The 124,483-nt window shown below is 35.0% G+C and overlaps 2 protein-coding genes, 1 long non-coding RNA gene and 2 pseudogenes across 3 annotated transcripts; 3 read left to right on the top strand and 2 right to left on the bottom strand.

Annotated features, from left to right (window-relative positions):
• Positions 1 to 3,807: 3,807 nt before the first annotated feature.
• On the bottom strand, positions 3,808 to 13,324 carry LOC121173055 (uncharacterized). The gene is made up of 4 exons (XR_005887208.1): positions 12,716 to 13,324; positions 11,722 to 11,800; positions 11,454 to 11,546; positions 3,808 to 4,012 (listed from the first exon to the last, which is right to left on the bottom strand). It is a non-coding gene; the product is annotated as an uncharacterized lncRNA (long non-coding RNA).
• Positions 13,325 to 26,699: 13,375 nt separating this feature from the next.
• LOC121173071 (cold-responsive protein kinase 1-like) lies at positions 26,700 to 33,311 on the top strand (annotated as a pseudogene).
• Positions 33,312 to 33,358: 47 nt separating this feature from the next.
• CRK39 (cysteine-rich receptor-like protein kinase) lies at positions 33,359 to 37,145 on the bottom strand. Its single transcript, NM_001248662.2, has 8 exons — positions 36,714 to 37,145; positions 36,199 to 36,593; positions 35,951 to 36,061; positions 35,513 to 35,640; positions 34,805 to 35,018; positions 34,473 to 34,704; positions 34,150 to 34,303; positions 33,359 to 34,027 (listed from the first exon to the last, which is right to left on the bottom strand). Exons 1-8 carry the CDS (start codon positions 37,100 to 37,102, stop codon positions 33,722 to 33,724), a joined length of 1,929 nt encoding a protein of 642 aa, NP_001235591.2. The 5' UTR covers positions 37,103 to 37,145; the 3' UTR covers positions 33,359 to 33,721.
• A 19,264-nt stretch (positions 37,146 to 56,409) lies between these two features.
• LOC100791077 (cysteine-rich receptor-like protein kinase 2) lies at positions 56,410 to 62,167 on the top strand (annotated as a pseudogene).
• A 31,866-nt stretch (positions 62,168 to 94,033) lies between these two features.
• LOC100790029 (G-type lectin S-receptor-like serine/threonine-protein kinase SD2-5) lies at positions 94,034 to 94,363 on the top strand. Its single transcript, XM_006591710.1, has one exon. The coding sequence runs from the start codon at positions 94,034 to 94,036 to the stop codon at positions 94,361 to 94,363; it is 330 nt and encodes a 109-aa protein (XP_006591773.1).
• The last annotated feature ends 30,120 nt before the right edge of the window (positions 94,364 to 124,483 follow it).

Genomic DNA, 124,483 nt, shown 5'->3' with positions numbered 1-124,483 from the left:
CAAACACTCGGAGTAGTGAAGTGACAGTTTATACAGAATTACAGACATGTTGGGACTCAGCCCACCAGAACTATTTTTGATACAACATTAATGATTTTTCTCTATTTAATATTATTTTAAATATTATCTACATTCACTTACATACTCTAGTCATGATTCCTCACATGAAAGAGTCTAATCTATATAATTTCTCCCCTAATCCCTTAAGAGATAAATTAGACAAATTGCATTATGAATAGAGATTCATAAATTAGGCTAAATAATATCATTATGTCCCTAGAGATGGATTACTTAGATATTATTTTCCAGTTCTTAAGAGATAAATATTTTCCAATGCCTAAACCCTATAACATTATATGAGCATGGGTGATCAAGCAACAAACATGATATTAAGCACAAAAAAGAGACAATAATACTAAAATAACATTAAATAAATAGTTATAATCATTATATCAAGAGTGTTTGGTTACTAAACTCTCAACAATAGGGGGTTTAGCCTCTCGTGACAATGAGAGACTCACAAATACAAAAAAGGGTAAAGGAAGTGGAAGATAATGAAGAAAAATGGAGAATGGAAATGAAGTGTTCCAAATGAATGGGTCCCTCCCCAATGGATGTGCCTTAGCCTTTGTTATTTTGTAGAATGAATGATGCCTCTGTTTCCTCTCTTTTTTTTTTTTCTTAAAACGTAACACAATCATGTTTTTCGACATTGAATGTTCCCTGAACGAGGTTGCGTGCTGAGCACAGCACAAAAAGTCTAGCTGGACAAGGGACCACTCGCTGAGCATGCACATTGATAACTGCTAATTATAAGTATATTTTGGGGTTAAATTATATAGGAATTTGTAATTTTTCTCTCATAATTCTTCCTTTTTGAGTAAATAATTGTTAAATTAACATCATTTAAGTTTTTGTGCCAAGAATACTAAAAATGATGAATTTATGATCCTTATTGAGTATAATAAAGCCAAAAAAATAGGATAATTCAGAGAAACAGGGCTAATTAAGGAAAGTAAAGACAAACTTAGCGTGAGAAACCCGCATGGCACTAAGCTAATTTGCACCTATAAAAGAAAAAGATAAAAGAAGGAAAAAACACACATAAATTCCAAGAGAATATAATTCCTTATAGAAAGCAAAGGCTAGAAGAAGGACAAGCAAGCATTGAGAGTCATTCCTTTCCTTCACGTCCTTCCTTATCTTCTTCCCCTTTACTAAATATTTCCCTTTTATAATTGTAAAGCCTCCATAACAATGAGAGGCTAAACCTCCTTTGTTGGGAAATTGACAACCAATTACTCTTGATGTAATTTTTCTTCTTATCTATTTATAAATATTACATTTGCATTATCTTTTCTTGTATTAATATTACTGTTTGTGACTTGATCACCCATTTGCATGGTAAGTTTTCGAGGTAGCATTGGGCACTACTACAAAATATACATTTAACATCATTACCTTAACATCAATTTTTTATAAAACCGATGTTAACAAAAATGCGGTGACAAAACTATAAATAATGTGACTTCGTTAACATCGATTTTTCAAAAAACTGATGTTAACATGACTGAGTTAACATCGGTTTTTATTAAAAATCGATGTTAACTATGTGATGCTAACGTTAACATCAGTTTCTTTTACTAAAAATCAATGTTAATAAATGATATGTTAACATCAGTTTTTTATATAAAAAAAAGCCGATGTTAACATTAACATCACTTAGTTAAAATCGATTTTTAGTAAAAACCGATGTTAAAACCTACATTTAAAAACATTTTAATGGCCTCTCACTACTACAAAGTAGGCTTTCTACATCGGTTAAAAGCGCCTTTCTATATCGGTTTTGACGCGTCATTGTAGTTGGCGTCGTTGAAACACCGTCGTTCTACTACGACGGTTGGACGATTGATGTAGAATATTAACCATTCTATATCAGTTATTACAAAAACCGATGTAGAATAATCCACTTTCTACATCGGTTATTAAAAAAACCGATGTAGAATGATCCACTTTCTACATCGGTCTTGCCAATAACCGATGTAGAATTGTCATCATTCTACATCGGGTGTGGCAGTCAAACGTCGTTGAATGCTAGTCATAGTAAAGCACTTTACATCAATTATCTGTATAACCGATGTAGAATTGTTAAAGCATTCTACATCGGTTTGTTGTATAACCGATGTAGAATTATTAATTTTTTGTACTTTTTTTGCTTTTTGTTCATGAATGACAATAACAATATTCAAATATAATTGAACCTAATGTCTCGTATGAGACTAATTACATTATAAATCCCAATCAAAATTCAGCAATGAAAATAGTAAATAAATAATGACATCATTAAAACAAGATACATATAAAACAAGCTATATATAAATGAGGGAAACACATAGGTTTAAGTTTTCTTATTTTTGCAGATGACAAAAGGATGATTCAATACAGCCTTTTACAACAAACTGAATATTAGGCAATGATGCAACATAGCATTAAATATGCTTATTAAGTAATTTATGTCTAGATACAACTTAAGTGAACTATGTTGAGGAAGATTCAACATCAACATTTCTTTTGCAATCTTTGCAGAACCATTGATCATTCTTAGTCAAATTGAGATACTAGTAAATTTGCATCTCATTCAAATAAGGACCAGAAATAATTTCTTTTCACTGAATAACAGGAAAACTAAGAAATATGTATCCAGGAAAAAATATGAAATTAAATGAAAATACATACCAATCAACAAAACTAACTTCAGAGATTCTGTCACGCCGTTTCCCAATTTCTTGTTTTTTCCTGGATATTGTCCTTCAGCCGTAATTCAAGTAAGACCAAGTTCTATGAAAATACATATTACAAATGAAGCTCACTCGAGTGTGGGAAAACTGAATTAAGAAAATAAAATAAATGAAAGATATAAACCCTTAATTCACATTATTTGAATTATAATATTTTTTAAAATACATAGTATTCTAAACTATCAAAGAATTGAGAGACTCAATTCAATTTTTTACTAGATCTTTCAAGAAAACTATAAACAGGTTTTTAAATATAATTCCCGCACATATTTGTTCTCCAGCCAATAGCATTGTTTATCCAAAGCATCATTAAACAATTAGCACTCACTTATGAATCAGTAGCTTTAAACCTAACACAAAATTCATTTTCCTTTTGAAGCATGTTGCAAAAAGTAGCCCACAACCATACAAGCATAATCAAAGGGGCATCAAAAGAACTAACAAATCCTTCATCATCAAGCATGGAAGAAGCCTAATCACTCATAAACCTGTCAAATACAGTGAATGCCCTCCCCACAATCTGATTTTGCCTATTTATGTTGCCATTCTCTTCTAACTAACTAGCTAGCCTAATGGACTAACAGACAAACAACTCTTCTCATTCAGTCAGTTTTCATTGTACATCTAACATTTAAGAAGAAGTGAGGGGCACAATTTCTTTAACATACACTTTTCTGCAAGCATGCTCGTTGAAAGCCCTCCCGGCTAAGAAATAAAATACATGTGACTAATAGATGAAACTGCACTGCATACAGCTGCACCAAAGAAAATAAATTATTATAAAAAAAATAAAGCTTATGATGCAACTCAGAATGACAACCGAATAAAGAAATCCATAAGTAAAGGGGGAAGATGGAGATGAAGTGAGTATGGAAAAACAGTTACCGCATAGTCCTCTTGTGTAAGATGTGACACCCTCTACCCCTCACATATATACTAACAAAGGAATAAAAATTCAAATATTAATTAAAAGTATTTTTTTTAAAACATTTTTAAATACAAGCCTTTCAAAGGGATAAAAGGTTCACAATCCCTTTCTTCTACATCATATTCAAACTTGTCCGAATAAATAATAAAGTCATCGGCTCGAACAAGGCCGTCTGAGACTTCATACAATTAATATAAAACCTTATACCCCAATGTCACATCCTATCAGAGCGTTGTGTCTCGACGTCCTTCAGCACAATATTCCTTAAAGCAGTTCACCTAGTCATCTGCTCCCCCGAACACAGAGTTCAAGATCATCACAGGATCCAAACACAAACAATAAACCGGGAGTGAGTTATCACATTCCTAACTAATAGAGAAACAAGACAACTAGATATACATATCATATAAACCAAATAAAACTTACTTACACGTAATTCCACCACTTTGTCATTCAAAATTCACTTTTCATCAATCAATCACACTTTTCAATCATCAATCACATTACACAGGAATCACACGCTCTGATCAAGACATAATAACACCTCAATTTCATAATAAACAATTAGCAAGCGCATGAGACAGTTATGCTAAGACTCAAGCCTATATGCAATGTGGTACCATGTCAGTGAAAAACCACCCTGGGGCGCTTAGGAGTACATAACAAGACACACCACACAATGGGTTTGTCAGGTCACTCTCACTAAGTAAGATCATAGGGAGACCAGTCAGGGTCACGATGTTTTGCGAGAATGCTCCAACCATATGGGATCAACATAGGCTTAAAGGAGCACTCAAACCCGGTGACCCCCAAGGCCTACACTCCGAAGAGTCCGTCAGGGCCTCTCCCTCCTGATTCAGGTCCAACCCCTAAAATCATTTTAGCACACAGACACTGCTAGTGAATTATACAATACCCACGACCTCACACTCGTGTCTTAAACACGTACAACATATTGCGCTACAATTTAACACTGGTTCCTAAACAAGAACCTACACTTTCTCTTTAACACTGGTTCCTAAATAGGAAACCTACACTTTCTCTTTAACACTGCGCATTTACACTTTTCTCAAGATAACACTGGTCGGGTTATTGTACAATTCACAGCTTACAACACAAATAATGTCACATCAAGAATTAATCACACATTTATTCACAACCAAAACTCATTCACAATTTCACATCTCATAATGTCACAATCCACCATCACATGTTTTCACGTATCTCACAATTCAACACCTGTTCTACTTTACACTTTTACTCAATCTCAATAACAATATTATAATCTCAAGGCAACATATTATTCCACAATTCATCACATATTTCATTTATAAGCACTGCTCATGAACTATACAATACCACGACCTCACACTCATGTTTCAAACATGTTTAACACAATTGCGCTACAATTTAACACTGGTTCCTAACTAGGAACCTACACTTTCTCTTTAACACTGCGCATAAACACTGGTCGGGTTATTGTATAATTCATAGCTCACGATATAATTAATGTAACATCAAGTGTTAAACACATTCACTTATTTACAATCGAATATCATGTCCAAACTTTAACATCTCATAACATCACATCAACCATCTCATAACATTCCTAATGATATTCATAAGGTACAACATACACATGTTCATCAAATTTAACCATAATATTCTCAGACTCCAACACTTAATAATTTTTGGAATCATACTATAACACTCTACAATATTATCTACATAAATTATTAATATAAATAACAACCTCTATATATATATAAGCTAGCATACATCATATTGAATCACAAATTACAAAGTAAGCTTTCAATGCACAAATTCTAAATAATTATATGAACACTTTGGTCAATTTCAATTATGATATTAACTTTTTAAATTATATATAAAAACCTAAACAACAAGAAAAAGAGAAAATACAAAATCAATATCTCTCTCTAAATTTCTCCTTTATTTCATCAATTCATATTAATTAGAAAAAGTACTCGATTTATAGGGTTCACGCTCAACACAATAGCATATCAATTCCACAAGAATTGGTCTATCAAACATATATAATTCACTGTAATAATTATAAGGATAAAATGAAAATTGCAAAAACACCCCAAAACTCATTCCAATTGATATCTCTAAGGATCCCTACACATGTTCTCACTAATTCCCAATTGTGAATAACGCATCCCTTACCTCTAAGCGGGCTCACGTGTCTTCAGCCAGCGATAGCATCATCTCTAACGGTTCCCTAAGATTCCTCAAGTTTTTCCTCCGAATGTCCCGATAGAATTCTCGAACGTCAGAGAGACGAAGAAGAGATTGAAGCCTCCACTTGTACTGTCTTCATGAGATTCCTTTTTCTTCCACCGCGAATATTATCTCGCAAATCCCAACGGTGAGAGTGTACGAAATTGAATTTCGAGCAACATATCCAAATTTCATGAAAATCCAACGGTTAACGAAACCGGGATCACAGTTTTACCGAAACAGTTTTGGGTTTCTGCGGGAAAATAAAAAGCTACAATGCGAAGGGTTTTCCTCTAAGCTCAGACATGATTTTGCAATTCCCAACAGTGAGAATGCTCGAAATTGGGTTGCGAACGTGGTGCTCAAAGTTCACGACGGTCCAACGGTGAATGAGTCCGAGATCATCATTTTTCTGAGACAGGTTTTGTGGGCTGCGGAAAAAAGAAAGGGTTTTGAGAGGAAAAGGGGAAAAACGAAAATGAGAGGCAGAGGAGGCTGAGGAGTCCGTCTGAAAAACCTACCATGTTGCTATTTATAACTAGGGGCATTTAAGACCTATTATTTACTCTATTTATTTATTTTTATTATTTTTACTAAAAAATTCTTAAATTTATTTATGAAAAAAAATGGGATGTTACATAAGATGCCTTACAATCCATGTATTGAATATGAATGGAATTCATCTTGACAAGAACTGAGTAGTTGGATTCATGATATGGGGAAATATCATAAATAAAAAGCATATCACATCACATGTCTAACGTATTTGAAATGTAAATTGGTGAGATGGCGTTGACCTAATAGGTACTTGAAGGTGCGTGAAAGATTGGTAGCGTCTTTATCATTAGACATGGCAAGTGCAGAAATGAAAATGATTCTTGGATCAGATAGAACTACTATTACTTCCCCGACAAGATATCATTTTTAGGCCCTGATTGTGCATCATCCTATAGAATGATCAAGACTAAGCATAATATCATATTTTTTAAAAGTACAAACTAACCATAACATGATCATAACTACTAATAAGAGTCAATTCTTTCTTCCACTAGAAAGAGACTAACATGAATGTTGGGAGAAACCCACCACAAAATCTTGCCATTGTAAAGAGAGATTCCAAGGTCATATCAACCCCACCAAATCTTGAAGTTAGCCTAAGAGAAATAAAACAATTTTAATCCGGCTATTCTGCAACTCCTTCCCCTTTCTGAAACAAATTCTAATTGTCAACTCAAAAATAATTACCTCATATTTCCAACCCAAAAACAAAATAGTTGGATGTACGCAAATGCAATCAAAATAAAAGATTGAAAATGGAAACACCTTGAACTATTTCACTAAAAAAAAGAGCTTATTTCTCACGGTCAAAATTTGTCAAAAACTTAAAAATTCTATTGGTAATCAAAATTTCTGATGGATTAAAATTTGGTGGAAAAATATTCATAAGAAATTTTAATCAACAAATTTTTGTAGTCCATTGGAAATTCTATTTTATAAATAATTTATTTCATTTTTTTTTCATATTTTTATTATTTGTCATCGATAATTTAACAATTATTTTTATTTATATTATTTAGCGTCAAAAAATATAAAAAAAATATATTGGTTATGATGATTAAAAAATATACTGCTATATTTTTTTAACAGACAAGATAAGGTTTGTAATAATCACAAGAAATGATGATAAAAGCGGGACAGTAGAGAGTACAACATAGAGTGGGGTATTTGGTACAATCACCAATGTGGATTTTCATCTTTCTATATTTGTATACTCTTACTCTCGGAAAAATGTTATTCACTTGTAATATATAAAAGTGACATGTTAAAAAAAAACAAATAATGCAATAGATACCTTAGAATTTAAGGTGCAGTAAAAAAATTGGATATATATGACGTAAGTAAATATAGGAATGGATGAGTAATTAATTTGATTAGATGTTACTCAAGTTAACTGAACTATGCTGGTTTCTATAGAGATAATAAGTGAAGTAAAGAAAGCAAGAAGTAGAATGCTACCTTCACAGAAGACACAACACGGGTTATACTAGAATAAAAACACGATAGTGACTCAAACAAGAAGAGAACCATGCACCTTATAACAGGAGAAAAAATGCTATTACAGAAATGCCATGGAAAGGTATATATCATGTGCATGCAAAAAAACATGAAATAGTGCAAGTCTTTTGCAGTGACTAACTATGAAACAAAAAGAAAGAAGCTCGTGTTGACAAATGGCGAAGGACACAAATAACATACCGGCCAGGAGGGAAACATGATGATCAGAGAAATGATAAGGAAATGTGTGTCATGCACAAAAAAGTGAAACATGTAGTGTGTACTCCTCCGGTTACAACTTGAATAGAGAAGAAGCTAAACTTGACCAATTTGCCCACATAAAATTATAATTATAGCACACGATCATAAGTCATAACCATTGAGAACTGAGAAGAGTTATATTATCATTTTAATATGTTTAATTATCTCTTTTCCTTTTATCTTTTTAATGACGTAATTAATCTTGATACATATTTTTCTTTTACTATCCAGCTGTGTTTTCGTATTACACAAAAATTTCATAATTATATAATTAGTTATCCCAAAGCATGTATATGTATAATGTATTCATTAAATTTTCTGAAGATGCTGATTGAACAAACAATGCAGACGCATACAGTTATAATATAGGTGAGTGATTGTAAATTCAGTATCTTTAATTTCTACTCATAAAACAAACCTCTTAATTTTTATTTTTTTACAAACAAAAAAATAATAGTAAATTATCTATCTAACCTCTTATCCTTCCAAGTTCCAACTAACTCGGCAATTACCACCATTCAAGAAATTCTAAAACACTTACAAAGTTAAAAAGGCGGATGGCGGTTCATGGTGGAAAGTCAAAAATCTGCCATAAAATATGGCGGATGGCATAGCGGAAAATGATGGACGTTATGACGGACAAAAAAATAATAAAAATATACGTATAAATATAAATAAAAAATTATAAAAAAAAACAATGGATTGCATTGAAATAACAGAAAAAACAAAAAACAAAAAATGGGTGTCAAAAATAAAAAAGGGTGTCAAACAGAAAAAGGAAAAAAAAAAGCTACCCTCATCAAAAATGGGTATCAAACAGAAAAAAGAAAAAGCCCTCAGTCCAGGAAAAAAGAAATTAGACAATTCTCAAATGTCTAGCTTTCTTCCTTCTTTGTTTAAGAGGTCAGTTTGCCGTTGCCATCGACGTGCGTCATGCATCATGCGGCGGTCGTGTGCGTCGTGCTTTGGTCGTCGGTTGTCGGTCTCTCGCGACATAGGTATGGATGTTAGAACTGACTGTATGAGAGTCACTCCCCCCCCAAAAGACAGGTGTCTTTGTTTTCATCTTGCTAATTTTCTCTCACACTTATTGATTAGAGGATCCCACATTTGACACCTTCTTGGATTTGCTCCAATAGGTATGCCTGGGTAAATGAAAGGAATGGTCAATAAGCTACAGTTGAGATAATTTGCCGCTTCAATTTTCCATTGTTCAGACATGCCGAATGCACCAAAACTGCTTTTTACAAAATTAATTTTAAGTCCCGATACAAGTTCAAAGGTCCTCAAAATTGCTTTGATTGTTTTTACATTCCTCATGGATGCCTCCCTAAAGAATATTGTATCATCTGCATACTGGAGGATACTGATGACTACATTATTTGACCCCACTGAGAATCCCCTGTAAAGGTTTTTCCCGATAGCTTCTCTTACTAACCCATTCAATGCTTCTGCCACAATGTTAAATAGAAGCGGTGCTAAAGGATCCCCTTGCCTGAGTACTGGTTCGAGCTATCAATTTCAGTAGAATGCAAAGAACTTGCTTGAGTAAGATTCACAAAAGGCACAAAAGAGTTACTCGAAGAATTGAACATGTTGTATTTTCTGAGTCTCAGTTCTTGTGCAAGAATAAAACCTTCAGTTTCTTCAATGATGATGTGCGGAAGATGACTTTCAATGAGAGCAATTACAAAATCAAAATCCAAAATCCCTAGGAAGACCTTCACGAATAAAATCCATGTGTTCACGATAGGTAGCTGCATCGCCAACTAAAGCAAGTGCCTCAATAAGCGCTTTGATGCGAGAAAGGAAATCCAAAACCGGATGATTGTTAAGTGTAGTGTGACAGAGCTCCGATCGGAGTTGTCACAATTTCTTTCGAGTCTGGTGAAGAAAATACGCATGAATCTTGTCCCATACCAGATACGAGTGAGTCAATCCAAGAACTTGAGCAAGCATCTAGCTTGAAAGCGTAGATTGAAGCCAAACAAGCACAAACTGATCTTGTTTCTGAATTAAAAGTCTCTAATTCTAATGGCCTATGGTGTGTACTTGGAGATTTCAACTCAATTAGGAACCAGACTGAGAGAATCAGCTCATCTCAAAGGATAGCTGCCACCTCAGATACCTTAGCCTTCAATGATTGGATATCTGAGATGGAGCTTCATGACATTAGAAGCCTCGGAAGCAGTTTTACCTGGTTTAAGCCCAATGGTAGGGCCAAGAGCCGCCTTGATAGATTCCTGGTATCTGATCAATGGCTATCTATGTGGCCTAATACCTATCAGCATGTTCTTCAAAGAGATTTCTCTGATCACTGCCCTCTCATATTGAAGACTAATATGGTGGATTGGGGCCCTAAGCCTTTTCGGGTTGTGGATTGGTGGCTGAACCAAAAGGGCTATCACTCTATGGTTAAAGAGGCTTGGACTACAGATCAACAGGGAGGGTGGGGTGGAATTGCTCTTAAAAATAAGCTGAGGAGTTTGAGACAGTCAATAAAACAGTGGAGCAAAGACAGGGGGGACATTAAAGCAAACAATATATAGCACTTGAAACAGAAGTTATCTGATTTGGAGAATCTTGTTTCCCATAGAATTTTATCTGCAGCTGAAGTTCAGACCAAGAGAGCATTGCAGCAAGAGTTGTGGGACACTGCAAGTGCCTATGAATCCCTTATGCGACAGAAGTCCAGGGCCAAGTGGATCAAGGAGGGGGATAGGAATTCAGCTTATTTTCACAAGGTGATTAATTTCAGAAAATGCTCAAATGCTGTTCATGGAGTTTTCATTGATGGTGCATCGGTCCAGCAGCCTCATCTAGAAGTGAGGACCACAGCACAGCTGAAAAGTCGATGTTCTTGTTTGAAAGAATGAAACATAACAGAGAATCAGAGGATCTCCTAGAAAAAAGGGTAGAGGGATGAGGGATCCATTGGTAAGTTAATTTGCCATTCATGAAATTAATGTGTGAAGGTTAGTTAGGTTTATTCTCTATTTGGAGAAGGCAGTGATAGAGGCAGTGCTGATACCATTGCAAGATTATCAATAAACTAATCTACTAAATTAATTAAGAGTTAATTTAACTAACTACAAAAGAAAATCTAACCATGTACAACCAACCAACAAAATAAAAATGAAAATAGAGAGAAGTTTAAGAAAGCTTACCTTGGTTAAAAAGTTGCCTCCACCAATTTTGAGCTTATCGACTTCATAAATAGTGGCATGAAGAGTCCCATGGAGCAGAATTTGCGCCATCAGCTGCAAGCAGAATTCACATAGAGAGTTATAATTAAATTAGATGGCATCAAAATACAAAGTCTGAGGAGTAGTGAATTTTACAATCGAATATCCTTTCATTCACCAACAATTAACCATAAGAGCTATATTATTAAAAGTAATTTGGGCAAATGTAACTTTAAGTATCAACTCTAACCTTCCCCAGCAGCAATAAAGGAAAGGGCATGTCCAGGAGACAAAACAACTTCTTCCTTCATACCCTCCACATAAGTTCCCTGAAACATAAATCATTGGTCATCTCTCGAACTAGTCTTAAGAAAACTGTTTGAAGAGTTCAAAATGAAGAAGAATAGTCTAGATTTTCTTCCAATAACAGATGCCAAATAATATCATTTGTTGCTAGTCCGCTTAAAGGCATTAGTAAAACTGCAAAATGATAAAGGAAGGCATACCTTCCCATCTATATCCCATCTATACGTAGAAATTATCTAGCAAAAGGATGGCAGATTCTTTATTAGCATAACAAATTAAATGTGGTAAGTTTTGTCTCATGCACATAACGTCAGGATTGGATGCTGCCATAACCTTTTGGTGACATTTTAGTATATAATTAGTGGAATAATTTAAAACACTTTTTCTATTCCAGGCATCTAAATCATATAGGCTGTAACAAAATCCATAAGTCATATATATACTGAGAAACCATGTGAGCTAGACTGCTAGAGAACTTACATAGTACATGTATTGTACCAAGACATCAACATTGTCCTTAAAGGTCTAAATCACAAATTAGCAACAAATTTGTTTTAGTGGTTTAATTGAACTCAAGAGTAGCATTAACTCTGCCTCGGTTTGTTGGAGAAAATATTGTATCATATCCCATAGTCTAAGCAACTACCCTTCTGCCATGTAAAATCATTGATCAACAACTCATCACAAAATAGCAAAGCAATAGAAGCAATATATTTGCTCTTAGTTCATAAATCACTTGGTTTTGTAAATTAATCATTCATATGTAAAACCTTTTACATATCAGTGTGCACTTTATAATGTATTGGGAAGAAAAAATTATAATTAGAAAATAGAAAAGTAAAAAATTAGAATAAAAAATCAAAATGCCCGATAACAAATCAGTAATAATACCCCAAAGATGTATAAGTGCAAGTGTCGATGTAAAAGAGAGAGGTAACTCAGCATAGTGGCGCATGGTGCCCAGTAGCACTTATTGGAGTCCCTTGTCCAAGAAAATGCAAACAAAAGCTCTAGTGCTGATACACTTCAGCCTAATAGAACACATGTTGACCATGAGTGTCTGATAGCAATAACCATTTCCCTCTTTTTGTTCTATGCAGGCACCATCAACTTAATTGCAAGCAATCAATTGGTACTAAAAAAAAGAAGATGAAGTATACATAAATATATACATGTAACCACTCACCAAAAATGAAAGGAAGATGCTTAGAAAAAGGGAAAAGAAGGGGATTAACAATTCATAATGCAATGATGTAAATGAAATCATTGAGAGAAAAAATATAAATTAAAAACTTCAATAATGTAATGTACCTTTTAGAAGATAGTAGCATCAACCTTCAAGAATAACTATTCAGTCTCATGAGAAGCAACCAATTTCCAATTTTGTACCCTTTTATTTCATATCAAGACTGATTAGGCACCAACACAAAATGATTACATACCCTTGATTTTCTTTTGGTTAAGCATTTTCTTCTTTGATTAAGAGTTTTTAGACCCAGATACCTCTTTATCAAAGCACCTTGTAAATCAATATGCTACAAAGTTAAAACAAATAATCCACATCATGTCAAATATAACAATATCTCTTCAACCATAAAAATCGTAGGTTTGGGAGCTACTTCATACACCTCATCGGAATTCGTATACGGTCTAAACACTTTATCTTCCACAAATCAATTCAAAATTCTAACATCTGATCCATTTCCATAATCTCAACACCAAAAGCAAAAACCTAATTGCTCTCCATTAGTTCCCTAAAAAAATCATGTGAAGAAAACAAAGTTTGAAATGAAAATACCAAATGCATAAGCAGTAGCTGGATTATACTCTTTGCACACAATCTTATCACCGTCCGCATACCAAGCGATCTTGTCTCCTCTGTGGTACTCTATTTCACTGCAACCAAACAACACCGTAACCTCTCATTTGATCTCAGATAAGTCAACGCAACAACAATAGAAACAACCCGAACGATTCAGTTTCTCTAAAATCCACAGCTAATGGATTTGATTCCATAGCCACAGATCTAAGCATTACCTCAACGGTCTAAACCGAATCGTGACCGAAATGCTATCCCGAGCTCTGGATGAATCAATGGGCTCCGTGATCACCTCCTCGTCCATCCCGAACTCCACTGGTGAAGGATTACCGTAGCCGTAGTAGACAGACTCGCTATGACCGTGACTCGGAGTCATGGATCATCCACCGCCACCAAAGTTGTAAAACGACGACGTCAAAGGGGAACAGGAGCGAGGCATTATGCGTCCATTCGTGAAGGAAGAAGTGGAAGAGGAAGCTGAGGAGTGAGGAGTTAAGGGTTTGCGGTGCGAGAATGGCGAGCTACTCCTTGCACGTAAGGATGAGGCCATCAAGTTGATTCACCGAGTTGGTCAGTCAAGGGAGAGTGGGAGAGAGAGAGAGTGGGTGAAGAAGATGGTGAGTTGCAGTGAGAGAATGTAGGGCATGGTTAGAGTTTAAATGGTGAGAGAGTGGCACCAAGCATACAAAGACGGTCGTGAGGATAAGACCGTCTTTGTATCAAAATAAAAAATTGACACGTTCCCCACCAAATTCCTTATCAACGATGATCATGCGGAAAAGTTGTCATTACATTTGAGTTAATTACGAAAACACCACCATTGCACTTTCTAAGACAGTCCTTGACAACCGTCTTAGAATCAGCGACGTAAAAAGCTCAATTTTTAGTAGTGCCTATGAGCCATATTTTCTCTCGAGCACACTCTTCCTCGCATTCTTGTCTGTTCGCCTCCTTGCCTGTTCTCCTATTCACACCTCTTCGCTTTTTTGCCATGTTTTCTCCTTTAGTAGGTAAGTTCATTAGCACATCCTCTTCCTCGTGCCTCCTCTCCCTCACATTCCAACGTTTAGCCGTCACCACCTTAGTCGTGTTTTGTCTTCTCCATACCTCGCGACGAATAAGCTCTATTTGGTTTCGAGAAGACAAATCGCGGGTGAGGTGGTGATGGCATCACAACGCATTTGCTTTATGTCTGAAAATATGCTCTCTGAAATTGATAATGGTGTAAATGTTAGTGTTGTTGTTATTGTGATTCTCTAATGAAGCTTGTGTTCGTAAGCGATGGTAGTGTTGTTGTTTGTTTTTTATTTTTGCTTGGTTTGCGGTTATTACCATGGAAGTTAAATTATACATGTGTTTTTAAGCTATGGTAGTGCATCCTATTGTATATAGTTGTGGCCTTCTAGGTCATGTATATGGTAGTAGCTCCATGTACACACTGCTAGAAAATAGGCTTTGGTTGCACAGTTTTGTTTCTGGTTTGCACGGTTTTGTGTGTAAATGCGTTAATGAGACTTTGTGCTAGTCTGAGAATTCTGCCACAGTCTTAGGCACCCAAAATTGGGATATCATATTGGTATTATATTGGTATGTCAAATGTATCATGCATATTAATGTTATGTTTATATTGTAAATGGAGTTTCGAAATCATGGATGAACATCAACAAAACTGAAAGGAAATGGCTAACATAATGATGAAGATTAACAAAGAATCAGATGAAATGTTCAACACTGTTCATGTTATTGATCAGGTTAGAAATTATTTCAAGACTATTGTAAAATAATTAAACATGACTTGATATATAATAGTACTTTTGCTTATATTAATTTGTTTGTTAAATGTAGCCTTACGGTGAAGTGAGTAAGTCATTTTCTATAAGATGGAAAGATAAACTAGAGCCTACGTGGCATTTGCTATACTCTAGTGACAACATGCACTCTGTCACATACAACCAAGATTTGGTGAGCCCAACTTTACTTGTTGGATGGACGAAACTTAGAGAGTTCTATGGGCTCACTAGAAATCATTAGGTCACCTTGACCCACTATGAACAGAGTGTTTTCCTCCTCACCATCTTCAAAAGCAGTTCTTAACCAAAAGCTTTCCCTAAATGACACTCCTTGTTCCTAACTCAGTCACTTTTAAAGTCCTACTCACTGAGTACAAAGTGACTTGTACCAGTTTGGAGTGTAATTAAGCACTTCTCTCTGTATGTCAAATTTTGATATCATATAATTATCTAATATGAATTATTTTTACATTTCAGGAAGTGTCGAGTACCATGTACTTATTTATGAAAGCTGCAAGATTCACTCATCTAAACTTAGAAGAGATAGAGTATAGAATAGTTTATAATCATCATAGGAAGACCGCAAAAATTAGAAATAGATAGAGGACTTTTGCACAAACACAAAATTTGTTTCTTGGAACTCAAATATAATTTGAGTTCCCATATGCAACTTCTAACTTTGTTTTATTCTGGCTTTATTTATAATTAAAGTACATTACTACTCTAATATATTATCAATTTGTAAATTTTTGTTTATAATATGTTATTTTGTTTAGAAATGTTTATAACTACCCTTGGTGCATGATATATTGATATACTTTATTTATAACTTTTGGTGCATGACTGATTTATGTCTTTTTATATAACTTTGAACGATAAGTTGTGATCTGAATTAATTACTACATGTTGCTAATTGAAAAATCAAATACAATATTTAAAATTAAATCATAAAACAACATCAATTTTTAGGAAAATCGATGTTGTTTTCTTCTTACCAACATCAAATTTTAGGAAAATTGATGTTGTTGAAACAACATCAATTATTCAAAAAATCAATTTTTTTTTTGCTACAATAACATCAGTTTTTAAACAATTGATGTTAATATTGATAAATTAGCGTCGGTAGTTTCAACATCGGTTAATACCCGATATTAAAAGTCCTTAATAATCGATGTTAAAAGTGTATTTTTTAGTAATGGGGAAACGTTATTTTCTAATAGAACAGGGAAATGGTATCTAAATAAAATCATCGCTAAGGATAGGTTGATATTTGTTTAACCTTTTATACATCTCTATTCTTAATGCAATTTACTATTTTAGCTCTGCAAATGGATTTGAGAGAGAAAATAGATAAATTAGGCTCTTTCATGCGGGGGACCAAAGTTAGAACATATTAGTATATGCATGTGTAAATTGGAATAATTATAAATAGAGAAAAATCATTAATATTACATCGAGGAATAACTCTGGTAGGTTAAATTCCTAACATTTTCATCTTCTGAATTTAACTTCTATAATAATTGACTTTTCTTTTCCTTTCTGTTTTTGATTAATTAATTAAAATTCTTTTTTAATTTCTCCTTTTGTTTTATTTAACTTTCTGCCAATTTAAATTATTATTTTCTCATAACCTTTTCAAATCAATTTTTCTTTAACCTCTTTTATTAATAAAATATTCATTTACCTAAGTACAAACAAAGTCTCTGTGAATTCGACACTCAAACTTCTGTTTTAACTTTACTACTTGGGATGAATTAATGCATTTATCAATCCATCAACACACCATGCACTAAGCATGCATGCACGTGACAACTGGCCTCCCATGTGACTTCTGGCGCTAAACGAGACTATTACGTTGAGCGAGACTGACGCGCTGAGCCTGACTCTCTAGTTCTTCAACACTCTTTCATAGTTGTGTCTCTACAAAAAGTATACCACCAAAAACACTATAAATTTACTAGTTTTAGCGTCTAGTGGATAAAACTTAGAAGATGTTAAATTCCTAATGTTTAACACAAAAAGAAACAATAGAAGAAAAAAAAAGATAATTATCGTGTGATGTATACATAATAATCAATAATTATGAGAGGATTGTTTGTGTTAGCTATAAATAAGATGGAAATGTTGACATGATCTATATATATATATATATATATACACACACACACAGACTAGTGATTCATATATGAAACTAAAGTATTAGCCATGTCAACACTTCATAATCATATCAATATCTCTATATTTTAGTTGTTTTATTCTAATTTTATTGTTTCAAAATAATTATATTTTAAAATTTCAATGTTTAATTAATATTTTTTTAAAATATATCTTCATTTTAATATGAGATGTTCTTTAATTAACATTTCACTACTAGAAATACAAGTATCAATAATTCATGTATTAAATAAAGATATTTTAATCCAAATATAATGATATCTTAGTTTTATAAAATATTTCTTAATCAATGAGTATTAAAAAATATGGAAAGATTGAGGCAAAAGGTGGAAAGATGATCATAGATGATAATTATATTGATAAATTAACAAACAAACTAAAATTCCTCAATTTTAAAAATAAAAGACTAAACTATGAAATTAACCAAAATCATGAATTGGCTAATATTAGAAGACCAAAATACAATTAATTCAATATTTTACTAAATACCAAACAAATATCCCAAACTTTAGACCTGGATATTATCTAAGTCCACCCATGCACATGGACATCAACAACTATATTCTTTTTCTTTGAGGCGTGTATCAAACGTATCTTTTGTACTCCAATAGAGTTTGAGAATCACAAGAATATGGTGCAACTCAAGCTCGTAGCCTTTAAAAAAAAAACCTTGTTTGTTGTGTCTCTCTTATCATATACTATATATCTTGGATAAAGCTAAAATATACGATGCTGAAACTTAATCTAGCTATTGGCCTTAACCTTGATATGGTGGTGCACTAATATTGATCAAAATCATATTTTATGCGCAAGTATAATTTCTTTTAGTAGATATATGCTTGATCATGGAGATGGAAGTACATTCCAAAACTGTTTAAATTGCGTTTGACAGTGTGCATGCCACTATAAGAGGTGGGTAGCTACGGAAATCATTCACATATTAAAGTAAATGCCAAACTTTCTAAGGACCTAATCCGTCGCGTGTTGATGACTACGCTTTCCAAGTCCACCATATGCACTAGGGCGTCATCATTAACCATCCTCATCAATCTCTTAGACTTATTCCTCTCAACAACATGCGAAGTACCCTTAAGTTTTAGAGTTTTTTTTATCAAAAGATTCAGAAGTTTTAATGAGTTTAATTATAATTAAAATAAATCTCTTGACGATCATATAGCTGAGGCCATGAGGGCCAATACTTCATAAGGAATTATTATAAAAAAATTATGATTTAAGAATAAAGATAAATTACCAAGTGTTCAGATAATTTTTATTTAAGAAAAATACAATTATATTATTAATATACACAGACATTGGGGTCTATATTAACAATAAAATAATATACTAACATGTATTGATAATATATTTTAATATTTTATACTAATAAAATTATGTTTGTTGTGTAATATATGATACTATTGGTATAATGTTATTAATGTCTATATATTAATATTTAGGCTTAATTATATAAAAATTTATTTTAAAAAAATTAAAGTTCAATTAGTTCTCTCAATTGTTAAAAAGTTTAATCAAAATTTCTACATTTCATTATACAAAAGGATATGATTGTAGTGTTTTAAATAAGTAAAGAATCAAAATGAACTTTTAAATAATTGAATGACCTATTTGAACTTTTATAAATAATCAAAAGATCTTATTGAAATTTTTAATAATTAAAGGATCTAATTGAAGTTTTAATCATAATTAAGAAACCAATTGTATAATTAAGACTAAAATTTAAGTTTTGCCCACTACTACACTTGTGTAGTAAATGGTGTAATGACATTTTTGTAATTAAATGTAACTTTAAAGCATCTTGTTGATAAATCGATTTAGAAAAACATCTACATCAGTTCTTGGTTTGAAACGATATTGATCTAGAATACCAATGTTGAAATTGCATTCTAACTTTGGCTCATATTAAAACCGATTGAATGTTTTTCTTACTGATACTTATATTCAATGACTTTGTTACCATGTACCGATGGTGTTGTGTTACTCATCCTTGCCATGCTCATCTATATCAGTAAGTGATTTTTTAAAACTTACTTCTTCGACTCTAATTTCATCCATTTTGTGTGATTGAGATTTCTATTGTTGAAATTCAATGTGATTGGATCTATTTTGATGTTCTATATGTCTAATTTTTGTCTATTTTAAGACTTAATTGGTGTTGTTAATATGTGAGTTGCTTGAGATATTAATTTTTGAATTAAAAAACTTGATGTTTAATGCTTGAGGCAGTTTAGGTTGGTTTCGATTTACGAATGATGTATTGCTTCCAAACTTAAGTATGTGATTGCTCTGTAAATTTTATGTCACGTTGGTCAAGTATAATGTGATTTAGGTATGTTTAATATTTCATGTACAGCTTGTTGTTTAGAAATTACTACTTTTGTTTAATCGCTAAATACATTGTGTTTTTATAATCATGTGTGATATTGAAAAATGTGGTGTCAGATTTTTTTTGTTCCTAAGTACTGTGAGAATGGTAACTAAAAAAGAGAATAAACTTCTCATGTAATATTTAAGGCACAAATAAATAAGGCACTAAACTATATGCAACAATAAAACTTACTAAGAGTCCAAAAATAAATTTTGGGTCAGTCATTTTTAAATCAACTTAATACAAAGTAAATTTCATATAAAAAAATAACATTTGAAATTAGGAAGTAAATTCCATTAAATGATAAAAATTATGTTTAATTTTTAAATTGTAATAATAACTTTTATCTAATATTTTCATTTTAAATTACAAGAATGTTATTGTTTTAATATTTTATAAGACAATCACTACTACAAAAAAACACAAACAAAGACGGTGGAAACTAACATACAAAGACGGTGGAGCACTGTCTTTGAATTTAACGTCGTCGAAAGTTTACGATGGACCTATAAAACCCATCTTAGAAAAACATTGTCTTCTAAGACGGTCGTTAGCTAACAACCGTCTTAGAAAGGTAACTTTCTAAAACGGTGGTTAGCTAAGAAACGTCTTAGTACCTTTCTAAGACGTTGCTTAACTAACCACCATCTTAGAAATATAACTTTCTAAGACGGTCATTAATTAACCACCGTCTTAGAATGTTATTTTGACAAAAAAAATATTAAATTTTAAAAATAATAAAAGCATTATTTGCTATCAGTAGTTTCCATGTTTTGAGACTTAGTAACATAAGAATTTATTTTTTACAACTATATTTATTAATTAAAATTAGAGTTTTATCTTAATAATTAACGTTAAGTTTGAATATCAGTTTTTATTATATGAATTATCAAAATAAAATTACAATTGCAATAAAGAATATCACTAAAAAAACTAAAATTGAATTATTGAACAAATAAACAAAGGCCATTAATTTCATATCAGACAATGTGGTGCCTCTCTTTTCCTTGATTCTGAACATAGGCATTTATTGTGCACATATATATTTAAATCAGCTTTAATGCACTTTAAGTCTTTAAGCAATTAGTCAGGCATTGTAGTTTCATTTAATTTAGAATAGAGTATTTGTTACTAATCAATTGGCCAAATATTGTGGGTTTAATGCACTTTAATTTCAGCTTTAATGTACTTTAATTTCAGGTTTCAGTTTTAAAACAGGAAATTTAGAATGACATGCAAAATTGTAATTGCAACTTCAATGCACTTTAAGGATAAGAGAAGAATTATCATTACCTTCCCATTGAGATTTTTTTCACTACAAGCCCACTTCCACAGCTTTTGAATACCATTTGAACCAAGTGCCAAAACACCAACATCCACAATTTCAGACAGCTGCCATGGTTTAGCTCTATCTACTCCATCTTCCACGGTTCTAGTTTTCTCCGCATTTTGACTTGTGGTATCGACTTCATTCTTCATTGAAAATGGCAAAACCAATCAATGAGTTGTGAACAAGTATTAAGACGCAGTACATAATTCATGACTAATAAAGTGACTTCAAATAAATTAATTAAACCGAATAATTTCACAAAGAAATACAAACATCAAATAATAAAGATATCCAAAAGATGTTAAGTCCTCCACGGTATGCAAGGGTATGGCATAGTGGAATTAAGATACCAGTAGAAGAAATTAGATTATGACTAGTTAAATATAAATTTCTAATTGTTAAACTATGACTAGTATATCATAGTCATCATGCTAGCATCAAAATCAGGCATTCAGAGTTTACAAGGTCAGATTCATACAAGAATTGGAGAAGGCCTGACAGGTGAGCCCTTTTCTACTTTACAGTTGACAGGGCTAACATTAACAGCAGAAGAGCCAGATGCCTAGATACCATAAACCAAATGGACAATATAAATATTTATTTTGATCTAAATATCAAAAAACAAGAAAAAGTGAAGAAAATATCACAACCTTGACTACAGAAGATTCAATTGGTGACCTCAATGCTTCAAATCTTGGAGTTTCAACTGTTCTCAACGATCTAAGACCATTAGCATTAGCAAGAATTTTGAATCCCTTGTCTACAGTAGTAACAACAAGAAGATTTCATTCTTTGTTGAATCTCAAGTACGAAAGGGTCTGAATAGATTCATACAATTATATAACGAATGTCTTATAAAGTGTAAGCTATATTCCAAAAGACTTAAAAAAGTTAACTCCACCTGTAGTCCACCCTCTGCATCAGTGCTTGTTAAAAGATTAATGTTGTCCATATCCCAAAATTTGACTTGGCCATCTTCACCAGCAGCCAAAAATTGATTTTGGGTTATGTCAAACTGCACAACACCAGTGGATTTATTTCTGAACCCATTGCATGTTCTCTTAATGGTCCTTCACTTTCATTCCATTCAACAAGAAATGACTCTCCATCTTTACTAATTCCACAAGAAAACGGTCTATAGAAATAACGGAAGATAAATAGGAAGACATGTTAATACGGTTTTATTTAATACATCTCAAATTCAATTATCCATTGAACACGAAACTTAAATACTTATCCGTACTCAAATCCTTCTTACCTACTTCCATCAGCACTATAAAGCATTGTAGTACACCAATGACCTGGGGCATCATAATCAACCCTAGAACCCATATTATCGTATAACCAGGCTTTAATTTTGCCATCAATGGCAGTTGAAAATATAAACTGCAAAACTACAATGACAACATTTAGTTAGATTAAAGGCAATGTTTATTAATTACTAGAATAATACAATTATCAATAATATGTACTCGTAACTCATGTAAATACAAGGAACACTCTTGGGCTTTCCTAGAACCAAATAAATAATGAAAAAATTAAAAGCATGGAATGGAAGTAGGCACTAGAAAGATGGAAAACAAGATTACAATATGTGGAGAGGGAAGGAAGTAGTTATACCCGTAATATTCTAATGATCACAATAAAAGAGACATGTTTGGTTTTATAGTTCAATAAATTAAAAGAAGAGATCACTCTGCCCATAGGTAAAATTATAGAGGAACAATCCATCAGATTATAACTTACAAAATCCAAAGAATAAACTCGGAGAAAACATATCATATCATATTTGTACCTGAATGCTCTCCTTGTGATGAGGACAGACAGAATATACAGTTGCCTCATGCCCCTCAAAGATATCGTTCTTCTCTTTTTTTTTTTTTTAAAAAAAAAAAAAGAGAATTCTATGGAGACCTTATCTAAGCAGGCAGCAGCAATAAGAAAGTTGATACATACCGTTTTTCTCCAATTCTATGGTGGTTTTTGGAAATGATTCGGAGTGAGCGGAGACGGAGATGGGATAAGGGATGGTAGGTTTTCGATAATGGAGGGGGTGGGGTTTCATGCTTGGAAGAAATTGAGGTGAAGGAACAGCGCGTTGATGAGAATTTGGCGGAATCAAATCGATGGAGAAGAGAAGAAAAAGGTTTGATGAGATTAAGGGAAGAAGAAGAAGAAGATAGAAGCTTATTCATCATGGCTTCTATCGAAAATGAAGAGAAGAGAAAGAGGCAGATAGAGGGAAGAGGCAGAGAGAGGGAAGCGGAAATGTGCGTTGCCCGAGGTGAGAGAGAGAAAGTCACAATAAAAGCTAACGTACAACTGTCTCATGAGAGAGAAAGTCACAATAAAAGCTAACGTACAACTGTCTCATGAGAGAGAAAGTCACAATAAAAGCTAACGTACAACTGTCTCATGAGAGAGAAAAAGAAAAAAAATGTAACATTCAATAACGACGTTTTTCCAAATAACCCGTCTTTAAACTCATAATTTTAAGACGGGTATTTTAAAACCGTTTTTGTTATTAATAAATTTATTACAATTCTACCCCTGATATTTTTCTAAAATGGTTTTTGGTCAACCGTCGTCGTTAACGCGTTGTAATAAATGCTTTTTTTAGTAGTGAATTGTGTTTTAAATTCTAGTAATTTAGCGAGCAAATTTTGTTGTCGCTATTTTTATTTTTTTGATGTCTGCCGATGACTGAGTTGGTGATCAATCAATATTTTTAAGGCTTTCAACGACCCAAAACTATTCAATTGCTATGAAGCACTTTTGATAATGTCTTAGCCACCAAGACCCCAACGCAAACTATACACCATTTTCACTTTGTGACAGATTTAACAATCGATCCTTCTTCTCACTATCCTAACTGATCGTTAATGTAGTATCTAATCCCCATTTATGAACATATTTGTCTTTGGTAGCTGAATCTGGTGGCTATTTGTGATTTTTCTTAAAGTGATTGCATGCTATGTAGACATCGTGAGTTGCTAATCCCCATTTATGAACATATTTTTCTTATTTGTGATTTTCCTTTTGACACTTACAACTAGGAAAACTTGTGTTGGCTAAATGACATACAGTGAACATGTTAAACATAGACCAAAAATTTGATTTTGGAAACTTTTAGAGTTAAAATTGATTTTCTTAGTGAGAGTCTTTTGCACATTGTAGCATTGTTTTCATCTATCTTCTTAGCTCTTTCTTGGTTTGTGAAGATTGATCTAGTTTTTTAAATGAGTTCATTGTAGAAAAGATGAAAATATGTAGTCCATAAATGATATGTAGCCCAAAAAAATTTATCGAGAAAAATCTTAGTCATTTTTTCTTAGTAAATTTTTTTGTTGCATATCATTTAATGCCTTGGCTTATTTTCACCTTGTACATGAAAAATTCATTATCTTTTAGGTAACTTGATCCACCTTCAAAAGCCTGCCTATGAAGAGCTATAAGAATAGATGAAACCCTTTGATGCCCACACTTTATTGTCATTTGATTTTAACCTTGCAATGGAAAAGTATGTTATTTCTCTTTCTGGTTCTTATGAATAGTTTAGATTGTGCTAATTTAATTTCTTGATCACTTAACATTATGTTCTACTCTGTTAGGTAGGATAGATGGCAAGGTCATGTGTGAAATCAATTACTTAAATCATTGTTACTTAGATGCTTCTCTCAGTAAAAATATCATTGTTCTCCTAAACATAGGTGAATTATTCACTCCTTCATTTATATTTTTGAAAAATAAACTTAAATTTTACTGAGGAGATTACATATTGGGAGAAACTGAGTTGACAGCAACAACCATGTACAACTATAGTGACTTGAAAGTTGCGACAAAAATTTTTAGTGAGAAAAATAAGATAGAAGGAGGGTTTGGCGTGGTATACAAGGTAAACTTTAATAGTTCCTCCACACATTTCAATGGTGACTCTAAGAGCATTGTTTTTAATGTAACGTTGTTAACTAAGATCACTCCGTAAGCTAAGAAGACAATATTACTTATAGTTTACACATCTAGTGACTGAGATAAATCAGTTTCAAGAAATTTTTTTAATTATGATGTTATTGCATAGGGGACAATGAAAATGGGAAAGTCTTTTGTTGATGAATTGACAAGTGTATCAATGTGTCCCAAGTAATAAAGTTAAAACGGAAGTCTGAGTGTCAAATTCACATGAACTTTGTTTGTACTTAGGTAAATGAATATTTTATTAATAAAAGAAGTTAAATAAAATTGACTTGAAAAGGTTATGAAAAAAACAATAATTTAAATTGGCAGAAAATTAAATTAAACAAGAGGAGAAATTAAACAAGAATTTAAATTAATGAATTAAGGACAGAAAAGACGAGAAAAATCAATATTAAGGAAATTCAGAAGAAGAGAATGTTGGGAACTTAACTTATGTGATCTACTCTTTGATGTAATGTTAATGATTTTTTTCTATTTTATAATTATTTTAATTTACACATGCATCTACTAGTATACTCTAACTTTGGTCTCCTGCATGAAAGAGTCTAATTTATCTATTATCTCTCCCAAATCCCTTTGCAAAGCCAAAATAGTAAATTTCATTAAGAATAGAGATGTATAACAGGCTAAAAAAATATCAACCTATCCCTAGTGATGATTTTATTTAGATATCATTTCTCAATTCTATTAAAAAAGAACGTTTCCCAACGCTATCTCTAAAATTTACCATACAAATGGGTGATCAAGCCACAAGCAATAATATGAAGCACAGGAAAAGATAATGCTAATATCATATTCATAAATAGATAGGAAGAAAAAATTACATCAACAGTAGTTGGATACCAAGTTCCCAACAAATGGGGTTTAGCCTCTCATTGTTATGGAGACTTTACAATTACAAGAGAGAAATGTTTAGTAAAGGGGGAAAAGATAAAAAATGGAATGGAGGGAATGAATGATTTCCCATGCTTACTTCTTCTTCTTCTAGTTTTTTTCTTCTATAAGAAATTGTATTCTCTTGGGATTTTTTTGTGTTTTTTCTTTATTCTCTTTTCTTCTTTTATAGATGTAGATTAGTGGGTTTCTTGCACTAAGTCCGCCTTTACTTTCCTTAATTAATCATGTTTTTCTTAATTAGTCTGTTTTTCTTAATTAATTTGTTTTCCTTAATTGGCCTTACTTCCCTTAATTAGCCTCGTTTACTTAAGTAGTCTTCTTTTCTTAATTAACCTCATTTTTTTAATTAGTCATGCTTTCTTTAATTATTCTTGTTTTCTTGAACTTTATTTTACTCAATAAGCATCATAAATTCATCAGTTCTCTACACAACAATTGATGTTAATTTAACAATTATTTGCTTAAAAAGAAAAAAATAGGAGAGAAAAATTATAAATTCAAAACCCCCAAAATATATTCATAATTAGCCGTTATTATCTTTGTGGTCAAAATGTTACTTTCCGGAAAATCCAGCAACATAGATGATGATTTTGAAAGTAAAGTAACGCTTATAAGTAATGTTCATCACAAAAATCTGGTTTGACTTCTTGGTTGTTGCAGTAAAGGCCAACACAGAATCCTTGTTTATGAATACACGACAAACAGCAGCCTTGACAAATTCTTATTTGGTATCTGACATGCTATTTTCTAAGAGAAGCATTTCCTGTAATTTTTCCTTTTTTTACCTGTTTTTTTCTCCTCTAAATTTTGAACATATAAACATGGAAGACAGGTAAAACAAAAGGTTCACTCAACTGGGGACAACCCCATGATATAATTTTGGGCACAGCAAGGGGATTGGCCTATCTACATGAGGAATTTCATGTTTCAATCATATATACATAGAGATATTAAAAGTAGCAATATCCTCTTGGATAAAGAACTTCAACCCAAATTTGCTGATTTTGGGTCGGTGAAGCTCCTTCCAGGAGACCAATCTCATCTTAGCACAAGATTAGCTGGGACATTGTAAGTCAAAATAAAATACCAATGACTGAACTTGAAAATTTAAAAGATTCAAATCTGTTGCCCCCACATGCAGAATAGTCTGATAATTTCTTAATTATATATGCGGCATAAATGTTATGCATTTGTGAGGGGATACACAGCACCTGAGTATGCACTCCATAGTCAATTATCAGAAAAGGGTGATACATACAGCTTCGGAATTGTAGTCCTAGAAATCATAAGTGGTAAAAAGAATTCTGATGTGAAGGTTGTTGACGATGATGGTGAGGATTGATGCAAGCTCCATTGGAGCTTGTAGGCCTAGGATCTTCTTCATCAATGGATTCCTTTGCTCCTTGGAAAATGAATGGCAGCGGAATGGAGAAGGAATAGAGAGAGGAGACGCCACTTCAAGGAGAAGATGAGTCTAGAAGAAGCTCACCACCATAGGAGGCCATGGATAAGAGCTTAGAGGAAGAAGGAGATGAATGAAGGGAGATGGAGAGAAGAGCACGAAATTTTGTGCTCCAAATGAGCTTTGAAATCTCAAGTTTAATATTCAAATGATCAAAGTTGAAAAAAAATGCACACACATGACCTCTATTTATAGCCTAAGTGTCACACAGAATTGGAGGGAAATTCAAATTTCACTTGAATTTGAAATTGAATTTGTGGAGCCAAACTTTGGAGCCAAAATTTCACTAATTATGATTAGTGAATTTTAGTTATGGTTCAGCCCACTAATCCAAGATCAATTCCAAGATTCTCCACTAAGTGTGCTTAGGTGTCATGAGGCATGAAAAGCATGAAGGACATGCACAAAGTGTGACTATATGATGTGGCAATAGGGTGTAGTAAGCAAATGTTCACCTCCCCCTCTAAAATTTAATTGGATTGGGCTTCTACCAATTCAATTAAATTTATTTCCAACCACACACATCAAATATCCACTTAGTGCATGTGAAATTACAAAACTACCCCTAATACAAAAACTAGTCTAGGTGCCCTAAAATACAAGGGCTGAAAAATCCTATATTTCTAGGGTACCCTACCTACATTATGGAGCCCTAAATACAAGGCCCAAAAATAATGAAACCTTAATCTAATATTTACAAAGATAAGTGGGCTCGTACTTAGCCCATGGGCCTGAAATCTACCCTAAGGCTCATAAGAACCCTAGGGCCTTCTCTTGCATCTTTGGCCCATTCTACTTGGGGTCTTCTATCCAATGCCCTTGCGGGGTAGGATTGCATCATTCCCTCCCCCTTGAAAAGGATTTGACCTCAAATCCGGAGGTTCTTGAAACTCTGGGCTTTTTTCCTCAACACCTGTACAAAGAACAAAAACATATGTATTAGTGGTGTTTAGTATGTTGAAATAAGGTAAGGTCTGAAAACTCATTTCCTGGGCATCTTCCCATGAAGGAACATAGTTCCTCACCAACTCAATGAGTGGTGCTACAAGTATAGAAAAATATGGGACAAACCTTTTGTAAAAGTTTGTTAAGTCATGGAAGCCCCAAATTTTTCTTACACTTGGTGGAGCGGGCCACTCAGGAATGACTTTTATTCTCTTAGGGTTCATGGGAACCCCTTGATCACAATTTAAAAAATTAAGAAAAGTAAAGCAATAAAACATACCTTTTTCTATATTTTCGTGTTGATTATTCCTACCAAAAAGTATGACAAACCTAAGGTGTCCCATATGAGTACCTAAGTTTGTATTGAAACTAAAAATAAGAACAAACATACCTAATGAGTCCCTATGTACACAAATCACGAAGATGTTGGGTGCACGAGTGATTTTACAAATGAGTGTTGCACCACCCAAAGTATTCATCATACCACCTATTTTAGGGATTTGGTGCCTAATAATACCTATTTTGGGCACCAACAAAGCACAAGGATTTAAGCTCTTGCGAACCAAACCCTCATCCAACAACTCCTTTACTTGAGGAATAAACTCAAGCCTAAGAGGTGTGGCAATGCGAACAAGTGTCTTTTTACAAAGGAGAAAATGTGGAGGTTGTTTAAGAGGGGAAATTTCTTTAATATTTGTCTTTATTTCAAAATGTCTTTCCTTCGTAGCTAACCTTTTGGAGGAGACACTTACCTCCTTACACTCCTCCTTAACCATTAAAGGTTTTCGTTCTTCTTGGGGGTAGATTTCTTCACTAGATTCTTCCCCTTTTGCTTCTTCACTTTCACTAGAGGAAGGTGAAGTAGTAGCCTCATCTTGGCTACTATAAATGTCTTGGCTCCTCATAATCATGGTTTTCTTGGTGGAGCATTGAGAAGTAATGTGTCCTCTTCCAAGACATTTAAAGCACTTTATGGAGCTAGTCTTTTCTTGCATACTAGCCTTAGAGGGTTGCTTTTCTATTGTCTTCCCCTTATCATCATTGGGCTTAGAAGGTTCTGCCCCTAAGATGCCTAGACCTTGGTCTTTCTTTGGATAAGAATGATAGCCATAAGATTTTAAAGTAGGCTTTCTTTTAAGTTTTTGCTCTACCCTTATTTCCCAATCTAAGTAAGCCTCTTCGTTGTCTTTCCCATGGAAGTATGGGAGTTTAATGTGAACCTCTTGAGGCTTTCTTTCATTTTCACTCCTATGGGAGTGAGGTCTAAGATGTGACCTATGCCTTCCTTCATAATAGTCATGAAGTTCTTCACTTAGGCTCTTGCAAGAGTTATGACTACTATAAGAGGCATGTTTTTCTCTTTTCATTTCTTTCATTATTTTTCTTCTTTCTTCCTCTCTTATTTTCTCTCTTTCATCTTGACTTATTTCTTCCACTCTTTTTTTACCTTTTTCTTTTCTCTCTTGTTTTTCTTTCCACAACTTAAGGGATCTCAACTCATCTAATATCTTATACAAGGGGTCCTTAGGAGTAGAACCCTCACCATTAACACTAGATGAAGAATGAAGACTCATGTTGGTTCCTAAGTTATGGTTCTTTCTAGTTGGGGGTTTGAAAACAAAAGGTAAAATAAACTATGGTTGAAACTAGCCAAAATAAACACTAAAAGATGTGTGAAAGATAAGGAAAAAACTAATTGGTAAAAGGCAAGCTATCTAGGCGGTTTGACAATGGAGGGTAAAGGAAATAAGCTATGAAAATAAGCAAGAAATTAAAGTGCAAGAAATGCAAACTAGGCGGATCCTAAGAGTGTTTGGATGACCTCATTTAAGGTTCCCAACAAAACACTCACTATCCTAAGGGAAAATTGCCTAAAATTATTACACACAAATGGAAGTAGGGTGACCTAGCGGAGGCTCCCAACTTTCTTCCAATGAAAGGCCTTTTTGTTACAAAATTTGAAAGCAAAGCAAATTGCCAATTACAAAATTACAAAGAAAAAAGTCCTCAATTGTGGTGGCTATTCTCTCTTTAGTGTTTCACTCAATTTGGAGTGCTTCTTAGTCCAATAGCTCTTAAGGTGGTTGGCCCCTTGCTTCTTGACTCAAATTCTTCAAGATATGACACCAATCCTCCTTTCCAATTCCCTATATGGCAACTCACAAGCAAGGAAACAAAAAGACAAGCAATAACCAAAGACCAAAAAAAATGAAATGAAAGCTAAACCAATAGAGTTTTAACAAGACAAATTTCCAAGGATTATTCAACAATTAAAACAATGAAAAGCACAAAAAAAAAGCAAGCTAGGACTCAAAGAGAAACCTAGAATGGCTCTAAAGTAGAGTAGAAAAACTCTAAAAAAAAGACTCAAGAAACCTCTAGTTTTGGCACTTGTTTTCACAATAATTTTCAATTGAAATTTCAGAACTAGGATTGGTATAAAATAGGCACCAATTATAGAACAAATTTTGAGCCAAAACAACAAGCACACTTTCCTTTCACTTTTTTTTTTCCTGGACACTAATTTTTCTGCCAACTTGTGAGATTTTTCTTATTTTTTCCTTTAATTCAAATCGCTTGGTTCTTTTTTTATAATTTTGTTCCAGATGTCTAGAAAATTCAGTAAAATTTTCAGCTCAAAAAACATAGTGACCAATTCGCAGTAATTTATACAAGTTTGAATGTTCAAGCTGCCAGCACCAGCGATTTCAGCCTAGAAATCAAGAGTAGTGTTTATGTTGCTTAAGGCTTGGATAGTTACAATTTGTGTTTGCTTATGCTCAATTATCTTGAATAACACAATTAAAGAGAGCTTAAGACTTATTTTGATTCACAAATCCAGCCACAACTCAGCACCACAACTCAACTTCATCATAGGCATCATGTAGGAAACTTAGAAAAAAAAAAAAAAAGAGTTCAACAACAAGACTACTTCTAGGAATTGATTTAGAACATGTTATGAACTAAATAACATGCATGAATTAGACTCAAAATTCAAAAGATAGGCTAAGAATGACAAGAATACATGAACAAATGTATCTAGAATTCAATCAACAAAATAAAAATTCAACACAAACTTAGAACATAATGTGACAATTACTATGACTAAACATAACTCTAAGACAACATGGATTAAGTGATTTACACTTAGATTTTTGTGTTTTTTTTTCTAATCAATATTTTGGAAGAAAATTTAGATCTAAGGTTCAGCACAAGAATATTATGAATGAAAAATGATAGAACCTAAAATCAACACAAAAACAAGATTCAAGAGTAGATCTACAAAATTTGAACCATAGAAATGCAAGAACAAGTGTAGATCTAAGATTTAATCGGTTTATTTTTTTTGAATCTACTCAAAACAGCACCAAATCACAAGACAATGGAGGATATACATGGAGAATAAGATGAAAAACAAGGAATTAAAGAGAATTCACCAAACAAAAAGATAGAGGAAGCAAAAGAACATCACCTAGATGAAGATGCTCTTGATACCACATGATGCAAGCTCCATTGGAGCTTGTAGGCCTAGGATCTTCTTCATCAATGGATTCCTTTGCTCCTTGGAAAATGAATGGCAGCGGAATGGAGAAGGAATAGAGAGAGGAGACGCCACTTCAAGGAGAAGATGAGTCTAGAAGAAGCTCACCACCATAGGAGGCCATGGATAAGAGCTTGGAGGAAGAAGGAGATGAATGAAGGGAGAGGGAGAGAAGAGCACGAAATTTTGTGCTCCAAATGAGCTTTGAAATCTCAAGTTTAATATTCAAATGATCAAAGTTGAAAAAAAATGCACACACATGACCTCTATTTATAGCCTAAGTGTCACACAGAATTGGAGGGAAATTCAAATTTCACTTGAATTTGAAATTGAATTTGTGGAGCCAAACTTTGGAGCCAAAATTTCACTAATTATGATTAGTGAATTTTAGTTATGGTTCAGCCCACTAATCCAAGATCAATTCCAAGATTCTCCACTAAGTGTGCTTAGGTGTCATGAGGCATGAAAAGCATGAAGGACATGCACAAAGTGTGACTATATGATGTGGCAATGGGGTGTAGTAAGCAAATGCTCACCTCCCCCTCTAAAATTTAATTGGATTGGGCTTCTACCAATTCAATTAAATTTATTTCCAACCACACACATCAAATATCCACTTAGTGCATGTGAAATTACAAAACTACCCCTAATACAAAAACTAGTCTAGGTGCCCTAAAATACAAGGGCTGAAAAATCCTATATTTCTAGGGTACCCTACCTACATTATGGAGCCCTAAATACAAGGCCCAAAAATAATGAAACCTTAATCTAATATTTACAAAGATAAGTGGGCTCGTACTTAGTCCATGGGCCCGAAATCTACCCTAAGGCTCATAAGAACCCTAGGGCCTTCTCTTGCATCTTTGGCCCATTCTACTTGGGGTCTTCTATCCAATGCCCTTGCGGGGTAGGATTGCATCAAGGATGATTGGCTTCATCGACATGTAAGGAATTTTCCATAAATATGTTCCAAATATTGTTTATTTTCTTGTAACAGTTTACTATATGAGGTTTTGACTACAACAGGCATGGAAGTTGTATGAGAGAGTCATGCACTTGTAGTGGACAAAATCTTAGACCCTAATAGCTATGATGCAGAAGAAGTGAAGAAAGTCATAGGCATTGCTTTGTTGTGTACTCAAGCATCTGCTGCAATGAGGTCAGAGTTACTTGAACATATGAGACCTTCCATGCAAGTAATTATAACACAATGATTTTTCTACCAAACACAAGGATTATTGTTGTGGAATTGAAGGATTTCTGATCTGGAATTCAAAGAACTATTTTATTAAAAGGCACAAGTCGTGCCAACAGATCACATACATATAGTAGCTTAACATATATACAACACGGAATTTGAAATTGCATGCACTTATACTTGCGTGATTTTGAACAGGAAACTATCAAAGTAGAAAATATGTAGCATCACACATTGACAAAACATCCTTAATTTTATACTCTACTAATAAATCAACAACACCACACAGTAGTCTCTACTTTGCAACATAGCTATTCTTAAACAGTTGACAATTAAACAACTGGAATCAAAAGCAATCTTTATCCATTTTATTCTGTTGCTTATTGATTCAGTTCATCAAGACCCTTTACCACATTGATCCAATAATCATCTGGCCGATAGAACGGAAATGGAGATAGTAGCATTAGATGTACCAGGAGAGCTGCCACCTTCCTGATTCATCATATTCGTTTCAACAAACACCGGCATAGTTGGTCGAAGGTGCTCCACTAAGCTCTTGCTTTTGAGTAGAACTATTAATTCAGACATTGTTGGCCTGGCTGCAGCTGATGCTTGAGTGCATAATAAAGCAATTTCAATGATTTTCTTCGCTTCTTCTGCATCATATTCATTGGGGTCTATGTCCTTGTCCACAAGCTCCAACTGCATGCCTCTCTCATACAGTTTCCATGCCTGTTAGTGAAAATTAAATGTCTCATACTCGATCATATAGTAAAATATCATGAGAAAACAATCAGTTCCTAGTAAAATATCACGAGAAAACAATCAGTTCCTAGTTGTAGCAACTTGCTTACTCGTTGAAGAAGGTACTCGCGACCCTCGTCATCAACCTTTACATTGGTACTCTTTTGACCACTTAAGATTTCTAGGACCACAATACCATAACTGTAGGTATCGGCTTTCTCTGATAATTGACCTTGCATTGCATATTCAGGTGCTGTGTATCCCCTGACAAGTGTGTAGTCCATAGTTAATAAAACAACACTTATTACCTTGTTACATTTTTTCACACATAAGTTTTTACTAATTAATTTGTCTCTTGTTCTAAAACTTGATGCTCAAATACATGCCAAGAATTCATGTAATTGCAAGCAATTGTTTTTTTATTTTTACTTACAGTGTTCCAGCAAATTTTGTGCTGAGATGTGAACGATCCCTTGGCAAAAGCCTTGCCAACCCAAAATCTGCAATTTTGGGCTGGAGATAATCATCTAGAAGGATATTACCGGTCTTTATATCTCTATGAATGATGGACACATGGAACTCCTCATGTAGATATGCTAGTCCCCTTGCTGTGCCCAAAATTATATCATAACGTTGTTTCCAATTGAGGGAACCTTTTTTGGAACCTGCTTCCCATGTTTTTATATATACGTAAGATTGTGGAGAAGAGAAGAAAAGGCAATAAAAATTCAACATATTATTCCATTGATGGTTGAAGTGAGTTACCAAATAAGAATTTGTCAAGGCTGCTATTTGCCATATATTCATAAACTAGGATTCTCTCGGGGCCTCTGCTGCAACAACCAAGAAGTCTAACGAGATTCCGATGATGAACATTACTTATAAGCTTCACTTCACTTTCAAAATCATCCTCCATCTTGCTTGATTTCCCCAACATTAGTTTCTTCACAGCAACAACTTTTCCATTTTTCAGAGTACCCTGTATAATAGTATATATGTTTGAGGAGTGAAAGTGTTTTTCATTGTTTCACTTTAAAGTATTTTTTTAGTTTTTTTAGGGTATGTTTATTTGATTTTTAAAAAAATTATTACAATTTTTTTTAATTTATTTCATTCTTTTTAAATTTGTACAAGAAGTTGAAAAAATATGATTTTATTGTAGCAACACTCTCTTCAATGTACTCCTTCTAATTCACTCTCTTCTATTAGTTAAAATTTATCAAAAACTATAAAATTAGGAGAGAGACTCATTAAATAATAAATCAGTCAACCAAAAAATTATGATATTCAATAATTTTTAACTAATAATAGACACAGAGAATGCATGCGTGTTTTAGTTATAGAGTGTTACTACTATTTGTCATTTGATTTTGTTGTTATCAATGTAAATAGAAAAAAGTAAAATAAGATAATCGTCATTGTCTTTTGAAGATGCTTCCCATCACAATATTGAAAAATACTACATAAATTTACCTTGTATACAGCACCAAAACCTCCTTCTCCAAGTTTATTATCAGCACTGAAATTTTTTGTTGCAGCTTTCAAATCTTTATACTTGAAGCTAACTGGACCTTTCAACTCAGTTGCTCCCAATATGTCAGCTGTAAAGGAACACACGAATTTGGAGTTTGTAATAAATAAAAAATGAAAAGTGACTTTTAGATGAGCTTATTTTGTAATAAAAATAAATTATAATAAAAAAATTATTAAGAGAGCTTTATAAAAAAGAAATAACTATTCGCCACAAGATAATACTAAATAATCATGAAGGAAATTAGGAAACAATACAAAGAATTTGTTTTGAAAAACAGATGTTTGAAGAACAAATTGATTTGAACAGATCTTTTTCAAACTATTATATATATAAAGCAAGCATATTAATTACACTGAAGACTTTCCACAATTACTTACCTTTGGGAGCTCTCTTTGGTTTTGTAAACAATCTCCAGGCAAACAACACAAGGAGGAGAACAACACCTCCTACGACGCCACCTATAATGGCCCACTTCTTGCTTGAACCTCCTGCAATCGTTCAATATATCTAATTATTTATAAAAACAGAAAATGTTTTTAAAAAACTAAATATATAGCCCTAACAGTTTTTTTATTTATTTTATCAAAATACAAATTTAACAAAAGGGAATTTATTTTAATTCTACCTTCTTTTAAATAGGGTCTGATATTAATGGTTTGATTATCAGCAAAGAACGGTGTGGTGGAGAATCTCATGAAACAGCCAGCATCATATGCTGAACCATCTGTGCTGGGAAGGCAACTTTGTAAGTTGTTGTATCCAACTTGCATGCAATCCAGGCATTTCTGTGGGGAAGCAGTTTCAACACACTGTGCAATGGCATAAATATTTGCACTACCACCAGCCACCTGTGTCTTAGTAGCTGCATAGAAACCTTTAATTTTAGGTGTTGCTTTTTGTAGGTCCAGTAGTGCTTGTTGTCCAACTTCTCTAAAACCTGTGGCATTTGTGCTCTTGTTCCCACATGTTACCCCACCACCGATTTCGTTGGTCTGTTGGTAGAACCTCTCACTCTCATACCTTATCACACATTTTGAGAATATCCAGCATTAATTAGTAAAATTTAATTTATGAAAATACTTACAAAAACATCAATGCAAATTAAACAATCTAAACATACTTCTTGGGCGTGTATATTACCTGAGGAAGCAGTCATTGTAGATGAGTCTTGCGCCGTTGGCTTTTTTGCATATATCCCGGATTTGGGTGGAGGCAGTGTTGATGCAAGCAAGACAGTCATTTCTGGAGAGATAGTTTCTGCATTGAAACATAGTATATGTATTGACATCTCCTTTGGATTTCAATGATGTGCCAAAGTGCAAGCTTTGGTTCCTAATTTCTCCTCTCAGCTCTGAGATTGTCTCATTGACATTCCCAAAGAAACTACCCGGGTTGGAAGCGTTGATTGTGCTGCATCCAGAGTTTATCACACGTGTGTCGCGTGTCCCCGCAACTGCACATTCAACATTAATACTGCTCCACCATATCAAAGTTAAGGTCAGGAGCTTAATAATCTGCTGCAGTATCATCCTTTTTTATTCTTTTTTTTTTTCTTATAGTGAAGAGTGTTTTGGTATTCTTTGGTTACAAAGTGTATTGCTATATATAGCAGGAACTCTTGGACTTAGGCTTATTGACTTACCATAGACTTGACTTGGTCTTCTTTTACGAATGTCAAGGGGTATCTTTTCTAATAGATATTTTTTTTGTACTTCCAGATTTGGTGATCAAATTCTAGACTACATACTGTTAGCAAATGAGCATGGTTTTAAATTGTCATCGCAATATCAAGATATTTTGACACTCCGCAATCACATCAAAATCACAATTTAACTTTTGTAGCCATTAAAATGGTGACAAGATTTCTTGACTTGGTCTTCTTTTATGTATGTGAAGGGGTATCTTTTATAATAGATTTTTTTTTTTTTACTTTCAGATTTGTTGTGTATATTACGTCGGATATTTTCAAACCATATGACAATGCTTGGAGTATAATTAACGACCAATGACTCTGGAAATTAATTATAAGGTAGTCAATTGGTTTACTTCAAGTTCAACAAGTTCATACATGTCCCAGTCCAGTACTTGTCTTGTAGCTAATCTTTGATTGTAATATTATAGATGAATGTTTTCATATAAATCATAACTATCTCTTGTAAGAAGTATACATGATATTATAATTTTTTTTAAGAAAAAAAAGACATATAACTTGCGAGTTGCACTAGTCGTCGTCGAGACAAATTCTTAAGACAGGATAGAAAAACGAAACAACTTGGAATAGTTAGTTGCGTGAGTGGACTTCTGTTTAGGGAGAAGACTCCATATATTAACAGCCCACAGTGGACCTTATAGTGGGGCAGCTACGGCTTGCCTCTTTCCATCCCCACAAAATGTCATTTCCACAGCATCACGATAGCAAGTTCAATTCATTTAAAAATTATTAACTCAACAATCATGTCATTTTCATAATATATCATTTTCAAAATTAAAAATTTATCATGTACTAAAAGCAAACAAAAATAACATTTTTTTAAAAAATAAAAATATACGGATACTAAAATAAACAAAATTAAAGATTAAGTATCAAAACTAAATCAACCCTATTTTATAAGTTAAAAAAATAATTTTATCCGTACGTATTCATGCCTGATTAAAGTGATTGTTTTCATTAAAGTTGTAAAAATTTCAGATCAATACTCAATGTAAAATATTAATTTTAATTACATATATCAATGTGCCACTATAAGAGGTGGGTATAGCTATAAAAACCATTCACATATTAAAGTAAACCTAAGCACCTTATCCGTGTTGTTGACTACACTTTCCTAGTCCACCATTACACCATTATGCACTTGTGTCATCATTAACCATCCTCCATCTCTTAGACTCATTCCTCTAAATGACTAAATAGTAAACTAAGGCAACCCCCAACCAAATTAATGTGCTAAATTAAAAAGAAAAAAAAAATCTTGTTTGTTGTGTCTCCCTTATCAGATACTATATATCTCGGACAAAGCTAAAAGATAGGATGCTGAAACTTAAGGTAGCTACTGGCCTTAACCTTGATATGGTGGTGCACTAATATTGATCAAAATGTATATTTGGCAGTTTAGTAGATACGCTTGATCGTGGAGATGGAAGTATATTCCAAAACTGTTTAAATTATGTTTGGCAGTGTGCCACTATAAGAGGTGGGTACCTACGGAAATCATTCACATATTAAAGTAAATGCCAAACTTTCTAAGGACCTAACCCGTCGCGTGTTGTTGACTACACTTTCCAAGTCCACCATATGCACTAGGGTGTCATCATTAACCATCCTCAATCTCTTAGACTCATTCCTCTCAACAACATGCAAAGTACTCTTAAGTTTTTTGATGAGTTTTTTTTTATTTTTTATCAGAAGATTCAGAAGTTTTAATGAGTATAATTATAATTAAAATAAATCTCTTGATGATCATATAGCTGAGGCCATGAGGGCCAAGACTTCATAAGGAATTATTATAAAAAAAATAAATTATGATTTAACAATAAAGATAAATTATCAAGTGTTCAGATAATTTTTATTTAAGAAAAATGCAATTATATTATTAATATATACAGACGTCGGGGATCTATATTAACAATAAAATAATATACTAACATGTATTAATAATATATTTTAATATTTTATACTATAAAATTATTTATATTGTGTAATATATGATACTATTGGTATAATGTTATAAAAGATCAATTAGGTCTATAATTGTTTTAAAAAAGTTCAATTAGGTCTCTCAGTAATTAAAAAGTTCAATCAAATTCTTTAATTGATTGAGTTTCTGAATTGTTAAAAAGTTCAATCAAATTCTTTAATTGATTGAGTTCTTGAATTGTTATAAAGTTCAATCAAAATTTCTATATCTCATTATAAAAAAAGACATGATTGTAGTGTTTTAATTTAAATAATTTAAAGATCAAATTAAAATTTTAAATGACTGAGGAACATAATTGAATTTTTTAAATAATTAAAAGACCTGATTGAACTTTCTAATAATTAAGAGACCTAATTGAAGTTTTAATTATAATTGAGGGATCAATTGTATAATTGAAATTAAAATTTAAGTTTTTGTTCCGTGTATAGTAAATGGTGCTATAATATTTTCGTAATTAATATAACTTTAAAACATCCATTGTTGATAAATCAATGTAGAAAAACATCTACATCAGTTCTTGGTTTGAACCAATGTTGATCTAGTATTCTAACATTGATTCAAATTTGAACCAATGGTTAAATTGCATTCTAATTTTGGTTCATATTAAAACCAATGTTGAACATTTTTTTTCTTATACTTATATTCAATGACTTTGTGACCATGTACCGAAGTTGGTGTTGTGTGTTGCTCATCCTTGCCATGCTGATCTATGACAGTAAGTGATTTTTTTAACTTACTTCTTCGGCTCTAATTTCATCCATTTTATGTGATTGAGATTTCTATTGTTGAAATTCAGTGTGATTGGATCTATTTTGATGTTCTTTATGTCTAAATTTTGTTTATTTTAAGACTTAATTGGTGTTGTTAAAATGTGAGTTGCTTGAGATATTGATTTTTGAATTAAAAACCTTGATGTTTAATGCTTCCAAGCAGTTTAGGTTGGTTTCTATTTACGAATGATATATTGCTTCCAAACTTGAGTATGTGATTGCTCTGTAAATTTTATGTTATGTTGGTCAAGTATAATGTGATTTAGGTATGAGAAGTTAAACATACCTAAATCACATTATAATTGACCAACGTAACATAAAATTTACAGAGCAATCACATACTCAAGTTTGGAAGCAATATATCATTCGTAAATAGAAACCAACCTAAACTGCTTGGAAGCATTAAACATTAAGGTTTTTAATATTCAAGGCACAAATAAGGCACCAAACCATATGCAACAAGAAAACTTACTAAGAGTCCAAAAACAAATTTTGGGTCTGCCATTTTTAAATCAACTTAATACAAAGTAAATTTCATATCAAAATAACAAAATTATAATCAGGAAGTAAATTCCATTAAATGATAAAAATTAAGTTTAATTTTTAAATTGTAATAATAATTATTATCTAATAATTTTATTTTAAACTACAAGAATGTTATAGTTTTAATATTTTATAAGACAATTGTGTTTTAAATTCTAGTAATTTAGCGAAACTGAATCAATTTTATTCAATTAAAAGCATATACTAACCATATATTAAATCAGTTTTTTAAACATTCTCATCTTATAAAAGCATATACTAAACCAACTAGCACAAAATGAGGTAAAAGCATATACTAAATCAATTTTATTCACACTACCCATATATTAAATCAGTTTTTTAAACGAAACTGAATTTTATATCCACACACAACATCCTATAACCCAATCATATTTTTCACTATTAACTCATTTATTGACTTTACTTAATTTCTTCAAAAACTTTTTAGTGAATTAAAATACCATTATTCAAAACCTGCAACCTTTGTACCAATTGTTCAACGAGGAAAAAAAAAAGAATAAATCAATACAAAGGAGCCAACAACCAACACACTTCTCATGTCCTCATCCTATAGTGAATCAACAAACTCTGTAGGAGTTCTCATGCACCCTCACATCATATCATCTCTTCATTATACTCACATCATCTATAAGTATTTCTATTAACCCATGTGGTAATATTTCAAATTTCAATAAACCTTTAAGGCCTTGGTCAGAAACAATCTTAACAGGAAACAATAAAAGGAGTAACATATCTTGACAAAATGATACTAGTAAAAGTCTTAAGGAGAATTCTAAATCAGTAAATTACAATGAAATTATACCTTAACAAGGGGGAAACAATAACTAGTTCAATTCTTTTGGAAAGACCATTGGCCTTAACATGTTCTCTCATATTATCAACGTGCCATAGAGACACAAATATCCCTATTACTGAGGAAGAATGAGGGAAGTTAAAATAAGTTGATTCAAACACTAAATTTCTATTTTTGGTAGCTGTAATATTCAGGACTTTTTTGTGTCCTTTAAAAATACTATTTTCTAGTTCTATAAACCAAAAAAATTGTGCCTAACAGAGTACTTTCTGAAAACTATTTTCAAAAAGAATAATCTCCTTTCTAGTTTTTAAAATAAAAACATTAGAACATTTCTATGCTATTTTGGTTTTCTAGTTTCAATTTTATATTGTTCATGTTTTTGTAGTAGTGTTCACAGACAAAAACAATTAAAATAGTACATGCTCGTTAAGAACAATTACAGGTACATGGCTTTTGAATATTTTTTTGGTCACTAAAATAATTACTAATAAGAGAGAGCACTAACCAGGGCACCCTATTATTTGGAGGGAGCTTCCCTAAACGTTGTGCCTCTAGGAAGATAAGGGACTTGGTCAAAGCCTCCTTGTAATTAAAGAAATATAGATACAAGAGAATTAGAAAAAGTAAATTCAGCTTTTTGCACTCCAAGAATGAATTAATTGCTGAAATGCCATATTTATCCATAGATTCATGAATTGATTCTAGCTATTCAGTGTTAGTCGTTATTTACGACTAACTTTTATATTTAATAGTCGCATGAAATTAGCATCTTTCCCTCAATTTATGATTCTTTTTGTAGGAATTGCACATATTTTCATGTTTAGTTTGATTTTTATAGTAGATACTCCCATTTTGTGAATTAATGTGAATAACTTCATTTCAGGCTAAAAGAAGAAGAAGGTTCAAGCAGCTGGTGTCTCGCTCAGTGATGTGCCATCATTTTCTTCTATTTTCTAAACCCTTTTTGCACCATTTTAATTATTGATTGGTCTTAATTGACAATTAATTAGGCAGTTTTATTATTTGGGCTCATTTAGCTAATTTGATGTTTTTAATCTAATTTCAGGAATTAATGAAACATTGGGCTTAATCCGGATTTTGGTTGTGGACTTGAAGAGGGCAAATAAAGCAGCGCTTACCTTAGTTAATTTCTAATTAGGAAATTTCGCAATTTTATTTTATGTTGTTCAGTGTTTATTTCGTTTTGGGCCAGAGTATTGTAATAGGGCCCAGTGACTTTGAGTGACTCTTTTTAAATAGCGCCTTGGGATTCGTGCAAGGCATTCTGTTATGCTATTCATTATTCAGAGCTTTGTTTTAGGTTTTACGTTTTTCTGTTAATGTTACTGTTTCGTTCTTAATGCAATTTTCGTTTTCTGCTTCTAATTACAATTTCGTTCTTGCTTCTTCTTCTACTTTCATTTACGTTTCTGTTTCATTTCGTTTCTGTTCATTTACTTTGTTCATTTACGTTTCTGCTTCATGTTTCATTTGCGTTTTCTGTTTGAATCCATGGAAGGCTAGATTTTCTGGTGTTGTTTCCTTTTGAGGACGAAGCCCAACTCTCTTTGAGGTTTCGCTTGTAATGTGGTTTCCTGGCAGTTTTCCCTTCACCAGTTATCCCAAATTCGTGAATATTAATCAGTGCACGCTTCGTGTTCGATTAATTGCCTCTGAGCCTAACTTGCGTTCATGCTTAATGGACGAAGGGCTAACTGGTGTATGTGGTGCCTAATCACGTATTGAAAACCCTAAGTTGATTTTCGCTTAGTAAATTGAAATAGGGTTGGATTAAGTGGTTGACTGTTAGGGACGAATTCTCCATAACCCAGGATAAGAGAATGGCTTCTGAATCAGAGGAAACAACCCGTTTTTAATATTAGTAGTTTCGTATTCCAGTTTACTTGTTCTGCTCTTTATTACCAAACAACCAACCCCCCCCCCCCATCGTTACTGTTATTGCAAGTATATTATGAACATTTGGCTTGTCACTGCTCGTTGGGAAACGACCTAGGATCACTTCCTAGTTACTGCATTTTCATGTTTATTTGATTCGGGTACGGCCTCGATCACTCAGCGAGCCATATGCGCTTAGCGAGTGACATCCGCTAAGTGAGACACTCAGCTCGCTTAGTGTGATGAGAAACCCTAGAAGAGGATCAGCCATAGATGTGCTCGCCTAGCATGCCGCAAGCTTGCCCAGCGAGTTGTTTGTCTCTTCTTGCGCTCAGCGCGCCCAGCTCGCTAAGCCAAAATTTACTAACTCGCGCTTAGCGAGTCAATCTCGCTAAGCGAGCCTTTAGAATCTGAAACGTCAAGGAACCTTTGAAACACTGAAGTTGATGTAGAATAAAGAGAGGAGTCAAAAAATAGAGCAAGAGAAGAAGTTAGAGCGACAAACCACCAGCCTCCAAGAGAGTTTAGGTTAGAGGGGTGAGATTAAGGTTTTAGAGGTTGAAGGAAACATCCTCAACCATTCTCAACCATTTTCTTCCCTAAAAATTTGTACTTTGTGCTGAAAAGTTCATTGCTTGTAATGGAAGGCTAAATCTCTTGTTGAGGAGTTCTGCTGAACCTTTGATGTAATACTCTTTCACTATCTATTTAATGATGTTCTTATGTGTTCATTGCTTCTATCTATGCTTATTTTTACATGCTTGTAGCTTGATCACCCATTTTTATGTATAGTTAGGATTTTTAGCATTGGGAAGTGTTTTAAAGCTTTAGAACTTGATAGAGCAAGCTAGAAAACTGTATGTCTAGGAATGAAGTGCAATGATTTAGTCTTTATTATGCTGTAATCTTAATGCAACTCATTTAAACTAAGTTTTTTTAGGGATCAAGGACAAGATTTAAATAGAGTTAGGCACATTCACTCGAGGGATCTTGGTTTGGGTAAATTTTCAGCATAAGAACACTAAAACAACGTTAAATAGAGAAAAACCTTTAGCAACATTAAAGTAAGTTCAGTAGAATGACCAACGCTTTTTACTTGACTGTTTTTACATCTCAACTTCTAGACATTTTAGTTTGTAGTTAATTAGATTTTATAAAAACCCCATTTAATATTTACTTGCTTTAAACAAATGTTTGCTCATTGAACATATATTCTCTGAATGAAACAAGTTCCCTGTGATTCGATTCTCGGTTCTTATCGTTTTATATTACTTGTGTGACTCAGTACACTTGCTGATTAGCATTGCAGAAGAGCGAACATTCAGCAAGACTACAACATGCTTTCTTCTCATCCTCTTGGGAAATTGCAGCAGCTGAGGTTGCAACTGGTCCTCCAAGCAATAGAACTGACAAATATAAACACTAGATTGTTAAAGGCTACATCAGATCAAAGTGACAATGTCTACTTAAAAACAATTCTAATACAAAGAGAAATGAAGATAAAGACTTAAAATTTCATTATGAATAATTCTAGAATTTATGGATTTTTCTAATTCAGTAAAGTTTTGAAATTTTCAAAAATAAAATAGTTATGATTGAGCAGTTATGAAACTCCATGTTTTGATTCTAAAATTTCTAAAAGTATCCAAAACTGCACGTTTTCAGAAACCTGCCATTCAAGATTCTTTGCAATTATGCCTCTTATATATGAAAAATAGTAACTTAAATTTTGAGGATCATTTCATCCATTTTCGGTTTGTTCTGAAGTAGAAGAACCTTAACTTATTTATAAATTATGTTGAAAATTGTATTTGTTTATAATACTTAATTTGTTAATTATGTTATGTTGAATTATTAAAGAAGTGTTTCCATTGCCAATATTTATACGCTTTGCAATCCTTATTTTTATGCTCCTAAAATGCTTTGTCCTTTTGCCACCTCCTTTCATTAGTAAAAAATATATGAAACTAAAAGCAAAGTCAAAGTCAAATTATAAAATTTCATTAATTAAAAACTATAGTATTAAAAGTGAAAATCAAAAAACAAGATTCTCCACCAATTGTATATATGTTGAAAATCATAAAGTACAAAAACTATTATATTGACAATGTCTAAGCCCTCCCTTGACTTTGGAAAGCCTTAATGAAGACATTGAAGGGCATTGATGATTTCGGCTAACAAGTCAATCAAGCATGTTCCCGTATTTCTTATTTTCTTGGAGAGCAATAAAACTTTCAATGAAGAGCATCTTAAAAACCAACTCAGTGAATACGAAAAAAATAGACTTTACAAAAACATATGACATGCCGAACAAGAAAGCTAGAAGTAAAAACTGTAGGATCAAGTGGCCTCGGAATAATTAAGAAGGGTGGTTGAATTAATTATTAGTGAATCTTTACTAATTAAAAATCTATCCTTCTTAATGTTACTAAATTCAATTAGGCTTTTACTATAATATTAAGAAAGTAAAGAACAGAAATAGAAACTTAACCAAAAGTAAAAGCGATAATTAAAGTGCACAGCGGAAAATAAAGAGTGTAGAGAAGAAGAAGACAAATACAAGAGTTTTATACTGGTTCGGCAACAAACCGTGCCTACATCCAGTCCCCAAGCGACCTGCGGTCTTTGAGATTTCTTTTCAACCTTGTAAAAGCCTTTACAAGGAAAGATCCACAAGCATCCCTTGTTCTCTTTGAACAACCTGGTGGATGTACCCTCTACTAGAACTGATCCACAAGAGATGTACCCTCTCTTGTTCTCAGTTACAACAACCCAAGTAGATGTACCCTCTACTTGTACCACAAAGGATGTACCCTCCAATGTGTTAAGACAAAGTTATCAGGCGGTTAGTCCTTTGAAATCTTTTATATAAGGGAAAGGAAAGAATCAAAAGAATTCTCAGACTGTGTCATTTTGAATTCTTTGACAAGGGAGAAGGGAGACACAAAAGAATTCAAGCGATTAGTCCTTCGTTCTTTTGGAAAAGGGAGAAGAGAGACACAAAAAGAATTCAGGCAGTTAGTCCTTGGCGAATTCTTTTTGGCAAAGGAAGAAGAGAATAAAAGATATCGCACACTTCTGTTTTCAAGGTTTGGAAAACCAGAAAATTTTAGAAAGCTTTTGCAAAGGAGGAAGAAGAAGAAGAAGAAGAAGATGTTCAAAGAGATTCAAAGGTTGTAAAGAGTATGTGGAAAAGTTGTTTGTAAAGGTTGTAAGTTAGTTGCAAATGCAAATCAAGGTCTTGCTTCTATAGACTCTTCAAGTCTGGTCAAGAAAACTATTGGAAGAGTTATGACCTTGAGAAAACCTGAAAACCATTGGAAGAGTTACATCTTTTAATTTTTGTTCAAAACTTGTCACTGGTAATCGATTACCAAATCTTTGTAATCGATTACACAAAGCTTTTTATGAAAGGATGTGACTCTTCACAATTGAATTTGAATTCCAACGTTCAGATGCACTGGTAATCGATTACCAATATCTTGTAATCGATTACACCATTTTGAAATCAATTGGAACGTTGCAAATTCAGTTAAAAACTTTTGAAATCAAACTTTGCCACTGGTAATCGATTACAGGATACTGGTATTCGATTACCAGAGAGTAAAAACTCTGGTAACTTAGAAAATTTTGTGAAAACACTTTTGAAAAACAAAACTGTGCTATGTTGTTTTTTGAAAAATCTTTTCAATACTTCCCTTGTTAAGTCTTCTTGATTTCTTCTCTTGGAACTTGAATTCATCTTTTCTTGAATCTTGAAATCAAACTTCTCTTGATTCTTGAATTTGTTCTTGATTTAATCTGGAAATCATTCTTTGGGCTTTTTGTCAACATCTTTGTCATTATCAAAACTTCTTGAATCAACTTGATTCATCATCATGAAGCTTACTTCTACAAAAACAAAGAGTAAAAAAAAAGTGGTGATGCAAACATTTTGGCAGAATAATGACCCACCTACCAGTTGGTACATTTGAAGCCACATTTGATAGGATGAGTATAACTAGAGCAAGTATTTCTACTCCACTGGCTTGATTTACTATATACCAAAGGAATTTAGCTTGTGAATGTACTAGTTACTACTATAATCAACATCAAGTTGGAGATGCATGAGAATAACTTACCCCACCAGGTCAGCTACATGTACAAATCTCAACTACTAAGCAATTAGCTATTCTTTTCTCCCTTCTGGCCCTTCTCGGATACACTTAGAAAATAACAGGCTTATTTGGGCCTGAAAAGTAGCAATTTATAGCACTTTAAAGCAATTTATAGCAATTCATATGAACAATATTTGATGGAATGAACATATATATATATATATATATATATATATATAAAGGCTGAAAGTATCAATTTAAAGCAGAAAAATAGAATTTTAATGAGCTGGGGGAATCCATTCTTAAATTGAAGCCATGAAAAGAGCAGAAAGCTACAACAAATAGATGCTATAATTGGCAATGGTATTGAAGCAAGAATTGCTCCAAATTTTCCTGACAGAGAAGAACAAACCTTAAGGCTTAAGTAAAAATAAAATAAAATCAGCAGAACAAAATAACAAAACTTAAGCTAGATAAGTTTGATTTTTCATCACTCAGGAAATTTTTAAATTGAAGGAGAGTGGAATGAAATGACATTAACTGGCACTCTGGCAGTGCTTAGACTGTTTAATAAGAGGTATATTTTTCTTTTCATCAAAATACCTCTATTTTTCTTTCCCCTATTTGGGAGGTATAGAAAGAAATTATCATTTGTTAATTTTCTTACCATTCAATTCACTTCTTAAATAATGAAATTTAAGCTCTTTTCCATTCCATCACAAAATATTCAAACAGTGTTATGATATCCATTTCATTATGTTGGATCAAGTGACATCGGAATAATTAAGAAGGGGAGGGGGGTTGAATTAATTATGAAAGTGTCTTGACTAATTAAAAATTTATCCTTCTTAATATTACTAGATTCAATTAGGCTTTACTAATGAGCTATGAGAAAGTAAAGAACAGAAACAATAACTTAGACAAAAGTAAAGTGGAAATAAAAAGTACACAGTGGAAAAGTAAAGAGTGTAGGGAAGAAGAAAACAAACACAAGATTTATACTGGTTCGGCCACAACTTGTGCCTACGTCCAGTCCCCAAGCAACCCACAGTTCTTGAGATTTCCAATAACCTTATAAAATCCTTTACAAGCAAAGATCCACAAGGGATGTACCCTCCCTTGTTCTCTTTGAACAACCAAGTGGATGTACGCTCCACTTGAGCTGATCCACAAGAGATGTACCCTCTCTTGTTCTCAGTATTACAACCCAAGTAGATGTACGCTTTACTTGTACCACAAAGGATGTACCCTCCAATGTGTTAAGACAAAGAATTCTTAGGCGGTTAGTTCCTTGAATCTTTGTAAGGGGAAACAAAAGATATCTCAGGCGGTTAGTCCTTTGAAATCTTTTGGCAAGAGGGACAAGGAATGAAGAAGAAGAATAGCACAAGTTTTTGGCCAATGAACTTTTCTTGAATAAAGAAAGTATTGAACAAAAACTCTTAGAAGAATGCTTTGAATGAATGAAAGAAATCTTTTAGAATGAAAGGAATCAGTCTCTTCTAAAATTCGTGCCATGGTCACATATTTATAGTCATTTGATAACTCAAGTTAAAATTTTATGACTCTTGGCAATTTCTTCAAAACTAGTCACTTTTAAAAGTTGCGACTCTTTTGAAAACTAGTCACTTTAAAAGTTGTGACTCTTTTGAAAACTAGTCACTTTAAAGGTTGTGACTTTTGAAAAAATCTTCAGAAACAAGTCACTTTAAGAATTGTGACTTTTGGTAATTTATTTTTCAAAATAAGTCACTGGTAATCGATTAGCATTATAGTGTAATCGATTACACATCAGCAGATGTGACTCTTCATGTTTAAATTTAAAAAACCAAACGTTTATAATCACTGGTAATCGATTACAAGCATTGTGTAATCGATTACACAAGTTTGAAATGATTTGAAAATATTTTATCACAAGTTGTGACTCTTGAAATTTGAAATTTAACATTTTAAAACATTGGTAATCGATTACATGATTATGGTAATCGATTACAGTTTTATAAATTAGTTTGAAAAGAATGTTGACTACTGGTAATCGATTACTGCCTTATGGTAATCGATTACCAAAGAGTAAAACTCTTTGGTAAAATATTTTTCTTTTTGAAATATTCTCTTGATCAAAATTGTGCTATTCAATATTTTGAAAAACTCTTTAATACTTATCTTAATTGAGTCTTCTCTTGATTCTTTTACTTGAATCTTGATTCTTGATTGAATGAGTCTTGATTAAATGACTCTTTAATTCTTGAAACTTGCTTTGATTGAACGACTCTTTGATTCTTAGAACTTGATTGACTCTTGATTCTAGACTTGAGTCTTTGGCATCATCAAAATAATCTTGGAAAGCATTTCTTCCACACATTATATTCCACATTTTGTTAGATATCCAAAATAAAGCCTTAAGAATGAACAAATTTTGCAATACACATATGAAGTATGACACATATTTCGCTTTCACCAATACGTGTGAGTGTAAATTTGAAGAAATCATTGCAAGACCTTATATAGAGAAGAAAAGCATGAATCCAGCTGATATTTGAATGACTCTTCGACTTCCTACTTGTGTTAAACCCAAGAGTCCTGCATTTTCACTTAATATCAAGGAAATACAAGAAAAGATAGAAAATTAGATAATGTCTTTAATATTAATTTTAGAAGTGAAGCTCTCCTTGGGTACCTCATATATGTTTTGACGAAAGAAGTTGCAACCTAGAATTAGTGTATGAACTTGCACATGCTTGAAAGCAATGTTGCTTCCTTTGTTCACATGAAAAATGGGCATAATAAAGATAGTATTAAATACCTGAACCAACCCCTTGGTTTCTGGGCTTAGGGGTTTTTGAGGATGTGTTTGTTTGAGGCATCTTGGACACAACCAACTTTTTAGTGGTAATCGGAACGCTAAGGGGACTTTCTCCAGTGTCGGAGTTGTTCAAGGCCAACTTGGTGGTCATCTCCATGACCTTTGTCACCTTCTCCAACGAATAGGCATCAAATACCAACATTTTTCCAGCATAGAATATTTTCAAAAAAAAACTTTAAATTAGGATAAGACACCCTTTATATGAAGAGAAATCATCAATTGCAACCAGGATTTATAATGAAATCCACATATAGTCTGCCAATAAAGATAAAAAATCAGAAATCGAACATTCCCTAAATTATTCCACAAAAAAAATCACCTTTTTCTACTTTTTTGCTTAGACTTTTAAAAAAATAACAATAAAAAATACAGTAACATACCTAGACATCTTAATGCAGGGGTTTTCCACAAGCTGGGGAAGAAGTTACATGGCAGAAGCGCTTAACTTTAAGGCCTCTTGCAAGCTTCCTAACAAATCCTTGGTACCTGATGGAATTTCCAAATCCAAACAAACAACACCCCCATCTTAAACTTGCTACTTGCAAATCAAATGATAATATTAATCCCTTTCCTAGTTATTCCAAGGGACTCAATAAGGTTAAAACAAATATGGCAATTAAGAGGCAATTATATACGCCAGATTCACTACATGATTTTTCCCCTAGCTTCAGTGATAACACCAACATCAACATAATAAACCCTTCTTTAGATGGTCACATACTTGAATTTCTTCAAGAAATCAAACATCAAACAATAAACAGTCAATTGATCCTGTATTAAAACTATGACTGGGATAATCAATAGCAAAAGTATCACCAGCAATCAAAGTGTGTGTTTCCCAATGGATAAGAGTCGTCATCATCGTCATTAAAGTCGATGATGGTGTCTTCTCATTGGCATAAGTGGCACGTTCACCGGTGTGGAATGACCGAACTCGAGGGAGGAAGAGGGAGTCTGCAACAACAGGGCTTCAGCAACGTCGGAATGAGGCGCGTGGCGAAGGAGGAGGAGGAGGAGGACGAGGAGAGTGAGATGGAGACAGAGATAGGAACCGAGGGTTTATGGTGGAAGAAGTGTGAGCCATTCGGGGAGGCATGGTCGTTCTCCGGCAGTGCAGTGGGGATGCTAAACGAATCATCAGAGAGACCAGTCACAAAGGTTTTATGGTGGTGGCAGGGAAAGTGAAATGAGGAAGGAGGAGAAAGGAGAAGAAAAGAGTGAGTGAACTAGGGTTTATGGAAAAGAGTATTTAAAAACACTCAATTCTAAGACAGTTTTTAGAAAACTATCTTAGAATGACAACCTTCTAAGACTTGTATGACGGTTTTCACAAAACTGTCGTGGTAAAAAACTTTGTATTTACAAAATTGCCACCGCCTGACTTTCTAAGATAGCTTTCAAGAACAGTCTTAGAAAGTGCGTCATAAAAAACTACTTTTGTAGTAGTGACTTTTGAAAATGGCTTAGCGATCAAGACACTAGTGCAAACTATACATCATTTTTGGTCTCCAAATCAGTCTAGATCTGGGCATGAATATAAAAGTAATTTTCACTTTGTGACAGATTTAGCAATCGATCCTTCTACAATTATCCTAACCGGTCGCTAATCCCCATTTATGAACATATTTGACTTTGGTCGCTAAATTTGGTGGCTATTTGTGATTTTTCTTGTAGTGATTGCATGCCATGTAGACATCACATGTTGGTCTTGTGGTAGAGGGGGTGGTTGAATGGATTCAACATTTATAATGCATTAAGTGATTAAATGATGTTGGTGACATGAAAAGTCATATGGATGTCTACACTTTAACCAAGCGTTGGCTTCTTTCCTATATTTAATTGTCACTAACACCATTTCATGTAACTTAATGTGTTATTATCTTTGATTCCATTATCATCGGTCGTCCTTTTGACACTTACACCAAGGCAAACTTGTGTTGGCTAAACGGCACACTGTGAACATGTTGAGCATGATAGGCCAAAAATTTGATTTTGGGAACTTTTAGAGTTAAGATTGATTTTCTTAGGTGTTGAATATAATTTAGGGCCTTTTGCACATTGCAATGTTGTTTTCATCTATCTTCATAGCTCTTTCTCGATTTTTGAAGCTTGATCTAGTTTTTTGAATGAGTTCATCATAGACAAGTTGAAAATATGTAGTCCATAAACGATATGCAACCAAAAAATATTATCGATCAAGGATAAACTTAGTCATTTTTTCTTAGTAAATTTTTTTGTTGCATATCATTTAGCGCCTTGCTTATTTCCACCTTTTACATGATAAATTCATTATTATCTTTTTAGTAACTTGATCCACCTTCAAAAGCCAGCCTATGAAGAGCTATAAGAATAGATTAAACCCTTTAACATCCACACTTTGTCACCATTTGATTTTAACCTTGCAATGGAAAAGTATGTTATTTCTCTTGCTGCTTCTTATGAATAGTTTTGATTGTGATAAATAGATGGCAAGGTCATGTATGAAATCAATTACTGGGATTGAACGTTTGGAGAGAGAGAACTACACTACATGTTTTTTTTTTTTGGGGGGGCTGTCATTTGTAAGTTTGTTATTTTATAAGTTTTGTGCTTGGATGAATTTTGATCATTTGTATGCACTATTTGCACACATGGAGACTCTCATATTATTTTTTTTCATAATAATGGAATTGTTTATTTGGCCTTGAAGAAGGTAAAACTTTTAACAAAAATGATGGAATTATTTTATATAAAAAAACATATTCTACATCAATTTTAACAAAAATCATTGTAGAAGGTAAAATTTTTAACATCTATTTTGTGAATAATGGATGTAGAATGTGGCTCGACTCATGTAGACGTCTCATTTCTTACATTGGGTTTAATAAGAATTGATGTTGAATTTTGGGATTTTACATGAATTTGGAATGGATGTTCAATACATCTACATTTAATATCGTGTTAACAACATCAATTCTATAACATATGTAGTATGCATTTCACTATCGATATAAAATGATTTCATTGATGTAGCAACGGTTAGACAAAGACCGTACAATATAAAGAAAATAATATCCAAGTAATTAAAGCATGCGGCCACATAGTAAGATATTTTATTAATGGATATAATTTCTAATCTTAGATAATTCAATCACCGAATTGAAATCTATCAAAGCATCTCCAATGTGAATGCTCACATAAGTTATTTAACTTAATGTTGCTTAATCTCTTTTCTCACTAGAGTAAATGATGTGGCATTGCTTAACAAATTTATACCATAAATAAAATATTTTTTAAGTATTATAGGACGTACAAAATTAAATTAATCATTCAGTTTAACAACCTTAACATGGGAGTGAATTTTATATACAGTGTTTAAGTCTATGTAAAATTGTATGGTCCCACAAAATTATTATAAGAAATCCATCTAAACAATTATGTATTATAGATGCTCTTACAACTAGTATCTTGCATTGGGATGCTATGGTTATTTTTGTCTATAAATAACATTTCAAAATAAATAATTTTCATTCACAAAAAAATTAAAAATTTTAAAGGAAATAATGATATAATTAATATATAATCATCTCTCTTTTAAATTTAGACAATAATATTTTAGATTTTGGTCAATCTAACTTATCTTTTTTTAAGGAGTCAATCTAAATTTTCTTACTAGTATTGTTTTTAATTTTCTAAATTAATTAAAAATACTTTAAATTATATCTACACAGGGACAGATCCAAGGGGAGCAAAGACCTCCCTCCCTTAGAATCTTTTGTGTATATATGAGAAAAAAAAAGAAAATTTAAAATTTTAAAAAATATTAATAAATAAAAATATCAAAATAGGTTTTGAGTTGATATTTACTTAATTTTTTATATTCGTAGATTATATCTCTAATTTTATTCATAAATTAATAAAAAATATTTTTCAAACTTATTATTTATTAAATAAATGTTTTTAGAAATTAAATATTTAAATATTATGTAGAAAAAAATTCCGACCCCCTTATATACATTTCTGGATATATCTGCAGATTAAAATTAAATAAGAAAATTTATAAAAAGAAAACAATGCATTGAGAATTAAAAAAATCAATTGAATTAAATAAGTTAAAGTAAAAAAATATTAATGGTCGTTGCCTAAATTATGTTATGTGTAAGCAAAAGATATTACAGAAATTAAACTTGCAGTAAAAAAAAAAAAAAGAAACCAAAGGCAAATAGTAGTAATTATGTAAACATAGCTTTAGAGGTTCATAACTTACCTCCAAGGAATCTACCCAAAGGTGGCACCATCGATCGCACCAACCGCCTAACACCCAAGTTTCCTAATATGACAAACAGAATGAATGTGGGTCTGATAAACAACAAAGAAAACATTTAATAACATTCATTGACAAAATTGTTTTTATTTTTTACAGAACAATTTTTTTGTTTTGAAAATTACAGAACAAAATACTGAATATATGAACAGTCGAAAAGGAATTTACCTTAAAAAAACAATTGAAAAAGAAGAGTATAGTAAACTTTATCTTCAATAAAAAATAAATAAAATTTGAAAAGAAATTCTGCAATAATAGATTACGCTTAGTGCTATGAGTGATGGGTAGCAGTAGCAGCTTGTCCGTGAGTTTACTGTTGACTACGCCTGTCATTGGTGCACGATGATTCGATGTCATCATAATTAAATCTTTAGTGACAATTGAAAGTTTGAAACCAGACATTTGTTTGGTAGTTAGTCAAATATTGAAATAATTGTATATTTTTGTCTTCTGACATTTATTTTTTTGGTGGAAAAAAATTGAGAAATTTTAGTCCATCCATGATTTTGGTTTCACATTTTATTATATATTTTATTCCTTGATTTTTAAAATGGAGGAATTTTAGTTTTTTGGTAACTTATCATTTATTACCTTTTCCTGGTATGTTTAGATGTTTAAGATTGATTCTTATATATTAAGAAATATTTATGTGAACTAACTGATAATTTTGTCATATAATAATAACTTATTATATATAATAAAATTATTAATATTTATAGTAATTTTTTTAAGTGTCATATTAATTATATGATTTACATTATCAAAAGAGTGTTGATGGAATAGATTACTTGATCTCTTTGGTGTCATACACAGTTTCATCATTGTTTAACACTTATTTTTATATCCTTAATTTAATTTTTTAATTATTTTAATTTTTTTACACCATTATCTTTTTTCTCTCTCACATCACAATTTTAATTACTTTTCATTTTTCGTTCAAAAAATTAATTACATATACTCTTAAATGATCATTTAATTTACCCTTTTCTCTCTCTAAATTTATGCAATTTATGTCATTCATTTAAATTAATTATAAATGTATATAATTTTCAATACCATTATTTATAAATTTTACGTTGCTTTTTATTTGACGGGAAATGATTTATGACATTTCATTCATGATAAGAAAATTAATACAAGCATGAGAAGAAAGAACATGATTGTTAGCATACCGTGTTGACATCCTTGCTAATGAATGAGTATTGAGTGACATAATTTGTTTATCTCCTTACAAATTTCACCCTGAGTTGTTTAAGTTAAAATCAACAAATACTTTGAATAAAGATAACTTAATTCTTCCTAAATGAGATTAAATTCAAGACTCCCACTCAAGCATGAAAAGATTCTCACTTAAAGAATTATTCTCATCATCCGATACATATATACATATATTTTGGGCTTGCAAATATTATAACTTTCTCTCCGGAGAATGCGCATGAGACGTACCATATACGAAAGAAGCGAAAACTAGTTGCTATTTTTATTATTATGTGGTTGAAGCCTTGAAGGAATTTATTTCTCTTGAATTCACTTACAGCCAATGGCGTGGGTGTATGGTTGACGATTTATCATGTATTGTTGACGATTTAGATATGGTTAAAATAAATCTTTAATAAAATAATAATTTTATTTTTATCATTGATATTTTTTTAGTATTTGATAAATTAATAAATTTTGTATTTATTTATTGTTAATTTTTTATTTGTTATTATTTTTTTAAAAAATTAATAATAAATAATTTTTTATAATCAGGAAGTAATGAATTTCATTAATTTATTAGGAACTAAAAAAGTAACACGAACTAAAATAAAATTTTATTTTATAAAAAAAAAAGACACAAAGAAAAATTTATTAATGAATAAATCTAAAATTCAAATATTTGTTAGAAATCATGAGGATAGTTTAGCCTTTAGATATATATTAATATTATACAAAAATAAAAACGATTAAACTCCTTCTTTCTTATACATAGCTAACACAAACAGTCCTCCTCCATGTCTCAGACTTTAAAACTTGGGTGTTAATTATCTTAGTCCATCCACACATGAACATCATTAACAACTATACTTTTTTCTTTGAGGCTTATATCAAATCCATCTTTTGAACCTTTATATATATATACCGAATTAGTTTGAGAATCACAAGAATAATAGAATGCAACCCAAGTTCGTCGCCTTAACCTTTTTGGTGTTGTGGTCACGGTGGAGCTTTGAGGGTGCAGTAGGAGACCCTCAACTCTTTTTACTAGTATCAGAGTGTAGTGGATTCGGGGTACCCAACTTGTCCAACTTCTACCAAAATCTAAACGCAAGTTTTGCAGACCTGAGAGCACAGGTGAGCAACAATAGCAAGCACTTTGCCACGGCTCAATCAGTCACCGGAACAAGCCCTGTCTATGCTATGTTTCAATGCGTCAACTACCTCTCCATCACTGACTGCGCCACCTGCTTAGCCGCCGCCGCCACCGAAATCCGCAACTGCTCCACCGGAATCAACAGCGGTGCCCGTGTCGTTTATGACGGATGCTTCCTCAGGTACACACTCATCTAATATTTGTTCAACACTCCATCCTTATGGCTGCTAATTCAAAAATGATTTTCTTTTTCGGCACCCGTATGGTGCGTACACTTTGATGAAGAGAGAAAAGAGATAGAGTTTTACGTGACAAATAGAAATAAAGAAGGGTAAAATGAGTAAGACCAGCTGCATCACTAGGTAGTCCTATAAAATTAAACATGTAAAAAAAAAACTATTGAGTACGTAGATTAAAAAGTCACGATATTATTTTAACTTAATTAGTTATATTAATTTTAGTTTCAGATATACAAGTGGTTTAAATATTTAAAAAATTGTTATTTATGATAGTGTTATGTATTAATTTAATTCAAATAAGATTGTTTTCCTTCCGTGCAGAAGATTTTGTTAAGCAAAGAAAACCAATTCATAGACTTTTCTATATTTTTTCTGGTTTATGCATTGCATAGAATTTTCTCTTTATTTCCTCATTCTCTCTTTTCCTCCTTTTTATTGTATAAATTAACAAATTAAAAGTTAAATCAAGGACGGGCCTACACGTAAGTGAAGCTTCGGGGGCCTTACATCCCCTGACTTTTTTAATTATATATATATATATATATATATATATATATATATATATATATATATATTTTTAATTATATATATATATATATATATATATATATATATATATATATATATATATATATATATATATATATATATATATATATATGGGGTAATCAATACTTTTTTTAGGTGGTTTAATTTTGTGAGTAATGTCATTTAAGTGTTATTTATCATTTCTTTTTTTTTTTTAAAAAAAATCTATTCTCTTATAATTTTATTGTATAAGTAATTGTATTTTTTGCTCTTTCTAAATAAAATATTTGAGTATTATTTAATTTTCTTTCTTATAGTTATATGTTATTATAATTTTAGAAGTTATAAATAATTATAATTTTTAATCAAATGACTTTATAAATAACATATTTTTTTTAAAGTTATTTATTAGCATTTTTCCATGTATCAGACAGACAAATTAAATATTATATAATGTACAGATAACTTAGATTTATATTATTTTTTTGTTTTCTTGTATCCTCTTTGTTTTTCTTATCATTGTTAGTGAAGTTCTAACGTGCTTTCGGCCCCAAGTGCACGAAGGAACATAATTTGTTGTCGTAAAATATAATCTAGCGAGGAACATAATATATTCTAGTTTACTAGTTTTTCAAACATAATTAGATTTTTCGTAAAAGAAAATATGTTTAATTAACATAGATATCAATTTTTTCTTATAGATTCACGAAAATTCTTGGTGGTATTTAAAATTGGTGATATATTGGAATTTGTAATTTTGTGTCTCTAAAAAAATATTTAATTTATCTTTTATGTAAATATATTTTTATTATATCTTCTTAGATCATTATGAAAAACACATAATTATGATTATTTTGTATGAATTTTGATGATTAATTGTATATTTATTGACTGAATTTTAATTAATTTTTAAAGTTGGTTCCCCACCACTCATTAGATCCTGGGTTCTTCCCGGGGTTAAATTAACATTTAACACAAGTTACCAACAAGCTAGGTGTTTATAGATTATCGAGAGCGTGTGAATTAGAGTTTTTAGAGATGTTTTCATCACAGGAAAATGTAGGCTGGAAGTTCATGAAAACAATGACTTCTTTGGTGAGAACATTTCTAGAAAGTAACACACTTTGTGGAAATCGGACTGCAAACGATAACACTGCTTTTTGGTTACATGAACAGAAATAACCAAAAAGATGTTATATAGATTAATTTATCGATGATTAAGAATGTGGATGCGTTTTTCTTATGTCTTCATCACTAGATTATTTGATACTTAATTTCAAATGTGTTGTTAAGGTATGAGAGCATTGACTTCTTTCAAGAGACCACTCTGGCAGGCAACAGTATGAGTTGTGGAAATCAGACAGCAGTTGAAGCCAATACTTTTAGTTCAATTGCACAGCAAGTGCTAACGAACCTGCAAATTGCAACACCCAAAATTACTGGTTACTTTGCAGCTACCATGTTACAAGTGGCTGACAGTGCAATATATGCCATTGCACAATGTGCTGAAACTTTCACACAAGACATTTGTTCGAGTTGTTTGTCAATTGAACAAAGCGACATACAAGGTTGTCTTCCCAATACAAATGGTAGGGCATTCGATCCTCCTGGGTGCTTTCTGAGATACTCGGGGACACCCTTCTTTGCTGATAATCAAACCACTGATATCAGTCGCTTCTTAATACAAGGTAAAAATGCCACAACTCCATTTAATAGAAGACGACTTGAATGAATAAAAATAGTGGTGTGCCATCTCTTATTGTATAATGAGAAAGGCTAGCTAGTAACACATTTTCTAACTCGCTCTTTTTTTCATTTTTGGTAGTAATATATTGAAAAACACATTTAAAATTTTTTGAGACGTACTTAATTGATGAGTTTTAGTTATGATTTTGTAGTTTCTAACAAATTTTAATCAATAGCAAAGAATGCATTAGGCAGAGTGTATTAGAAAAACATGTTCCTAGTATTTCTCGTATACTATAATATCAACATGTTGAACGAACGTGTCATCTGGAAATGACGTCAAATTCTTTGTTGTCTTGAAGGAGAAAGTTCAAGCAAGAAGTGGGTCATTTTTGGTGGAGGTGTTGGAGGTGTAGTCCTTGTTGCGATCCTTCTTTCATTATTAACCTGGCATAGAAGATCCCAAAGTCCCAAGAGTGTTCCTAGAGGTAATAAGAAATTTTGGGCTTTGGAAAGTCTTTTTGTGTTGCTTTGCATCCAACTATTACCTACTTAGCATGTCAAAAAATATAATTCTTCTCCTAAACATAGATGTTCATTTCTTCAATTGTATATGAAGACAAATCAAACTTCTATTTAATTTGCTTAGCAGCTTACAAATTTGGAGCAACTGAGTTGAAAGCAGCAACAAAGTACAATTATAGTGACTTGAAAGCTGCAACAAAAAATTTTAGTCAGAAAAATAAGCTAGGAGAAGGAGGGTTTGGCGCTGTATACAAGGTAAACTTAAGTTGTTCCGCCTCACATTTCAATCGTGACTAAGTGTATTGTTTTTAATGTAAAGTTGTCAACTAAGATCTCTCCATAAGTTAATTAAGAAGGCAATATTACTTGTAAGCTACACATCTAGTGATTGATACAAATAAGTTTCAAGCAGAATTTTTAATTATGATGATACTGAATAGGGGACAATGAAAAATGGGAAAGTGGTTGCAGTCAAAAAGTTACTTTCAGGAAAATCCAGCAAGATCGATGACGAATTTGAGAGTGAAGTAGCACTTATAAGTAATGTTCATCACAAAAATCTGGTTCGACTTCTTGGTTGTTGTAGTAAAGGCCAAGACAGAATTCTTGTTTACGAATACATGGCAAACAACAGCCTTGACAAATTCCTATTTGGTAACTAACTTGTTAATTTCCAATATATAGAAGCATTTTGTACAAATTTTCCTTTCTCTACCTTTCTTTCTCCACTAAAGTTTTGAATATATAAACGTTGGAAACAGGTAAAAGAAAAGGTTCACTCAACTGGAGACAACGCTATGATATAATTTTGGGCACAGCAAGGGGATTGGCCTATCTACACGAGGAATTTCATGTTTCAATCATACATAGAGATATTAAGAGTGGCAATATCCTCTTGGATGAAGAACTTCAACCCAAAATTGCTGATTTTGGATTGGCGAAGTTGCTTCCAGGGGACCAATCTCATCTTAGCACAAGATTTGCTGGAACATTGTAAGTCAAAATATAATACCAACGACTCAACTTGAAAATTTTAAAGAGTCAAATATATTGCCCTCCACATGCAGCGTACGTAGTCTCATAATTTCTTAATTATTTACGTGACATAAATGTTATGCACTTGTCAGGGGATACACGGCACCTGAGTATGCCCTCCATGGTCAATTATCAGAAAAGGCTGATACATATATACAGCTATGGAATTGTAGTACTAGAAATCATAAGTGGTCAAAGGAGTACTGAAGTTAAAGTTGTTGATGATGATGATTGTGAGGATGAATACCTTCTTCAACAAGTAAGGAATATCCCATAAATATGTACCAAGAATAGTTTGTTTTCTTGCAACATTTTACGATATATCCCTTGGTTTTGACTACAACAGACATGGAAGTTGTATGAGAGAGGCATGCACTTGGAGATAGTGGACAAAAGCTTAGACCCTAATAGCTATGATGCAGAAGAAGTGAAGAAAGTCATAGGCATTGCTTTGTTGTGTACTCAAGCATCTGCTGCAATGAGGCCAGCCATGTCTGAAGTAGTAGTCCTACTCAGTAGCAATGACTTACTTGAACATATGAGACCTTCGATGCCTATCTTTTTTGAGTCAAATTTAAGGCCCCGCAAAGATATATCTGCTTTCAACTGATTCCTTTACGACTAATGCTACTACCTCCAATTCTATTGTACCTGCTTGATGATTAAGTACATGATTATGTAAGTAAAAAAAATTTGTCCAGTTCATTTTTAAATATGGGAATAATTATTTGTATAAATATTATTTTCTGGAGCAAATTACATTGGCATTCCTAAGATTTTGTCCAGTTCATTTGTAAAAATCTTATTTTATAGAGCAAATCTTTTTGTAAAAATATTATATTACCAATAATTATTTGTCCAGTTCATTTTTAAGATTTTGATTTTTAGTGCAGATATGGAGTGCTTGAGTAAGCGGGAAACGAGGAGCGAATTGAGACTACAAAAGGCTTATTTTCTTCAGCAATAAAGCAACATATTCATATTGCAAAAGAAAGATGCTAATAGAAAGGAAAATTAACAACTAATTAACTGATGGATCGATGGTGCCTACACAATATATAAATTTAAATATGTTTTTTTTTATCTCTAATAAATATCTGATTTTTGTTTTGCTTTGTAATAATTTTTTTTGTATTAAGTTTTTAGATGATAGTTGATAGTTGATAGTTTTAGAGAATTGTTTTAGAAAGAAGGCTATGTCATTGATTTCTTAGATTGATCAATTACAACATACCAATTGCCTATTTATAGGCTCAAGTCACCAACCTCTCAATGGTGGTGAATGTTTTTACATTACTTTAGGTCTTTCTAGAGTTTTCATGATAGATTAGTATCATGATAGTTCTAGATTCTTCTATTTTATACATAGACTTATAGTTCTAGATTGTTCTACCATATTCATACACATTATAGTTCTAGATTGTTCTATCATATTCTATAGTTCTAGGATATTCTACTATTTTCATACATATTATATTTAAGAATATTCTAGAAATTTGTAGCAATTTCAACACTCCTCCTTGATGCAAATTTCTGTGACTCCGAGCATAGCTCGTAATTCTTCAAATCTTGGTCTCGGCAAAGCCTTCGTGAATATGTCTGCAATTTGATCTTCTGTTCTGCAGTAGTCGAGTTTGATCTCTTTAGTTGCTTCAGCTTCTCTGATAAAGTGATACTTGATTGCTATGTGTTTTGTTCTGTTGTGATGAACTGGATTCTTCGCCATTGCAATTGCTGATTTGTTGTCGCAGTTGATTTTAGTAGGCTCGTCTTGTTTTTCTCCCATGTCTTCAAGTATCCTATGAAGCCATATAGCTTGACTCGTTGCTTCAGTAGCTGCCACATACTCTGCTTCTACTGTTGATTGTGCAACTGTAGCTTGCTTCAAACCGTAGATTGTTTTTCTTAGTCTTAACACTTTGTTTTCTTTGCCTTCAGACACGAATCCTTGTGGCTGCTCCACATAGATCTCTTCTTCAAGTACGTCGTTAAGGAAGACGGATTTGACATCTAGTTGATGGATACTACATCCTTTTTGTGACGCAAGAGCTATTAGAGCTCTTATGGTATCAAGACGAGCTACTGGTGCAAATGTCTCATTGTAGTCAATTTCGGGTTGCTGTGAGTAACCCTTAGCTACTAGCCTCGCCTTGTGTTTCTGTATGGTGCCATCAGGGTTGAGCTTTGTCTTATAGACCCACTTAACCCCAATGATATCTTTTCCATGGGGACGATTTACTAACTCCCATGTGTTGCTTTTCTCGATCATCTGTATCTCTTCTTCCATTGCCTTGACCCATACTTCCTGCTTAGACGCTTCTTCAAAGCTTCCAGGTTCAAGTATGGCCAAGTTACAGGTTTCATATATGTCCACCAAAGATCTTACTCGTCTTGGAGTAGACTCTGGTGATGATAGTTCTTGATCTTGTTGTTGTGATGGAGGTGAAGGTGGTTCACCTGGGTCTTCTTCCTCATCTTCTTCTTGAGGTAGTTGAGCGGGTATAAGAATGTTCTTCTCCACTTTTTCTTCATCCCAATTCCATGAAGCATATTCATCAACTTCAACATCTCGACTGATGACGAGTTTCTTAGTTTGCAAGTTGTAGACACGGTAGCCCTTAGAGATATTGCTATACCCAAGGAAGATACCTCGTATAGTCTTGTCTTCAAGCTTGTGCCTCTTCACGTCTGGAATATGAATGTAGCATATAGATCCAAAGACCCTTAGGTGCTTTGCTGATAACTTCTTCCCGTTCCAAGCTTCAATTGGAGTCTTGTCTTTTACAGACTTAGTTGGACATCTGTTGAGTATGTAAATAGCAGTGTAGACTGCTTCAGCCCAGAATGTGTTAGGTAGTCCCTTTTCCTTGAGCATCGATCTAGCCATCTCCATAACTGTGCGATTCTTTCTCTCGGACACTCCATTTTGTTGAGGAGAATATGCGACTGTAAGTTGTCTCTCAATGCCTTCATCCTTACAAAATCTTTCAAACTCGCGAGAGGTGTACTCTTTGCCGCTATCACTTCTTAGTACTTTTATCCATTTTCCACTTTGATTTTCAGCAAGGGCCTTGAACTTTTTGAATACTCCAAAGACTTCTGATTTTTCTTTTAGAAAATATATCCATGCCATTCTAGAGAAGTCATCAATGAAGAGTATGAAGTACCTGTTGTTCCCATGTGATGGCGTCCTCATTGGTCCACAAACGTCCGTATGTATCAGCTCCAATAGATCTTCCGCTCTCCATGCTCCACTTGTTGAGAAAGGAAATCGGTGTTGCTTACCAAGAAGACATCCTTCACACACTTCATTGTTCTCCTTTATGCTTGGAAGATCTCTCATCATGTTCTTCTCATGTAACAACTTCAAGGCATGAGTTGAAGTGGCCAAATCTTCGATGCCATAGCCATGAATCATCAACTTGTACCTTCATGGCAATGTTTGTTGCATATTTTAAATTTAGAGGGAAGCTTCTATTGCTCTTATTCATCTTTACTTGGGCTATCTCAGACCTTTTATTTTTGTTGTCTAAGATTTTGCATACACCTCCTTCAAAGTGAAGTGTGTAGCCTCTCTCCATCATTTGGCCAATGCTTAGAAGATTTTCTTTTAGGCTGGGAACTAGTAAGACATCATGGATGAGTCGCGTACCTTTATCTGTCTCCACCATGACAGTGCCTTTGCCTTTTGATTCAACCACACTTCCATTTCCCAGTCGAACTTTGACTTTGACAGACTCGTCAATGCTTTTGAAAATAGTCTCATCCTTGGCCATGTGATTGCTACATCCACTATCCAAGTACCAGCTTCCTCCCTTTTCTTTTATTGAGTCTTGAGTGGCGTAGAACATACATTGTTCTTGATCATGCTCCTCTGCGATATTAGCTTGATGCCTATTTTTGTTGCGACAATTTTTCTCTACGTGCCTGAACTTCTTGCAATGGTTGCATTGTGGCATATTACGGAACCAACAATTTTTCTCTACATGGCCTTGCCTTTTGCATATATTGCATGGAGGATTTTTATCTGTTTTGTTTTTAAGGAAATTCCTAGAACCTTCTCTTCTTCTGGAAGTTTCTCCATAATTTTTCTTTCCTCCATTTTCTTTGTTTTGGGGTTGAAATTTAAACTTTGATTGGAAGGCATTTTCAATTGTATCTTCTTTATGCCTATACAGTCTTTGCTCATATGCTTCAAGAGAGCCCACAAGTTCTGTCTCTGATAGAGTGGACAGATCTTTGGTTTCCTTAATCGTTGTCACGACTGGGTCAAACTTTTGGGGCATAGTAATTAGAATTTTCTCAACAATCTTCTTGTCAAGAATATCTTCCCCAAAAGCTCTCATTTGATTAACTATTCCTTTAACTTTAGAATAATAATCTTTAACTGTCTCAGACTCCTTCATCTTCAATAGTTCAAAATCTCTTCTTAGAGATTGAAGTTTAACGGCACGTACCTTAACACTTCCTTGAAACTCCTCCTGCAATGTGTTCCACGCTTCTTTGGCAGTCTTAGCTCCCATAATTCTTGGGAAAATTGGATCTGTCACCGCTTGTTGCAAGGTGAACAACGCCTTTGAATTTTTCTATTTATTTTTCTTCAACTCTTTTTCTTGAGATGTATTAAGAGCTGAAGTATCCGCGGGAATGGTGAAGCCTTCTTCTACTATGTCCCATAAATCTTGAGATGAAAAATATGTTTCCATTTTAACACGCCAGAAATCATAATTTTCACCATTGAAGATAGGGACAGAAATAGTTGACAATTGAGTAGTGTTATCCATAGCTTAGAAAAAAATATTATTAGAGTGGGTTAATAGTACAAAGGAAATTTTTGAAGTAGTTGGGAGGATTTTGGAATGGTAGGTAGGTAATATAACTACGCCCAATGTATGACCGAGCGTAGCTCTGATACCACTGTTGGTAGTTGGTTAGATGATAGTTGATAGTTTTAGAGAATTGTTTTAGAAAGAAGACTATGTCATTGATTTCTTGGATTGATCAATTACAACATACCAATTGCCTATTTATAGGCTCAAGTCACCAACCTCTCAATGATGGTGAATGTTTTTACATTACTTTAGGTCTTTCTAAAGTTTTCATGATAGATTAGTATCATGATAGTTCTAGATTCTTTTATCTTATACATAGACTTATAGTTCTAGATTGTTCTACCATATTCATACACATTATAGTTCTAGATTGTTCTACCATATTCTATAGTTCTAGGATATTCTACTATTTTCATACATATTATATTTAAGAATATTCTAAAAATTTGTAGCAATTTCAACAGTAAGAGGGAAACGAGGAGCGAATTAAGACTACAAAAGGCTTATTTTCTTCACCAATAAAGCAACATATTCATATTGCAAAAGAAAGATGTTAATAGAAAGGAAAATTAACATCTAATTAACTGATGGATGGTGCCTACACAATATATAAATTTAAATATGTTTTTTTTATCTCTAATAAATATCTGATTTTTGTTTTGCTTTGTAATAAATTTTTTTAATATTAAGTTTTTAATAAAAATAATATTTTTATTTTTTATCCTTGATATTTTATTTTAGTCTTTGATAAATTAAAAAATTTTACTTCTTAATAAATTAAATTTTTTTTGTTTTAGTTTGTATTAATAAAAAATGAAAAATATTTATCATGAAACAAATAAAAAATTTATTAATTTATTAAAGGTTAAAAGTAAATGTTAAGGATCAAAAATAAAATTATTATTTTATTAAAGATTTATTGCAGAACAAAAAATTATTAGAAAGCAAATGTAAAATCAAATATTTATTAGAAATCAAAAATATATTTAATCCAAAAATATAAATAGCTTTATTCAATTAACCAACACGACTTTTATTTCCTGAAACATATATAGCATAAACGTGAAAAAAGAGAAAACAAATGTACTTTTATTGATGTAAATATTTTTATAGGAAACCACTTTTCTCAAAGTGATTATCATAAAAAAATATAATTTTACCATACTCGAAAGTTTATAATTGGATAGTAGTGTAAAATATTTTTACACTATTTATATATTTAAATTAAATTCTATTATTAATATTACACAATATATTTCAAGAGCTGCTACTGCAGCATATTCAACATTGCAGTTCCACTATATCAAAGTTAAGGCCACGAGCTTAATAAGTTGCCACTTTTGAACTTGGCTTATTGACTTACAATAGTCTTGGTATTCTTATGGAACGTATAGTAAAGGGTATTTTTTTTAATAGATATTTTATTGTACAATACCCAGATTTGGAGATCATCAAATTCTTGACTACATACTTAAAAAAACAATTATCTGATAATTATGTAATATACCATATTAATAACTTGTAGCCTTCATCTATATTAATTATTAGTGACAGAGAAGAAAGAGAACCGAAGAGTCGTGTACGTCCAGGAGATGGAGGAGGACGATGTTTTTGTTATTTTACATATTTATAGTATCATATATTAATTTTATAAGGAAGATGGAATGTAGCAGTCAGCAACATTGCAAAACAATATTTTTGGGGAAGGATAGATGATGACATTGTGTGGAGCATAAATAATTAACGAGCAACGACTCTTGAAATTAACTATATAACGTAGTCAATTTTGGTGTTCACTTCAACATGTGAATGATTAAACTGAATGAAAATCAATTGATCTATGTCCCATTCCTTGTCCAGATCACTTTCCTCTATGCATATGTTTAATAGATCAGAGGATTAATTAATGCAATTAACTTTCTTTCATCAACGTCACTTTCCCCTTCTTTTCTTTCCTTCTTCGGGTTTGCTGTCAAAATCCAATTGCCAGCTAGAAAATTAGCTGACGAAGGGCATCGACTGTGGACTCATTAGTCATTAGTTGACGTCATAATCTTTGATAAGGGAGACAAGAACTGCACTATCATGCTGTTTTAAATTAATTCAATGACGGAGAAATTTTTAACTTACATTTCACTCTATAATTTTTTGTTTGGTCGGAATTTCACTTTATAATTTAATGTACCTATAATTTATCTTTTATGATTGAGATTGATATGGTTCAAAATTCAACTACAGAGAATTACTATTTGTTCTCACTTTACAATTCACACCATTTTTTTTCTCTTTATTTAAATGACAATGCAAATATAATAAAAGTTTAAATATACATTTTTATACCTGTATTTTATTGTTTTTTATTTTGGTCTTTATAAAATTATTATTTTAAATAGTTCTTATAAAATTCTTTATTTTGGTTTTTGTTAGTTTATTTTAGAAACATTTTATCATATTTATAATTTTGCTTTAGTTCTTGAAGTGTTTTGTTCAAATGACATAAAATAATATATTTAATATTTTTAAAATTTATTTTAATAACTTATTATCTTAAAATTTTGGATGATAATTTTTAAATTTTTTTCTTATAAAAAATGGTAAATGTTAACTCAAAATACATTTATGTCTTAAAGAGAAATAATGACTCCTAATTATTTGTATTAGATGCAAACAAATACAAATGATAAAAGTTGTATCTATATATGTATTATCAGATTATGATCTGTATTTGTGCGTCTGTGTTTTAGATGATACGTCCATATAAGACGATACTGATGGAAGCTTGCTTGTGGAGCTTCTATGGAGGCTGGATCTTTGAGCTTCAATGGGGTCCTTTAATGGTGATTTTCCACCATGGAGATGCAGCGGAAGACAAAGGAAAGGAGGTGAGAGGAGGCGCCATCCATTAAGGAATAAGCCATGGAAGAAGGAGCTTCACCACCAAGATGAGCCTTGGATAAGAAGCTTGGAGAGGATGCTTCAATGGAGGAAAAGAAAGAGGGAGAGAAAGAGAGAGGGGGGAGCACGAAATTGAAGGAATAAAAGAGGGAGAGAAGTGGAACTTTGAAGTATGTCTCATAAGACTCTCATTCATCAAAGTTACAACAAGTGTTACACATGCTTCTATTTATAGACTAGGTAGCTTCCTTGAGAAGCTTTCTTGAGAAAACTTCCTTGAGAAGCTTCTTTGAGAAAACTTCCTTGAGAAGCTAGAGCTTAGCTACACACACCCCTCTCATAACTAAGCTCACCTCCTTGAGAAGCTTCCTTAAGAAGATTCCTAAAGAAGCTAGAGCTTAGCTACACATACCTCTCTAATAGCTAAGCTCACCTCCTTGAGATGAGAAGCTAGAGCTTAGCTACACACCCCCTATAATAGCTAAGCTCACCCCCATGACAAAAAACATGAAAATAAAAAAAAAGTCCTTATTACAAAGACAACTCAAAATGCCCCGAAATACAAGGCTAAAACCCTATACTACTAGAATGGCCAAAATACAAGGCCTAGACGAAGGAAAAACCTATTCTAATATTTACAAAGATAAGCGGGCTCATACTTAGCCCATGGGCTCGAAATCTACCCTAAGGCTCATGAGAACCCTAGGGCCTTTCCTTGGATCTCTAGCCTATTCTACTTGGAGTCTTCTAACCAATGCCCTTGCAGGGTAGGATTGCATCATTCCCTCCACCTTGGAAAGGATTTGACCTCAAATCCCGAGGTTCTTCATACTCTGGGCTCCTTCCCTCAACACCTGTAAAAAGATCAAAAACACATGTATTAGTGGTGTTTGGTATGTTGAAGTAAGGTAAGGTCTGAAAATTCATTTCCTGGGCATCTTCCCATGAAGGAACATGGTTTCTCATCAACTCAATGAGTGGTGCTACAAGTATAGAAAAATATGGGACAAACCTTTTGTAAAAGTTTGTTGAGTCATGGAAGCCCCAAATTTTTCTTATACTTGGTGGAGTGAGCCACTCAGGAATGACCTTTATTCTCTTAGGGTTCATGGGAACCCGTTGATCACTATTTGAAAAATTAAGAAAAGTAACGCAATAAAACATACCTTTTTCTGTATTTTCATATTGATTATTCCTACCAAAAAGTATGACAAACCTAAGGTGTCCCATATGAGTACCTAAGTTTGTATTGAAACTAAAAATAAGAACAAACCTACCTAATGGGTCCCTATGTACACACACCATGAAGATGTTAGGTGTACGAGTGATTTTACAAAAGAGGGTTGCACCACTCAAAACATTCATCATATCACCTATTTTAGGGACTTGGTGCCTAATAATACCTATTTTGGGCACCAAAAAAGCACAAGGATTTAAGCTCTTGCGAACCAAACCCTCATCCAACAACTTCTTTACTTGAGGAATAAACTCAAGCCCAAGAGGTGTGGCAATGCTAGCAAGTGTCTTTTTACAAAAGAGAAAATGTGGAGGTTGTCTAAGAGGAAAAGTTTCTTTAATGTTTGTCTTTATTGTAAAATGAGTTTCCTTCTTAGCTAACCTTTTGGAGGAGACACTTACCTCCTTACACTTCTCTTTAACCACTAATGGTTGTCCATCTTCTTGGGGGTAGATTTCTTCACTAGATTCTTCCCATTTTGCTTCTTCACTTTCACTTGAGGAAGGTGAAGTAGTAGCCTCATCTTGGCTACTATAAATGTCTTGGCCCCTCATAATCATGGTTTTTGTGGTGGGGCATTGAGAAGTAATGTGTCCTCTTCCAAGACATTTAAAGCACTTTATAGAGCTAGTTTTCTCTTGCATACTAGCCTTAGGGGCTTGCTTTTCTATTGCCTTCCCCTTATCATCTTTGGGCTTAGAAGGTGTCACCCCTAAGATGCCTTGACCTTGGTCTTTCTTTGGATAAGAGTGAGAACCATAAGATTTTGAAGTAGACTTCTTTTTAAGTTGTTGCTCTACCCTTATTTCCCAATCTAAGTTAGCCTCTACATTGTCCTTCCCATGGAAGTATGAGAGGTTAATGTTAGCCTCTTGAGGCTTTCTTTCCTTTTCTCTTCTATGGGAGTGAGGTCTAAGATGTGACCTATGCCTTCATTCGTAATAGTCACGAAGTTCTTCACTTAGGCTCTTGCAAGAGTTATGACTACTATAGGAGGCATGTTTTTCTCTTTTCATTTCTTTCATTATTTTTCTTCTTTCTTCCTCTCTTATTTTCTTTCTTTCATCTTGACTTATTTCTTCCACTCTTTTTTTTCCTTTTTCTTTTCTCTCTTGTTTTTCTTTCCATAACTTGAGGGAACTCAACTCATCTAAGATTCTAGATAAAGGGTCTTTATGACTAGTACCCTCGCCATTAACACTAGATGAATGATGACTCATGTTGGTTCCTAATTTGTGGTTCTTTCTTGTTGGAGGTTTGAAAACAAAAGGTAAAAGAAACTATGGTTGAAACTAGCCAAATAAACACTAAAAGAGGTGAGAAAGATAATGTAAAAAAACTAATTGGTAAAATGCAAGCTATCTAGGCGGTTTGACAATGGAAGGTAAAGGAAATAAGCTATGAAAGTAAGCAAGAAATGTAAACTAGGTGAATCCTAAGAGTGTTTGGATGACCACATTCAAGGTTCCCAACAAAACACTCACTATCCTAAGTAAAAATTGCCTAAAATTATTACACACAAATGAAAGTTTGGTAACCTATTGGAGGCTCCCAACACACTTCCAATGAAAGACCTTTTTGTTACAAAAACTTGAAAGCAATGAAGGTAAGTAAATTGCAAATTACAAAATTACAAAACGGTCCTCAATTTTGGTGGTTGTTCTCTCTTTGGTAATTCACTCAATTTGGAGTGCTTCTTAGTCCAATAGCTCTTAAGGTGGTTGGCCCCTTGCTTCTGGACTCAAATTCTTCAAGGGATGGCACCAATCCTCCTTCCAATTCCTATATGGCAACCCACAAACAAGGAAACAAAGAGACAAGCAATAACCAAAGACCAAAAAAAATAAAATGAAAGCTAAACCAATGGAGTTTTAACAAGACAATATTTCAAGGATTATTCAACAATTAAAGCAATGAAAAGGACATAGAAGCAAGCTAGGACTCAAAGAGAAACTTAGAATGGCTCTAGAGTAGAGTAAAAAAAACTGAAAAAAAAAGACTCAACAAAACTCTAGCTTTGGCACTTGTCTTCACACTAATTTTGAATTGAAATTTCCAATTATAGAATAAATTTTGAGCCAAAACAACAAGCACACTTCCTTTTCACTTTTTTTTCCTGGATACTGATTTTTTTGCCAACTTGTGTGATTTTTATTATTTTTTCCTTTTACCCAAATCACTTGGTTCTTTTTTTATAACTTTTTTCAAGATTTCTATAAAATTCAGTAAAAATTTCAACTCAAAATTCGAAGTAACCAATTCTCAGTAATTTTTACAAGTTTGTATGTCCAAGTTGCCAGCACCAGCGATTTTTTTTAAGCATGGTATATTGATTGCCTTGGGCTTACTTTCAACCTTCCTATGTATGTTGAACTCACTAGGATTGTTTACCACAGTTTTAGGAGTTCAATATTCACTTAGGATCAACATTTCAGCCAACAATTCAATCACCAAAACTCAAATTCACAATAGACACAATCATAAGGAAATCTAAAAGTTCAAGAAAAGGTTCACAATCAAAGACTCTAAGAATTTTGCATGAACATGTTAAGGACTAATTAACATGAAAGATTTGACTCAAATCAACTAATAGGCTAAAAGAATTTCATACACTCATGAACAAATGAGTTAGACAAAGAAACAAGAAAAATAAAATTCAGCACAACATAAGAAATCTTATGTGACAAGTTTCATGACTAGACATGACTTCTATGACAAAACTACAATAGGTGAACAAGTCACTCTAGATTTTTGACGTTTTCTTCTACTTTAATATTTTTGTAAGAATTTTATGATTTAGGTTTCAGCCACAAAAAATAACAAGACAAAACTCAAAGGAACCTAAACTCAACACAATTCATGGTTCAAGAACAGGAACAAGAAATTTGAACCATAGAAAATCAAATCTAGCTTCTATAGCAAGTTTAATCGGTGGAAACTCTAAAGAATCATGTAAAGAATCATGTTAAAAACATTTAGCACAAGACATGTGAGGAGATACATGGAGAAAAAAATGAAGAAACAACAATGGAAGAGAAGGTAAAGCAAAAAAATTAATGGAGGTTTAAGGAGCACCTACTTGAAGCTCTTGTGCTCTGATACCACTTGATGGAAGCTTGCTTGTGGAGCTTCTATGGAGGCTGGATCTTTGAGCTTCAATGGGGTCCTTTAATGGTGATTTATACCACTTGATGGAAGCTTGCTTGTGGAGCTTCTATGGAGGCTGGATCTTTGAGCTTCAATGGGATCCTTTAATGGTGATTTTCCACCATGGAGATGCAGCGGAAGACAAAGGAAAGGAGGTGAGAGGAGGCGCCATCCATTAAGGAATAAGCCATGGAAGAAGGAGCTTCACCACCAAGATGAGCCTTGGATAAGAAGCTTGGAGAGGATGCTTCAATGGAGGAAAAGAAAGAGGGAGAGAAAGAGAGAGGGGGGAGCACGAAATTGAAGGAATAAAAGAGGGAGAGAAGTGGAACTTTGAAGTATGTCTCATAAGACTCTCATTCATCAAAGTTACAACAAGTGTTACACATGCTTCTATTTATAGACTAGGTAGCTTCCTTGAGAAGCTTTCTTGAGAAAACTTCCTTGAGAAGCTTCTTTGAGAAAACTTCCTTGAGAAGCTAGAGCTTAGCTACACACACCCCTCTCATAACTAAGCTCACCTCCTTGAGAAGCTTCCTTAAGAAGATTCCTAAAGAAGCTAGAGCTTAGCTACACATACCTCTCTAATAGCTAAGCTCACCTCCTTGAGATGAGAAGCTAGAGCTTAGCTACACACCCCCTATAATAGCTAAGCTCACCCCCATGACAAAAAACATGAAAATAAAAAAAAAGTCCTTATTACAAAGACAACTCAAAATGCCCCGAAATACAAGGCTAAAACCCTATACTACTAGAATGGCCAAAATACAAGGCCTAGACGAAGGAAAAACCTATTCTAATATTTACAAAGATAAGCGGGCTCATACTTAGCCCATGGGCTCAAAATCTACCCTAAGGCTCATGAGAACCCTAGGGCCTTTCCTTGGATCTCTAGCCTAATCTACTTGGAGTCTTCTAACCAATGCCCTTGCGGGGTAGGATTGCATCAGATACGATATGTCATTAAGTAATGCATTTCAGACATTCGTTTAATACTCTGTGTCTTAGATTCTCTTTTGCATACAACATTCTCATAGGATTTGTCAAAGTCACACTATTAAAAAATACACCTTTTACATCGGTTATTTAGGACTTTCTACATCAGTTTTTAACCGATGTTGAAAGTAATGATGTTGAAAATATTATCGTTAACATCGGTTTTATAAAACTGATGTTAACGTAAAATTGACAATATCGGTTATCTAAATAACCGATGTTATATAATAAGAATTACACCAAAAAAAGTGTATGAATGTTGATTGGTGACATTGGTTTTTCCACAAAACCGATGTTAACTTATAGATTAACATTGATTTTGTATCAAAATCGATGTTAACTTATATATTAACATTGGTTTTGTATAAAAACCGATGTTAAGTTAGAAACGTTAACATCGGTTTTATACAAAATCGATGTTAATCTACACGTTAATATCGATTTTTATACAAAACTGATGTTAAATGTTTATAGGTTAACATCGGTTTTTATAAAAACCTGATGTTAACATTTTGAATATTAACATCAGTTTTCTAAGAAAATCGATGTTAAGTTGGACAAATAACATCGGTTTTTTGAGTAACCGATGTTAAGTTGTATGTTAACATTGGTTTTTTTGAAAAATCGACGTTGTTTATGTATATTAACATCGGTTTTCATAAAAAAGTGATGTTGTTTTTAGGCTTTTTTTTTTTATAGACTTTCTATTTTTACATAAAACCCAAAATTTAACCTATAAAATTGAAATCAGACCATAGATCACAGCATATATCATTTGCATTTTGCTTTCAAACAGTTTTTAGCAGAAAGCTATATTAAACTATCAATTGATAACTATGAATAAATGATTTATTAATCAATAAAGAATATTCAATGTTCAAATGACATAGCAATTGGCAAAAATGTAAAACAAGGTAGTAAACTAATTAAGTAACCTAAAATGAAATAGTTCCTTAACATCCTAAGTTCCCTAAGATTTCTAACTTTGAGATAAAATTGTGCCCACTGGATGCGAAGCGCCTTCAATCTCTTTGCTTCCAATGGTCTAAAATCGTTAAAATACTGCATGATTAAATAAAACATAAGTTAATAATGTAATACCAATGACAAGAAAATAAACTGTAGATGCAATTGCCTTTGGTGTTTTGATGATGATCATGATGATATGATGCAATTGATGCAAATGGGCTTTTCAAGATTAAATTCAAGACAATACTTCAAGATTACAAGTCACAACATCAAGATGATCACTAGTATATTAGGAAGGGAATTCCTAATTTAATTAGAAAAAGGTTTGGCCAAGTAATTTAAATTAAAAAGTGTTTTTCAAAGGATTTACTCTCTGGTAATCGATTACCAGAGGATGTAATCGATTACCAGTGGCCAAATATATTTTACAACAGCTACTAAAATTTGAATTTAAATTTTAGATTGTGTAATCGATTACACAATTTTGGTAATCGATTGCCAGCAGTTAATAAACGTTTTAATTCAAATTTTAAAAGCTGTAATCGATTACACAATTCCTGTAATCGATGACCAGACAAGATTTTCAGAAAAATCTTTCTAAGAGTCACAACTTCTCAAAGGGCTTTTTGATGATCACCAATGGTCTATATATATGTGACTTATAACACGAATTTGCTCAGAGTTTTTCAGAACAAAAGTGTTTATCCTCTCAAAGAGAAAAATCATTTTATCCTCTTAAGAATTCCTTGGCCAATTCAATAGCAATTCATTGAGGAATTATTTGAGTGCTCAACCTGTAAAATCTATCTCTTTCTAGAGAGATTCATTCTTCTTCTCCTTTTAATTCTCTAAGGGTTTAAGAGACCGAGGGTCTCTTGTTGTAAAGAAATTCTAGACACAAAGGAAGGATTGTCCTTGTGTGTTTAGAACTTGTAAAAGGAATTTACAAGATAGTGGAACTCTCAAGCGGGTTGATTGGGGACTGGACGTAGGCACAAGGGTGTGGCCGAACCAGTATAAATCTGAGTTTGCACTTTCTCTTCCCTTAAACTCCTTTGTTTATTATTGCTTTATATTCATATTCAAATTGTTTTTATTTGAATTAATATTTAAGAAGTTCATTGTTAAGGGAATTTATAACTTGAATAGAAAGTGAAATAGATTTTTAATTGGGGAAGTAATTTGGAATATCTTAATTCAACCCCCCCTTCTTAAGATATCTGAGGCCACTTGTCTAACAAGTGGTATCAGAGCTTCATTCTTGTATAAAGTTTAGAAGCTTCAAGAAAAAGATGGCCTCAGCAAACTCCTTATTTCCAGAAGGGAATTCTATCAATAGACCTCCAATCTTTAATGGAGAGGGTTACCATTACTGGATAACCCGAATGCAAATTTTTATTGAGGCAATAGACCTAAATATTTGGGAAGCCATAAAAATAGGGCCTTATATACCCACCACAGTAGAAAGAATTACAATAGATGGCAGTTCATCAAGTGAAAGTATAACTATAGAAAAACCTAGAAATAGATGGTCTGAAGAGGATAGAAAACGAGTACAATACAATTTAAAAGCCAAAAACATAATAACATCTGCCCTGGGAATGGATGAATATTTCAGGGTTTCAAATTGTAAGAGTGCTAAGGAAATGTGGGACACTCTTCGATTAACACATGAAGGAACTACAGATGTTAAAAGATCTAGGATAAATGCACTAACTCATGAGTATGAATTATTTAGAATGAATGCAAATGAAAATATTCAAAGCATGCAAAAGAGATTTACACATATAGTAAATCATCTAGCAGCCTTAGGTAAAGAATTTCAAAATGAGGATCTCATAAACAAGGTGTTAAGATGTTTAAGTAGAGAATGACAACCCAATGTAACGGCCATTACTGAATCAAGAGATTTGTCTAACATGTCCCTTGCCACTTTATTTGGAAAGTTGCAGGAACACGAGATGGAATTATTGAGATTACACCAACATGAAGAAAATGACAAGAAAAAGAAAGGAATTGCTCTTAAAGCATCATCCTCAATTCAAGAAGAAAGTGATCAGGAAAATGATCCAGATGATGATGATGATCTAAGTCTTTTTGTAAAAAGATTCAACAAGTTTCTTAAAGTAAGAGGAAATCAGAGGCGACCCAATTTTAAATCAAAGAGAAGGACTGAAACTTCATCCTCTACTTTAAAATGCTTTGAATGTAATCAACCTGGACATCTGAGGGTTGATTGTCCCATCTTCAAGAAAAAAGATGGAGAAATCTGAAAAGAAAAATCTCAATGAAAAGAAACTGAAGAAAACATACATCACATGGGATGAAAATGATATGGAATCTTTTGAAGATTCAGAAAATGAAGAGATAAATCTCTGCCTTATGGCTAAAAGTTACGAAAGTGATGAAGAGGTAACATCTTCAAATAACTTATCTATTTCTTTTGATGAATTGCAAAAAGCATTTGCTGATCTGCATAAAGAGTCAATTAAACTTGCAAAATTAGTTTCATCTTCAAAGAAAACAATTTCAAATTTAGAAAATAAAATCTCAAAATTAAACAAAGAATTAGATCATCTTAGAAATGAAGTCTCAATTTCTAAAACAAATGAAAAAGTTAATATCTCCACTATTTCTGACAAGAAAATATCAGATCCTTGTAGTTGTTGTGAAAAATATGAAAATGAAATTAAAGAGTTGAAAAATTCACTTGCTAAATTTTCTTATAGTAAAAATAATTTAGATGTCATATTAAGTAAACAAAGATATGTTTCCAATAAGAATGGACTAGGGTATAAATCTGAAAAACAACAAAAGTTTCATAAAAACTTTTCTACTTTCACACAAAAATGTAATTATATCACTTGTTTTTACTGTGGAAGAAGAGGACATGGCATATCAACTTGCTACTTCAAGAAAAATTACAGCAACATTAAAATGATATGGGTCCCAAAAGGATCCTCAGTTTATACTAACATGCAAGGACCCAATAAAGTTTGGGTACCTAAGTCAAAAACTTGATTATGTAGGTGTCTTTGAGGAAGAAGTGGTACATAGATAGCGGATGCTCAAAACATATGACTGGAGATGCATCAAATTTTACACATATCTCTCCAAAGAAAAGCGGACATGTAACATATGGTGACAACAACAAAGGTAGAATCCTTGGAGTTGGTAAAATAGGTACAAATTCTTCAAACTCCATTGAAAATGTTCTACTTGTTGAAGGCCTTAAGCACAGCCTGCTTAGCGTTAGTCAATTATGCGACAAAGGCTATCTAGTATCATTTGATTCTCAAAAATGTCTTATAGAACATAAGCATGACATTAATATAAAGCATGTAGGACATAGAGTCAATAATGTTTACATGATAGACTTAAGCATAAAACTAGAAAACAATCATTGCTTTCTTAGCAAAGATGATGATCCATGGTTATGGCATAAAAGAATTGCTCACATAAACATGGATCACTTAAATAAATTAATTTCAAAAGATTTAGTAGTGGGTTTGCCTAAATTGAAATTTGAAAAAGATAAACTATGTGATGCATGTCAAAAGGGCAAACAAACAAGGGTCTCATTCAAACCTAAAAATGTTGTTTCAACCACTCAACCCTTACAGTTATTGCATATGGATTTATTTGGTCCATCTAGAACCATGAGTTTTGGAGGAAATTACTATGCCCTAGTTATAGTTGATGATTTCTGTAGATATACTTGGACATTATTTATTACACATAAAAGTGATGCATTCCAAGCATTTAGAAAACTTGCTAAAGTCATACAAAACAAGAAAAATCTTAAGATTGCATCCATTAGAAGTGATCATGGCGGTGAGTTTGAAAACAAAGATTTTGAATTATTCTGTGATGAACATGGTATTGAACACAATTTTTCTGCACCTAGAACCCCTCAACAAAATGGAGTTGTTGAGAGGAAAAATAGGTCATTGAAAGAAATTGCTAGAACTTTATTAAATGATACTTCTCTTCCAAAGTATTTTTGGGCTGAAGCGGTCAATATTGCATGTTACATCATGAATAGGGCCTTAATAAGACCCATTTTAAAGAAAACCCCATATGAGTTATATAATGGTAGAAAACCTAATATTTCTCATCTACATGTTTTTGGTTGCAAATGCTTTGTGCTCAATAATGGTAAAGATAATCTAGGAAAATTTGATGCAAAATCTGATGAAGGTATTTTTCTTGGATATTCATTACAAAGCAAAGCATATAGGGTATATAATAAAAGAACTATGAATATCGAGGAATCCATTCATGTTACCTTTGATGAATCTAATGCTATCTTGTCAAGAAAGAATATGCTAGATGATATTGCAGATTCTTTAGAACATATGAATATTGATGAACAAGATTCAAAAGGAAATGATAAAGGAAACAATGAAGATCCTCCAGTAGAAGTCAAATCCAATGATGAACTTCCAAGAGAATGGAAAGCTTCAAGAGATCATCCCCTCGATAACATCATTGGTGATATCTCAAAAGGGGTAACAACTAGACATTCTCTTAAAGACTTATGCAATAATATGGCTTTTGTATCTATGATTGAACCTAAAAATATAAAAGAAGCCATAATAGATGATAACTGGATCATTGCCATGCAAGAAGAATTGAATCAATTTTAAAGAAACAATGTGTGGAAATTAGTAGAAAAACCTGAAAATTATCCTGTCATAGGAACAAAATGGGTTTTTAGAAATAAATTAGATGAACATGGTATAATTATTAGAAATAAAGCCAGATTAGTAGCAAAAGGGTATAATCAAGAAGAAGGAATAGACTATGAAGAAATAGATGCTCCTGTTGCAAGATTAGAAGCCATTAGAATGCTCTTGGCATATGCATCCATAATGGATTTTAAACTTTATCAAATGGATGTTAAGAGTGCTTTTCTAAATGGCTTAATTCAAGAAGAGGTATATGTTGAACAACCCCCTGGTTTTGAAATTCTGGATAAACCAAATCATGTTTATAAATTACAAAAGGCTCTTTATGGTTTGAAACAAGCCCCTAGGGCGTGGTATGAACGCTTAAGCAATTTTCTTCTAGAAAAAAAATTCTCTAGAGGTAAAGTGGATACCACATTGTTCATAAAGAGAAAGCATAATGATATTTTGTTGGTTCAAATATATGTTGATGATATAATTTTTGGATCCACTAATGATTCATTGTGCAAGGAGTTTTCCCTTGATATGCAAAGTGAATTTGAAATGTCAATGATGGGAGAACTAAAGTACTTTCTGGGATTACAAATCAAGCAAACTCAAGAAGGTATATTCATCAATCAATCCAAGTACTGCAAGGAATTGATCAAAATATTTGGGATGGAAAGTGCAAAACACATGTCTACACCGATGAACACTAGTTGTTACTTAGATAAAGATGAATCTGGTCAGTCTATAGACATAAAACAATATGTGTGCTAGGTTAACATCCAACCCCAAACAATCACATTTAAGTGCAGTAAAGATGATCAGATCTCTTCTTTATTTATCTGCTAGTAGACCTGATATTATGTTTAGTGTATGCATGTGTGCTAGGTTTCAATCCAACCCCAAACAATCACATTTAAGTGCAGTAAAGAGAATCATGAGATATCTATTAGGAACAATCAATTTAGGATTATGGTATCCTAAGAATTCAACATGTAACTTAATAGGATATTCTGATTCTGATTTTGCCGGATCTAAAACTGATAGAAAAAGCACAAGTGGAACTTGTCAATTCATTGGATCGGCTATTGTCTCATGGCATAGTAAGAAACAAAACAATGTTGCTTTATCTACTGCTGAAGCGGAGTATATCTTTGCCGGTAGTTGTTGTGCACAGATTTTATGGATGAAGCAACAATTATCTGACTATGACACCATTCTTGATCGCATACCTATTAAGTGTGATAATACTAGTGCCATAAATCTATCCAAAAACCCAGTTCAACACTCTAGAACTAAACATATAGAGATTAGACACCATTTTCTTAGAGATCATGTCCTAAAGGGAGATTGTGTATTAGAGTTTGTTGATACTAAGAATCAACTTGCTGATATTTTCACAAAACCTCTCCCCAAGGAAGTATTCTTCTCTATTAGAAGAGAATTAGGCCTCTTAGATGTTAGAGATTTAGAAAAATAATGATTGATTGATTAATTTACTCTTATGATTGATTGTTTATAGATTATTTTGATTGATCTTGTTTGAATTCTTGTTATTATGATAGAATTTATGATTTCTTGTGTATGTAATGATTGAATGATTGAATTAAGTGCATTAGTAGTGATAATTAATCATATTGGATGTGTTTTAGCATAAACATAGATATTCTCTTAAGAAACTAGCCTAGGATAGGCTTTGGTAATCTATTACCATCCAGTGTAATCGATTACACATGAACAGGCAGCCTGTAATCGATTACAACATCCTGTAATCGATTACCAGTAGGCTTATCGGTCCTGTAATCGATTACCAATCCCTGTAATCGATTACAATTCATCCTCATCTATAAATATTCACGAAATCAGAGCTGCTACGCAGCCACAGCCTCCTTTCACGTTTCCTCCATACCTAAAACTTCAAATCTTCGAATCTCACTCAATTCTTCACCAAATCACATCCCGTAAAGCCCAATCTTCCTCTTTTTCACTTCTCTTTCACTTCCACCGATTAAAATCCACAAAAACTTCATCAAATGGCAGAGCCATTAAAGAAGAGAAAGGGATCATCCTCCACCGCTGATGCTACTGCCCATCGCTGCCACGGACCATCTGAAGCATCCACAGCACCTACTCATCCATCTTTATCATCTCCAAGATCATCACCATTATTTTCTTCCGATGATCAGCGTCTACGGTACCTTTCTCAGTTTTCTTCTAGAATCATCTTAGACCCTAAGTACCTAGATGTAGAATTCTTTAATGATGAAACGTTTGATTGCTATCAAGTGTTTCAAAATTCTGGCCTTGTTGATTTCATGTCATTAAAATTGCCATATTATCCTGAACTTGCAAAGGTCTTCTACTGCAATTTAAAAATTCAGGATGGTATTATTATTTCTGAGGTGCATGGTATTCCTATGGTCATTGATCAGTCACTGTTCTTTTCTTTAACTAATTTACCCAGTCAAGGTGCACCTTTTGAGGGCACCATTGTTGATGACTGGAAATTTGATTATTCGAGTCATGATGCTCGTCGTATGGCCTGCAATGATCAAGCTGAAATGACCGGTAGATTGCTGGCCGGGTCATTAACATTTGATAATCGCATCATGCACTATATAATTGTTAGGATTTTGCTTCCTCGGTCTTCAAATTTAGCACAAGCCTCTGAGGAGGATTTGATTCTTATGTGGGCTTTTCTTATCAGACGTCAGATCGACTGGGCCCATTTGGTTCGGTACCGAATGCATAAGGCATTACGGGCCAATGCACCTCTCCCTTATCCACATTTGATTACTCTATTTCTGCGTCATTTTCAAATTCCGCTTGATGATGAACCATTTGTTCAAGTCAAGCGTTCCTTTGCAATTGGTGCTGGTGTCGTGACTTCCTTTGGGTACCGTAAAGATCGGAATGGTCAATGGCTGAAGAAGGATGCACTCCCTCCTCAAGATGAACGTACTCCTTCACCTCCTCCTCAGCGCGATGATTCAGCACTCATGAATGAAGTCCTCTCCGAATTACGGGGTCTTCGTTCTTATGTTGGTGACCGCTTCGACTCGTTAGATACACGCTTTGCCGGTATGGACATTCGCCTCACACAGCTTGAAGAGGATGTAGGTTACATTCGTCAGAGTTTCGATCTTCCACCACCACCTTCGCCTTCTTAGACTTTAGATTCTAATTATATGTCTTTTATAAGCCGTGTATTTTGGCTATTCAGTTTCTTAGAGTTTAAATTATTATGTTAAGTACTTTATTTATCTTGTGGTATTTGGATTTCAGCCTTTTCTGCTTTGACATTATGTGGTTTTTGACGTTTTGATTTATTTGGATTCTGGTTTGGTTATTTCTTATTTGTGAGTTTGGATGGTTATGCCTTATACCTTGCTATTTATATTTTTCTACTCCATTGTTATATCTGTGTTGATTCCCGAGTACTTTGGCTTTTTGATGTTGCCAAAGGGGGAGAAAAGGTTGAAGAAAAGCTTAACTAACTTAGAAATCAAGTGATCATAAATTCCGAAAGATAGGGGGAGTAAACGCACATTTTATCTATATACAATTGTTTGTTGCTTGCTTGAATCTTGATTTCAGGAATTGTATTGTCATCATAAAAAAGGGGAGATTGTAGATGCAATTGCCTTTGGTGTTTTGATGATGATCATGATGATATGATGCAATTGATGCAAATGGGCTTTTCAAGATTAAATTAAAGACAATACTTCAAGATTACAAGTCACAACATCAAGATGATCACTAGTATATTAGGAAGGGAATTCCTAATTGAATTAGCAAAAGGTTTGGCCAAGTAATTTAAATTAAAAAGTGTTTTTCAAAGGATTTACTCTCTGGTAATCGATTACCAGAGGATGTAATCGATTACCAGTGGCCAAATATGTTTTACAACAGCTACTAAAATTTGAATTTAAATTTTAGACTGCGTAATCGATTACACAATTTTGGTAATCGATTAGCAACAGTTAATAAACGTTTTAATTCAAATTTTAAAAGCTGTAATCGATTACACAATTCCTGTAATCGATTACCAGACAAGATTTTCAGAAAAATCTTTCTAAGAGTCACAACTTCTCAAAGGGCTTTTTGATGACCACCAATGGTCTATATATATGTGACTTATAACACGAATTTGCTCAGAGTTTTTCAGAACAAAAGTGTTTATCCTCTCAAAGAGCAAAATCATTTTATCCTCTTAAGAATTCCTTGGCCAATTCAATTGTAATTCATTAAGGAATTATTTGAGTGCTCAACCTGTAAAATCTATCTCTTTCTAGAGAGATTCATTCTTCTTCTCCTTTTAATTCTCTAAGGGTTTAAGAGACCGAGGGTCTCTTGTTGTAAAGAAATTCTAGACACAAAGGAAGGATTGTCCTTGTGTGTTTAGAACTTGTAAAAGGAATTTACAAGATAGTGGAACTCTCAAGCGGGTTGCTTGGGGACTGGACGTAGGCACAAGGGTGTGGCCGAACCAGTATAAATCTGAGTTTGCACTTTCTTTTCCCTTAAACTCCTTTGTTTATTATTGCTTTATATTCATATTCAAATTGTTTTTATTTGAATTAATATTTAAGAAGTTCATTGTTAAGGGAATTTATAACTTGAATAGAAAGTGAAATAGATTTTTAATTGGGGAAGTAATTTGGAATATCTTAATTCAACCTCCCCTTCTTAAGATATCTGAGGCCACTTGTCTAACATAAACTTTGTTTGAAATAAAGAATTACCGTTTCCCAATTATTCCTGAAAGTTCCTAAGATTATCGTAGACATCCAATGCATGACGTAATAGCCTCACTAAGTGCTTCCTTTTTGTCTACTACACTAAATACATAATGAAATTTGGATATTAATTAAACGTTAACCACAATTAGTGTACACACACATAAGCAATATATATAAGTACAAGTTTTATTTAAATCACGTACCCTAACAACAATCCACCTAGATGTAGCCTTGGATTTAGGTTGTGGAGTATCATCAAGTCCTTTCAAAGCACTGTTGAATACAAGGAACATTAAAATATTGATGTTGTTCAGTTATGCTAATGCAAATGTATTGAAAACAACACTGACCTGTTAATTATTCCCTTAAGGTAGTTGTCTGGTCTGTTATGTAGGGAACAAAACCAGACAACAAGGTTTTCCTTAGGTAGAATGACAACCATTTTCTAGTGGCCGTTGTAGTGGAGACGAATATGGGTTATTGTAGTATTATACATTATTTAAATTTAGTTGTTTTGTTTGACTTACCCATTCAGGTAGGCTCCAAGGTAGACATCGCGTTTTGAACTCTGCATCCAACTCTTGATATAACTTTCCGATTCAAACTGCGATTTCCCAGATCTCTGAATGGACTTTGGCTCGAGGAATCCATACACATTGGAATTCCCCGCTTGCATACTTGTCTCAGTCAGATTCCTGTTGGTTTTAAGACAAAGTTAATTATGTATGAATTTAAAACAAAAACTTAGGTAATTAACAATAATCTAAACTGACTTACAGAATCCACAACTATATAACAAATATGCTGAGACATTGACCATCGTGTGCAATTTCGGAGAGATCTTCGTGCTTGATGTACAATGGGAAGTCTGGATTAAACACCTCAACCACGGTAGCATCCTACATAACCTGGAGAGGCTTCAATAAAAGCTGTGGGATGGTCAATGTCATCTGATACAGGGGATCATCGACCTCAGGATCCGGCCTATCTGGAGGCTTTGCTGGAGACACAACTGCCTGTTTATCAAACACAGTGAAATAACATAATTTAATTACAGTGAACAAATCAATTGAAAAGAAAGGCATATAATCAGAGTAAAATACTTGTTCTGATACACGATTCACGAGATGTGTCGGTCAACCAAGGAAGGTGTTCAGTGCCTACCCCACTAGTTGAACCTCGTCAGTGGGTATAGGAACGGGAGCCTCTGCATCTTTAACCTCCTCAACACCAACCTTCACCTGGCCATGCAACAAAGTGATGTTGTGAACAACTGTGAATCCCTCATAAACTCTTCCTAGGGCAACCAGGCGGGAGGGATTTTCTTCGATGTACAGCCCGCATTTGTCTGAGTCACCCATCTCTGGATCGGTCGGTGAGGGATCAACACAACTCCCATTTGTGCTAACATGAGCAGCTGAGGGTCCAACCTCAGGCTCTAGAGGCAGTGCAAGTCCCTGTGATTGCATCTGTGACTGAAGCTGGGACTGCATCTGGCTGAAGGATGCCATGAGCTGCCGAGTCACTTTTTCTGTGATCGACTCCTCCAGCTGGTCCCTGATTTGTTGAGTGAGCTGCTCGAGTTCTTCGAGAGGGATGGAGGAGGAACTGCGGCAGCTTCATGGAGCAAAGCCGAAGTATTGCTTGATTGTGACATCGGCTCCAGCAGCACGCACACGACAAGGGTGTTCTGGTCGCCCAATGGCAACAGTCAGGACATCTTGACGACCATGGGGGACAAACGAACCCTGTGACGCCTGCTCCTCCAAAGAATCCTGTACATAACACATATATTTGTTCAAGGCATTCACATAATAAACAAACATAATTACAATTCTTAATTTACATTTGACTTACAATCTTCTCAGCGATTTCCTTTGTGGCCTCAGACGTCATCTGCCCAGTTTTCTTGGTGCGGGCCATCTTCCACTTCACGCGTCGTCTGATGGGAGATGGAGGGTTAATGACGCCCTTAGTGCTTCCGGACTGAGCAGCTTACTCTAGTTTTTTCTTTGTCTTCTCAGCCATCAGCTTCTGTTCTAAATAATCATAACCCCCATGAGATAACACGTGGGGGGGCGGTGTTTTGCTTCTGGATGGCCTGTGCTTTTTTCCGCACATCCTGCAAAATTCAAACATTAATGAAAATGATTTATACAATCTATTATAAGAACTGAATTTTTAGTGGAAAACAATTCAAATTACAAAGTAGATACATCCCACGAGGGATCTCGGTGGGTCTGACAAAACTGGGCCCATTTCTCCTTGCTAATGCCATATTTTTCACAAACAGTGTCGTCCACACCGTCCTTGTCGGCTACAAGTGCCCATTTCCTGGTCAAATTGGATTTAAACTGCCTCCATTGCTCGCCCACCATCTGAAGAACTTTCTTCTTTGTCCTATTGTCAAAAGCTTCAGGGATTTCAAATTCCGCCTGACAAACAATAAATTAGGTTTTATTGTTAGTAAATTATAAATTTTGGCTACTAAAAAAATCAAAGAAGAAAACAAACATACCTGAATATCCTCCCATATCAAATCCTTCTGAGCAGCAAGGACTTCCTTCCAGGTCTCGTATGTCACATCGACCCTATCATGAGCGACAATCCCCAAATATGTTCTTAATTTCTTTTTTTGGGGACCGTCGGCCTTGCCAGTTGTAGGATTGACGTGGACCACTGGTCTCTCTGCCCCAGGTGGTCTAGTGGCCAAGGATCGTAGCCGTGTGGCTTTACGTGTCCGTTTCATGGTAGATGAAGACGTTGATGGGTTTGCAGGAGGAGGAGGAGGAGGAGGAGGAGGAGAAGGAGGAGGAGGAGGAGGAGGCGAGCCAGGTGGAGTAGCCATTGTTCTGTAAACAGTAAAACTTGAGTTAGTTAACATTATCAAAAAGCACAGTATGAGTTATGTAAATCAATTTACCGAAATCAAATAAATAATTAGAAAATTACATTAGACGATGTTAATTAATTCTCCTTCATCATGATCATTATGATTAGCATGAACGTCATCAGCTTCTTCTTCTCCGACGACGTTAGGAGTCATTTGTGTGGACAAAGGACTAACATAACTGTCCATGTATGAATCATCATTTTCTACATTAACACCAATTGTTTTTCCGTGTAGAACCACAGACCACCTTTCATCACAAGGGTCTTTTACATAAAATACCTGTTTAGCTTGTTCTGCCATGATGAAAGGGTCATTGTGGTAACCTAGTTTCTTTAGGTTTACCAACGTAAATCCTACATCATCGGTCCACACATCGGTGTTGCCGTCAACCCATTTACATTTGAAAATACACATAATAAATTTGACATAGCTAAGCTCCCAAATTTCATCAATGAATCCAACGTAAGGGATGGAAGCTACACAAGGATTTTCTTCATGCACACTTGCGAAGTGTTGAGATTCAGCCCTTAGGGTGACCATGCTGTTTTGCATTGTACTTTTGTTGTCTTGTGATTTTGTGTAAAAGGAATACTTGTTTATGTCGTATCCTTGCCAAGTTATAACATTTCTTTTAGGCCCATCTGCTAGCTTTCTTAATGTTTCTGAAGCATTTTCATTAGCAAAGATTGTATCTTTAAACCAATCAGAGAAAGTCTTGTTATGCTTTTTCAAGATCCAGTTCTTTGACATTTTTGGATTATTTTGTTTGACTAAAGCTTCATGCTGAAGTATGTATGACAAAACTTCATTACTGTTATTCAACACATACAAGTGAGCTTGTAACAAATCTTCTACACTTGGAGTGATAACATGCAGTCCTTTTGAACCCTTACCGCCCACTCTGTCGTCATGGCGAGACTCAGGAAGGCCAATAGGTTTAGCCTTTTCAATGTACTCTGAATAAAATTCAATGGCTTCTTCTGCAATGTACCTTTCAACAATAGATGCTTCCAGACGATGTAGATTCTTGGTATACCCTTTTAAGATCTTCATGTATTGCTCAACCAGGTACATCTAACGCAAATAAATAGGACCACAACATTTAATTTCTCTGACCTGATGAACAATTAAGTGAATCATGGTGTCAAAGAAAGTAGGAGGAAAATACATCTCCAGTTGACACAGTATAATTGTGGCCTCATTTTCCAGGTCATCAAACTTGACAGGATTAAGGACTTTACTACATATGGTATTGAAGAAAAAGCACGGGCGAGTTATGGCTAACCTGACTTTGTTAGGCAAAATGTCTCGTATGGCCACGGCTAATAATTGTTGCATCAACACATGACAATCGTGAGACTTTAACCCTACTAGCTTAAGCTCCTTCAACTGCACAAGGCTTTTAATATTTGAAGAGTATCCTTGTGGGACTTTCACCTGGCACAGACACTGACAAAAACTTATCTTCTCCTTTCTGGACAAAGTATGACAAGCTGGAGGCAAGTATATTTTTTTCCCATCAGACCTTGGATGCAATTGCGATCGTATACCTATGTCAGCTAGATCTTGACTGTTATTCAGACCATCTTTCATCTTGCCTTGAATGTTAAGGAGCGTCCCAATGACACTGTCACATACATTTTTCTCCATATGCATAACATCAATACAATGTCTAACATCTAGATCAGACCAGCATGAAAGATCAAAGAAAATGCACCTCTTCTTCCATAAGCAAGTCTTACTTTTATCCTTCTTTTGGGTCTTTCCAAATATAGTATTCAGGTGTTCAACCCGCTGGAAGACCTGCTCACCAGTCAACGGTATCGACACAGTTTCGTGCTCTTGACTTTCATTAAATGCTCTTTTCAATCGCCTGTAAGGGTGATGAGGTTTTAGAAAACACCGATGCCTAGTGTAGACTATTTTTCTATCATGTTTCAATTGTATGTAGCTTGTGTCTTCTTCACAGATGGGGCATGCATGATGACCCTTAACACTGTAACTACTTAGATTCCCATATGCTGGAAAGTCATTAATGGTACAAAAAAGTATTGCACGCATTTCAAAAGTCTCCTTGCAAAACCCATCAAACACTAAATCCCCCTCGTCCCACAACTTTCTCAGATCTTCAATTAATGGACTTAGATAAACATCAATGTCATTTCCTGGCTGTCTTGGGCCCGATATCATCATAGACAACATCATGTATTTTCGCTTCATGCAAAACCAAGGAGGCAAATTGTAAATTACTAGTAGAACTGGCCATGAACTGTGTTGAGTGCTTAAATTGCCATATGGATTCATTCCATCACAGGCTAGTCCAAGCCTAAGATTTCTTGCCTCTTTGCAGAAATCTGGATATAAACCATCAATCTTCTTCCACTGGGAGCAATCAGCCGGATGACAGACCATTCCATCAGAGTTTCTCCCATTTGCATGCCAGGTCAGGTCTTTTGCATCGTCTCCATTAGCAAAAAGACGCTTAAACCTTGGAATGATGGGAAGATACCACAACACCTTTGCTGGAGGGTCCTTCTTTTAGTTTTCATCAAAATTGCAGGCCTCATCATCCTTCACCTTGTATAGTGACGCCTCACACCTAGGGCATTTGGACATTTCTTTGAATTCATGCCTGTACAGTATGCAATCATTCGTGTAAGCATGAATCTTCTGATACTCCATACCTATCGGACACAGTATCTTCTTGGCCTGATAGTAACTTTTAGGCAACGTGTTTTCCTCTAGAAGCAGCTCGTGCACTACTTGAAGTAGTGAAGTAAAGCTTTTGTCACTCCACCCATATCTAGCCTTGACATTAACCAGACTTAACACCGCTGACAACAGTGTCAAGGAATTCTTGCACCCCATATACAGAGGCTTCTTTGAATCACTTTGCAATCCTTCATACATAGGGGCATGTGCTTGCTGAAAAGACTCTTGTCCAAGGTCACGAATCATATCCTCCAAGCGATCTCCCATTTCTACATCAAACGGTTCAGATTGGGACCCACTCTGCATGTCTATCAATTCACCATGCCATATCCATATCATGTAATTCTTCTTAATCCCATCACACAATAGATGCTCCCATATGTTGTCCAATACTTGTCGTCTTCCGTTCAAACAATTGATGTAAGGACAATAATATTTTCCATCTTCATCCGATCAACCTCTTTTTGAAGCAAATTGCAAGAACTGCTCTACGCCTTCCTCATATTCTGGGTTGATGCGACTTTCATTCATCCAACTTTGGTCCAACTAAGTAATAACTCCGTGATACTCACAAAGTTATTCAATGCATGAAAGTCTCACTTTTTTATTATAGGTGTGGCCCTATCCCATTCAGGAAGACTGTCTTTTATGGTAGCTTCATACATTATAGTTAATTCTATTTTGATAAATTTGACAAAATTTTGGCAGCATTTCGCATGTACACGACATGAAATCGGTGAAATTAATTTCCCGATAATCAAGTATGCACTTAGAGAACAACTTGAAATGCATTGTACTGAAATTTCATCAAATTAAACAAAATAATGTTAACCTTAACGCATGAATCTACCATAAAAATCAGTCTCCCCAAACTATCAAAATGGACAATTCAAGATTGAATACAATGATTAATGCAAACTGTCCGTAAGAATCATTGCATTCAGTCTCAAACGGGAATCCAAGGTTCACTCATCATGAACACAATTTGTATAGCATATATCAATTGTCATTAATGGCAGTGAACAAGTAATAAAAATATTAATTGGTAACAAACATTTGTACCTGTGATGATGAGCAGCACGGTCCTAAATGAAAGCAAGAATCAAAGAAATAACTCAATGACCACCTACATCAATCATCAAACAGATATAAATATGTGACAATGAGTTGGCTTAAAGTTTAAATTTGCTTTAAGTGCTTCATCAAATGATTATATAGTTGCTGCCAGGATTATATATTTGCTTTATTTGTTGTAGTTTTCAAGGCAGTCAACTAGTTTATATATTTGCTTCATCAAAAGAACCAACACTTATCATATTGAAGACTGGCTGCAAAAGCATTCTGAAGGGCATGCCAAAGGAACCATATCAACAACAACTCTTATAGAGAATTTGTGTGTGTGTAAATTACTTAACAACTTGCTGCTAATTAATAATAAATATTATAGAGATTCAAATCTGGTTTCAGCTTTCACAATGGTGGCAAGGGCTTCCCAAAAGCAAGCAGTAGAGGTACTCTTTACGCCTTGCAACTAAAGCTGCCGTAGAGAAGCAAGCAAAAGACAAAGAAGTTGCCATGAATGCACTAATGATAAGGCTGCAGAATGAAGAAAAATGACAAAACATCATTCAAAACTCAACACTAGTCACAGAAGCAGCGGGCCATTAATCACAAAGCAATTAACTGAAGAAATACCCCAATCACAAAGCAATCACTTTTCCCCTTTCCTAGCAAGAATTGCTTTCTAGTTTCCTCATTAAGTCCTTCTTTCCTTATAATTCACAAACTTGATTCACTAAATGCATGCAATCTACTCTTTAAAGGTTTAGTTTGATTTCTCACATTCAATTAGTTTTTTGTGAGCTAGTCACAAAACCTTAGAATGTGCTTTCCCTGGTTATAAAAGAGTTTGAAACAATGTCCATTTATGTTAATAATGTTATCCTAGTTATAGGTCCATCTTATCTAAACCACAAGATTGGTAATTTGAGTAAATTACACAGTAAAACTGCAAAATTGGGTCAATCAATAGAAGTCTAAAATACAAAGTCGCTAATACTCCAATTGGATATTGTTATTAAACAAGTAAACAAGTACTTTTCCTTCTGGCTTAGATTCTTGGACACAATGTTTTCTCACAAATCAAGAATCTAAAATAATCTGACTTGAATGTACAAAATCCTAGTAAAATTGGCTTCTAGGGGTCAAATAATGAGCCTCGTCTATGTTAGGAAAATCCGCAACAACACTCTGTGCTTCAGAGGTATCATCATTAGGACAAATAGGCCCAATTCTCACCCTTGGTTTACTGGTTGGCAACAAAGGAAGTGGTCCTTCCTTCTTAAGAATTCTTGTTGCTTTTATCACAAAGCTCCAGAAGACCTTTGGGTTAAATTAGAGCATTTAGCACAAACAACACAGCAAAGGCAGTGGCAGGAAATGATATTTTAAGCTGATGGAACAAGGCAAGGATGAAAAGTATATGCGATTTTTTTTTCATAAATGGACAAGGTAGTCAATGATATGAAAAATAATGGCAACAATATAATGGAAAAAGAAGCCAAAGATAGAATTATGATTACACTCACCAGTCAATTTGATTGTGGTAGTGATTGAGGCCGTACCTGAATCAAATAAACATTAAAATGCAGTAACTAGGAAGTGATCCTAGGTCGTTTCCCATCGAGCAATGATAAACCAAATGTTCATAACAGATAGTAGGAAAATAGTAACGAATTGGGGGGGGGGGTTGCTTTTGTAAATTAAATAGCGAATAGATGTGAATTATAAAATATCAGAATTAAAACACGTTGCTTCCCCTTGATTCACAAGCAAGTCTCTTATCCTAGGTTACGAGAGTTTATCCTTTATCATTTCAACCACTTAATCCAACCCTAAATTAAATTACTAAGCAAAATCTAACATAAGGCATTCATTATGTGATTAAGCAACACATACACCAATTAATCATGAACGATCATTAAGCATGAACATAAATTAACAGTAATAATAGAACCTCAAAGAGAACTGTGCTTGATCCTCAAGAGAAAACAACGTTGGGGACTTAGCCTTCCATTAATCAATAGAGAACGAAATTATAGATTGAAGAATGGAATTTTATTGCTGAAACGAAAAGTAAAAATTGGAATTGCAAAATGAAAAAGTGTCTAAAAGAAGAAAAGCCTAAAACAAAATGAAAACAGGAGAGAGAGAAGAGAGAGCCTAAACTAGAACCTTGGTGCTGTTATATAGTTTTCCAGCCCCAAAGCTTACCAATCTGTTTTAAATCCAAGCCCATAAATAAAATAAAATCAAATCTAGATAAGATAAGATCTTGATGAAATAATATCTAGATGAGATCAAATCGAAATAATATCTAGATAAGATAAAGTCTAGATAAGATAAAATTTTGTAGAATAAAATAGTCTACCCTCTTCAAGTCCAAGCCCAATTCTGGATTCAAGCCCAATGCTTCATTAATTCTTGAAATTAGATTAAAAACATCAAATTAGCTGAATGGGTCCAAATAATAAAATTGCCTAATTAATTTGAAAATTAAGATTAATCTGTACTTAAAATGGTGCAAAAGGGGTTAAAAAATAGGAGAAAATAATGGCACATCAGGTAGTATCTATTGAAAAGAGTTTAAAGATCTTAGCTTAATGACCTTGAATGATTCGCAAGCATCTCTGGGGTCATGTGAAATGCAGATGAATGAAAAGTCAAATGGCACTATTGAGAAAGCATTAAAAGTTCAAGCAAATGTGAAAAATGAAGGATCTATGCAAAGAATGACCTACCATAATCAAATGGGTCAAAACTTTAAAAGAAGGAATCTTCAATGTGACTCAAGTCAAGGCACAAAAGGATATAGGTATATAAATCCAACAAGTATGAATCTGAATGAAAATCCTATGTTTTGGTCATTATAGTCAAGAATGTCATGTTAAAGCACCAAATATTAGAGAGAACCATGCTCAAGTTGCAATGAATAAAGATAATATGAAGACAATGCTAATGCTACATAGACTTCTTGCTTATGAGTACATGGCTAATGGTTCATTGGATAAATGGATATTCAACAAGAACAAAGAGGAGTTTGTGTTGGATTGCGATACAAGGTATAATATAGCACTTGGAACAGCAAAAGGACTTGCTTATCTACATGAAGATTGCGAGTCAAACATTATTCATTGTGACATCAAACCAGAAAACGTGCTCCTAGATGATACTTTCAGGGTCAAGGTTTCTGATTTTGGTTTGGCTAAGCTCATGACACGTGAACAAAGCCATGTGTTCACAACACTTAGAGGCACTACAGTGTATCTTGCACCTGAGTGAATCACAAACTGTGCCATATCAGAGAAAAGTGATGTTTATAGCTATGGTATGGTGTTGGTAGAGATCATTAGGGGAGGAAAAACTATGATCCCAGTGAAACTTTAGAGAAATCCTATTCCCTTCTTTTGCTTTTAAGATGGTGGAAGAAGGGAATGTGACAGATATTCTTGACTCAAAGGTGGAAACTTATGAAAATGATCAAAGGGTTCACATTGTTGTGAATGTTGCATTGCGGTCCTAATCATAAGTATTGCTTTAATTATAAATATTTCTTTAAGTAGAGACATGGTCCTAATCTCTTACATAGACTATGACATCCTAAGACTAGGAGTACCACCGAAGAAAAACTTTAAGGCAATCCTTACTTCTCATATAGTTTTTATTTCATTTTTAGTGAATTCAATTTATACTAACAACTAACAAGGTTTCAAGCTAAACAATCCAAAACAAAATGGGATAAAATGGTTTTCAGATTTCACCTCAATAAACATAGTTGATGCTTCATGTGGTTGCAACTTTTGAACCATCTCTGCAGCTACTTCCTGCAAGAAACAACACAAATTATCAACAATCATGGAGCCTATGGCACTTGCTTGATTACAGGCTCCCAAATATGCCAGTGCTTAATAGGGTATCAATTAAACTGTTTATTGTTTCTCTTTTGAGATTGACAGATGCAACCTCTAATCTCATACTTAAACAATATAATATTTTACCCAAATATACAATCTCTTTTACAGTCAATATTTTCAAGCCGTATAAGAGCAGGTGTTGATCCCCCAAAAAATAAGAACCTGGCGGGGAAGGTTTGAGTGCAACAATTGATGTGTTATCTTATTGTTAGTCCAGAATCCAGATAATTAGAATTATATGTTTCATTTGAATTTCTCTTTTTCTGTTCTTGATACCTTTGTTGGACCCTATTAGGTCATTGAAAGATACCTTTGTTGGAGGTTGGTAAGTGAGAAAGATAGACTTTGAAGGGAGGTTTTGTTGGATAAATATGGTATCACAAGTCTAGATAAGTTTGTGTAGGGTCATAACTATGCCCCAAGTATAGGAGGTACATTTAGCAATAGCCAAGTTTAAGCTTACCACAAATGAGAAATCTAACTATAAATGACACTTGAAGACAAAATAACTAAAGGAAGTTGGTAAATAAAGCTCAAAACAATTGGGATATAACAATTAGAGAAAATTCATTTCCTTTTACTACTTTGATCATCCAAATACATGTGATTGTAGATTAATCCTAAGATGCATTTTTATGCAATCAGAACTGGCTACTTCACATGCCAAACATCAACCATAAAATTTGGTAATATTACATTAGTTCAGTAAAAGATTCTGCAGTTCAAGCAAGAGTCTGTTTCTGCACTCAAGCCAGAATACTTGGATCATGCATTGCCCAACTTCAAGACCCTTCTCAGTTGCTTGAAACTAGAACAGATGCTGAATTATATAGGATAACTACATTTAAATATAATTTTATAGTTGAAGACGTTCTGTACAATATTGAATAAACATATCAATAATCTTGATATTTTATTTAAATATACTATATTTATCTAAATCTATTATATCATATTTCTATCCCTAGTCATAAACTCAGATGATCTATCAGGTTATAGGATACATTCATCAATCAGATGATCAATCAGCTTACAAACTCAAATGTATCATTCTATCACTCAGATGATCAAACCCGAGGCACATATTGTTTAAGTGAGTTAAAGGGATAAGAATATTACATGATATATACAATACATTCATCAATCAAATTATAGGATACCTACAACAATATTACTTTTAAGGTAAAAGCTACAACTATGCATGAGTTTATTAGTATAAGTCTACTAAAAAAGCTCCTGACATTTTATTTTGGCAATTTGATTTATTTTAGAATCATGACAGTGACTTAATGGTTATTGAAGTTTGATGTGTTACATATTATTTTCATGCCAGATATAAAGCACAAAAGTTCATGTCAATACTCCAGAATCAACATTTTGCTTCTAAAAGACTAAAACTGAGTCATGCACGTGTTGATGATCAATTGTCAATGTCATAATATATAGTCACTGGCTTTTGTAAAGTTCTATTCGATACAAGATTGTCATTCTTAGCTAATATAAGTTGGATAGTCCAAGAACAATGTTGCTTCAGATGAACAGGGAGTAGGGCAATATACAATGCTAGGGGAATATACCCAAAACCACACAGAAATCTACAAAACAAAGGTGTATCATCAGACTTAAAGTATAAAACCCCTACAGTAACCAAACCATATGAATACAATCAGAACTGGAACAAGGCTTTAACAAGTAACAATATGATGAGAATAAGTAACAAAGACTCCTCCTGAGTACTGCTACAATTCCTAGACCTAAAATGGCTGACACCCTAGTCACTCTACCCTCATTGACTTGCGTATTTCTATCCCTTGTTCGTGGGTTCTAAATATAGCTACAATATGATCATGTTCTATTTTGCTCCTATCCCTTCATTCCAACCCTGTAACAAAATCCAAGGAGAAAAATAAATGACAAATAAAAAATAACACCAAGACTAAGGTTTTTTAACTTGCGGTTGGCATCAAAATTGTGGACGCAAATATGCCTGATGCGGTCACAACCGCATGTTGTGACTCACATGTATTCAAGGTTAAGGCTATTGTAAGTGTTTGGAATGAGTTCTGGTGAGGCAGAAGAATCAGTTGCAAAGCCAGATTTGGTGCCTGTCTTGTTTCTCATTTCAATAATCTCTAAAAACACTAGCATTGTGCCTTTCTCTAATAATCTCAATAAAAGAAAAAAATCAATACGTGTAAACACTAGCATTGTTCCTTTCTCTAATAATGTATGTTTCTTTCAACAGTAAAACACAAAAAATAGACATAAACAATGAACAAAACATGCATCCAGATCGAAAACGAACATTAACCTTTCGATAGTGGCAGAGAAAGATTTTTTTCTTTCTTTCTTTGCACAAACCTTGTAATTTTTCTACCTGAGTTTTCACCCCACAATTACTAGAGAACAAATTTACTAATTTCAGTTAAAATAACAACTAAGATTAAGTACATATCCATAAAACCTCTCCAGGAAAAATGTTAGGAACTCAGAGACAGAAACAACAACAGTAGGGCCAAGGGTCAAAATAGCATACCAAGGGTACAGGAGGAAGCAAAGCCCGAAAGAAGAATTGTCAAACCATCTTACCTTAGTGACTATGTCTGAGGAAGAATGGTGAGCTTGATCAGCAAAGGCACCACACATTATGAGGGTATATCCTTGCTTGATGATGTCTGCTTTAGGGAGACAAGCACTAACAAATTCCGTTATTGCAAATTATTCTAGAATCTTTTTCTGTTATTACGAAACCTATATATATGTAAATAACAAGCAAGGAAAATCAATGAGAAATATACAAATTACCTTTCTTCTCTGTGTATTCTTCTCTGTGCCTCCTTCTTTTCTTAGGAGGTTCTGGTGCCTCGAAGCCAGTAGCTAGGGGGTGGTAACAAAAAACAAATACTTTCTCAACTTAAATTAATAAAATACAAAAACCAGGCTATTGCATAATCTGCCAACAAACAGAGCTTTAAGATTACCTAAACGTGAAAAAAGTGGCTTAAGTTTGAGTCCATAAATTGCTTTATTCAGTTTATATACAAGGGATTTATCAGAGGACTCAAACCCAGGAGGTTGAGTCATGTAAACTTCTTCCTCTAACAGCCCATTGAGAAAGGCATTATTTATATCCAACTGCTGCAGGGGCCACTTGTGAGTAATAGCAAGAGTTAAAATCACTCTAATAGTCATTGGTTTGATTACTAGAGAAAATGTCTCATGAAAATCAAAACCAAAGTTTTGATTAAAGCCTTAACCACTAATGTGGCTTTGTATCTATTGATACTGCCATCAGAATTTTCTTTAAGTCTAAATGCCCACTTATATCCAACAACATTTTTGTGAGGAAGATGAGAGACTAGGGTCCCAAGTATTCTTTTAAATGTTTACATTTAAATGGTTATTCTTTTAATCTCAGGTTTATCATATTTAAACATTTTTGTGTATGGATAGTTCTAGTTGTATCTATTTGTGGACTATGTATCCTATCCTATGCATTTTGAAGTCTGAACATCATCATATATTCTAAGTCTATATACCTCAAAAAAATTGTTTGCAGCTTTTTGTAAATCTTTCTCTCAAAAAAAGGATAAATAGAAGTGTTTCGACTTCAAATTTACAAGTATAGTTAGGATTTCTAATAATGCTTGGTAGAACATTATGATTTTGTTCTTAGTAAAACACATATCGGTGGGTTAAAAGGAGATGATGTTTTTATATATATATATATATATATATATATATATATATATATATATATATATATTTATATATATATATATAATCATTGATTTCAATTCCTAAATGATATAAAATTCTGTGACTACCTAACACAAAAGGAAATCTGATTAATATGAAATAGGAAATGAAAATAAATAAATAAAATAGAACAAGGGTTTAATTTCATTTCATTTTATTTTAACTAATCCAAATAACCATCATCAGTATCATTTGATTTTATTTTCTCGTATTCTATTTTTTTCACTATCATATTATGTGTGAGATGAAACCTATTTTACCTCTATCATCTTTTTTCTTTAATCATTTATTTGATCTATAAAAGATGTTATTTTATCTCATTTCATGGCCTCAATGGAAACATAGCCTTCATGGACATGATAAAATTATATTATTTTTTTGTCTACATTACAAGTATTCTCTTCTACAAACAATCATATTTAAATCACATAAGATCAATAAATAGTATTACTATTATATATGAATTATAGGTACATGCCAAAAGGAGCAGAAGCAGTGCATGCAGCAAATCCAGATGTTCTTATGATTCTATCTGGCCTAAACTTTGACATGAACCTATCATTCATAAGAAATGAGGCAGTGAAACTCAGCTTCAATGGGAAACTAATGTTTGAGGTCCACTACTACAGCTTCAGTGATGGTCAGGCATTGACATCAGGGAATCCAAACCAAGTGTGTGGGCAAGTCACAGAGAATGTGATGACAAGGGCAGGGTTCTCGTTGGACCAAGGGTGGCCATTATTTGTGAGTGAATTTGGGGTGGACTTGAGAGCCACAAGTGTGAATAACAATAGGTACCTCAACTATACCTCAACTCTCTCTCTCTCTCTCTCTCTTTCTCTCTCTTTTTTGTCATTTATCTGTACTAGTTAATAAGATGGCATGACATCCAATACTATAAAAACCAGAGGATTAGAAAAGGGAATCTCTGTGTTGAACTGAGTTTTGATTCAGTTTTGCACTCTGCTAGTTCCATCTCAACAGGCATTATGATTATTAACAACTATTTCCTATGTTATCAAGATCGAGAACCTACTTAGCAACAAAAGGAGGGTTGCAAGATTGTAAAATTTACGATTGGAAGATCTTACCCAAATTGTAAAATTACACTAATAAACACACACACACACAAAACCCCCCTATAAATAACAACATTAAGTCAAACTTAAAACTGGAATTTCTTAACCATAACATTCAAAACAACTCATAATTAGTCACATATATAACCACTAGCCCCTACCCCACTATCAACTTGCCCAGCAGAAGCCATTTATCAATGATTAGTAAACAAAGACAACGCCAAAACAAATTTGGAAGGTGTGTGAGGATGCGCATTGAATCAACAACAAAGCAAAAGCGAGGGTTGAGACTCGAGAGATATCAGAAGGATGGTTCAAGACAACAAGTTCAATGTGTGTGAGAGATGGCATAGATGAATGGCAATGCAAAACTAGATATGAATGAGATGCTATGAACTGTGAAGGGCTTGAGCACATATATGAAAGGCTTGAATGAGAGATGGGATTTGTTTTGGGAAGCAAAAGCCACTATTTAGGGAACCAAAATGGGTTAAAATGGCTTTAGCACACATGCTATTCTTTTCTTTTTATATTCTACACTTTCCTTTACCAGGACAGAGAACCTAAACTGCCGAATAAGAAAGTGTAATTATTTTAATCTCCAGTGCAACATCTTTGAAGACATAAACTTATAAAAGTCAAAACTTATAATTTGAATTTAAGGATGTTCCATGAAATTAGTTCTTTACTGCTGCACTGATTTATGCTATTTGGTTCTTATTTCCTGCTCGATGTACTCTGTACTTATCTTCGTTGGATGACATAAATCATATGTTTAGATCATGCCAATTTGTTGGGCTTATAACAGTTTCTCTTTTTTATCATAGCTTCAAGAAATTATTGTTTCATCTTACTGTAGTAGCTACAAGTCTAGCAAGAAGCTTACATGTTACATCTTTTACGGAAATGCACCTACAATCTTCCATTTAACAATTGTAGTCTAGATTTAACATTAATCTTATGGTGCTATCAATAGATAATTAACTACATTAGAGCATAAGCGAGTATGAGATCTTAAAACTATAAAAGGATTTGACACTTAGACCCTTGTTTTGTCAAACTTCAACTATGTGTAGTATCTGCATCTATAGATGGCAATGACCAGTATATGCAGATTAGGGTTCTATTTGGCAACGAGGAAAGATAGCTTAAGACTCTGTTGATCTATGGCTTGCAAAGTGTATTATGTTGGGATTTTATTTGATTTTGTTTATACTAGACTGGACCATTTTTTCGTAGTACATTTTCATAATCAAGTGCTTAAGTTACACTTGTGTATCATTAGTTTATATTAGTGGTCATGATTTTGAAGGAATTTGAAAGCATGAAAGAAATTGAGAAGAGAAAAGCTTCAAGGAATAGTTAGACAAAGGGTTGAAGAAGAACTGAAAGGAGAGAGAATAAATTGCATCAAGATAATTCTTCCAAAACATTGAATGAAAAAGGAACTGAATCTAAGACACCCCAGGATAGTAGACCAACTGCAAATAATTTTCTAAGAGATTCAAAAGAACAAAAAATGTGAAACGGGCAAAGCAAAACAACAAACAGGTCAAACTACTTCTGGTCAACAAGGTAACAGAGACCCCTACCTCACCCAAAAAAAAAGTCCAACAACAACAATGTGGGTCTCTAGAACAATGTTCTTATAAAAAGAACAGAAAATAGAGTCTGAATGCAACGAAAATGAATGAAGACATGAAGCTTACCTTGAGTGGCAGCCAGAGGCGATGCAGAGTGGGACTGAGAAAGAAGAGTCACGAGGCAATGTGGTTGCAGTGACAATAGGGTTTCAACGGTAGTCATAGCTTCAACAAGGCAGTTTGTGGCAGTCGGTGCTCAGGCGGAAAGAGAAAGGAGAAATGATAGGGTTTTAGCGCGCAGGGGATGAATTCAGGTTTTTAATTTATGAATAGAACAACATCAGTTTTTTAAAAATAACTAATGTTAACCTCATGTAGTTAACATCGGTTTTCAAAAAACCGATTTTAACATCATATAGTTAACATCGGGTTTTAAAAAACTGATGTTAACATCATATGGTTAACATCGGTTTTGTCAAAACCGATGTTAACTTACTCTACTTATTTACAAAAATGCCACTATGGTTTTATTAACATCGGTTTTTCGAATAACCAATGTTAATTGTGCGATGTTAAATCTATAAATTGTAGTAGTATCATATGAAGAATAAATGAAGTTCACAGTCTAAAAGTGTTGATCTTCATCAAAATGTGTGTTCTATTGATGTAGATCTACTATGAAGAGGTTTCTTTCTTGTGGAAGTGTAAGACATACCAACCTACTAACATGAACTTTGTATAAAGAAGGGACATGTATTTAATGCAAGCATTAAATGCTCCAACAACCTCAAAACTTTAGATGAAGAACAAAGTGAAAAATTCATCCATTGAAAGATAACAAATACTTGAAGATGAAGGCTTCAAATAAAAGAAACCTTGAAGATACAAGACACAAATCTACTTGTGAATTATTCTTTCATTCTTGCAAAAACATTTTTTTGTAAATTTATATGTAGATATTAAGCTTTCAAAATACATTGTAAACCCTGAAAGAAATTAAAGACTAAAGTATTGAGTGATATATTTGTCTGTAAGACAACTTAGTCATTGTGTAAACTTCCAAAAAATCTTGTTGATTTGTTTAGAGACAACAATAACTTGGTAGGAAAAAATATTGGATTAAGTCAAACTTGGGGTAGAAATATTACATTCTCACATATACTATATCAAAGAAGCAAAAACTACTTTTGTTAAACATAAATTAGTCAATAATGAAGGCATTTTTTTTTCTTGATTCACTAACAATCCTCATCCATATCTTTGACTTTTTTGTTTGAGGCCAATATATCAACCCATCTTTTGATAGTTAGATATATACAAAATGAGTTAATTTGAGAATCCCAAAAAAATGGTGCAATTCAAGCTCGTAGCTTTAACCTTGTTGGTGTTATGACCATGGTGGAGCTCTAAGGATGCAGTTGGAAACCCTAAACTCTTTTTACTCAAATGAGAGTGCAGTGTAGCCATGGTACACAACTTGTCCAACTTCTATCGTGCAAAATCTAAATGTGAGTTCGGTAGATCTTAGAGTGCAAATTAGCAACAATCACTAGCAGAACAGACACTGTCTACTAGCTTCTTCAATTGTCACTAGTCCTATAAAATGTAGGACTGAGTTTTAAACATGTAAAAAAAATACCATTGAATGTGTAGATGAAATGTCACAATATTGTTTATTTAGCTTAATTAGTTGATGTTGAGTTCATGTTTTGTAGGCCTATGCAAAGTAACAGAGACGATCCAATTCATAGTATAACTGAATCAAATTGATCTAGAATAAAAATCCAAACTAGATTTTAAAAACCTAAATTGAACCAATTTTTAAATAACCAGTTAACTGGTTTATGGTGTTGGTAGTTTCTAATATTTTAGGGACTAATATTTTTTTTGTTTTCATTTTGAATTAGTGGAAACGGTTATGTGAAGGTTGTTACCGTATGTGGTTCATTTTTCAACCAGCATTCAAACTCATTTCAAGGTTAACATTTAGAATGAGATCATGTACGAATTTTATGGTTTCCACTAGTGAAGATTTAGAAAAGTCAAAATTGAACGAGATGTGCAGACTGAGAGTTGTTGATAACTGCAAAATTTGAGTTAATTTGATAGTTAATTTTGGCTTAGAATGATTGCAATTTCTTTACTTTACTATTGTTTTTAATGAAATAATAAAGAAATTAATGTCTTTGAAGTTTATTATTAACAAAATTTAAGTGCTTTGAAGGAAAATTGATGGAAAAAGTTGAAGAAAAAGTTGAAGATTGGGATAGCTTGCTTAGTGTGCAAGACAGGCCCAACACGTTTCCTCGCATAGCGGCCAGCTCACGCTTAGTGCAGAAGCCCGCACTAAGCGCGAGGTCACATGAAAATTAAGATACCTTAGGCCTATTAAAGGAGTAGGAAGCAGAAGGAAAAGACACAACCTACACACCGTGATACCAATCCCTAGACCACCCCAGAGACTCAGAGTTCTCTAATGAATACATCCTAAGTCTGAGTATCTCTTGGGAAAACCCTCTATATATGTCCATTATCCCCTTCTTCTCCTCTATCCATCTCTCTTCTTCTATCCATATCAGCACCTAAATTGTAAAGTTTCTCATGATAATAAGAGGCCAAACCCCCTTAGTTAGGGCTTGACAGGCGTCGCAACCTACCCTTTCGCGGGCGAGCGTGGCGAGGCTCACGGGTGCGCCTTCCAAAGGAGGAAAATGCGCGGAGTTGCCACCAACGTTTATTTGTGGAAAATGTTTGAAAAACCGAAGGAAACCGGTCATGAAGAATATTCCAGATTCGGGAGTTGTATTTACGTTTGAGGAAGGTATTAGCACCTCTCACGTTTGTCCCAAAGGACAACAGCCTTAGATTAGGATTGTGTGAAATTATGTATTTAAACCTTTTATTTCTTTTTTATTTTTGAGGTCAACAAAAGTGGGACTTTTGCTCCTACGTACCCTCCATCGAAGAGGAAATCAGACCTACGTAGTTCTTTCTAAAGGGCGAATCAAGCGATTCTTTTTACTTGGAAGGTGGTCCTTTTAAGGCGTTGGACCTTAAAATGATCCATTTTTGCTTGGTGAGAAAAACTGAGGTATCGAACCTTAAAATCCTTTTTAGTGATTTTTTGCGGACGAACTTGACTTTGCGAGTTGATTTTAGCCTTAGTTTCACTTTAGTTATTAGTCAATTCAATCAAGAAAGAGAAATCCCAAAGAGAAACATCCGATTGCTCTTTTTGGTTTATTTTACTAAAAGATATTTTTTTGATTATTATATTATTATTTTACCTCTTTTTGGTTTCCAACGTGGTTACGGCATGACCGAACGGTCGGATTTCATTTTAACAGAAATTAACGGATATTACAAATCAAATGATCGGTGGAAATTTATTTTATTTTTTGATTAGGCGAGAAAATGACTTAAGTAAATGACTGAAGCACGTCAAAAGGGGGTATGGAAAGTAAATGAAATGAAAATAAAAGTACGCGAAACAAGTGGGGACCACTAAGGGTACATAGAATGAATTGAAAAGTTTGATTTCGGGAACTTACCGGTTGAAGATCGAAGAACGACGAAGAACGAATGACGAACAACGAAGAACGGTTGAAAATCTTCACGAAATCACCCACGGAACCTTACGGATCACGTGATTACTCCTTTTTTGGCTTTTGGAAAGTTACAGAACCTCACGGATTGCGTAACAATGCTTCCTTTTGGTTTTTGACATGTTACAGAATCTCACGGATTCTGTAACAATGCTTCCTTTTGATCTCCGGCATGTCACGAAACTTCATGTATTGTGCAACAAAGGGTGCCAAGTACCTCGGAGCGGTCAAACAAAGGTTGCATGCCATCAAACAATGGTACCCAGACGAAATTAGGGTATGACAGTTGCCCCTCTTTACTTACCTTTTATCGGAGATTAGAGGAAAACAAAGATAAAACACTGATTTCGTCCGTCTTCGTCCTCTCTATGATTAGTCTATGACGACTCCCGTCTCTCTTTATTCTTTCTCTGCACAACACAAAAGAAACACAAACAAAAGACACCAATAACATAATATATACATATACACATGTTTGGCGAAGGAACCGATCGGGAAAATAACAAAAAACCACATTTCCCAGTCACCAGAGGCTCCGCGCTTGATAACGGAGGACACATGAACAGCGCTAGGCAATCAATTCATGGGGCTCCGAATAGGACGGTGGAGGATACACGAACAGCGCTTGGCAATCAATTCACGGGGCTCCGGACTTGATGGTGGAGGACGCATGAACAGCACTAGGAAATCAATTCATGGGACTCCAAATAAGATTTGAGGGTGGAGGATAAACGAACAGCGCTAGGAAATCAATTCGTGGGGCTCCAGACTTGATGGTGGAGGATGCATGAATGACAATCAATTCATGGGGCTCCGGATAAGATTTGAGGGTGGAGGATAGACGAACAGCGCTAGGCAATCAATTTGTGGGGCTCCAGACTCGATGGTGGAGGACGCATGAACAGCGCTAGGCAATCAATTCATGGGTCTCTGAATAAGATTTAAGGGTGGAGGATAGACGAACAGCGCTAGGCAATCAATTCGTGGGGCTCCAGACTCGATGGTGGAGGACGCATGAATAGCGCTAGGCAATCAATTCATGGGTCTCCGAATAAGATTTGAGGGTGGAGGATAGACGAACAGCGCTAGGAATTCAATTCGTGGGGCTCCAAACTCGATGGTGGAGGACGCATGAACAGCGCTAGGCAATCAATTCATGGGTCTCCGAATAAGATTTGAGGGTGGAGGATAGATGAACAGTGCTAGACAATCAATTCGTGGGGCTCCAGACTCGATGGTGGAGGATGCATGAATGACAATCAATTCATGGGGCTTCGGATAAGATTTATTGGCGGGACCGAATGGTGCACCAGGTTCTTTCACCTAATAGGCAAACATGCTTTAGTAAGGAAAAATAAATCATTCATGAGAGCACCATATTTTAGAGAAACAATATACCCATGCCAAAAGTAATTTTCCTTGTAACCGAAAATGAAGGGCAGGATGTCAACATTTAGCTTTTAAATGAACATTAAGGGGAAACGTCGGGTCTAACTGAAACTGGGAATAAAATCACTCATAGTGTATAAAAACTCACACAGGTAAGTGTTTTACCCTAATCCCAAACCATAGCTACAACATGACTTTATTTTGCACATGATTTCCTATCGAACCAAAAGATCACACGCAGGATCACGGACCAATAGGATCTTCTCGAAGGTAGTGACTTTTTGGAGAGGAAGCTGGGTGTTTTGGTCTTTTCCTCTTTGTTTATGTGGGGCGGGATATCGCCAGTCGAGAGCGACTTTGAACGGAAATCCCAAAGAAAGAACTACTTCAAAAATGGGTTTTCCTTTGCTGGCGGTCATTTACCCTGCCGACAAATTTATCTAGTCAAAAGATCTTCTGTTCTCTTTCCTGGTTTCCTGTATTGATCGGGAATTATTCCGTTTTTCCTTCGATCTTTTTCTTTTTACTTTCTTCCGATCTTCGATCGGATTTCCTTCTTTTCCTTTTCTTTTCTTTCTTTTCATTTCTTCCTTTTCGATCCTTGATTGGGAATTCGGGTTTTAGCATTCGTTATTCGCTCTCCTTTGAGGAGATTCTGCTGTCCTTTTCTTCGGGGGAAAGGATGAGGATTCTTTTCATGGGCCAAGGTTCAAGGTAGCTTATGGTTGTGTCTCAACATGGTCTTTTCATCGTGCGAGCCCGATTTTGATATCTGGGGCAAAACAAATTTGTGTGTCAAGGTGTTGGTCTCGGGTTGAATTTCCATATTATTTCCACGAGGCACGCGTAACAATGATGACTTGGAAACAACGTGCAAAATTAGTCATGGCTACAGCTAGGTAGGTACTCAAGCATCCAATTTATGGCGTTGTGATACTAAGGCTTGGGATTTACACAAGTAGACCCAATATTTCCAAATTATGTTCTTTCATCGGTTCAATGAATCGATCCATTCTTATCTCGGTTATTCCAGAAAATAAACTCTTAGTGTCAGTCTCTTATTTCCAAAAGATATGTTTGCTCTCTATGAATGATTTATGCTTCCTATGACCATAACATGCCGACCTTCGAGGTCTTTCTTCCTTTTTCTTTTTGTTTCATTTTTTATGTTTGCAAAAACTATACATCCATCGCCATCTATGAGAAAAGCTTTTCTTTGTACACTTATATTCCTATACACGACAAACTTTTTTTGTATACACATGCATTAAAAACTCTTTCTCTTTATATCAACACGGTCTATATAAAAACTCTATTTCTGTTCAAAGATTTCTTTTTCGTTTTTCAACATACACTCGTGGTTTATACAAAAATTTCTTTATATCCACTCATTACTCACACACAAGAATTTCTTTCCACACCTTATTTACACACACACAAAATCTTTCCATACATTTTTTACATATAAAAAACTCTTTTCTTTTCTTTATATATAGACACGACATTTGTTCACAACGCCTTTTTCTTTTTTCTATTCTTGGCGATATCATGATTTTTGTTCATTTTATTTTTAGGACGACGTTCCTAAAGGAAAACTCTACAAAGTTCCGAAACTTCAACAAACAGTATCGACAATAACGAAGTAAGCACTAACGTAACAGTCCAAACAAAATATATGCACAAAACAAAAGACAATCGAAAAAACAAAACAAACGTTAGTCCCTCAAGTTATAAAAATAAAATGATATGTAACAGATAAAAGAGGAAACATAAAAGAGAATATGAATCTAGAGATCCCCTGGTCACGTGGCTCCACTCCCTCCCAAGAAACCGAGTAAATCCTCAGCTCCTCATCCATGCGGGCCTCCTCTGCATCGCTGGGAGCCTCTGCGGGCGCCTCCCCTGCCTGGGCCTCAGGCCAATCTCCGGGCCATGCAACCTCAGCCCTGAACTGATCTGAAGTAGGGCACACAAAAGGAGCGAAACCTTGGCTCTGCTGACTGAGGCTGAGCTGGTAGAGACACTCATGTATCTGTACCTGCCCCCTGTGGTTGGCCGCCTGCTGGCGAACCAAGTGCTATAAATACCGCTCCATGCCAAATGATCCAGCCGGATCAGCCTGATGAGGTGGTGGCGGTGCGTCTGCGGCCTGCGGTGCATCACCTTATGCCTGTCTAGGCGTGCAATACTTCTCAATGAAGGCCCGGGTGATCGGCGGTCGAATCACCTTACTAGGTGTGATAGAAACCCCGAATGACTGGCAGAGACCCGTGATCAATGCTGGAAACCCCAGGGGTGCCTGGTAGGTGGCATACCTACAAATAAATAAATGGCGTCAGCGATCAACAGAGCCACATGGATGCTCATCCGTGTCAGGATGGCATACACCAGCTGACACTTCGGCAGAGGGAAGTCGGAGTTATGATCGATGGGCAGGACGTTGCTGAGTAGCAACGTCATCAACATATGGGTCAAGGTGGTCATGCTGGTGTGCATGATCCGCACCCGCCTCCCGGCAGCGGTCCGGGCAAAATCCTGACCCGATATGCATAATAGCTGGGCAATGGCCTCCTCGTCAAATCCATCGGCCCGGTTCCTTCTCTGACTAAACTCGCACTCCTGGCCCTCCTCTAACACTAGCGGGTCACCTAGGAACTGGTTGAGGGCATCTGCATCAAAAGGAATCCACTCACCCCTTACCCATGACCGCATGTCCCGCACGCCCTCCTCCGTGGGACAAGCATTAGCGTAAAACTCTAGGACTATATCTGGGTCAAACTTGGCCATGGGAGTGACCAGCGACGTCCAACGCCGGCGAGCTATCTCTTCCTAAAAATCTGTGTACACAACAACAATAATTATTGGAGATTTTTAAAGGATACTAGGCTGCTTTGCAGCGGCACTTTCCGTTTGTCCCGGGCTAGGCAAGGGATGACGACCTATTGGTTGTGACCCTAGCCTCTCCTTGCGTCCATCCATAAGTACCTGAAAGTAGGAAACAACAATGCGTGGCAAATTGTGACTGCGTCGTCGTCTTACCTTGATTGGTTTCTGCCTTTAACCTTGTCTCGACCTCTGACCGTTGCCTAAGACGATTCATGCCAATCTTTGTATGACATCGTCATCTTTTGAATAATCTTCTTAATATTTTTATTTGCAGCCTCCACAGCCCCGTTCATCTTTGGCCGATAGGGGGTGCAGTTATGATGCTGGATCTTGAAATCCCCGCACATTTCCTGCATCATTTTGTTATTCAGATTGGTGCCATTGTCAGTAATGATTTTCCTAGGAAGTCCGTATCGACAAATCAGTTCCTTCTTTATGAATCTGACCACCACACTCCTCCTGACATTGGTATAAGAAGCTACTTCGACCCATTTGATGAAATAATCTATCGCCACGAGAATGAAGCGATGACCATTCGAAGCTTTGGGTTCGATAGCCCCAATGACATCTATCCCCCACATGGAAAAAGGCCAAGGGGAGGACATGACATTCAGAGGATGTGGCGGAACATTGACATTGTCCGCGTACGCTTGACATTTATGGCATTACCTTACATGGGCGCAACAATCGCTTTCCATAGTGAGCCAGTAATAACCTGCTCTAAGGATCTTCTTGGCCATAGCATGCCCATTGGCATTTGTCCCAAATGAACCCCCGTGGACTTCCTCAATCATGTAGTTCGCCTCTTTGGCATCTATGCATCATAGGAGGGTCATGTCGTGGTTTCGTTTGTACAGGATGGTACCACTCACAAAGAAACCAGTAGCCAATCTCCTTAATGTTCTTTTGTCATTGTCAAAAATCCCTGGTGGATATTCTTTGTTCTCGACATACTGTTTGATGTCAAAATACCACGGTTTCCCATCTCGCTCTTCCTCTATTGCACAACAATGTGCCGGCTTGCCCCGAGATCTGAATTCAATGTACGGAAGATCCCCGTGTGGGGCAAGTTGAAACATGGATGCCAAGGTGGCCAATGCATCGGCCATTTGGTTCTCTTCCCGAGGTATGTGGTGGAAAGAAATGTCGTCAAAGAATTTGGCTAACTTCAAGATATGAGTTTCATAGAGTATCAACTTTTGATCCCTAGTTTCCCATTCTCCTCTCAACTGGCGTATTACCAAAGCCGAGTCTCCATACACTTTGAGTAGCTTTACGTCAAAATCAATGGCCGCTTGAATCCCAAGGGCGCATGCTTCATATTCGGCCATATTGTTGGTACAATCGAAACCTAGCCTGGCCGTGAAAGGAATACATTGATCATTTGGGGATACAAGGACTGCCCCTACTCCATGGCCCAAAGCATTAGATGCCCCATCGAAACAAACAATCCATTTGTCTATATCCTCGTGTGTCCGTTTCTCTTTGAATAGGGCCATGATGTCTTCATTCGGGAACTCAGGGTGCATCGGCCGATAATCTTGGAGGGGTTGTTGGGCCAAATAATCTGCCAAGGCGCTTCCCTTTATCGCCTTTTGGGTGACGTACACAATATCGAATTCAGATAGTAGTTCCTACCACCTAGCGATTCGTCCCGTGAGGGCCGGCTTTTCAAAGATGTATTTCACGGGATCCATTTTGGAAATAAGCCACGTGGTATGACTGAGCATGTACTGCCTAAGACAATGTGATGCCCATACCAAGGCACAACACGTCCTTTCCAACATTGAGTAATTCATCTCATAGGCCGCAAACTTCTTGCTTAAATAGAAAATGGCTTGTTCCTTTTTCCCAGAGTCATCGTGCTGACCCAACACGCACCCCATAGACTCATCTAACACAGTCATGTACAGGAAAAGAGGTCTTCCTGTTACATGTGGCATGAGCACCGGGGGATTCGTGAGGCTCTATTTGATTTTTTCGAAGGCCTCTTGGTAGTTGCTGTTCCACAGGACTGCCTGGTTCTTACGCAATAGTTTGAAGATGGGCTCGCAGGTAGGGGTGAGTTGCGAGATAAATCTCGCGATGTAGTTCAACCTGCCCAGGAAACCTCGAACCTGCTTCTCCGTGTGTGGCTCTGGCATTTCAAGAATGGCCTTCACTTTCTCGGGATCTATCTCTATCCCTTTCTGGCTCATGATAAATCTCAATAACTTCCCCGATTTCACCCCGAAGGTGCACTTGGCAGGGTTTAGTATTAGTTGGTATTTCCGCAGCCTTCCAAACAGCTTACGCAGATTGACGAGGTTTTCATCCTTAGTTTGAGATTTTGCAATCATGTCATCTACATAGACTTCTATCTCTTTATGAATCATGTCGTGGAACAAAGCTACCATGGCACGTTGATAGGTTGCCCCAACATTTTTTAGCCCGAAGGCCATCACTTTGTAGCAGAATGTTCCCCATAGGGTGACGAAAATAGTCTTCTCCACATCTTCGGGTGCCATCTTTATCTGATTATACCCTGAGAAACCATCCATAAAAGAGAAAATGGCGAACTTGGCTGTATTATCTACCAGTATATCAATGTGTGGCAAGGGAAAATTGTTTTTAGGACTGGCTCGGTTTAAGTCCCGATAGTCTACGCACATTCGCACTTTGCCGTCCTTTTTTGGGACCAGGACAATGTTAGCTACCCATTCCGGGTATCGAGCTACAGCCAAGAAACCCGCATCGAACTGCTTTCTTACTTCTTCTTTAATTTTCAAAGACATTTCAGGTCTCATCCTTCGTAGTTTTTGCTTAACCGGGGAAGACCCAGGATTCAATGGCAACTTATGTTGCACAATGTCGAGGTCCAGACCTAGCATGTCTTGGTACGACCATACGAAGATGTCTTGATATTCTTCAAGAAGGGTTATCAAACCTTGGCGGATAGGTGCGGTCATACCTGTTCCTACTTTCACTTCTTTCTTTCCCTCTCCGGTCTCTAAGTTTATCAGTTCGGTTCCCTCTTGGTGAGGCTTCATTTTGCGTTCTTCCTGAGCGATCAACCTCTTCAACTCTGGTGAAAGGACATCCTCTTCCTCTTCTTCGTTTATTGTTTGACTTACTTCTCGGTCAAAATCGATTATCAAACCCTCGTTGTTAAGATCCTCAAAGAATCGACCCTCACATCTATACCATTCAAGACAAAGAAAACAAAAAACATGCAAAATGATATGAGAAAAGGTGGGATCGCAAGAACAGATGAAACAAGATCTCTTTGTTATTTAATAAGGTAGATTTCACAAAACAAAAGAGAAAGGAATCTATAGCCTCTAATTACATTGAATCAGCGGTATAGACTTCCGACTGGCTCATCACGCGCCAGTTCCCCACTTGGGAATTGGGATGGCACGGTCGTACGAAACTTGGCGGATTTTGTGGAGACTCCTCTCCTATTGCCGCCGCCTCTTCCTCGAACATTATCCCGACATTGGTGAAACACTGGCTAACATGGTCGGGCCATGCCCTATCTGCCCGGAGTCTTGATGGCGCATTCCTTCTTCCCGGTTTCCCGGGTTCATACCCCAACCCATATTTGTACAGGTTCCCTCTAATGTCGACCACATCAGCATTCCCGTGGTTGTCCTTGCCCAGACCCATTCCGGGCTCATAACCGTGCCTGAGCATTACCCGTGCCACCATTAGGGCCGCATTAGAGAGACAAGGTAGCAACGGGCTCGCTTCCACAGAGGCACAACTCACCACCTCGAAGGATTGGAAAGCTGTTTCCAATGATTCCTCCGCTATTTCTACATATGGTGCGGAGGAGGGCCAGCTTACCAACATATCTTCTTCGCCCGACACTATTACCAAGAGTCCACCAACCGCAAATTTCAATTTTTGGTGAAGCGTCGAAGGGACCACTCCTAGTGCGTGAATCCAAGGTCTCCCCAAAAGGCAGTTGTAGGTGGGATTTATGCCCATCACTTGAAAAACCACATTGCAAGTGTGGGGGCCTATCTGAATGGGGATGTCGATTTCCCCCATCACCTCCCACTGACTACCGTCAAGGCTCGTACTACCATCGAACTTGGCTTTAGACGTGACGCATTAAAAGGAAGTTTCTCCAAGGTGGCCTTTGGCATCACATTTAAACTTGAACCATTGTCGATGAGCACCTTAGCAACGACATGGTCCATGCATCTGACAGACACATGTAGAGCTTTGTTGTGCCCTCTCCCCTCGACGGGAATCTCTTCTTCCGCGAACGCGATATAGTTATTGGTAGTTATATGATTAACAATTCCTTCAAAACCCTCCACTGAGATGTCGTGTGCTACGTGGGCTTTGTTGAGGTCCTTTACCAATAGTGCACGATGAGGCTCAGAGTTTATGAGCAGTTCGAGCAAAGAGATCCTTGCTGGAGTTTTATTCAGTTGCTCAACTACTTTAAACTCGCTTTGTTGGATGAGACGAAGAAACTCATGAGCCTCTTCCAAGGTCACCGCCTGTCCTTGAAGACCTTCTTTCTTTTCAGCTCCTTTTACCACCGGGGGATCCACTTCTTCTGAGGGGGTGGCCATGTCTGCGGGCTCTTGGATCATGGGTGCTTTCCCCTTGGAGGGCAATTCCGCCGAGTGAGGGGGAGCGAACACCCGACCACTGCGGGTTACGCCACTAAGGCCGGTAATGTTGGTCACCTTGGATAACAAGGAGTCAACCTCGGTTGCAGCCCTTTCTCCAAAAGCGGGAGGGGTATACTTCCATGGAACGACCTTATTGCTTTGATAGGAAAACGACATTTGGCTTGGGCGCTGTCGGGGGGTACATGGGCCTGGAGCCGGTCACATTCCTAGTGAAACATATTACTAGGGCTTTGGGGGTTGGGGGAACCTTCCTTTCTTCCGACTACATGCAAATCTGCCGATCTTCCCTATTTCCCTCGGACACTTCGAGCTGCCCCCAGTCCATGAGCCGTTCAAGTAACTCTTCCACCGCGGGGCAGGTTTCCATGTCGTGTGATTCTCCGAGATGAAACAGACATTCGTCACTTTCGCCTTCGCCACGAGAGACCATGCATGCTGCCTGCAACGACTGGTATATGAATCGTCTAGACGTAGCCACATCTTCTAATCTCTTTGACCCTGACGGCCTATCCTTTTCGATGGCGTTTACGCTAGCTCCTCCATGACTAGCTAGTGGATTGGTTTTAACGTTGGGGCCCTCCTCTTGGAATGATAGCTAGCGGACATTTATTAGGTGTTGCACCTTATACTTGAATGGTAGGCAAGAGTCAATGTTGTGTTCGGGGACTCCACTATGGTATGCGCATGTGGCATTTGAGTTGTACCACTTGGGGTATGGTGGCTGGAAGACCATCCCGAGTATGGCCACCACCAAATGATTTTCCAATAATGAGGGCCACAACTTGGAATACGCCATGGGAACATGAGAGAACTCGTCTTTCGGGGGGTGTCGTGCATTGGTATAGCTCGCGCTAGGAGTTGTATTATTGGCTGGTCGGGGAGTGGCTGGAGATGTGTGTTGGGCAGGCATTTTTTCTGTTGTGGGAGGCCCTTCTACTTGAGTTGGGAGGGAACTTCCGGCTCGGATCGAAAAGTTTGGGTGGTTGTGTTGGTATAAGTTTTGGGCATTTTGGGGCGTTTTCATCCATGTTGGGGCAGTGGTGACCGCGTGGGTATCTCCTTCCTTTTTCTGTGTGCCCACCACTAGGGCTCTTCTATTGTTGTTGGGGGCAGCGTTGGAGGCATATTCGAACTTTCCTTTCCTCAGTCCGGACTCGATTTTTTCTCCAGCAAAGACGAGGTCTGCAAAGTTAGCCGGCATATATCCTATTAGCTTCTCGTAGTAGAATGTAGGCAACGTATCTACCATAATCGTGATCATTTCCCTTTCAGTCATAGGTGGGATGACTTAGGCTGCTAGGTCTCTCCACCTTTGAGCATATTCTTTAATGGACTCATGTTCCCGCTTGGTCATGCTCTGAAGTTGGTTCCGATCAGAAGCCATGTCCGTGTTGTACTGGTATTGCCTAATGAAGGCAGTTGTCAAGTCTTTCCATGACCGGATCTGAGAAGCTTCCAGATTGGTGTACCATGCCACAGCTGCTCCGGCTAAGCTGTCCTGAAAGAAGTGCATTAACAACTTTTCGTCCATAGAATATGCCCCCATCCTTCGGCAATACATCCGAAGATGACTTTTTGGACACGTCCTCCCTTTATATTTATCAAAATCTAGTACTTTAAACTTGGGGGGAATGATGATGTCAGGTACCAGACACAGATCCGCTAAATTCGAGAATGGATAGTTGCCGAGGCCTTCTACTGCTCTCAGCCTCTCTTCAAGTAGATCAATCTCTCCCTTGTCTTTTGCAAAGGGAACGAGTTCCTTAACGGGTGCGGATGGAGACAGGTCGTGGCGGACTATGTTTGGTTGGGGCAACTCATGGGGGGCTGGTTCCTTGAAGGGAAGTAGAGGGCCTAAATGGGCATCTCCTTCATCATCTTTTTGCAGAGGATAGTCGGTATGAGGAGGGAGCTACCCCTCTAAGGTAGGGGCTTGGCTCAAATCGTCTGGAGCGGTACGGGGAATGAAGTTTGGAGGCAAACCATAAGGGTAGGCTTGAGGACTATACCTCCGATTAAAAACCATCGTGTTTTTGTCTCGGCCCAAGTTTATTGTGGGTTGTAGCACCGGTTCCGCTTCCCTAGCTGTATTGGAAGCGGCCGTCGTAGCATTATCTTCTATAGTTTTTTGAAGTTTTAGCATGGCCTCCGTGATAGAAGCCATTTGATCTATTAAGGCCGATAGGTCGGCCTTCATTTTTTCTTGCACTCCCTCTTCGTTATCCATCTTACTTCTGGATCGGGTGTTATAGGGGTGCCTTTGCACTTTTTTAGTTATGGTGAGTTCCCTAAAGAAACAAACAGTGGTGAGTATGCCACCAAAACATGAATATGCTAATGAATGATCAAAGCACTTGGATCCACCTCAAGGCCTTTTTTAGACAACGTGATGAGTTTCAGAACTTCTCTTTTTATAAAAAGGAACAAAAGCTTTTATCTAGCCAAGATCATACAAAAGTGTTACAACAGAAACTAACGGGTTCTAATTATATGGGCCATTAAATCTATCATGTGTTGACAGTAATTGATTAGCCCGTGAATTTCCTCTGGGGCCGAACACACTTCTGCGATGGCCTTTGCTTTGGCTAGTAGTCGCGGGAGGTCTTGACTTCCATTTAAGGTCAAGGCGAACCTATCCATCCACATGGTCACTTCTTGATGCAATGCATCAATCACCCTCCCTTTTGCTTCCTTCTCGGCGTACGCTTGTGCGAAGTCCTCTACTAGTTTTTGTTCATGGGTCAAAGACTGGTTTAACTCTTCTTTGTACTACCCTATTATAGCTAGCATGCTTTGCTCCGTGGCTTCTAAGTGTTGGTCCAAACTTCTCTTGGATCTTGAGCAAGCAACTAACTCTTCCTTTAAGACCATGCCATGTACTTGTGACTGGTCTCTTTCCACTCTCCAGAGCTTGAGCTCATTGTTGTTGCCCCACAAAGCTCCTCGGCCATGCTCTTCCTTGCAAGCCCTCTTGGTTTCTCGTTCGAGGGCTCTTGCGGCAGCCGCATTTTCCTCTCATAATTTGGCACACTCTTTCCAGATGTCTGTAGCGACTAACTTGAATTTTTCTTTGGCGAGTCTTGCCTTTCCTAGCTCTGATTTTAGAGCTTGGACTTCTTCATCCTCCTCCAGAGCTTCGAAGTTCTCCTCGTTGATAATTTTCAACTTGGAGAGCCAATCTAACCCTCGTGTATGAACTCTTAGCCATTCATGATAACCACCGATGATGCCATTACGGATGCCCCTAAGTTCTTTATCTTTCCTTAATGGGATTTTCCACGCCTTGTGGACTCTTTGTACAATCTTGAGACTTTGGGCGCCGAAATCTCTCACAAGGAAAGGCGAGAGGCTCTCTTCCATTGGTGCTCCCCTCATGGGGTACCCTAACTGTCTTATGGCAAGTGCGGGATTATAGTTAATACAACCCCTGGTCCCTATCAACGGAACGTTTGGGTAGTCCCCACATGAGAAGAGAACTCCCTCCTTTCCTTCCTTCCATCGAGGAAACCAATTGATTGCGCTGGTCTACTATTCTCTTTTCGACGCACGAGCGATAACTTTGAAGTGAACACGGGTGCCTTATGTCTTGTTGGAATAGGTGCGAAACCAACCACACACAAATAATGGGTAAACAACAGACAATCCATGCTATGGTGATATGCAAGGAAAGCATCAATTGCAGCTAGGTCCACCAAACCGTCCACGTTTGGAAAGAGGACAACCCCAAAGATTAGCAAAGCTTGTATATCCGCAAACGGGACCCACTCTTCTTGACTCGCCATATCCCTTGCCTTGCCTTCCAAGTATTTCCGTGGTAGGCCCACTACGCCATTTCGAGTTTGCTTCATACGATCCAACTCTCTCGCCGAATCTCCGACCACAGCTGCAATCTTGCTCAAGGAAGGAAGAAACCCGGAGAAAAGATACGGTTTTCTTCCCCCAAGAGGGCATCCTAGAATCTCCCCAAATTCTTCAACAGTCGGTACTATTTGGAAGTCCCCAAAAGTGAAGCATCTCAACAGCTGGTCATAGTATTGGGCGAGGGATACAGCGGCTTTCGTAAATACCTCCGCTGTGGTCAAATCTAAAATCTTTCCGTACACTTTGCGGAAGGCTTGCCTTTGGAGGGGTCCCATCAACCGTCCCAACTCCTTAAGGCTGGTGACATCTAGGCCCTTAATCTTGACTTGATAGAATCTTTTTCCGTTTTGATTTGTCCCCATCATTTACCTAAAAAAGGGGTGAATCAAGGCTCCGACATGAATGATGCAATGTGCATGCATGAAACGAAAAGAAAAACAAGTGGTAATTTACATATACGAGACAGAAAAAGATCCATCTTTTTAATACTACGTTCTAGGCATTGCGGCGCCCCAACGTATGAATTTAAAAGTGACGCATTACTCTAAAGAGACAAAATATCACTAGCTATACAGCAAGACTATAATTTATGTGCTATTCGTAGAAGAATGCATGAGAACAAATGGCACAGAGTGTGTTTGCTCCATGCCCCTATTTGGGGACCTATAGGATAATATCTAGGGGTCTCTAATAACTACTCCCAACGATCCATATCTCACATGGTTGTTTTCTAGAGGTATCATCACTCAAGATAATAATATTGCGACGGTATGGAATACCAGCGACAACACATTATAAAGAGAGAAAGCTCTAGACGAGGTTTCACTATTATCAAGCAAGTCGGAGACCTAGCATGACCATAGATTCACCTCCACTCCTTAGATTCCCATGGACCCGAGTATAGGGCCCCTTTTTTACTCAAACCCATGGGTGCTTAGAATGCAGTGTAAAAATGTGGAAAAGATAGCATTTATTATATTTACATAGTTCAAAAAAAATGAACACACAAAGTTTCACAATTCCACACTTTCCTAAAATAGGCCTAACTCACAAAAATAGTCCCCAGTGGAGTCGCCAACTATCGCAACCTACCCTTTCGCAGGCGTGCGAGGCAAGGCTCATGGGTGCGTCTTCCAAAGGAGGAAAATGCACGGAGTTGCCACCAACGTTTATTTGTGGAAAACGTCGAAAAAACCGAAGGAAACCGGTCATGAAGAATATTCCAGATTCGGGAGTTGTATTTACGTTTGAGGAAGGTATTAGCACCTCTCACGTTTGAGGTCGACAAAAGCGGGGCTCTTGCTCCTACGTACCCTTCATCGAAGAGGAAATCAGACCTACGTAGTTCTTTCTAAAGGGCGAATCAAGCGATTCTTTTTACTTGGAAGGTGGTCCTTTTAAGGCGTTGGACCTTAAAATGATCCATTTTTTCTTGGTGAGAAAAACTGAGGTATCGAACCTTAAAATCCTTTTTAGTGATTTTTTGCGGACGAGCTTGACTTTGCGAGTTGATTTTAGCCTTAGTTACACTTTAGTTATTAGTCAATTCAATCAAGAAAGAGAAATCCCAAAGAGAAACGTCCGAGTGCTTTTTTTTTTTGGTTTATTTTACTAAAAGATATTTTTTTTATTATTATATTATTATTTTACCTCTTTTTGGTTTCCAACGTGGTTACGGCATGACCGAACGGTCGGATTTCATTTTAACAGAAATTAACGGATATTACAAATCAAATGATCGGTGAAAATTTATTTTATTTTTTGATTAGACGAGAAAATGACTTAAGTAAATGACTGAAGCACGTCAAAAGGGGGTACGAAAAGTAAATGAAATGAAAATAAAAGCACGCGAAACAAGTGGGGACCACAAAGGGTACATAGAATGAATTGAAAAGTTTGATTTGGGGAACTTACCGGTTGAAGACCGAAGAACGAACGACGAACGATGAAGAACGGTTGAAAATCTTCGCGAAATCACCCACGGAAACGTTACGAAAGCGCCTCGGCTTGGATTTTCTTCACGAAAACAATTTTCCTCACTAAGTTTAAGTGATTACGAAGTATCATAAGGGCTGAACCCTTTTCTTCTTCACTCCTCCCTCTATTTATAGAAAAATAGGGGAGGAGCTTGCCACCCAGCTCGCCCAGGCGAGCCAGGTTGCTTCCTCCAGAACAACCGCCTTCTGGAGGAACATCCTGGAAGGCCCTAGTGGGCCTGATTGCTATTTGCACCTCCTTTTTTACTAAATACACCCCCTTTTACTTTTTTTGGTGATTCTTTTTTCATAACGATACTTGTTTTCTTTCCGTAAGGTTGCGGAACCTTACGGGTCACGTAATTACTCCTTTTTTGGCTTTCGGAAAGTTATGGAACCTCACGGATTGCGTAACAATGCTTCCTTTTGATTTCCGGCATGTTACGGAATCTCACGGATTGTGTAACAATGCTTCCTTTTGATCTCTGACATGTCACGGAACTTCACGTATTGTGCAACAAAGGGTGGCAAGTACCTCGAAGCGGTCAATCAAAAGTTGCATGCCATCAAACAATGGTACCCGGACGAAATTAGGGTATGACAACAGGCCTAAAATGCCAAATGATATATTGTATGCTTCATATCTATGAATACAAATAGGTGTTTTCTTTCCTTTTATCCTTTCTTATTTTAATTTCATGTATCATTCATCCTTGCATCATCTTTAGGGTTTAAGCGCTCGAAAGAGGATAATCCTTAGTAGAAATACAAGGAAGGTCTCATATTCATCAGTTTTAAGGATAATCCTTAGTATAAAAAGTATAGTATAATATACTTTAATTACAAATAAATTAAAAAAAAACAAAGTTAGAAGTTGTATCTAAGAACTAATTTATGTTCCAGCTTGCAATTTTTGTGATTGTGCAAAAGTCCTCCATCCATTTCCAATTTTTGCAGTCTTTTTCCAGCGATTATAAACAATCTTGCACTTCGTAATCTCTTTGAAATTTAGATGGGTAAATGTTGCAACTTTCATAAATGAGTACATGATACTCACCAATCCTGAAATTAACATTAAATTCATATTAGATATGTATATGATTTTAAAATTTGAGAGACACAAGGGTGTTTAATTACTCACCAAACTGCTATAAGTCACTTTGTACTCACTCAGCAGGACTTTAAAAGTGGTTGAGTTAGGAAGTTGGTGGTACAAGGAGTGTCATTTAGGATAAACTTTTGGTTCAGAGCTGCTTTTGAAGATGGTGAGGAAGAAAACACTCTATCCAAAATGGGTCATGGTTACTTGATGATTTTCAGTGAGCCCATAGAAATATTTAAGTTTTGTCCATCTAGCTAATAGAGTTGGGTTCCCTAGGTCTTGGTTTAGGGAATGCAAATATAATGTACTTTAATTACAAAAAAAAATCCAAAATAAAACAAAGTTAGAAGTTGCATATAGGAACTCAAATTATATTTGAGTTCTAGCTTGCAAATTTTGTGATTGTGCCGAAGTCCTCCATCCATTTCCAATTTTTGCAGTCTTTCTCCAATGATTGTAAACAATATTGCACTCTATAATCCCTTCGAAACTTAGATGGGTGAATCCTGCAGCTTTCAGAAATGAGTACATGGTACTCGACACATCCTGAAATTAACATTAAATTCATATTAGATATGTATAGGATTTTAAAATTTGAGAGACATAGGAATACTTAATTATAAACAAAGTTTTAAGGATAATCCTTAGTAGAAATAGTATAGTATAATATACTTTAATTACAAATAAATTCAAAATAAAACAAAGTTAGAAGTTGTATCTAGGAACTAATTTGAGTTCCAGCTTGCAATTTTTGTGATTATGCAAAATTCCTCCATCCATTTCTAATTTTTGCAGTCTTCCTCCAATGATTATAAACAACCCTGCATTTCGTAATCCCTTTGAAATTTAGATGGGTAAATGTTGCAACTTTCATAAATGAGTACATGATACTAGCTAATCCTGAAATTAACATTAAATTCATATTAGTTATGTATATGATTTTAAAATTTGAGAGACACAAGGGTGCTTAATTACTCACCAAACTGCTACAACTCACTCTGTACTCACTCAGCAGGACTTTAAAAGTGACTGAGTTAGGAACTTGGTGGTACAAGGAGTGTCATTTAGGATAAGTTTTTGGTTCAGAGCTGCCTTTGAAGATGGTGAGGAAGAAAACACTTTGTCCAAAATGGGCATGGTCACTTGATGATTTCTAGTGAGTCCACATAAATGTTTGAGTTCTGTCCATCCAGCCTGTAAAGTTGGGTTCCCCAAATCTTGGTTTATGGTATGCAAATATAATGTACTTTAATTACAAACATATCGAAAATAAAACAAAGTTAGAAGTTGCATCTGGGAACTCATATATTTTGAGTTCTAGCTTGCAAATTTTGTGATTGTGCAAAATTCTTCCATCCATTTCTAATTTTTGTAGTCTTCCTCAAATGATTATAAACAATTTTACACTCTGTAATCCCTTCAAAATTTAGATGAGCGAATTTTGTAGTTTTCATAAATGTTACACGGTACTCGACACATCCTGAAATTAACATTAAATTCATATTAGATATGTATATGATTTTAAAATTTGAGAGGCAGAGAAATACTTAATTACTTATCAAACTACTGCAAGTCACTTTGTACTCACTCAGTAGGACTTAAAAGTGACTGAGTTAGGAACTTGGCAGTACAAAGTGTGCCATTTAGGATAAGCTTTTGGTTCAGAGCTGCTTTTGAAGATGTTGAGGAAGAAAACAATTTATCCAAAATGGGTCATGGTCACTTGATGATTTTCAACGAGTCCATAGAAATGTCTGAGTTCTATCCATCCAGCCAGTAGAGTTGGCTTCCCCAGATCTTGGTTGCATGTAATAGAGTGCATGTTGCCATTACTGTCTAGTAGATGTCAAGCATGTTCTAGTTCATCCTTAGATCTTACAACAAAGGACCTACTAACTTCATCATAATACTACATTTAACAAGCAAGTTAAAATAAGCAAATGTGTTATATCATGTCATATTTATTTGAGAATAGTCTTGAAATTTCTAACCTGATCTATAATATAAACTGTGTTGAACATTTCCTCTATTTTTTGTTAATTTTCATCATTATCTTAGCCATTTCCTTCCAGTTCCGTTGATCTTCATTCATTGTTTCTAACCTCAATATACAATATCAAAGTTACTATTAAAAATAAATATGCATGCCTACCTACTAGTAGTAAACCAGAACATATAAGTTTGGTCGAGTACATGCCACGAAGTTGAAAGGCACAATGCATATACCCATTTTTGAAAACCAATAATGATATTCCTATTTTGAAAAAAATTGGGGGGGGGGGGGGATGAGGTTGTGGTAGAATTCTCTCACCAGCACAAAGTCTCATTAACAAGCATTTTCATGTTAGTATTACGCACAAAGTCTCATTATCAGTATTTGTATATCCAAAAAATAACACATGTTTTCAGTAACATACACAAACAAACATTTTCATGTTAGTAATACACACACATTACTAAAAAAAATATTTTTTACGATGCACATTCTAAGACGATTATGCTGAACCGTCGTAGAATATCACACAGTGGCAATTTATTAAATACAAGATTGCTTAACGAAGATGGTTTTTGTAAAATCGTCTTAGAAACTATCATTCTACGACGGTTTTTCAAAAATCATCTTAGAACCATTGTCATTCCAAGACGGTAACCGTCTTAGAAGTTAGTGGTTTTAATTTTTATTTTTCCCTCTCCTTTCTCTTTTCTTAGTCTCCCTCTCCTCTCTCATTTCTCACTCTCCCTCTCACTCTCTGACTCCCCCTTTACCTCCCCTGCTGCCATTGGGGTGCCTTCCACGTCACCTACCACGACATCCCTCCTTCCCTCCTCACCTTCCTTTGCTGCCCTGGCCTCTCCTTCTTCTTCGACACCTTTATAAACCCTAACATTTTTTGCCTTCATTTTTCTAGCCACTCTAGTCCTGAACCAAGAAACCAACACAACCAATTGTCTTCTCTCCATGTCTGCAACAAAACCCCTCTGATTTTAGTCTCTTCCACCATGAGGCAATTTTCGGCCATCGTGTGTTTCCGTTGTCTGCCATGAAAATTGATTTATTGCCACCTCATTGTCGACAGGCTCCATCCGTAGTACCTGCCCAATATGGTCATCATTTGGGATGACCACAAGAGTTAGTGCATCGACAAACTCTTCTTTTCCGTCGTTGTCCATGACGTCAGGCTCTACTACAACCATATAATCGTCGTCATCGAGCAGAAGATATTAGGGGTATATGATATCAACAATAGAAAAGTTAAAAATCAGCAGTAAAACAAGATCTTTAGTTGTTGCTAAAGTTTTAAATTTTTTCTTGCAAGTCACAAAGGTTTGTCTTAGTCATTTCTTTGAGTTTTTTTTTCCTGTTTTAGTGATTTTCTATTTGTTTTTAATGTTTCTAGACATTTCCTTCTAGCAGGATGGAATTAGTCCAGGAGCAAATTTATTAACTTCAGTGGAAATCGTTGTCTCTAGGGTATGCTTCTTAAAACATTTTTTAGCCAAGTCATTATTAGAAGCTATAGAATACATGTTACTTTTTTCGCCAGTGAAGAAGATCAGTCTAACTTATCTGATAACTTTGCTATTGATTTCTTGGGTATTCTGAAATTGAATTT

This window comes from Glycine max, chromosome 11 (assembly GCF_000004515.6).
Source record: "Glycine max cultivar Williams 82 chromosome 11, Glycine_max_v4.0, whole genome shotgun sequence".
Taxonomy (NCBI): domain Eukaryota; kingdom Viridiplantae; phylum Streptophyta; class Magnoliopsida; order Fabales; family Fabaceae; genus Glycine; species Glycine max.
The sequence above is the reverse complement of the archived record's forward strand: the minus strand, read 5'-3'. Positions and strand labels throughout refer to the sequence as shown.

What these genes read in the sequence shown, in the direction of transcription:
- CRK39 (NM_001248662.2), bottom strand. Translation starts at nt 37,102, where the DNA reads ATGATACTGCAGCAGATTATTAAGCTCCTGACCTTAACTTTGATATGG. An exon ending in CAGACCCTATTTAAAAGAAG is followed by an intron (nt 36,062 to 36,198) that starts GTAGAATTAAAA and finishes GAACGATTGCAG; the next exon opens with GAGGTTCAAGCAAGAAGTGG. An exon ending in CCTTGACAAATTCTTATTTG is followed by an intron (nt 34,705 to 34,804) that starts GTAACTCACTTC and finishes CATGGGAAGCAG; the next exon opens with GTTCCAAAAAAGGTTCCCTC.
- LOC100790029 (XM_006591710.1), top strand. Translation starts at nt 94,034, where the DNA reads ATGCTAATGCTACATAGACTTCTTGCTTATGAGTACATGGCTAATGGT.